Below are 144,179 nucleotides of genomic sequence, written 5' to 3'. Positions count from 1 at the left end.
ACTCACCTTTAGAGTGATTAGCTGTCAAAATCAGCAATCATTGGGATTTTGGGAAAGTTTGTGTTTGGTCAATATAAAACCCCAGTGCCATCTAGGAAGTGTGCTCTAGGACGCGTTAGTTTGAATCAAAACCCTTGGTTCGAACGAACATTACTCCTCATTTTTTGTAGCTCACTTCCTGGTTCGAATCAGCTGTTGAGCGGAATAACGTGCGGGCGAGATTATGCTAATGAAGCACGGGATATTTAAATCCCTGCTTCATTAGAAATTTCAGTCGGCTACATTTGCATCCCTAGCTTGAACGTACCCAAAAGGAATTGGCCTTTGTAACAACAGAATTTACAGTAAGAAGTCACTGAGTCAGAAACAGTGGATCTGATGACGTTTACTGTTGCCCAAAATAAAGGTGCATCATATTTCATGATATAAAATGGTCACATTCACGGAATCATGGGGATAGAAGAGACTTCAAGAGTTCATTGAGTCCAATCTTCTGCTAAAAGCAGGACCGATCCCAACTAAATCTTCCCAGCCAGGGCTTTGTCAAGCTGGGACTTAAAAACTTCCAGGGATGGAGATCCTAGTACCTCCATAGATAACCCATTCCAGTGCTTCACCACTCTCCAAAAGAAATAGTTTTCCCTAATATCTGATTTAGACCTACCCCTTGCCTCCTGCAACTTGAGACCATTGTTCCTTGTTCTGTCATTGGTCAACACTGAAAACAATCTTTTTCCATCCCCTTTGGAACATTCTTGGGAGCAGGGAGAAATTTCTTCATCTACAGCACTGCACAACTTAGACAGCTGCATATTAGCATTGGTTTGACTTACTATTTAATATACAAACAAAATATTCTTTTCTCATCATGCCGTTTAAGCAGAATGAAGACTTTGCATTCTTGTACAGTGGGAGAGATCATCCTCTCTCGTACAAGTGTTTCTAGGAAAGGAAGATACACAATATATTGTAGTGGCATACAATTTAGTGAAGTCTGAAGCTTTTTTCTCCTCATATTGCTATTCAATACTCAGGACTAGTGTTGCATAAATGAGCAAAAGGGAATTTAGCCTTTCTAGATCATGAGTCATTATTGTTTATACATTAAACGTCAGATTTCTTCAGTGGCTTTTTATCTACAGAGGAAGGACAGTAACCTCACAGTGTGACAGGTTAAATGGCTACAATGAGAAAGTTAATAGGGGCTATCCAGAGTAGGGATGTTAAATATTGAGCATTTTGCATCAACTATTCTATTAGTCAATAGGGTGCCTCCACTTTTGAAGTATAGTAACAGCCTTAGGGCTACACTTCAAAGGTAAAAGTGCCGCATGGAGCTGGGGACCATTGACCCCGGGCTCCATATAGCACTGCCGCGTTGAAATGCCATGGGGAGCCTGGTGTCAGGCTCCATGCAACATTACAAAGCAGCAGTGCCTCATGGAGTCCGGGGTCAGTGGTGAAGTCCCCAGCTGATCCTGGGCTCCACACGGTGCTGCCTCTTTGAAACACCGCATGCAGCTGGGGACACCCCAGCTAGCCCTGGTCAGCATGCGGCATTTAAAAGCAGAAGCACTGCCTGGAGCCTGGGGTCTGGTCCAAGCTTCACGTGGCACTAACATTTTGAAGTACCCCATCCCTTCCCCCCCTTGCTGTCTCTTTCTGATAGAGGTGGGAGGGGGAGGGGAGCAACTAGTGGACTAGACTATTTGCTTATCAGATAGTCAACTAGTTGTTCACATCCCTACTCCAGAGCAATCAAATCACCTGCTGTCAATCAGAAACTTTCTAGAAACATTTAAGACAGGCTAATCAGGACATCTGGAGCCAATTAAGAACTGGCTAGTACAGGTTAAAAAGTATTTCCTTGAAGTCCCTTCACAGTCTATAAGGAGCTGGAGTAAGAAAGTGAGCTGCTAAAGGACTCGGAGGTACAAACACTAGCAGGCACCAGAGAATGATCCTCCAGAAAGGATAAAAAAGGTGGTGGGAAGGGAGCATGGGGAAGTAGGAAAGGGAATCTTAGCTGTCATGCAGTTGGCTCAGGAGATGTTGCAGACAGCTACTATCCACACTGCTCATGTGCTGGAACCTAGAATAGAGGCTAGGTTTAGGTTCCCACCATCCCCCAACATCCACCTCACCACAGGATAGTTGGCCTGAACAGTGAGACACACCAGAGGGGAACAAATACTTTATATTTGATCCCCAGTCCACTAGACGGGGCAGCAGAGATATCCTAGAATATACAAGCCAGTACCCAGAAACAGTTCCTTCAAGTCCATTACCAAGGCACTAGTGGAGATTTAGAATTTTACTTGTCCCTTAAGGCTATAATGTATATATGGGAATTCAGCCTGATTTTCCAAAAGTGAACCTTAATGGAAGAAAAAGAGGTCTTAAACCTAACCACGGCATCAAAATTATTTTGGTCCCCAAGCAATTGTGTGTATTGTTGCTGTATGTTTAGTCAGTCAAGAAATGCATGTACACTGCTGTGAATAGCCACATTTTCTGTCCTATTATGGTGCCATTTTTAGTTGATAACTTCACTTTATGGAGCTCATTTAAGAGTGAGAATAAACGGTCATCAGGTTATCAGCTGGAAACTAGGAAACTGTAATAGATCATTTGATAGATCATGCTGTTTGTAAATTAACCTCCCATAAGAAATACTTCTGTCTGTTCAAATTCCAGGAAATAAGCCCGGAAACTGACAAATAAACAGTATAAAAAGTAGTATTATTTCTATGCACTTCAATTGTTTGCTGTCTCAGTTTGTTTGCTTGTACTTTCTGGATCCTTGTATTTATATTTAAATGTTTTTATGGGGAAAAGTAATTTAAAGTGCTTTTATCTATTTTGTTTTTATATCTTGTAAATCTTAAGACACCATAGCTACTTAAACCAAATTGGGAAAACAGCTTTATTACTTTCTACTGTATAAAAGACAGCTTGGTGTGGAACATCTTGTTTAATATAAAAAGGTCTCAAAGGGGTACCCTTGTTAGTCTGTAACTTCAAAAACAAAAATACAGTTCAAAAGCTTTATATTAAATGAGTAGTCCTGTGATTAAGGAACAGCAATGTCCCTCCGTCATGAAACCAGACAGTCTCTGCCAACAAAGGGTAAATGGACACAAATTAGATATCAGCTTGCAGTTCTGAACTCAATCACCAAAATCTTTTCAGGTAGTATATAAACATTCTACTGTATTTTTAAACTAAGAATGAGGAAATTATTTGTAACTGGTAGCTGTATTTTCAATGCTTACATGCGAATGAGGCCTTTGATCAATTCCTGGAAAGCCCACTTCAGTAGTCAACTGAGTGGAAAGATTCCATTAACCTTAGTCAATTGAAATGGACTGGTCCTAAAATTCCCAGACTCAATTATAGGGGATGAGTAAAAAAATCTTTCATATATGGTGTAAGGATTGTAGCTGGAAGATGAAGTATCTCTAAGACTATATCTATTATATTGGCCTCATGGCAGCATAGCTCTGTTAACACAGCTGAGCTGCTGTAAAGTTTCCTGTTTAGTTGTATTATGCTGGAGGGGAAGAGCACTGTTCACACCAGCACTTTTGACAATGAACTTATGTCAATCAGGGATTTTTCATACATGCTAGTTTAGACAAACCCTTACTGTACATGATCTTGTTTCTTTTATTAACCTAGAATAACTAGTCATTGCATCTTGCTTGCCTGATTTTCTTTTAACTTTTGGAAATATAGAAATAAGAATGATACTGAAGAAAGGGGTAATGCCCTTAAAATGGAGCACTTTCCCTTTAATTACCAACAATATTCAAACAATGTTGTACTCACTGAAAAGTGCTTTCTTTGCATTGCTATAGAAGTGAGGGCATAAAGATACTAGAGGGGACCTGAACCACAAAGTAACTAGCAGTCATGGTAGATCCTGACTTGTCTTTTCCTTTTCATATTGCACAACACTGATATTTTTTCCACTGGGCCATGCCATCCAACAATTTTGGAGCTCACTGTCTGCATTGATTGTTGTGAAATATTCCAAAAGTGTCAATTTTGTAGTTAAAAATTATTTGAACAATGAAGGTGCAGATCATTTGTTGCCCAACTCAGAACTTGTTAGAACAGAAGTCCAAAGGGATTATATGAGGAAGAGGAAAATATCAAACCTTAAAAGGATAGGTACAAAATGGTTTGGCCTCTTGAATTTTCAAACATAGTCCCAGTTGTCAGAAGTGGGCTATGGAACCACTGGCCACATTATCAATTGATAGATTTTTTTTAACTGTTGACAAATTTATTAACAGTTCAAATATGTATTCTGACACTGTAGCAACTTTCTCACAAACTAGTTTCTGTAAATAAAGGTGTTTAAGCACTTAAAAGTTAAACATGAATAAGTTTTAAAGCATAACCCATGAACAATTTATCCCAAATAGTCTAAGTACTAGGAATTCCTCCCAAAAAATAAGAGTATAGACCTACCTATATATTTTTACAAGAAACCTCTACACAGGCTTCCAAGTGAAAATCCCTGGTGAAAGATTTTTCTCTCAATTCCAGCTAGCAACTATCTTTGAAAAGGACAGCCAATTTGGGACATAACTCATCTAAACCAAAATCACACAACCCAGAAACCAGTGTGGATCCGTTAAAGAATTTTAATGGCTATTATCTTCCCCAGCAATAACTCAGTCACATCCTTGGTATATTTTTGTAAAAGTGCACTTTTAAATTCTTCTTCTGAGGAGGAACTCATAAGTGAGGCATTTAAATGTCTATCCACTTATTTCTCTCATTGAATGTCTGTCTTGTCATTCAAATGCTTCATGAAGTTCATGAATACAGCTGATTGAAACTCAGAATTTCAAGTTTTAACAGCAGCAATTTGATTCTTAGCTTCCTGGTAAAGTACTGTTAAGACTGAGTCTTATATTAGCACGTGCATGTACCCGCTCAATTCTCTTCTTGCCCAGACATTTTTAAATATTTTCAACTTGGGTGAAAAGAAGGAAAATGTTTGGTCTAAAGAGATGATCCAAACTGAGCAATAACTACATTTAATATAGCAAAATTAGTAAACACAAACTGAATGGGATCCACAGTCCATATTTCCATTACCAAATGAAAATTGGATTGAAACACCTTTATCAGAAATATTTTTCTTAAGATTATCTACAGGATATAGTTGTCTGTACTGTAGTAGTTAAGCAATATGGCCATCCCAAACTCATGCCAATAACATCTAGGGTTACCAGGTATCTGGTTTTGAACTGGACTGCCTAGTATTTGAGCTTTCTGTTTGGGAAACAAATTGAGAAAATTCAAATGAGAAAATAGAAATGTCCGGTATTTTCTAAATAAGATGTAATGTAGATTGTGATGTAATGTCAAGTGTATCCGGTATTTTTGTTGAAACCATCTGGCAACCCTAAAACATCTTGATATTATTCTCTTGTCCTATGCTGTCTTATGTTACACGGACAGTATTCAATTAATAATTTTAGCCATTGTAAGTTTACAAATTAAGATAATGCCTGTTTAGTTTAAAATCTAAACACACAAAATATGGCAAGGAAGTGAAGCAAAGATGACTTGCTTATGATCAGCCAGCAGGCCAGTGCTGGGAACAGAAATGAGGTCTCTTGAATTCCCATGAGGAACTCAACTGCTGAACCATATTGCCTCTGGTAGACGGGCTTTATGCTGCACTTAAGTTTGTCACAAAAGCTCCACTCATTCCAAAGGTATCTTTATTTACATAAAGGTCTGTATTCTTAACTTGAATAAAATACTGCCAGTGTGAAATCAAGTAGGGTAAGTCTACACTAGCCACCCTAGTTCGAACTAGGGTGGCTAATGTAGGCATTTGAACTTGCAAATAAAGCCTGGGATTTAAATATCCCGGGCTTTATTTGCATGTTCCCGGGCGCCGCCATTTTTAAATGCCCCGTAGTTCAAACTCCCTGCCCGCAGCTACACGCGGCACGGGCTAGGTAGTTTGAATTAATTCAAACTACTGTTACTCCTCCTGCAATGAGCTTTAATTCAAACTACCTAGTCCATGTCGCGTGTAGCCACGGGCAGGGAGTTCGAACTACGGGGCATTTAAAAATGGCGGCGCCCGGGAACATGCAAATAAAGCCCGTGATATTTAAATCCCGGGCTTCATTTGCAAGTTCGAATGCCTACATTAGCCACCCTAGTTCGAACTAGGGTGGCAGTGTAGACATACCCGTAGTGACTAACATTTTAAAGGGCTGAAATTACTGTAGGACTTCTGTAAAGGCACAAAAGTGCATATTTGGGGCATTCTGTTTCCTTGAAATTTCTTTGGGAAAACCTGATTTTCTAGATATCTATTTTTAATTGTGATGGCAAAACTTATACAATGGATGTTAAAAGTAAGAACAAGAAATTAAAACTGAATTTGTTCCAAGCAAAGCATGTCAGGTTATTTTTAAAGTTTTGGTGAAAACACAATTATCTTCAGAGGATATTGTAATGTAAAAGATCAAAACTCCAGGAATTTCAGTAATACTTTGCTTTCAGTCTTTTGGTTTCTTTGGACCTTCAGCTTAAAGAATAACTTGGGGAAAACAAATATCAAGATAACAATTCCATAAACTCTTGCAATGCAAAACTAATGAATTCTTGCAAAGATCTCATTGAGACTTGTTCTGAAATGTAAATTTTAATGTGAATTGAATTTTCTAAGTTGTTAAAAATCTGTATAAAAATGGGAGAAATCTCAGGCTTTTCCCCCCAACATTCTGTGAGAGGTAATTATGCTGTAGTGCTGACAGTTGCAATACTGTCTAGATGGCAGGAAACATTTCATTAAAAATGATTTGTGTGTGAGGGAGAGAGTGCTTAAGTGCATGTCTAAAGTATTTTTATCCCAGAGGAAACTCAATGAGTATATACTGACATTTGAACTATTTTAAACTCTGATCCAGATAAATATAGAGGAGAAACTAATAATTCAAGTTAGGAAGTCTTGCTGTAGTTTCCTCTAAACTGAAAAGGTAGAACCTAAGTCAATTCAGATTCAGGTTTGCTTATTTAAAAAAAGTGGTCCTAGTTAATTTTGACTGTGAAACCATAATATACCATATAGGAATAATTGCTCCACCTCACAGCACAGTACTAATTGGTTTTCCTTAGCACTTCCCTAGAAGTGACAGGCTGTTAATATTTAGTTCTAGATATGCTATGAAATCAATTTTATTAAGGACAATCACATACAAAAAAATACAACTTGTATTTAAGAACTGACCCATATACTCAGAAAACTTAATTTCCAACAAATTTTTTAATCACCATAGAAAACATTAAAATTACTAAAAGGATACTATATTAGGAAACCAAGCTTTTTCAGACATTATTAAGCCATATACAAAAACGCATTAAGACAATTGAATTAATCTAACCAGTGTCATAGCTCATTAAGGGCATGTCTACAATAGGAAGTTATTTCAAAATAAGTACAATCAAATTAATAACTCCCGATTTAACAAAATGGAAATACTATGTACCTACTACAGGGAAGCATCAACATTAGTTATAATTATTCTGAAATAGCATGTACATACACGTAGATTGGAGTCTGCCTTGGACTTAGAGCCCCCAAAATCACTCTGGGGAGGGCACCAGGAGAGCTGATACTTCCTGTGGCTGCTTGGGCAGGCATGCTGCAACACGTGCTTACAGAGCTCCTCTCTATGGCCACGTCTCACAAGCCACTTCTCCACTGCCTCCCTCCTCGTGGGATGCCATGGGCACATGCCTTCTCATGCTCTGCTTTCCCTTGTGGACTCCACAGAACTCACAGCATAGAGCCAGAGCTGCTGCAAAGCAGTGACACACTCATGGGCCTTGTGCTGTGCCTCAGAACTCATGTTGCTCCTGACTGCCCTCACATTGCTCCAGCAGGACAAGGACCAAGACCTGTAGAACGAATTCCAGTATGGACCACAAGCTATACTCATCCAGGTCCTGGTGCTCCTGCTGCTGCAAATGCCCCTCAGTCCCTTGGGCACCACAGAATGCGGCTTCTTGTGGTGGGAGACAAGTCTGAACTGGTGACACTGCATCATCCTACAGCAATGAGACAACCAGCAATGGCTGCAGAAATTCAGCATGTGAAAGGCCACCTTCCTTGAGCTCTGTGAGTGGCTCACCTCTGCCCTCAGGCAATGGGACACCCAACTGTGACCCGCCAACTCTGCAGAAGCGCATGGTCATCACCCTGTGGATGTTTGCCATGTTGGACAGCTACCACTCAGTCAGGAACCAGTTTGACGTGGGGAAATCCACAGTAAGAGCCATGCTTAAACAACTGTCAAAGGCCATCGACTACATCATGCTATGGAGGGTCATCACTCTGGGAAATGTGGAGAGTATTGTGAATAGCACACACATAAATGGCACACACATTCCCATCCTGGCCCCGATCACCATGCCTCAGACATCATCAACAGGAATGGAATCATCCCATGGTGCTGCATGGTGCTCATGGATCACAAGGGACACTTCAGTGACATTAGCGTAGGCTGGTCAGGAAAGGCACATGATGCTCGCATCCTCTGGAGCTCCTGCCTGTTTCAAGAGGTGAACACTGGCAATTTTTTCCCCAACTGCACTGTCAGAGTCAAAGAGGTGAACATGCCCATTGTCATCCTGGTTGACACAGCCTATCCCTTGCTTCCCTGGCTCATGAAGCTCTATGCGGGCAACCTGGAACCCAGCAAGGAGCACTTCAACACCAGACAGATCAGGTGCTGCATGGTCATCAAATGTGTGTTCAGCCATTTAAAATGGAATTTGAGGAGTCTCCTCAACCGCCTGGACCTCATTGAGTACAACATCCCTCTCATGATGGTGGCCTGTTGTGTTCTCCATAACCTTTGTGAAAGCAAGGGAGAGACTTTTCTGCCAGTGAATTTGAGCATCTGAACCCCAGTGCCATTCAAAGAGCACATCCAGTGGCTGTGCTCATCAGAGAGGCCTTGAGGGAGAGTTTCATGCAAGGCCAGTTATGAGACTCTTGGCCATGCTGCTTCACAAGGGGCCCCTGAATTCCCTCTGTGTGCTTTTCCTCCTCCATCCCTCCCTTCCTTCTCCGCTCCCTTGCAGAACAAATAATAAAGATATGTTTGTTGCAAAAACAGGACTGTTTATTGGGGAATATCCTACAGAGAAGGGACTCGAGAAAGAACTTGAAATGGGGAGTGGGGCTTAAGATGGGAATGAGAGTGGCACCTGCCAGTGGGTGATAGGGAGGCTTTGCAGCCCCAGGATGGGGAGAGGTGACTGGGCTGGTGGCCCACTCCATACACGATGCCATGTGCTCCATAGCTGACATGCCAACTGGTCCCTGGCACCCTTCCTTTGCTCCCATTCAGTCCAGTGCTCCTCCCTGTTGGTGCCTGCTCTTGATGCTCATCCTCGAGCCCCTGGAAGAGGGACTGCACTACTCCCTCAGGAGGTCCTCCCAGGTGCATTTCCTCCTGCGGATCCCATGGAGTTGGGTAGATAGCAAGGGAGGTAGAGGATACGCCAAGCTTGCAACTGGCCCAGCTGTGAAGAAAAGTTACAGTCATCACAGGAGAATGAGAGCAATAGCCCTAATCTCTGCACTGACACCAATGGTCTCAGTTCAGACAATAAACCCTTTTTCAAAAGAATCCATACTCCTGAAAAAATGAGAAGTATGGGTTCTTTCAAAAAAGGGTGTTTTTTCAAAAGAATCGCGTCTAGTCTGTGCTTTCACTTTCGAAAAAAACTTTTTCGAAAAAGTGCTCAGATGCAAATATGCAAATGAAGCATGGGATATTTAAATCCATGCTTCCTTTGCACTTTCAATTTGCCTAGTTTACATTCCTCTTTCGAAAGAGGAATGTAGTCTAGACATAGCCTTAGAGTTGTGTAAACCTTTCAGAACAAAAATGTAGAAAATCTCTTTTTTGCCTCTGTGTCTGGATGTAAATTGTAGAATTATAAGAATACTAGGTCAGACTGAAGGTCCATCTACCCCAGTATCCTGTCCTCTGACAGTGATCAATGCCAGGTGCCCCAAAGGGAATGAACAGAACAAAACTAGTGATTCACCCCCTGTCACCTATTCCCAGCTTCTGACAAACACAGGCTAGGGACACCATTCTTATTCATCCTGGCTATTAAATGGATTCATGAATACTCCCTGAATTTATCTAGTTCTTTTCTGATCCCTGTTATAGTCTTAGGCTACGTCTACACTGGCCCCTTTTCCGGAAGGGGCATGTAAATTTCACCAGTCGTCGTAGGGAAATCCGCGGGGGATTTAAATATCCCCCGCGGCATTTAAATAAAAATGTCCGCCGCTTTTTTCCGGCTTTTAAAAAAGCCGGAAAAGAGCGTCTACACTGGCCCCGATCCTCCGGAAAAAGTGCCCTTTTCCGGAGGGTCTTATTCCTACTTCGAAGTAGGAATAAGTCCCTCCGGAAAAGGGCACTTTTTCCGGAGGATCGGGGCCAGTGTAGACGCTCTTTTCCGGCTTTTTTAAAAGCCGGAAAAAAGCGACGGACATTTTTATTTAAATGCCGCGGGGGATATTTAAATCCCCCGCGGATTTCCCTACGACGACTGGTGAAATTTACATGCCCCTTCCGGAAAAGGGGCCAGTGTAGACGTAGCCTTAGTCTTCACAACATCCTCTGGAAAGTAGTTCCGCAGGTTGACTACGAGCTACATGAAGTACTTCTTTTTGTTTGTTCATTTGGTAACTCCTGGGTTTTCTTTATGAGAACAAATAAATAACTTTTCCTTGTTCATTTTCTCCACACCAGTAGTGATTTTATAGACCTGTATCATATCCCCAATTAGTCTCCTCTTTTCTAAGCTGAAAAGTCTCTTCAGATGGCAGCACTTCCAAAACCCTAAACATTTTGTTGCCCTTTTTTGAACTTTCTCCAATGTCAAGATATCTTTTTTGAGATGAGGTGACCACATCTGCACACAACATTCAAGATGTGGGTATACCATGGATTTATATAGAGGCAATAAAATATTCTGTCTCATTCTCTATCCCTTTTTTAATGACTCCTAATATTCTGTTTTCTTTTTTGACTGCTGCTGCCCACTGAGTAGAAGAGATTGTACTGGCTTATTGTAACACAGTGAACATTCTTCTATGCTTTAGTAATGTATCTAGTTTGAATGACAACTATGGACCTACTTGCCTTTGAATAGGCTATTCATCAGTATTTCCAAGGTCACACCCTATGTGAACTTCACCTTTGTTAAAAAATTATAAAATATGGTTGCAAATTCAGATACTTTATCCCTGAAAACATTTAGATCCTTGCTTTGTCCTCTCTTTTCTCACACATAGAATATTTCACTAATATATGCATCATTATTACTATGTGACAGGGTATGTCTACACTACAATGTTAGTTCGAACTAACATTCATAGCCGCTACACTAGCGCTCCGCTAGTTCGAATTTGAATCGAACTAGCGGAGCGCTTAGTTCGAACTAGGTAAACCTCATTTTACGAGGATTAAGCCTAGTTCGAACTAGCTAGTTCGAATTAAGGGCTGTGTAGACCCTTAATTCGAACTAGTGGGAGGCTAAGGCTTCCCAGGTTTCCCTGGTGGCCACTCTGGCCAACACCAGGGAAACTCTATTGCCCCCCTCCCGGCCCCGGAGCCCTTAAAGGGCCACGGGCTGGCTACACAGTTTGTGCCAGTTGCAAGGCTGCAAGCACCCATGCCAGCAGACCCTGCACCTGCCACAACATGAGCCAGCCATCCGAGGGCTCCCAGCCCTCCACTGCTCCCCAGGACCAGCCTGGCGGCTCCCAGGAGCCTGCCTGGGGGCGCAAAAGGCGGGCGCCCGCCTGGTCAAGTGAGGAGATCGTCGACCTCATCGAGGTTTGGGGGGAAGCCTCCAATGTCCACGATCTCCGCACTAGCCACAGGAACGCGGCCGTCTACGGCCGCATGGCTGCCAGCCTGGCCGCCAGGGGCCACCAGTGCAGCCGCGAGCAGGTCCGCTGCAAAATTAAGGACTTGCGGCAGTCCTACTCCCGGGCCTGCCAGCCAGGGGCCGACCTGGAGCCCTGCCCCCACTTCCACGCCCTGGACTGCCTCCTGGGGGCTCATGCCGTCCCTGCCCCCCGGGACGTGATTGACCCTGGGGCAGAGGGACCGCTCCTGGACACGGAGGAGGAGGAAGAGGGCTCTGAGAGCCAGGAGCCTGCCGCCAGCCTGCCCAGGACCCGGGACCCCCGAGGCATGCCATAGAGCCGCTCGCCTGTGTCGTCTGAGGCCGGGGAGGCGTCCACCTGTGAGTACCCTCGTGTTCCCCTTATGTGTACGGGGGGCTGGGGCGAGAGGGAGCACCGGGACCGTGCGCCTGGGCCTTGCCCACCAAGGAGCAGCAGCTGGGGATCCTGCAGGGGCTGGGTTTCACACACCTGGACCCCTGGGGTAATTGACCGCTGGTCTTGTTGCACCACAGCCGCAGCACCTGGGACTGCAGGGCACACCACCCCGCCTGCAGCAGCCGCCCGCGCCCTGGCAAGCAGAAGAGCAAGGAACCAGGAGGAGTACCAGAGGCAGCACCTCCGGTTCCTGGATCAACAGCTCCGTCTCCAGGACCACTGGGTCCAGGAGGATCTGAGGCTGCGCCGGAAGAGTCTGGAGGCCCTGGAGGAGCAGGGCTGTGCCCTGCGAGGCCACCTCCAGAGCCTACTCGACCGCTTCCCATTTCCTCCTCCTGCTGCTCCCCCTGCTCCTCCTGCTCCCCCTGCTCCTCCTGCTCCCCCTCCTGCTCCCGCTCCCCCTCCTGCTCCCGCTCCTGCTTCCGCTCCTGCTTCCTCCACACCCCCTGTCCCTCCTGCCCCCCCTCCACAACCATTTCCCACCGATGCCCCCGGACCCGCAGTGTGGCGAGACGGGAGAGGCAGCCGGACTCCCACCCCTGAGCTTTCCTTTCCTTTCCTCCCTTCCCTCCCCTTCCAGCTCCCTCGTCCCAGGTTTCCCCCTCCCCTCTCCAACCCTCATTCCTCCCTTCCCGCACCCAGTTATGTTAAATAAACAGACATTTTTGTTTCAAAAACAGGTGTCTTTATTTTACAGTAGATAGGGAGGGGAAAGAGGAAGGGGGGTAGGGTGGAAGAAGACTCCCATGGGGCATGCAGGGAGAGGTCAGTCCTCCTCCTCCTCCACCAGGAAGCTCTCCCGCAGGGCTTCCCGGATCCGGACGGCCCCCCGCTGGGCTTCCCGGATGGCGGCGGTGCGGGGCTGACCGTAGTGTCCAGCCATGCGGTCAGCCTCAGCCATCCAGGCTGGCAGGAAAGCCTTCCCCTTCTGCTCACACAAATTGTGAAGCACACAACATGACGCCACCACGGGAGGGATGTTGTGCTCGGGCAGGTCCAGACGGGTGAGGAGGCATCGAAAGCAGGCTTTCAGTCGTCCAAAGGCCCCCTCCACCACGATGCGGGCCCTGGTCAGCCTGGCATTGAAGGCCTGGCGGGAGGGATTAAGGTGCCCCGTGTAGGGCTTCATGAGCCAGGGCTGCAGTGGGTAGGCGGCATCCCCCACCAGGCACACGGGCATGTCCACGGCCCCGACCCTGATGTGGCGGCTGGGGAAGAAGGTCCCGGCCTGCAGCCGCTGGCACACGGAGGAGTTGCGGTACACCCGGGCGTCGTGTGCTTTGCTGGACCAGCCCACATTAATTTCCATGAACTGGCCCCGGTGGTCACACACGGCCTGCAGGAGGATGGAGAAGTACCCCTTGCGGTTCACGTAACGGGACGCCTGGTGTTCCGGGGCACGGATGGGGATGTGCGTCACGTCGATGGCCCCACCGCTGTTGGGGAAGCCGAGGGCGCCGAAGCCCCAGATGACAGCGTCCGGGTTGGCGAGGCGGACCACCCTGCGGAGCAGCACCCGGTTGATGGCCTTGACCACCTGCGGAGAGACACAGCAAAGCGCCAATCAGTGGGGCGCCCGGGGGGCTGGGAGCATTCGTGCCCTGGCAGTGCCCCGCGCCCCACTCCCAGTAGCAACCCCCCTGGTGGTGTGTAGTATGGCCGGGACAGACCGACCCCTCCGGTGCGAGGCGCTTTCGCCTCCTCCCGCCCCCCCTTTGTCCCTGGGGCGGCCCATCCCCTCCTCGCAGCCCTCCTCCCCCCGGCTCGGTGGCCGACGAGTGCCATACCTGCATGAGCACCCTCCAACGGTGGATTTCCCCACGCCGAACTGGTTCCCGATGGATCGGTAGCTGTCCTGCGTGGAGAGCTTCCAGAGGGCGATGGCCACCCACTTCTGGAGGGGGATGGCGGGCCTCATGCGAGTGTCCCTTCTGCGCAGGGCAGGGGCGAGCCACTCGCAGAGCTCCAGGAAGGTGTCCCTCCTCATCCTGAAGTTATGGGTCCACTGTCGGTCCTCCTAGCGCTCCAGGATGATGCGGTCCCACCAGTCGGTGCTGGTGTCCAGACGCCAGACACGGCGGGGCACACTGGTGCCGGGGCGCCGCCGCGGCTCCTCCACGGCCCCCACGGTGGCCAGGCGGAGAGGCAGGGGGCTGACGTTTACCAGGTGGTGCCAGGCAGCCTCGAGCCATTGCTGGCAGGCTTGCAGCAGCAAGTCCAGAAAGTGCACCAGAAGGTGCAGGGCGAGCTATGGCTCCATGTTGCCACCTGCGGCGGCGTCCCCGAAGGGAAGCACCGACACAGACGGGCACAGAGACCAACGCTTTGCTGTCCCTCGGCGAGGTTGGCAAGCAAGCAGGAAAAGCTGAGAACCGGCTGTCCAGGGGTGTCCCTTTAAGCTCGAGCCTCAGATAGCCTCAGACAGCAGCCACACAAAGCAACTACTGACCTGATGCCCTGCCAGAACCGGTTTCAGCTGCCCTTAAATGCCCCCCTGCGTCCAATCAGTGTGGACGCACTAGTTCGAATTAGCAAAACGCTAATTCGAACGAGTTTTTAGTTCTAGATGCATTAGTTCAAATTAGCTTAGTTCAAATTAACTAATTCGAACTAAGTTAGTTCGAATTAGCGCTGTAGTGTAGACGTACCCACAGTGTATTTCAGGAGGTACTTGCTGATTTCCATGTAGTAAATACTGAAATGTTAAAATTAAAGCAGATTTAACATCATTCAACATTTAACTGACAAAAGTAATTGAGCAGATTCTTCTGTTTCTGATTCTTCCTTTTCATATATTTTACTCTAATCAGGCTGTCTGGTTTTTAACAGTCAAAAAGAGGAATATAATAGAATATAATAGAACCCAAACTATAGGAAAAATGCTAATAACAGCATGTTGTATGGAGTAGAAAAAACAGTTACTTACCTTCATAACTTCTGTTCTTCAATATGTGTTGCTCATGTCTATTCCATGTAGATGTGCACATACTGCATGCACATGTCATTGGAAGTTTTTTTCCTTTAGCAGTACTCATTGGGCCAGCAAGGAACCTCCCTGGAGTGGCACCAGTATATCAGCTAGTATATATCCCCAATGACCTTTCACCCCGTTGGTTCCTTCTTACCCGATTACTCTGAAAAAGGGGAGGTAGGAGGTATTTGCAATGGACATGAGCAACACGTTTTGAAGAACAACAGTTATGAAGGTTAGTAACCGTTCTTTCTTCTTCGAGTGATTGCCCATGTCCATTCCATGTAGGTGACTCCAAAGCAGAAGCCCAAGGAGTCAGGGTTGGAGTTCTAACCTTCAACTGAGCGGAGCACTGCCCTCCCCAGGGCTGCATCCTCCCTAGTCTGATGGCTCAGCATATAATGATTGGCAAAAGCGTGGACCAAAAGCCACATAACATCCCTGCAGATGTCCAAGAAAGGGATCTGGGCCATGAATGCTGTAAAGGAAGCCTGGACCCTAGTGGAGTGAGCTGTGATGAGAGGGGCTGGCACCCCAGCCAAGGCATAGCACTCCTTGATACAGGATGTAATCCATGAGGAGATTCTCTGTGCAGGGACCGGCTGCCCCTTCATCTTCTTTGCAATTGCTACAAAGAGCTGTGGGGACTTACAAAATGGCTTTGTTCTTTCCAAATAAAAAGCTAACGCTCTCCTAACATCTAAAGTGTGTAATTCCTTTTCCTTACCTGAAGCATGGGGTTTAGGGTAAAAAAACTGGGAGAAAAGTATCTTGAGACACATGAAAGTGAGACACCGCCTTCAGAAGAAAGGTGAGGTGGGGGCATAATCTGACCTGAGCTTTAAAGAAAACCATATATGGGAGATCCGAGGTGAACGCTTGAAGTGCAGACATATGCCTGGCTGACATGATGGCCACCAAGAAAGACACCTTCCAAGAAAGGTGCAGCATTGAATATGTCACTACGGGTTCGAAGGGAGGCCCCATGAGTTTGGCCAGGACAGGTTGAGGAATGGGCTGATGGATATGCAGATAAAGTCTGTCTAACCCTTTCAGAAATTTGTGTACATGGGATCTGCAAAGAGGATCTGACCCTGGGAGCCCAGGTGGAAAGCTGAGAGGGCCACCAGGTCATACCCTAAGGAGGATGATAACCCCAGTAACCTAAGATCCAGGAGGTAGTCCAGGAACAATGGGATCTGGGCATCCATGGGTGATACCCTTTCTGGGCAGCCCAGATAGAGAAGTACTTCTCTTCACCAGGTAAGTGGTCCTAGTGGAGGGTTTCCTATTCCCAAGCAGTACCTCCTGCACATGCTCTGAGCACTATAGCTCTGCCACTGTCAACCATGGAGCTTCCATGCCATTAGGTTCAGGGATCATAGGTTTGGATGGTGAAGCCTGCCAAAGTCCTGACACACCACTCATGGCAGGAGAAGGACCTGCTCAGCCAATCCCCCAGAGTGTTCTGAGACCCTGGGAGATAAGTCAACCAAGTGAATATCTGCCCCGAAGCATAGCTCCCACAGCTTCCTAACACAGGGAAGGGAAGCATGCCCCACATGGCCTTTTGATATAGGAGACCGCCAATATATTGTCAGAAAGAATAAGAATCATTTTGCACCTGAGCCGAGGGAGAAAGGCCACACATGACATTGATATGCAGGGAGAGGTTGTCCGTTGGCCACATACCTTGGATCTGCATGTCTCTGAGGTGAGTCCCACAACCTGGGGTGATAGCAATCTGAGGAATGGGACTCTGGCACAAACCACCTCCTCCTGGGTTCACCAGTCTAGAGAGCACAGGACGTGGGGTGGAAATGTCACTGCTCTGTCCCACGGGTTGTGAATTCCTGCATGCCTCATCTGTAGTGGGTGAATGTGAAGCCTGGCATGTTGAATGACGTACGTGCATGCGGCCTTCAGCCCCAGGAGGCACATGCAAGACCTGGACATGGTCATTGGGAATGCACGCATGCCCAGGGTGGCAGCTTTGATCGCATCATGAAATAGGATCTGGGAAGGGAGGCTGTGGCCAACACCAAGTTCAGGTGGGTACTCTATACCCTGGGTGGGGACCAGGGTTGACTTGGCCATGTTCAGGAGCAACCCCAGCTCTTGAAAAAAGTCCTGCACTAGAGTGATGTGAGCAAGCAGCTGATCTGAAGAAGAAGCTTGGAGAAGCCAGTCATCCAGGTAGGGGAACACTAGACATCCCGCTTTCTCAGGGCAGTGGCCACAATGGCCATGTACTTTGTGAATACTCGAAGGGCTGTACAAAGGCCAAAAGAGAGGGCCATAAGCTGATAGTGGTCCTGGCCCACTATAAAGCAGAGGAACCATCTGTGATGCAGTGTGATAGTAATGTGGAAGTAGGCATCTTTTAGATCAAGGGTAGTGTACCAATCTTTGGGACTTAGGGAGGGGATGATAGACACCATAGTCATCATCTTGAATTTGGCTTTGGCGATGTAGGCAGTGAGTTCCCCGAGGTCCATAATGGACCAAAACCCTCTCTTGGCATTGGGAACCAGGAAATACCAGAAGTAGAAACCCCAGCCCAGGAACCCGAGGAAGAGGATGGCGTACTCTCCTTCTACCATTTCCAGGACCCAACAGTCCAAGGTAATGGATTCCAGAAAAGGAATAGGTGGTGCTTGAACAGAAAAGGTGGGTCTGGTAAGCTGTACTTGGGTGTACCCTCAAAACCCTTAGCAAGGCCCTTAGGGCTTGTTGGATGGGCCCTCATCCTCGTCTGGAGCTGGTCAGGACCATTGTCTGCCATTCCTCCCATTACTGTTCCTCCCTCTGTGGTGGGAGAAATCAGGGTGGTACACTTCTGAGAGAGCTTAGGGGCATTCCTGCCCTACAAGGAATGTCATTGGTTAACAGGAGTATGGATTCCCAGGGACTTTAAGCCCTTGTAGACATTGATTACCTGGGGAACTGAGGTAAGCAATTGTTCTGGGAGCTAAAGCTAATGGCAATGACTAAGCCCACGGCCTAAAGCCGGGTGTTCCCCTCCCAGAAGCCAGATTCGGCCTGGTGTTACGTATCTGATCACCATTGGATTGGGTAACCACAAATCAGGCTAGACCAATGTTTAGGGCCAAACCATATATTTTGAACAGTAGAACATACACCAACAACAACAGCGTAAACCCACTCTATCCCAGAAGAAAAGAAGATAGATAAGTCCCGGATACAACAAAGGGGAATATACTTTACAAATCAGAGGCAGATGGTGATTGATGCCTGCGACCTTCTACCCTGTGGCTAGTGTAAAGCCTTAGGGGAGGACAGCAGGGAGTCCCTCGCTGACAGGGAAAGGTAGTCCAGTCGAACAGCCCTCCTGCAGGTGGATCTCTGCCTCCAGTGAGTCGGGTAGATTCCCTCTGGGATCGGCGCTTGGTAGCCCTTCGACTTCCAGTCCAATCCAGCGGGTAAGGATGATGGTAAATGAGTTCAAGTCCATGTGACAGAAGCCAATAATCCTTAAGTGGGGCGTTCCCACACTCGCGAGGCTCTCTCTCCCACACTCGAACAAATCCTTATACCAGAACCCACAATCTAAAATGGATCACCACGGGAGACGAACAGACACTAACAGCAGACAGTGACTGACAGGCTACGATACGGACGGACGGTGGTGAACCCGAACCCTTCCTTGGTCAGGGCTTATAAGCCCTTCAAGGAGGGAAAAGGGTGGCAAGGGTGGTGTGCAGCAAATGGTGCCATGTGCAACGCTCCAGTAGGGAGGGGTGCACCGTTTCTGAGTGGTGTGCAGCTCATTTTAGTGCCTATTGCACAGTTTTGGACTGAGTGCAAACTATAGTGAGGGGTGCACCGAGCGGATGACCATGTACACTTAGGTTTTGGCGGGAAAAGGGTAACACAGGGAGAAGAAGGAAAACAAGATGTAATCTAAAGAGGCTCCATCTTGAATATAATATCTTTAAATGTCTTTTCCCTGGCAACAATATGCTCAGAGAAAATGGATGAACCCTCAAAGACGAGGTCTAGAATAGTGGTCTGGAGCTCTGGGGAGCACTTTAGACACCTGCAGCAAAGATCTGCGATGCAAAACCTGCTCTGTGGCCATAATTCAGGCAGCTGCATCTGCCACATCCAAGGAGGCCTGGAGAACCCTGCCTTCTTCCACCTCGGGCTCCAAACTCAAGCCAAGAGTCCCTAGGGACCAGCTCAGCCCAAGTGTTATATGCATAGTGACTCACGAGAACCTGCCAGTTTTCTAATTGAAATTGAAGAACCCCAAATGCATAGGCCTTTTTGCCCAAGAGGTCCATTTTCTTGGTGTCCCTATTCTTAGGAGTGATACCTGGCTGGCTCTGCCTCTCTTTGGTTCACCAACTAAATAACCAGGGACCCCGGAGGTGGACGGGAAAAGAGTTCCCCTCTTGTATCACAAAGTACCTCCACTCGACTTTCTTATCTGTTGGTGGGATAGAGGCTGGGATCTGCCAGAGTGTCTTATTGATAGGTAAGACCACTCTGGTAGGGGTATCGACCTGCAGGATGATGACCGTAGGGATGGATGTTTAGCTTTTCTAAATAGTTCCTAACCTGTTCTTTATCCACCAAGGGCTGTCCATCTTCATCCCATTTTGCATCACTTAGCGCATTAGTCCGGGAGCCCACCTTGTCCGTGAATACAGAGGCAAAGAAAGCATTGAGTATATCAGCTTTCCCCACATCATCTGTCACTAAGTTACCTCCTTCATCCGGTAGGGCACACCCTCTCTGATCACCTTCTTCTTGTTAACATGCCTGTAGAGAAACCTTTCTTGTTATCCTTCACATCCTTAGCCAGTCGCAATTCCATTTGCGCTTTCGCCTTTCTTGGACTGGGCCAGGGCCTCCAGTTCTTCCTGTTTGTTTCCCAGGCTTCTCGCATTAGTGTACAAACACGTCCGATAACCAATTGATTGCCCTATCTTCTCTATTCGAATCAAGGGTTCTCCTTTCTTGCTCGTTCCTCTCTGCATTTCTTCCCGGTATCCAACTTTCACACTCCCCTCAGGGTTTTGGACACCGTCCCCCGACGAACCTAGTTTAAAGCCCTCCTCACTAGGTTTGCAAGTCTGCCCGCGAAGATGCTCCTTCCTCTCTTTGTTAGGTGGATCCCATCTCTTCCTAATAATCCTTGTGCCCGGAACAGAGTCCTATGGTCGAAAAAACTAAAACCCTCTCTGAGACACCACCTGCGCAACCACGCATTTACGTCCTCAATTCGACCATCCCTGCCTAGTCCTTTCCTTTCAACAGGTAGGATGGACGAGAACACCACTTGCGCTCTGAGTTCTTGGATTCTTCTCCCCAGCACTACATAATCCACAGTAACCTGCTCAAGGTAATTCTTGGCCGTATCATTAGTTCCCACGTGGAGAAGCAGGGGTAGTGATCCGAAGGTTTGATCAGTTTGGTAAACCTCTCAGTCACATCCTGAATGCAAGCTCCCAGTAAGCAGCACACCTCTCGAGATTCCAGGTCCGGACAGCAGAGGGATGGCTCAGTCCCTCTTAGGAGGGAGTCCCCGATCACCACCACCCGTAGTTTTCTTTTGGGGGTGGTGGCCGTGAAACCCCCATCCCTAGGACTACGCATCCCATGCCTTCCAGTAGATGGTGTTCCCTTCCGATTTCTTCCTTGTGAGGTCCCTTCCAAAGCATTCAGCACTGCAGAGTCTGTGGATGATTGTGATTACTTACCTCTATAGCATTGGGGGATTCCCATGCTGGCCTTTTTCCCCTTCTAGAAGTTACATGCTGCCTGTTCTCTTCTTGGTCTCGTACTGCCCTATCTGGCTCTTCCGCCTGCCGTGCTTGAAGGATTAAACGCTGCCTTCTATTGAGGAAGTCTTCATCCTCTCTGATCGAGCATAGGGTCGACACTTGGGCCTCCAGTCCTCTAATTTTTTCTTCCAAAATGGTGACCAGCTTGCACTTAGTACAGATGTAATCTGTTCTTTCTTCTGGGATGAAGACAAACATGGCACACTCCGTGCAGATAACAACAGCAGACTTATCACCATCCATTGCTGTTGTCCTGGAGAAGGACATTTTGTTTTGGGTCAAATACAATTTTTAATTTGACCCAAAATTGTTTTTTTAAATTGCCAGCTAAAAGAAAACCCAATTGTTCGCACAAGCTACTATAGAGTGTAAATGTTTGGGTTTTGTTTAGTTTAAATGTAAGGATGCAAATCCTGAGAATGGATGGAGAAACACTTGTAACTTCCACTAAAATGAGTAAGATTTCTAAAGTTGTCCAGTGTATCTCAGGAACTGGTAATTAATAAATGTGAAGATTGCAAAATATCTGGTTATAAGAAGTATAATGTAATTAAAAAATGTTTTTCAGTAGGTCTGTGTGTCTTTCCACATACCCAGCTTTAGACTGGAGCTACTACATATTTCAAGATTGGTGCTCTTGATTTATGTTGGGGAGGGAAAAGAATCAAACCTGACGATTCTAAAATGCTAACACTTAAATAGTAGTAACATTTGAGAGCCAGGTGTACCATTTGCAATAAATTTACACAATTAATGTACTTCACTACAGGGCAGGCAATTATTGCCTTCAAATTAAATTGTCCAATATTAGGAGATATGCAAACCTGTTAGTAAATTGTGCCAAGTTACATTTTACAAATGGTTATAACGCTTGTTTAATCATAGTATTTAATTTGTGCTAGGCAGCTGGGTGCAATTATTCCAGCAAAATTAATGGTATTTGTAAAATGTATCATGAATAGTTGACATTCACATATTCTGGAATTATGTTGCATCCTACATGTAGCTACTCCAGCAGCTTAATGCCTAATAGTCATGGCAGGACATTTATTTTTATATCTTGACTAGAGATGTGAATGTTTAACCAGTTAATCAATTAACTGGTAAGCCTCACCCTTAACAGCAGATGGGGGCTGTTCCAGTCTAGCTGGTGCAGCCTCTGTCTGGGGATGAGGGGGCACTCCAGCCCAGCCAGGCGGGAGCTGACCCTCTGCCCACTCTCCCTTAAATTGGTTAAATGGGATTTTACCTCCTTAGTCCGGATCCTATAGTACTTATGCCCTAAATTATGTAAGTTAACCTAGACTATGTGAGTATCTCCTGAGCTTAAAACGGTGTTACACTCCCACTTAAATAGGGAATCAATGATTAAAAGATTGGTATATTAGGTGGACAAGTGTTTGCTGCTGAATCACAATCACCACCACTGGCTATTCTCTGAGTTTCACTTGGAGCTTCCCATCCAGATACTGACTAGGTTTCTTTCCGATTCAACTTAAGAGATCAGATAAGACCATTGCCTTCATAGAATAACTTTACAAAATCTGAGTGTAGCGCCCCCCTCTCCACCTGGTTACCTTCTTTAAAGCCAATCTCCTTACAGGTTTTGATGGATAGGTCTGAGTTCTTCTGGATCCCGCCACCCACTCAACTTTATTTTTTCTGATGGATTTATTTGGCGGTGCCTCCACCCCCCTCACTCCTTCTTGGCAGGGTCACCAGGGCAGCTTGGGAGGAAAATTCTAGCCCAGGGTAATCCCCACGTATTTGCCAGATAGTTGGAGACTCCCAGAAAATAGCACAAACACATACACTACAATAAACACAATTATATTAAACAGGAGACAAATATAACAGAACAGAGTAAAACACTATTTTTAGGGTCACCGGTGCCCAGCAACTGTAAGATCAGTGTCCCATTGGTACGCGCACTTTGTTGGGGCCCTTGATGACTGTTGACCACAAAATACTTCTCTGCAGTAGTTTAGCAGTGGGGCTGACTAGGTCCAGTACAGCCCAAAGGACTCACAAATGGGAGAAGGCAGTAAATCCCTCCACAGGTTCAATATGCTTCAGGTAATAAAATCCCCAAACAAATTCCCTGACTGACTAACTAAAAATTGGTGCACTCACACACTCCATGAATGAGCCTCAGGTTGAGAGATGACTCAGTCTGCAAAGGGGCTGCTCTCTTCTCGCAGGGATCCTCTTCAGGCAGGAACCAGGCTGCTTCAGTCCCAGAATTTTCCTTCACCGTGAAGGGGTAAAGGGCTCAAGGTGCAGGCCACACAACTGCACCAAAATTCAAACTATAACCTCCTAGCCCAGCATTCAGACCCACACAGCAGGCAGCAGCCCTGAACTCGCCACTGGAGCAGAGCTGACCATGCAGTGACTGGTCTCACCCAGGGAGCTGGAGAGCCAACTCAGCCTGGCTGGGGAAGCCTCCCAGCAAACTCCACAAACTGGGAATCAACAGTGGAGACATAAAACCCAGCTGAGGGATCCTGCCTTCAGGTCCCTAGAGGCCAGTTCTCAGGGGGAACCCTGCATGCAGGCCTGGGGCTTACTAGCTCCCACACAGCCAGTCCTGCCCTTGCCCTGGCTGGCTCCAGACTCCCCTCAACAATGGCCTCTCCTTCCCCCTGGGAGGGGCATCTCACTCCCTGTGGGTTGCCGGGCACACTCTGGCCCTGGTAGGGAGGGGGAACCAAGGCAAACTCAGAGTGCCTCTCCCTGAGCTGGCAGCAGACAAGGCCCTGGGAATCTAAGTAATCTCCTTGGGGGTTACATGAGTAATGAATATTGGAAAAATGAAACACTAGTTGCATCCTGATTGAGAACTCTGAGTGGGTTTCAACTTCCTGCTAAGAGATTATTTTGAAGTGTCAGTATCACATACTTATAAGAGCACAGGGCCCAGCACAGTACAATATGAGTAGAAGAAAATTAATTCTTTTACGGTAAGAGATTATTACATTTTCTTTTATACTTTAAATAGCTAGGGAGATATATCGATATGGCACACTACACATGGCTTCACTGCAGAAGAAAACATTCCAGCAACCAGCATTGAGCATATCTCTGACCCCTTTTCTTGGCCAACACATTTTCACTTGGATTTTCATACCAATTTCCATACACTCCTTTAAAAAATATCAATATTCCTCTTGCATCATTTATACATCTCCTCTCTTCCTCCCTCCCCCCCCATTTCTTCATTTGGGTAGATTAAAATATTTCTTTGATGAATGTTTTCATATTATAGTGGCTAATGTATTCAAATAGCTGGCCTTTGACTCCTTCTCTATCTTCTCTTCTCCTGAAATTCTGTATGTTTCCAAATTATAATTATTTCCCTGGACAAAGACTGAATGATATACAATGAGACTTTAGCTAAATAGAGAGGGTACCATCACTTCTGCCAAGGAACCAATCCAAGCTGTCGGTTCTCAATTCTCAGTAACTGGGTATTTTTCCCTTTTAGTAAACTATTTTATGTTAGGGGCTCCCTAACCCTATTATTATTAGTTAATTTAGATTATTCCATTCTCTCCTCCGGCTACTTGTTCCATTCCTTACAGTTTATCTTTACAACTGTTTATGTGCAAATAGCTTTCCAGCCCAGCTGAGTGCTGGAAATAAATAAATGGAGAGAGGGATACTATGAACATCATTTTATGAAATCACTACATTTGATTCCTTTCTGGAAGTTAGCTCTTGTCTTTCTCAAGCAACTAAAAAAACAAAATAAAATATTGCTTCCTGAAGCCATTGAGCAGGAACATGACATTTTAAAATAACACCCTGGTCAGAAAGTCAACAGCTGGTGAAGAAGAAAATTTGATTGACTTTTCCCAGAGTGAAACACTAATGTAATTACCCGAGGAAGCTGACCTTGCTCAAATATTAGGTAATAGGCTGGAAAAGAAAACAGCGGAATTGTATGGTCTCAAGATTTTAGTACATGCTATACACAATCTATTTCCTCCATGTGCTATATCTTTGAATTAGTTTTAAACCATGCAAACTAAGGAATAAGTTTTCAAAAGTTTTTTTTTTTAAAAGACTCGGATCCATAAAAGATGCTCAGTAAGCTAAAAAAGTAAAAGCGAGAACAGAAAAAGTAAGCCTAAGTGATCCAAAAGCAAACAAAAGCTAGGCATCTAAGAACTTTTCACACACTGTCAGCCCTTTAAATCTTCTGGTTTGGTATCATTAATTAAAACCAGCAGGGATATATATTAGCCGCTATAGTGGTGCCACTCCAGGGGACTCCCCCGCTGGCCCAACAGGTATTGCTAAGGGAAAAAACTTCCGATGATGTGTGCACGCAGCACATACACACCTACATGAAATGGACATGAGCAATCACTCCAAGAATACTGACTGTTATCATAGTGTCTTAGTTAGCTATTATAGAAAAATGGAAAATAGTTAGCTATTAAAGAAAAAAATGGTTTTTAGCATGCTGCCCAAAACTTCTAAAAATATCCACCCTTCAGATAAACTACATGAAAGCCCAGTCAAGCTGTGAACATGAAATGTTTTCCTTGAAGCCTTTCTCAAAGTTTTGATGTTATGCTGTTACTCAAAGAATCAATCAGCCAAAAGAATTAATTGAGGGGGAATTGACTGAAAAACTAATGGTGTGTGTGTGTGTGTGTGTGTGTGTGTGTGTGTGTATGAATACACACGTGTGCACACACAGGATGGTTTTTTCAAAAGTTGTCATTTCTTTTATTGTTGAATTAGGGTTAGTTCCACAAAGAGATGTGCTGCTCAGCTTCCATTCCAGGTACGGAACTGTCATTTAGAACCTCACATTCTCTCCCCCTACCTCCACAAGCTGCAAGTTACCCTGACATCACCTAGAGTCCCTATGTTTCCACTGACAAAGTCCCCTACATGCCACCATACATAGGCACAGTTGCCTACGTGCTGATACCAGGTGCCTAGCTTCAGAGCTATCCCTAGTGGCTTGTGGGATCTGGGACAACCATTCCACTTCTACCCAGGCCCTGCTGTCATCCCGTCTCTTCCTTTCCTTGCTCTGCCCCTTTCCTTGCTCCACCCCTTCCTCGACTCCTACTGCTGCTCCAGGATTCCTGCTAGTCTTTCAGGCAGTCCTGTGATCCCCGGGGCCTCCCCAAATCACAGGGACTGGGGTGGTTACCTCAAACCATCCTACGGATGGGATGGCTCTGTCTAACTTGCACCTAACCCCAGAAAGAGCCTCAAACTTGGCATTTCCTCATCTATCTTACTTGTAGGGCCTGTTTCTGGTAGCATGTTCTCAGGCTGCCTTCAAACATACCTTCTGGCTTGGGCCTTGTACAAAACATATATGATAGCACTTCACACCTCCATTTTACCCAGTAATCCAGTGGTTAGAAAATTCTCTCCGAATGTGGGCAATGTAGGTTCAAATCACCTCTATGCTTGCGAGGAACAGGCACTTAAACCCAGGTTTATCACCTCCTGAGTGAATATCCTTACAGAGGGATTACTGGGTATAAGGGACAAAACTACCACCTTCTTCTGTTCCTTGTTTGATTGGTGTCTGTTTTATTTATTTGTGAAAAAAGGATGATCCGGTTTAGGTACTTCATTCTAGGAGAGGGTTCACACCTACAAATTCTAAATAGACCCAGATGCCTCCCTTTGCCGCACAGTTATGTTACCAAGTCCTTTGAGGGGGTGGACCTTAGGCCACACCCCCACATCCACATTTCCTGTTGGTTAGTTTATGCAGCTCCTTGCTCAGGTTGTTTTTTTTTTTTTCTTTCGTGGATGCCATTCTAGGCACCAAATTCTGTACATGCATTGAACAGAGGTCTGGGGTATGGATTCTACTAAATATAAGAGCACCTAAAGGTAGATATTGCAATACTGATCCAAAGTCCTTTTTGTGTCTCTAGCCTCTAGTGTAATCCTGAGCTGCTCTGAAAATCCTGCTTTAAAGCTTTCAAAGATGAAGATTGGACCAGTGCAGATTGATGAACCCTGAGGTTAGTGGCAAGAACCCTCTGATAGGGAACTGATAACAATGTTCAATGGAAGACAACACTCCTGAGGGGTCGTCGGCATACTGATATCAGATGACTGCGAGAACAACTTCCAGCTAAACGTATGTCTCAAAAAGATTTATTGTGATAGTGAGTGACTGATTAAGGCCTGACAAGGCAAAATGCATAGACTCACATAGAAGGAAAATCCTATAAAGGATGGGGTGTCTTGCATGGTTCTTTGGGTTCCATCCTGCTATGACTGTGGAGCATCAGTGCCGACTGACAAGAACCCAGCTCCTTCCTCACACTTAACTTATCTGGTCAATAGATTGGGGTGAGCAACAGACCGGTAACTAAAAGGACGTATGTGTGTGTAAATGCATATGCTATTTTGTTATATTGTCAATAAATGCGGCGTGTTGTCTTATCCCCCTGAAAAAGATCCTGTGTTTCTTTTAAGCATAACACAAGCAAGTGATTAATTCATGTGTTACTGGCCAATGCTGATTAGCAACACCAAAGCCACTGGGAGAATGAAAAGATCTGGGAAGCAGAGAAATAGTGTGCTTGTCAGCGGAGCGAGCAGACTAGAAAAGGAAATTCCTGAATCGAACTGCTGAAAAGCTACTTGCTGACAGCATCTAAGAAGGGATGACTAGACATACAGGCTGAGGCTCCTTCTGGAATCAGGGAAGATAGGAAAGAGCTCAAGGCATGGACAGAGTTGTCAAGTCGTAATTCTTACTGCCTAGATTAAGAGATTTCAGCTGGTATTCAGTGGAATGGGAGAGCCTGGGTTCCCCTACCAATCTCTGATGCATGTAAGAACGAAGGGAGGGTTTCAGACTCACTTCAGGAGGTGACTGACATCCCTATCAGGCTGAGTGAACTCAGGTGCCATGCACTGCCTGGCCTGAAGGACAAGTGCTCCACCAAGACACCAGCTCCCAGGTGCATAAAGGAGTAATCTAGTTCCCTAAACATGTTCACGGATAATTTCCCACAATATTAATTAATCTCTGTACCAATGGTTAGGCATGATGACTTCCTTCCAAATTCAATTACATCCATATTGTGGTGGAAACTTATGTTAGCTAGTGTATACAGCAGGGGGTGGCAATCTTTTCAAACTAAAGATCCGAACTACATCAAAATTCAGAACAAGTGGTCAACAAAGAACTGTATGAGATTGCTTGTGTGCATGACTGAAAATATACTACTTAATATTGTAATTGACATGATGATTAATTATATCATAAATGAAACATTGTACTCACAGACTTTATTTAATGGAACTTCTGCTGTAGCATCTTTTCACACATTTCTTTGAGGTTTGCATAATAACTGGTCAATTCCAGCTTCATGTGCACATTCAGGCTGTCTTCTGTTGATCTTATGGCAGGAGTCCGGGGATGTGCATGTATGAGGGGCTCAGAGCAGGAGGTTCAGGTGTATGAGGAGCTCAGGGAAGGTGGCTGGAGTGTGTAGGAGGTACAGGAGGTAGGGCAGGGCACTGGGGGAGGGAAGTAGAGTATGTGGGGTGTCTCTAGGCTGAATTACCTTACCTGGCTTGGGCTGGGCTGCTGTACACAGAAGCCGGGCCAGGAGCACCACAGTCAGATTGTAGCCCCCCTTCCTACTCATGCCACAGCAGGATGGGGGGCTGCTGCCAGCCCTTGCTGCAGCGTGATGGGAGCCAGCCCACAGGGCCGGCCCCAGAATAGGGATCAGGAACAGGATGCTGCCTGATTGTGGCTTTGTTGGCCCCATCTCTGGCACATGGAGCAAGCCACCTGCCATGCGGCCTGCCCTGGGAGCAGCCAGGCAGACACCGCCAGCTTCCCTAGATCTGGAGCAGGCATGGACGGATGGCTTGCTCTGGGGCTGTACTCCGTGGAGCAGCTACTGAGTAAGCCGCTCACCCAGGAGCAGCCGGGAAGCCACCACTAGCTTCTGCATCTGCTAGAGTTAGGGAGGGGCGGTGGGTCCCAGTGGCCCTGTGCTCCATGGTAGGGATGTTAAATATTGTTTAATTTAATAATCATATAACTGCACCAAATCTGATCAGTTACATGATTATTTGATACTCCTCGGCAGCGGGGCTGGCAGCGAGTGTGCTCCTGGCCCCACTCCTGGAGAGCCCCCTGCCATTCCATGATACAGAGGATGAGATGGAGGCAGGGGTGAGGGAGGTGTGGATAATTTGTTTGTGGTTTAGCTGTGAATTAGGACATGATAGACTGCTGGTGCCTGTTAGTTTGAGAAGCAGGATTTTATCCCAGCCCCCACAGGGGTTGGTGGAGGAAAGACTATTGACTTTTAAAAGTATCAATGTCATCCAGACCCGTAAATAGAAGTGAACAAGTTAAATCTCGACAAGCCGCTTCTGAAAGATTGCTGACCCTGGTCTAGGCATTCTCTGAAGAATGTCCATGATCAGGCCTTAAGGTGGCTGCTAACAGGTGTGACCTTCTTTTTGTATGAATTTAAGGCACCACACACACCTAAATAAATGTGAAAAACAGTAAAGGTGTGTTTTGCCTTCTCTTGCTAATCTCCATCAGCAGTTGTACATGTTATAAGATTCTACTAATTTGGCCTCTACTAAATGGTCATTTTTGTGTGAACATCAAAATGTTGATTTTGTCTCAGTGCTTTTTACTGTGATGGAAAAACACCAGCCATAGCAAGTCTGTGTGTTTTTTCCTGACTTTTAACCATTTCCCTATTTTATTCAAGTTCTCTTTTTAATTAATTTTTGCTTCAACCTATCTTTTTTTAAAATAGTACTTACATTAAAAGATTTACTATATTACTTGTGTTCATTAAATCAAAAACATTTGTAATGTCTGTACAGCATGGGAACTTGTAAACCCCAAAACATGGCTTCAACACATATTTGTACTCTGCTTTAGGAAATCAGCACAATTCATTAAGGAAGATTAAATGCTATCCTGAATTGTGGCCTTGGTGTGGGAAGCAGGGCATGTACTTTTGCTTTTCTGCTTCATTTTCAGTACATGTAAAATAACATTGATATAATAATAATACAGTACCACCAAAAAGACCTAATTTTTGTAAAACATTTGAAAAGTCAAAAATATTTTCTTAAGTTGTGTAGGCTATAACTTTCATGAATTTAAGCAAACTTTTCACTTAATATGAAGAAAATGTCCTATGAATGAGATCTATTAGATTCTGAAGTCTTTCCCTAAGAAATGTCTGACTGGTGAGTTAAATCTTGATTTTCAAAGGCTACTCCAAGTGATATTTTGATATTTTCATATAATCATAGCCAGGGCTTGACAAGCGGCAGCGAGCCCCGCTCACCAGCCACCCGGTTTGGCACGCTGCACATAATGCTGTGCATGTGCTGATTGCGCTGCAGCACCGTGCTGAGCTAAAATCTACTTGCCACGGGCGAGTAGATTGCCCTAATTTTTGAGCCCTGATCATAGAACACTAGAACTGGAAGGGACCTCGAGAAGTCATTGAGTCCAGTCCCCTGCTCTCATGGAATCATCTAGACCATCCCTGATAGATGTCCATCTAACTGTTCTTAAATATCTCCAGAGATGGAGATTCCGCAACCTCACTAGGCAACTTATTCCAGTGTTTGAACACTCTGACAGTTGGGAAGTTTTTCCTAATGTCTAGCCTAAACCTCCCTTGCTGCAGTTTAAGCCCATTGCTTCTTGTCCCATCCTCAGAGGCCAAGTAGAAATTTTTTTCTCCCTCCTCGTTGTGACACCCTTTTAGATACCTGAAAACAGCTCTCATGTCTCCCCTCAATCTTCTCCTTTCGAAACTAAACAAGCCCAATTCTTTCAGTCTTCCTTCATAGCTCATGTTCTCTATATCTTTGATCATTCTTGTTGCTCTTCTCTAGACCCTCTCCAATTTCTCCACATCTTTCTTGAAATGTGGTGCCCAGAACTGGACACAATACTCCAACTGAGGCCAGATCAGTGCAGAGTAGAGAGAAAGAATGATTTCTCATGTCTTGCTCACAACACTACTGATCATGTATCCCAGAATCATACTTGCTTTTTTTTGCAACAGCATCATATTGTTGACTCATAATTAGCTTGTGGTCCGCTATGACCCCTAGATCCCTTTCTGCAGTACTCCTTCAGGTCGCTTCATATTGGACCACATGCTAGCTCCTGCTTTTTAGAAGAAAATATAATATATATAAAAATATAATTCTGCAGGAAGATATGAAGATAAATTATTATGTTTAACAATGCCATTTTAATGATTGTGCCTGTTAGTTGTAGGCATAGCATAGTGAATGCTTATATTATGGTTCAAAGAGATTAGGCATCAAATTGAAAGAAAGGAGTCTAACTGTAATGATTAAGAAGAAGAAATCTTGCACATCATGTTAATTTTGCACATTTTTTAAACAACATACTGGATTTTTTATTTATGGTACCTTTAAAACTCCAGTGTCTGATAGGAAATAGTTCTATAGTGTTTAATTGCCTGCAGCTGCATGCTTTATCACGGAAAGGAACTAAGTCATCGAGAAAGTGCAAGGCAGGAAGGAAGAAAGTATATATTGCAAGACGAATTCTAAAAATGACATGTTTTAGTAGGGTGGGTTTTTTGTAACAGCATGCATATTTCTTTCTGCTCTCATCTGGGTTCAGATGGAGAGAAGTTTATGAAACAGCCATATTCCCAACTTGTTGTAAAGTATACGGGTATACGGGTAGTTCGAACTAGGGTGGCTAATGTAGGCATTCAAACTTGCAAATGAAGCCCGGGCTTCATTTGCTTGTTCCCGGGCAGGTGCCATTTTTAAATCCTCTTAGTTCGAACTGATTGTCCATGGCTATACACGGCAGTCAGAAGTTAATCTGAACAAAGTCCTTAGTTCAGATTGACTGTTACACCTCATTGCAGGAAGAGTAACAGTTAATCCGAACTAAGGACTTAGTTCGGATTAACTTCTGACTGCCGCGTGTAGCTGCGGGCAGTCAGATCGAACTAAGGGGATTTAAAAATGGCGCCCACCCAGGAACATGCAAATGAAGCCCGGGATATTTAAATCCCGGGATTCATTTGCAATTTTGAATGCCTACATTAGCCACCTTAGTTCGAACTAGGGTGCTAATGTAGACATACCCTACCAGATACTTACAAGGAGTTTAGAAATGCATATAGAAGGGTACGCTGTTACTGTAACAGGGTCAAATGTTGGTATGTAAAAGCTGAGATAATATCTTGAAAGCATAGTGAATTTTGCCAACTTTTTTTGCTATAGTGAATATTTTGCCTTCCACAAAGAAAAATACAACGAAGGAAGAATAAAAAAAGGAAAAATACCAGAAGCACCACCAAATGCAGTATGTTGTCATTTATACTGTTATAAAATCCCCCATTACCTGTACTATGGAGGATCCACTCAATTAACTACATGTTTCAATACAGATGACTCCAAGGAGGTAAAAAGTCTTAAATTTGCAATTATACATTAGGAAGGTTAATGCAAGAGCACATGAACTTAATCAGCAAACAAGAGTGGCTGTCAACAAGAGGCTGTCTATAGAGAGTGAAGTGTGATTGCACAGAATATCTGGATTCTAGTTGAATGCAAAATCATCTGAAGTACATACAAGCAGAATAGGTGGTTACAAAATGTTAGGTTAGTAAATTATTTAGGGTATGTCTACAGTACAGTGCTAATTCGAACTAACGCATCCAGACTAAAAAACTAGTTTGAATTAGCATTTGGCTAATTCGAACTAGCATGTCCACACAGAGTGGACCCTGAACCGGGGTTAAGGCTGGCCGGAAGCAGTGCTGGCAGGGCATCAGATGAGGACTTAGAGCATGGAGCTGCTGCCTCAGGCTAGCCGAGGGCTGTGCTTAAAGGGACCCGACCCCCACCCCAGACAGACAGTTCTCAGGGGTGCCCCGCTTGCAAAGCAGTCCTCGCTTGGAGTGCCCTGAGTGCCCACAAAGGGCACATCACAGCACTCGGCCATCAGACCGGCTGCACTTGCCGCAGGCTGCCATCTGGGAAGAGGGGGCAATTGGGGGGCTGCAGGAGAGGTTCCACCCCCAGAAGCCCACAGAGCCAGCCCAGTCCTCCCCATCGGGGGCTCGTACCCCATTCCTCCCTCACCTCCTTCCACTTACCCTTCCCTAGCCCCCCTTTCTGATGTACAAAATAAAGGACAATTGTTTTCAAAAATAGAATCTCTCTTTATTGAACAAAACTCGGGGAGACTGGGAAAAGGAGGTGGGAGAGGGGAAGAGAGAGGGTAGGAGAGGGGAGGGCAACTACAATGATGAGGGGTTTGGAACAGGTCCCATATGAAGAGAGGCTAAAGAGACTGGGACTTTTCAGCTTAGAAAAGAGGAGATGGAGGGGGGATATGATAGAGGTGTCTAAAAGCATGAGTGGCGTGGAGAGGGTGCATACAGAAAAGTTCTTCATTAGTTCCCATAATAGAAGGACTAGAGGACACCAAAGGAAAGGAATGGGTAGCAGGCTTCAAACTAATAACAGAAAGTTCTTCTTCACAAAGCAAATAGTCAACCTGTGGAACTCCTTGCTGCAGGAGGCTGTGAAGGCTAGAACTAGAACAGAGTTTAAAGAGAAGTGAGATCAATTCATGGAGGTTGGGTCCATAGAGTGGTATTAGCCAGGGGGTAGGAGTGGTGTCCCTGCCCAAAGTTTGTGGAAGGCTGGAAGGGATAGCACGAGACAAATGGCTTGGTCACTGTCTTTGGTCCATCCCCTCCAGAGTCCCTAGGGTTGTCCGCTGTCGGCAGACAGGCTACTGGGCTAGATGGACCTTTGGTCTGACCCAGTACAGCCATTCTAAGCTCAGGGCTCAGGGTCGGGGGTCTCAGTGGACCACCTTGATTTTCATGCAAACCTGCTCCTGGGTGGCCAGGCTGGCAGCTCTCCCACCCTAGACGGCCACTTTCCTGTGCCTAGTGCAGAGGTCGTGGACGAGGTCCATGATGTCTGCACTGGACCAGGCGGGTGCCCACCTCTTGCAGTCCCAGGCAAGCTCCCGGGAGCTGCCAGCCTGGTCCCAGGAAGAGGGGGAGGGCTGAGAGGCATCAGGTGGCTGGCTCGAGCCGTGCCAGGTGCAGGGTCTGCTGGCTGGGTGCTGGCAGCCTTGCACCTGGCACGGGCATCGTAGCCAGCCCATGCCCTTTTAAGGGATCCGGGGCCGGGAGGGGGGCAATAGAGTTTCCCTGGTGTTGGCTAGAGAGGCCACCAAGGAAAGCTGGGGAGGGCTAGCCTCCCACTAGTTCGAATTAAGGGGCTACACACCCCTTAATTCGAACTAGTAAGTTCAAACTAGGCTTAGTCCTCGTGGAATGAGGTTTACCTAGTTCGAACTAAGCGCTCCACTAGTTCGAATTAAGTTCGAACTAGCGGAGCGCTAGTGTAGCGGCTATCAAAGTTAATTCGAACTAACGTCCGTTAGTTAGAATTTACTTTGTAGTGTAGACATACCCTTAGAGACTTGTTTCATGTGGGAATAACTCCTAAGAAGAGAGAGATGTAGATATTTTCCATTTGCTTAGTGCAACAAAAATCCCTTCATTAGGCTTTTCTGTTTGCTGTAAACCCTACAATAAAAAAGAAAACCAGGAAACCCTGCACTGTATCTGATTAAGCAATCTTTCTCTCCTCCAAGACCCAGTGGAGGCAAAGAAGGAAAGAGAGCAGTTCCACCCACAGTGAGGGATAAAGGGGGATCTAGTAATTCAAAGGGTCTGGGGTTCCTGCCCACCAACTCTGCTAAGGCTGGAGCCGTAGACCCTTTACATTACTGTTGGGCTATGTGTACACAGAAACATTATTTTGAAATAACATAGACCAGGGCAGATGGCAGCCTGCGGCAAGTGCAGCCGGTCTGATGGCCGAGTGCTGTGATGTGCCCAGTGTGGGCACTCAGGGCACTCCAAGCCAGGACTGCTTTGCAAGCGGGGCACCCCTGAGAACTGTCTGTCCGGGGTGGGGGTTGGGTCCCTTTAAGCGCAGCCCTCGGCTAGCCTGAGACAACAGCTCCACACTCTAAGTCGTCATCTGATGCCCTGCCGGCACTGCTTCCGGCCATCCTTAACCCCGGTTCAGGGTCCACTCTGTGTGGACATGCTAGTTCGAATTAGCCAAACGCTAATTCGAACTAGTTTGTTAGTCTGGATGCGTTAGTTTGAATTAGCTTAGTTCGAATTAACTAATTCGAACTAAGTTAGTTCGATTTAGCGCTGTAGTGTAGACATACCCCCAGCAGTTATTTCAACATAATGTTGAAATACTGTCAAGCTGGAGGACTTTTTATTCCTACTCTTGTAAACCTCTGTGTATGAGGAGGAAGGGAAGGTGGAGGAAGAGTGCTCTGTTTTGAAATAAGTGCTGTGTAAATGCTCCCTATTTTGAAATAAGCTTCGCAATTGATGTCGCTCAATTTGCGTAGCTTATTTTGAGTTAAGTCCTGCTGTGTAGATGCACCCTAAATGAATAACCTGCCCTGAATTCATTGGAGGCATGGTAGTCCTGCCTGGGTTGAAATCATTTCTGTCTCTCTCAACTCCTGGTTTAACTTGCCTCCACAAAAAAAGCAGGCAAGGTATCCATATGCAATTCAAATTTCAACTGTCTGTTTTGACAGGTTCTCCTGGCCCCCTTGCCAACAGGCTTGCTAGCTATCTGACTTTAACCCCTTAGTCACCAGGTGCTGGTCAGCACTCCTCCTATTGTGTATCTTATTACAACTATTGACTCGTGTTTAGCTGTTGGTCCACTATGATGCCTTCATCCCTTTCCATAGTACTCCGAGGTAAGCAGTCATTTCCCATTTTGTACGTGTTCAATTGATTTATGGAGTATTTTGCATATGTCCTTAATGAATTTCATCTTGATTACCTCAAACCATTTATCCAAATCATTTTGAACTATAATCCTATTTTCTAAAGAACTTTCAACCCCTCCCAGCTTAGTATCATCCACAAACATTATAAGTGTACTCTCAATACCACTCTCTAAATTATTGAAGAAAATATTGAATAGAACAAGACCCAGAACTGATTGCAGCTAATTACACCCTGCCAGAATGACTGAACTATAACTAGTCTCTGGGAACAGCTGTCCAACCAGTTATGCACTCACCTTATAACAGTTCCATCTAGGTTGTATTGCCCTAGTATATTAATGAGAATGTAAAGCAAGACTTTATCAAATGCCTTGTTAAAGTATAGATATCCCACATATATCTTTTCCCCCTTATCCACAAGACTTATTATACTGTCAAAGAAAGCTATCAGGTTAGTTTCACATGACTTGTTCTTTACAAATCAATGTTGAGCGTTACTTATTACCTTATTATCCTCTAAATGTTTGCAAATTGATTCCTTAATTATTTACTCCATTATCTTTCCTAGTCAAAAGGTAAGTTGACCGATCTATAATTCCATAGTTGTCCGTATTTCTCTTTTTATAGATGGACACTAGATTTGTACTTTTCCAGTCTGTGGGCAAAGAGTGGGCAAGAAGCTGCCAGTGGGCCAGATCCAGCCTGCCAAGCCAGAACCCTTTCACAGAGAGCAACTTACTCATTAAACAGCAGTCTGCTCTCCGCTCTGGACTCTAGGTCTACGCCTACACTGCAGGTATTTGTCAGCAGAAAATATGCTAATGAAGTGCTCATTAGCATTTGTCATGCTGTCATTTGTTTATATCTGCTGATGCTTTTGGCGCAAGAGGTTTTTGTGCAAAAACAAGCAGTGCAGACGGGTCCATTTTGCACAAAACCCACCTTTTGTGCATGATCCTGTATACCTCCATTTTGAGGCATAAGGGATATTGTACAAAAGGGTTTTTTTGCAGAAAATGGACCCATTTACACTGCTTGTTTTTGCACAAAAACCTCTTGCGCAAAAAGCATCAGCAGAGATATGCAAATGACCGATCAACAAATGCTAATGAGTGCTTCATTAGCATACTCTCTGCCAACAAATACCCGCCAACAAATACTTTGCCCACAGACATAGCCTCAGGGAGGAAGAAGGGAGACTTTGCACACTGTTCCTGGTCCCCAGCAAAATCTCTGAGCTCCCATTGGCCAGTTTCGAGCTAACAGGAGCTGAGAAAATTTGCTGAGGTCAGGGACAATATGTGAAGCCTTCTCCCTTCCTCCCCACCCCCTTATGCCTGGAGCAGACCCCATGTGGAGTAGTGAGTCAACTGAGACGTCACCAGAGAGCCTGCCTCAGGTTCCTGAAGGGCTGCTGGCTGAGAGCCATGTAGGTAAGCACCTCTGGCACCCCACCTCTTCCCCTCCCCATCTACCCCAGACTACCACCCAAACCTTCTGTCCCCCTTTTCCCCCTTCACCCAGGTCACAACTCCCTCCCATACCTTGCATCCCCTCCTACACACCTCCCCCAAGCCAGAATCCTCTCCTGCACCCATACCCACTTCCTGCCCCAGGACACCCCCTTCTTCCAGGTCACAACTCCCTCCCAGATCCTGCAACCCTATCAGAGCCCCTCCCCCCAGGCAAGAATCCTCTCCTGCACCCTTACTGTTTCCTGGACCCTGCGCCCCAGGCCCCCGCCTCAGATCACAGCCCTCTCCTTCACTCAAACTCCCTCTCAGACACCATACACTCTCCTATACCCCAGTCCCCTACCCCAAACCCCCTTCTGCCCTGAATCTCCATCCCAGACCTCACACCCCCTCTATATAAGTGCAGCCTTTGACCACTTGCCAAAATCTTGGATTGCACCCCCATTAAAAATTATTGCCCACCCCTGCTTTAGATCATTAATTAATTTGAGTTTGTTTGCTTCCTTATCCTTTCTAATGTTGCCCCTACATTTTTATATTAGCTTATATATAGTTGTGAGAGTTTGTCCATCTCTGAGTCTCTGTATCTGTCTGAGCGTCTGTTTGTTCAAAAACTCCTAAACAACAAGAGCTAAGACCCCCAAATTCAGTATTCAGCTTTAATTTATCATAACATAAAGCAAGGTAAGGGTTTGGTTGTGCCGGGAAAATGGGATTGCTCCTCATAAAACCATACAGAAAAGAGACAGAATCACCAGGCAGGTGAAAGCGGCTGGCTAAGGGACTGCCCTAGCCCTGAGTCTCCTACTACTCAGGCACCCTTTAGGGAGGGCTGAAACTTCCCAACCCAATTCATATAGGAACACTGCTGGTTGTTCCCCTTCATCAGTGAGCAAGGGGAAAGTGCACACAGTTTGTTGCATTCCTCCCACTCTGTCTGGGGAGCACAAGGTGCAGAGGAACTGGACCTACTCCAGTTGGGGAACTGCACCCCTCTCACTGCTATCCCTACTGGAGCTGCAGCAGACAGGGAGAAGTGCTTTTCACCTCGCCCGAAGCTACTGCAATGAGAGAGGTTTAGAGGAGTCCTCTCTCCCCAGGGCAGCAGTGACTCAAATGAAGCATGAACATTTTCATTTTATTTTCCAAAAACAAAAAGTGAGTTAAGCACCTGAGCAATGGTAAATCTTCTAGTTTTTAATATGTAAGGGTATGTCTACACTTGCACCCTAGTTCGAACTAGGGATGCAAATGTAGGCATTCGAAATAGTCAATGAAGCGGGGATTTAAATATCCCATGCTTCATTAGCATGATATCCCTTGCGCGTTATTCTGATGAACAGCTGTTGTGAAAGTGAAAGTGCACGCCGGGACGCGTTAGTTTGAACCAAACTCCTTTGTTCCAAACTAATGTTACGCCTCAAAAAATAAGGAGTAATGTTAGTTTGAACCAAGAGATTTGGTTCACACTAATGCCTCCTGGTGTGCACTTTCACTTTAGAAACAGCTGTTGATCGGAGTAATACACGGGCGAGATCATGCTAATGAAGCGCGGGATATTTAAATCCCCGCTTCATTGACTATTTCGAATGCCTACATTTGCATCCCTAGTTCGAACTAGGGTGCAAGTGTAGACATACCCTAAGGCAACACCTCCTCTCTTTTTTTCCCTGCCTGTCCTTCCTGAGCAAGCTGTACTCTTGTATACCAACATTCTCAAGTGTGATGTCAACTATGCTTCAGCTGTGTTTACTTAGTATCCTTATGAGTTCTTCCAGCTTATTCCCCATACTTCTTGAATGGCTATACCAACATCTAAGATACTGATTTGATTCCCTTCCCCCATTGCAGTTCTGTCTTCTCTCTCCTTAATCTCAGCTAAAAGTTCGCCCCGCCTCCCCCCAATTTACGATCCTTCTCCCAGGTTTCCATATTTTTTACTTACTTTTGGGCTTTGGTCACCTGCAGCCACCAAAACCTAGTCTAAAGTCCTCCTCAGTAGGTTAGCCAGTATGTATCCAGACATGTTCATCCCCTTGCTCAGTAAGTGAACCCCATCCCTGCTTAGTTGTCCTTCCTGGAACATAATTCCATGGTCAAGGAAGCTGAAGCTGTCCTGGCAACACTGTCTTCAGAGTCAGGCATTCACCTCCAGAATGAATCTGTCTCTGTCTAGGCCTCTTCCAAAGATGGAGTTTCAAGAGAGTAGCCCGGGGGGGGGGGGGGGGGAGGACAAGGGGCAGCAGCTGCATGCATCTGGGTGCAGCTTTCTTTTCTTCCTATCTCCCTAACAATAAGGGTATGTCTACACTACAAAGTTAATTCGAACTAACACACCTTAGTTTGAATTAACTTTGATAGGCGCTACACTAGGGCTCCGTTAGTTCGAACTTAATTCGAACCAGTGGAGCGCTTAATTCAAACTAGGTAAACCTCATTCTACGAGGACTAACACCTAGTTCGAATTACCTAGTTCGAATTAAGGGGTGTGTAGCCACTTAATTCGAACTAGTGGGAGGCTAGCCCTTCCCAGCTTGCCCTGGTGGACACTCTGGCCAACACCAGGGAAACTCTATTGCCCCCCTCCCGGCCCCGGAGCCCTTAAAGGGCCACGGGCTGGCTACACAGTTTGTGCCAGTTGCAAGGCTGCAAGCACCCAGTCAACAGACCCTGCACCTGACACCCATGAGCCAGCCACCCGATGCCACCCAGCCCTCCCCCTCTTCCCGGGACGAGCCTGGCAGCTCCCAGGAGCCTGCCCAGGGCCGCAAGAGGTGGGCGCCCACTTGGTCTAGTGCGGAGAACGTGGACCTCATCGAGGTTTGGGGGGAAGCCTCCAATGTCCACGGTCTCCGCATTAGCCACAGGAACGCGGCTGTCTATGGCCGCATGGCTGCCAGCCTGGCCGCCAGAGGCTACCAGCGGACCCGGGAGAAGGTCCACTGCAAAATAAAGGACCTGTGGCAGTCCTACTCCCGGGCCTGCCTGCCAGGGGCCGACCCGGAGGCCTGCCCCCACTTTCAGGCCCTGGACCGCATCCTGTGGGCTCACGCCGTCCATGCCCCCCGGGTGGTCATCGACCCCGGGGCAGAGGAACCGGTCCTGGACACCGAGGAGGAGGAGCCGGAGGACACCGCAAGCCAGGAGCCTGCCCAGGACCCCCGAGGAACCCCACAGACCACATCTCCTGTGTCGTCCGAGGCTGGGGAGGCCTCCACCTGTGAGTACCATCATGCTCCCCTTATGTGTACGGGAGGGTGGGGGGGAGAAGGAGCCCAGGGTCCTTGCGCCTGGGCCTTGCCTACCATGGAGCAGCAGCTGGGTGTCATGCAGGGGCCTTGGCCTTGCAGAGGGGGGCTGGGTTTCACCCACCTTGTCCCCAGGGAGAACTGACCGCTGCTCTTGTTTCACCACAGCCGCAGCACCTGGGACTGCAGGGCGCACCACCCCACCTGCAACAGCCACCCGTGCCCAGGCCAGCAGGTGTTCCAGGAACCAGGAGGAGTACCAGCGGCGGCACCTCTGGTTCATGGAGCAGCTGCTCCACAACCAGGAGCACTGGGTCCAGGAGGACCTTCGGCTGTGCCAGCGGAGTGTGGATGCGCTGGAGGAGCAGGGCCGTGGCCTCAGAGGCCACCTCCAGACCCTGGTGGACTGGTTCCTGCCTCCTCCTGCTCCGGCTCCTGCGGCTGCTGCAGGTCTCACTCCTCCTCCCACCCCTGCTGTCCCTGCTCCCTCTGCTGCCCCTGCTCCCTCTCCCGCTTCCTCCGCACCCCCCGTCCCTCCTGCCCCACCCTCCACACTCATTACCCCCCGACGCCCCTGCACCCGCAGTGCTGCGAGACGGGAGAGCCAGCCCAACCCGCAAGCCTGAGCTTTCCCTTCCCTTCCTCCCCTTCCACCCTCTTCCAGCTCCGTCCTCCCAGGTTTCCCAGGTCAGCCTCAGCCATCCAGGCTGGCAGGAAAGCCTCCCTCTTCCTCTCACACAAATTGTGCAGCACATTGAAGGCCTGGCGGGAGGGGTTGAGGTGCCCCGTGTAGGGCTTCATGAGCCAGGGCTGTAGGGGGTAGGCCGCATCCCCCACCAGGCAGACGGGCATGTCCACGTCCCCGACCCTGATGTGGCGGTCGGGGAAGAAGGTCCTGGCGTGCAGCCTCTGGCACACGGAGGAGTTCCGGTACACCCTGGCGTCGTGTGCCTTGCTGGACCAGCCCACATTAATGTACGTGAACTGTCCCCGGTGGTCACACATGGCCTGCAGGAGGACGGAGAAGTACCCCTTGCGGTTGACATACTGGGAGGCCTGGTGTTTTGGGGCACGGATGGGGATGTGCATCCCGTCGATGGCCCCCCTGCAGTTGGGGAAGCCGAGGGCGCCGAATCCCCGGATGACAGCGTCTGGGTCAGCGAGGCGGACCACCCTGCAGAGCAGCACCCAGTTGATGGCCTTGACCACCTGCGGAGAGACACAGCAAAGCGCGAATCAGTGGGGCGCCCGGGTGGCTGGGAGTGCTCGTGCCCTGGCAGTGCCCCGCGCCCCACTCCTGGGAGCAACCCCCCCGGGTGGCGTGTAGTACGGCTGGGAGAGACCGGCCCCTCCGGTGCGGGTCAGTTTCGCCTCCCCCACCCGTCACCCCGTTTTCCTTAGGGCGGCCCATCCCCTCCTTGCAGCCCCCCTCGCAACCAGCACAGTGGCCGACGAGTGCCGTACCTGCATGAGCACCGCTCCGACGGTGGATCTCCCCACGCCGAACTGGTTCCCGACGGATCGGTAGCTGTCCGGCGTGGAGAGCTTCCAGAGGGCAATGGCCACATGTTTCTGGAGGGGGATGGCGGGTCTCATGTGAGTGTCCCTTCTGCGCAGAGCAGGGGCGAGCCACTCGCGGAGGGAAGGTGTCCCGCTTCATCCTGAAGTTCTGGGTTCACTGTTGGTCTCCCCAGTGCTCCAGGACGATGCGGTCCCACCAGTCGCTGCTGGTGTCCAGACGGCAGATGCGGTGGGGCACGCCAGCGCCCGGGTGTCGCCGCAGCTGCGCCATGGCCCCCAGGGTGGCCAGGCGGAGAGGCAGGGGGCTGATGTGCACCAGGTGGAACCAGGCAGCCTCCAGCCATTGCTGGCAGGCTTGCAGCAGGAAGTCCATAAACTGCACCAGAAAGTGCAGGGCAAGCTCTGGCTCCATGTTGCCACCTGCGGCGGCATCCCCGAAGGGAAGCACTGACACAGACAGGCGCAGAGAAAAATGCTTTGCTGTCCCTCGGCGAGGTAGGCAAGCAAGCGGAAAAGCTGAGAACCGGCTGTCCAGGGGGGTCCCTTTAAGCACGAACCTCAGATAGCCTCAGACAGCAGCCACACAAAGCAACTACTGACCTGATGCCCTGCTAGAACTGGTTTCAGCCGCCCTTAAATGCTCCCCTGCGTCCAATCAGTGTGGACGCGCTAGTTCGAATTAGCAAAACGCTAATTCGAACTAGCTTTTAGTTCTAGATGTGCTAGTTCGAATTAGCTTAGTTCGAATTAACGCTGTAGTGTAGACGTACCCTAAGGGAGTGAGCAGAATTTACTTGGATTCTGTGCATGCCTCTCACTCCTCACTGGTGAAGGGAGGAAGCAGAGTGAAAATCATGGAACCCAAGTACTTTTCCCTTGCTCCTTTATCATCAGGGGAACGGGAAGAAAAGCAAGTTGTGGCCCAGTGCACATGGCTGCTGCCCCTTCTGCTCTCTCAAACTTCCTGCTTGATCAGAAAGATAAAGCAGAACACGAATTGCACTCCAAACTCCGGGTATGTCTACACTACCCTGTGGAACGAGGTGTACCGGTAGTTCGGAATAGGAATCCTAGTCCGAACTACCTACTTCGAGCCCCATGTAGCCGCGCTGCACGGGGTTCGAACCAGCGAGGTTTTAAAAATGGCAACTCCCCGCTTATGAAAATGAAGCCCGGGAAATTCAAATCCCGGGCATCATTTGCAAGTGCGGTATGCCTACACTACCCTCCTAGTTCGAACTAGGAGGGTAGTGTAGACATACCCTCCCAGAGCCCTGTAGTTAGTTCTTATGTGCTGAGGGCCATATCCTGCAATATCTTTAGTGCCCACATGGTTAAGTAATATGGGGTAATAGTTAGGGGGTGCAATGATCCTGGACAATCCTTCTGTAACTTCTTGTTATGGGATCCAAGCAGGCAGTATACCTCCTGGGATACCATGTTTAGGTAACAGATGTGTGCCTCTGTCCCCCTCAGAACAGTCTCCTACACTCACTATCCTACATTTTGCCTTGTGCGTGGTGGCTGCAGATCTTCCATTCCTTAGAGGTAAATGAATTACCTCATAAGGTGGAGGAGGAGAAGTTCTCATCTCTCGTTACCAGAGCAGCATTACGTCTCCACATGAATACTCAAGGAGTACTCTCTCATGGGTATGACTTCCCCTCAGCCTAACCACCTTCTCCTGTAGCTCTCGTACCTGCTTCCTGAGAGATTCCACAAAGTTTCCATCTTTCACACTGGACGGTCCCTGTAGCCTGGTTTTCTGTGAGTAGGAAATGCAGGCAACAATTTTTGCAAAACTGCCAAAAAAGATGGGAAAACATGGCTGGCCTGAGTGCAGGAAAGAGGAGTGAGAGGTGGACTCTCCCACTGAATCTATGGAATTGCTCCATGACTACTACTGCATCCTTAACGAACATGCTCCTTTCATGATGGGACTCCTGGCCTCAGGCAAGCAAATACTGGACACAACCACAGGGACTTCATAGTTCTTGCTCAAATCCTAATATGACTCCTCCTTTCTTGAGCAACAGAACTGCCAACGTTCTACTGCTAGGGCCTCTCAGCACCAATGAAAAATAGGAAGCATTTATCCCTAAGTGCCCTGGGCAAAAGGCAGATGAGAGCTCAGTACAAAACTAATGTCATTATTCTCCTTCATAAAGTACTGCTTAACATCCCATGTCTGATATCACTGAGGTGTGGTAATATTGTATATCACAAAGTCCAGTTATTATGATGAACACACTATCAAAGTGCATTTATAATCAAACATTAAAATACTTGTTAGATCTCATGCGAAATAGCTCAGGGTATGTCTACACTACAAAGTTATCTCGAACTAACGGACATTAGTTCGAACGAACTTTCATAGACGCTACACTAGCGCTCTGTTAGTTCGAATTTAATTCGAACTAACGGAGCACTTAGTTCGAACTAGGTAATCCTCATTCCACGAGGATTAAGCCTAGTTCGAATTTACTAGTTCGAATTAAGGGCTGTGTAGACCCTTAATTTGAACTAGTGGGAGGCTAGCCATCCCCAGGTTTCCCTGGTGGCCACTCTGGCCAACACCAGGGAAACTCTATGCCCCCCTCCCGGCCCCGGACCCCTTAAAGAGGCACGGGCTGGCTACGGTGCCCGTGCCAGGTGCAAGCCTGCCAGCACCCAGCCAGCAGACCCTGCACCTGGCACGGATCGAGCCACCCACCCGATGCCCCCCAGCCCTCCCCCTCTTCCTGGGACCAGGCTGGCGGCTCCCGGGAGCTTGCCCGGGACCGTAAGAGGCGGGCACCCGCCTGGGCTAGTGTGGACATTGTGGACCTCGTCCACAATGTCCGCACTAGGCACAGGAAAGTGGCGGTCTAGGGCAGGAGAGCTGTCGGCCTGGCCACCCAGGAGAAGGTGTGCATGAAAATCAAGGGGGTCCACTGAGACCCCTGACCCTGAGCCCTGAGCTTACAATGGCCGTCCTGGGTCAGACCAAAGGTCCATCTAGCCCAGTAGCCTGTATGCCGACAGTGGCCAACCCTAGGGACCTTGGAGGGGATGGACCGAAGACAGTGACCAAGCCAGTTGTCTCATGCCATCCCTCTCCAGCCTTCCACAAACCTTGGGCAGGGAAACCACTCCTACCCCCTGGATAATACCACTCCATGGACCCAACCTCCATGACTTGATCTCACGTCCCTTTAAACTCTGTTGTAGTTCTAGCCTTCACAGCCTCCTGCAGTAGGGAGTTCCACAGGTTGACTGTTTGCTTTGTGAAGAACAACTTTCTGTTACTAGTTTGAAGCCTGCTACCCATTCCTTTCCTTTGGTGTCCTCTAGTCCTTCTTTATGGGAACTAATGAAGAACTTTTCTGTATGCACCCTCTCCACCCAACTCCTGCTTTTAGATACCTCTATCCTGTCCCCCCTCCGTCTCCTCTTTTCTAAGCTGAAAAGTCCCAGTCTCTTTAGCCTCTCTTCATATGGGACCTGTTCCCAACTCCTGATCATTTTAGTTGTCCTCCCCTCTCCCAGCCTCTCTCTTCCCCTCTCCCACCTCCTTTTCCCAGTCTCCCCCAGTTTTGTTCAATAAAGACAGATTCCATTTTTGAACACAATTGTCCTTTATTTTGTACATCAAGAAGAGGGGCTAGGGAAGGGTAAATGGAAGGAGGTGAGGGAGGAATGGGGCACGAGCCCCCGATGGGGAGGACTGGGCTGGCTCTGCGGGCTTTTGGGGTGGAAGCTCTCCTGCAGCCCCCCCGATTGCCCCCTCTCCCCAGATGGCAGCCTGCGGCAAGTGCAGTTGTGCTGATGGCTGAGTGCTGTGATGTGCCCAGTGTGGGTACTCTGGGCACTCCAAGCCAGGACTGCTTTGCAAGTGGGGCACCCCTGAGAACTGTCTGTTCGGGGTGGGGGTCGGGACCCTTTAAGCGCAGCCCTCGGCTAGCCTGAGACAGCATTTCCACGCTCTAAGTCCTCCTCTGATGCCCTGCTGGCACTGCTTCCGGGCATCCTTAAGCCTGGTTCAGGGTCCACTTAATGTGGACATGCTAGTTCGAATTAGGAAAACGCTAATTCGAACTAGTTTTTTAGTCTGGATCCATTAGTTCAAATTAGCTTAGTTCGAATTAACTAATTCGAACTAAGTTAGTTCGAATTAACGTTGTAGTGTAGACGTACCCTCACACTTTCATTATTTTTTCTGAAATATTTTGATATATAGCCAAAACATTGATTACAAATCAGGCCTTGACATCCCAAGAGATGTCCATTATTTCTGTTTCCTGGCTACTCCTTTTTTCCTTTACTGACATGTTATTTGTTTTTGCTTTTTGGCTGCCAGTTTGCTTGCACATCTCATTTGATGGGTCCCATTGTCATTATTGTCAAATATGGTGCAAAACATCTGTTTAACTCCATCCCATAACTGAGCCCTATCTCCATCCCTAAATTAATCAATGGTGGGAAACAATAAAGAGGTTAACTAGCAAACACTCAACACCTTTGTTCTGGTCTGTAGTTATCCAAGTGATATGCCTTGAAATGTTTATATATACAGATATGTCTATATCCAAATTGATTGTTGTAGCCAGCTGGACACATGCACGCCCTCCACCTCCCCCATTGAAGCGATGGCTGGCTGGATACAAAATGCCTTGTTTTGTGTGTCTACCTTTCCCAGCTGACTTGTTCCTGTATCAGCAGATGCAGTCTAGACAGATTCTGATAATCAAGTTTCCTGTTGAAGCTAGGTACTTGTTTTTGAAGATGTTAAGCTGATGCGATATAGAAAACTTCTCTAAATAAATGTGGTTTAAGTAGCTTCCTGTTATGTCAAAAGGTTACTATAATGTTAAATGTTTTGCAATTGTATTCTTGCTTATGAATATGCATGTAATCTATGGAATGAGTGAGGAAGTGTGAATGAGAAACATCTAATCACAAGTCAGTCCAGCTCTCTGTGACCTTTTAAGGTAAAGAAGGACTCTGTAGGTGTATAAATTAACATGACGAGCAGCCAGGAGGCTCTCTCACTCTCTCTCTCTCTCTCTCTTTGGACAAAATGTAACATCACAGCAGAAACCTGGGACTGTCCCAGAAAAGGAATCCCTTCTGCAGATCCACAGGGATCTCCAGGGATCACTGTGGCCTTGCAGTCGATCTCTGGGAAGCTGTTGCCTGGCTAGCTCCAGCCACCAATGAAACTGGAAGAAAGCTACACCACATCTGTAGCCTGCCTCCAGACTGCTAGTATGAGTGTGATGCATGTGTGAATATTATCGTACCCTTAAGAATTTACATAAATAAACCTTCAGAACTGTTCCAGTCAACCCTTTGTCTGAATTCATTCACCACTGGTCCAGGGTGGGACAGGCCCAATATTAATGGATGCATTGGCTGTGGGGCAGGCAACATTAATGACAAATTCTGTTAATGCCAAATCATGAAAGGGCAACAGTCTCAACTGGCTTTCAGCATTGCATAGACACACACTGGACTGGGGTCCCAAATTCAATGTCTTCCTATAATTTACAATTATTTTTAGTAACACAAACATTAGCTTGAGCTTATTTATGAATAAGTGTTTTTAATGTTTTCCCTCATATAACAAAACCCTTTCCTAGTTCCCAGTAGTGGTAAGCTTATCCTAGTGTTTGGACACTCTATTACAGCAGGAAAGATCAATGCTCTCTTCTCAAGCTATGGAATTAAAACAGTGCTTTCTTACATATATTCATTTTTCCAAAACTTTGCCTGAATAAATGTCTTGCAGAATGTCTAGTTCCATAGACTGAGATGGGGAGCCATTTCACTGGAGCTGAGATCTGGGGAGAAGATCTTTTATTTAGTGTCTTATTTAAAGGGTCAGAAATACAAAGGTATAAAGGAAGTTCAAGAGCATATGTATACCTATTTCCAAAGTGCACACTCAGGGCCCCTCTACCAGGGGTAAGATGGCCTAGCGGCCTGAGACCATACACAAGACTCCTCTAATAGGAATAATATGGCCCAGAGGCCTGTAAGAAAACTTCACCCTCACAAGCTAGCTACAGAGGGGGTAGGGAGACTCGGGCCCTCCCACTCCATTGGGTCCCAATTGGCAGCAGGGGAATCCTACCGCAGCACTCCGAGTGCCTGGAGAACAATTGCTTGCTCTGGGATACTACCTACCATTCCATGTTCAGTGATCTTCTCTGCTGTCTTACTCTGGGGTTATGGCTCCTGGGGAGCTTCTCTTGGTCTGGCTGCTGCTGTCTGGTCTGAATAAACTGCTTTCTCTGCACCTCCTTCCCCTTTTGCTGTCAGCCCAGACTGAGCTGCCCCAGGCCTTTTTATAGTCTGGTGCCACTGGGAGCATGCCCGGGACGAGGGAGGGAGGGCTTTCTCAGCCAGCTGAGACTCACTCCCTGCTCTTCAGTACGGGGTTGATGTACCCTGTCACAGTAGCCTAGACATTTTTAAAGGTAGGGAAGTTTGTATGTAAATTTCTAGGCTTTTCAATGGTTTGTTTATAATCACAACTTCAAGGAATCCATTTTGAGGCACTTGGAAGAGAGGAAAGTGATCAGGAATAGTCAACACAGATCCACCAAGGGCAAGTCATGCCTGACCAATCTGATTGGCTTCTATGGTGAGGTAACTAGCACTGTGGACATAGGGAAGTCAGTGGATGCGATGTACCTTGACTTTAGCAAAACTTTTGATACCATCGTCCATAATATTCTTGCCAGTAAGTTCAGGAAGTATGGTGATGAGACATGCACATGAGGCCAGCCATTCCCCTCTACAAGCGTGTGGCCATTGCCCTATGGAAGCTCCCTATGCCGGAGAGCTACCAATCTATGGGGAACCAGTTCAGCGTGGGGAAATCCACCATCGGAGCAGTGCTCATGCAGGTATGGCAGTTTCTGGCCACTGTGCGGAGAGGGGGGAAGGGGTTCCCTAGAGAAAAGGGCGGGAAGTGGTGCAAGTCCCCTCCCCGGGAGGATTTGTTCTGTTCCAGCTGCACTACAGACTGCCAGGGGTGGCCAGGATTGCAGGGGGGGTTGCTCCTGAGGATTGGGGGTGCAGGGCAATGGTGGGGAAGGAGCACTGTCAGCCACTCTGGCACCCCACTGACTCTCGGTTTTGTATGTCTCTCTGCAGGTGGTCAAGGCCATCAATAGAGTGCTGCTCCACAGAGTCATCCGCCTCACTGATCTGGATGCGGTGATCAAGGGGTTTGGCGGCCTGTGCTTCCCCAACTGCAGGGGGGGTGTGGCAATCGATGGGACGCACATCCCCATTCATGCCCCGGAACACAAGGCTGCCCAGTACATAAACTGGAAGGGATACTTCTCGCTCTGACCACCAGGGCCCGTTTGTGGACATTAACATGGACTGGTCCGGCAAAGCACAGGACACACGGGTGTACCACAACTCCTCTGCGTGCCAGAGGCTGCACACTGGGGCCTTCTTCCCCAACTGCCACATCAGGGTCGGGAACGTGGACGTGGACAACCCTGTGTGCCTGGTGGGGGATGCGGCCTACCCACTACAACCCTGGCTCATGAAGCCCTACATGGGACATCTCAACCCCTCCTGACATGCCTTTAATGCCAGGCTCAGCAGGACCCGCATTATGGTGGAGGGTGCCTTCAGCCGGCTGAAGGCCCAATTTAGATGCCTCCTCACCTGCCTGGACCACTCCAAGTGGAATATTCAGCACATGGTGGCAGTGTGCTGTGTGCTGCACAATTTGTGTGGGTGGAAATGGGAGGCTTTCCTACCAGCCTGGATGGCAGAGGCTGACCACTTGGCTGGCCTGTATGCACAGCCCCACATGGCTGCCGGCCAGGAGGCCTATCGGAAGGCTGTTGGTATCCGGGAAGCCCTGTGGGAGAGCTTCCTGATGAAGGAGGAGTGAAGTCTCCCTGGCATGGCCTTATTCCACCCTCACATCCTTCCACTTCCCCCTCCCTAATCCCCCTTCCTGATGTCAAATAAAAACACGTGTTGCCAAAAACAAACTCTCTTTACTGAACATTACTGGAGTGGGGGGGGGGGGGGGGCGGGATGAGAGTGGGAGAGGGGAGGGGGAAACCTGAGAGGAGGGAACTGGAAGGGAGAGGCAAAGGGAGGAAGGGGAAGAAGCTCAGGGTTGAGGGTCTTGCCAGCCCACCTGTCTCCCAGCACTGCGGGTGCGGGGGCCTCAGCATCCCCGGGGAGGGAGCAGGTATGAAGGGTTGTGCGGATGAGGAGAAGGAGGAGAAAGAAGTGGGAGTGGAAGCAGGAGTGAGAGGAGGAGCAATAGTTGGGGCGGCCACAGGGGCTGGAGAGGCAGCAAGGCACCAATTTCTGCACCAGAGTCTGCAGGTGGTCGCGGATACTACAGCCCTGATCAAGTAGCTCCCGCAAGCTCTCCCATCGCAGCTGCAGGTCTTCCTACACCCAGTGCTCCTGGCTGTGGACCTGCCTTCTCAGTAATCCCAGGTGCTGCTGGTGGTATCCCTCCTGGTTCCATGTGCGCTTGCTGGCCCGGGTGCAGGAGGATGTCCTGGGCGGCGTGGTGTGCCCTGCACTTGCAGCTGGTGCGGCTGTGGTGAAACAAGAGAAATGGTCAGTTATCCCTGGGGACAAAGTGGGTGAAGCCCAGCCCCCCTCTGCAAGGCGAGGACGGCAGGTCTCCGCACCATCACGTCCTGCTATCCCCAGGAGTGTGAGCTGGCCCAGGACTGCACCCCAGCCCCTATGCTGTATATAGTGTGGGTGTGGGGGGAGGGGGCAGAGAGGAGATGTGGCCTGCCTCTGCATAGAGGGGACTTCTGGAGGTAGGGCATAGTGCAGTGTCCCTCTCCGGGATCAGGAGCATTTCATGTGCCTTCATACATACATGCAAAACTCTGTTGACAAAAGGCATTATTCCTCGTAGAATGAGGTTTACCGCCATCGACAAAACTGCTGAGTTCTGTTGATGTTATGTCTTTTGTGGACAAAACCCTGTAGTCTAGACACACCCTAAGTGTGTGGGCAAGACCCAACAGCCAGAAATATGAGAGAATTCTCTATAGTAACTCAGAGCCCTCCCTATCTAGTGTCCCATAACAGGCCATGCTTCCCCCAGATTCTGTCCCTTCTCCAAGGTGTTCATGTTTTCAACCTATTTGTGGGCTTTGGTCACCTACTCTCCATCAAACCTTTGTGGAGGCAGGAAAAGGGAATAAGGGAATTTGTGTGTAGCCATCTTGGTCTTGTTAACAAGAGAGCAAGAGTCAGGATAAGTCTGTGGCCTGACAACGCGAGATCTGTAATTAGATGCTGCCTTCGCCTCTCGCCTCCATACGGAGATAAGGATAGAATGCTGACTCTGGCAGGGACCTTGAGATAAGGAGCATCTGGATGGAACTAAATAACTGTTAACCATTGGTGTTTGTAATGGGAAGGAGACTAATTGTTATTGTTATTATATTTAATAGACAATATATAAACTGCTTCATAATTGCTTGTATTTGAAGATCTGCCTCAGAAGGGGGGGCTTCCCCCCTGTCCGAACCAGTTTTTCCCTTGCTGCAGCTCTTAATAAAACTGTCTCTGGCTACTTGTTGCTTAAACACAATGCAGAGTGAAGGCTTGTTTTCTTCCACACCTTGTTTCTAACCCTCCACAGTAGCAGAGAGGTAGCCATATCTAGACTACGCTAGACTTTCGAAAGCGGCACTTTTGAAAGTGAAAGTAATTAAGATGTGGTTTTGTTGGCAAACCCTCCCATTTGTTGACAAGCCACTTCTCCTTAAAATATGAGGTTTACGCAGCTTGTCAACAAATGGGAGGGTTTGCCGACAAAACCATGTCTTCATTACTTTCATTTTCAAAAGTGCCGCTTTCAAAAGTGAGCTCAAAAGAAGATACTGCAGAATTTGCATATCCTCTTTTGAAAGTCTTGCGTAGTCTAGACACGCCCTTTGTTTCTAACCCTCCACAGTAGCAGAGGTAGCCATGTTAGTCTGATCTTGGTAAAACAAAAAAAGCAGTCATGTAGCACTTTAAAGACTAACAAGATGGTTTAATAGGTGATGAGCTTTTGTTGGGCAGACCCACTTCTCCAGGGCAGCAAATCCAGCCATGATGGGGTCCAGGTCTCCCAGGCGGATGACTCTGCCCAGCAGGATGGTGTTTATGGCCTTACCACCTGCAGAAGGAGACAAACAAAGACATGAAACAGAGAATCAGAGGGGGTGTCTGAGCCCCATTAGAGGTCCCCAACCCCCCCCCCCAAACACCCAAGGAGCCAACCTCTATGAGCCCACACCCCTTGCAGGGTGGTGTGAAGGCGGGGCTGCACAACACCCTGGGAATGAGTCTCCCCCCCCCCCAACATCTGCAGCCTACTCTCTGCATCCCAAACCTCCCTTCCCCTAGGGTCACCCTTTCCAGTATTCCCCTCCACCCCCCAGGACTGCAGTCCAAGAGTGCCTTACCTCCATGAGGAGGGCATCGATGGTTGATTTTTCACACACCAAACTGGTCACCCACGGACCAGTAACTGTCAGGCATTATGAGCTTCCTGAAGGCAATGGCTACATGCTTCTCCAGGGGGATGGCGGGTTGCATCTGGGTGTGCAGCCATTGGAGGGCAGGGGTGAGCCAGGCACAAGGCTCCAAGAATGTCTCCTTCCTCATTCAGGGTATGTCTACACTACCCCGCTAGTTCGAACTAGCGGGGTAATGTAGGCATACCGCAATTGCAAATGAAGCCCGGGATTTGAATTTCCCGGGCTTCATTTGCATAAGCGGGGCGCCGCCATTTTTAAATCCCCGCTCGTTCGAACCCCGTGCAGCGGGGCACGAACTAGGTAGTTCACGGAGCACGAACTACTCCTCATTCCACGAGGAGTAACGGTAGTTCAAACTAGGAAGCCTAGTTCGAACTACCTAGTTCATGCCCCATGTAGCCACGCTGCACGGGGTTCAAACGAGCGGGGATTTAAAAATGGCGGAGCCCCGCTTATGCAAATGAAGCCCGGGAAATTCAAATCCCGGGCTTCATTTGCAATTGCGGTATGCCTACATTACCCCACTAGTTCAAACTAGTGGGGTAGTGTAGACATACCCTCAGAAGTTGTGGAGCCACTGCTGGTCGTCCCACTTCTCAGTCACTGGCTGGTCCCACTGTGGCATGCAGTTGCAAGGGCATTGCTCCCAAACACAGGCAAAGGTTCTCAAAGCTGAGCTGGGAGTTGAGCTCATGCAGGATCATGAAGGTAGCCTGCAGAAACGCAGCATTGCATCGCATGGGCAGAGGCAGCTGCGGCTCCATGCCAGGGAGTGCTGTGGTGTCCAAAGGCAGAGCAACCGTAGCACTTAGTGCAAATGCTTTGCTGTCCTTCAGGCTGCATCTATACTGCAGTCTTCTTCCGCAAAAACTTATGTAAATGAAGCACAGAGTAGAATATCTCCGCACTTCATTTGCATAATTAATTAGCAGCCTTTTTTGCACAAGATGCTTTTGCACAAGAAGTAGCTGTGTAGACGGCTCCTTTTTGCGCAAAAACCTCCTCTTGCACAAGAGCCATTCTTCCTCATTTTTTCAGGAAGAATGGCTCTTGCGCAAGAGGGGTTTTTTGCACAAAAATGGCTGCTAAATAATTATGCAAATGAAGCACGGTGATATTCTACTCCGTACTTCATTTGCATAAGCATTTGTGGAAGAAGACTGTAGTATAGACATTAAAAACCAACAAATGGTCCAGTAGCACTTTATAGGCTAACAAAGCATGTAGGTGGTATCATGAGCTTTCGTGGGCACAGCCCACTTCTTCAGACATAGCCATAGAGAGGTAGGCAAGCAAGCAGAAGAACCTGAGAAATGGCTGTCCTGGGGGGTCCCTTTAAGCACACATCTCAGGTAGACTCAGGCAGCAACTCCAGGAAGCAACTGCTGACCTAATCTCTTGTTTGAACTGGTTCCAGGTGGCCTCAAATGCGAGATAGCATCCAATCAGTGTGGACACTCTATTTCAAAATAGCAAATTGCTATTTTGTTGCGCTTTTGGCGTGTGGACACTCTATTTCAAAATAAACTTTTCTGGAAGATATCTTATTCTGGAAAAGCTTATTCTGAAAGAAGCTTGCAGTATAAATGTATCCTAAGCTGGCAACATGATAATGATAACAAAACATGTTTCAGTGTCTGAAAAAATTGTTTGGTCTGAATTACTATAGAAGCATATAATAAATAAATAAAGAGCTAATAAATTATACATTGTGTTTTGAAAATATAGCCTAATACCTCTGTAGAAAGGAAAACTTTTCTGACAAAGCCAAAATCCACAGCAAGAGAGCAAAGTAGTTACAATATTTGTTCATTGTGATCTCATCCAAAAAGCTGTATTTGATGTTTCTACTGAGAAATAATATTTTATCTAGCGGATCTCAGTATATCAAGAGCTAATTCTTGGTGTTTTGTCTAAATAGTTACTACCTTTGGAATTAATTCGTAAGCCTATATCTTACACACTTCGTTCTCCATTCTTCTTCATACTGGGTGGTACTTTATACCTATTGATTCCAATGAAACTCTATCTGGAGCAAGATACGATATGAGTATGAGGTGGGGGAGTGAGAATAGGGAGCTAAAGGGGCTAAGGAACAAGGGAAGCAAAGAGAATTGCTCTGATGGAGATTAGAGGAAGAGCATTTTGAGGGAGAATATAGTTTTTTTTAAACATATCTAAAAGTGAGAGAATTGAATGAAGGGGAAAGAGGAGGATGGAGTTGGAGAAAAACTAATACATGAGAAAACACACCAAGTCAGACAATTCTAGGAAAGAAAAAAAGTGCTGTAAGAGAACAGGAAAGAGAAGGAAGAATATGATAACTTGGAATATTTTTAGAAACAATTTCTTCAGAAGAAAAAATCATGTCCCAATATTTTATTATATAAGCCAAAATAGTTTTTAAAATGAGAAGAGGCAAAGTAGGTAAAGAGAGCTAACCGTTGTAGTCTGTTTCAGTGAAAAAAACAAGGTGTGCTTTAGCACCTTAAAAACTAAAAAATTATTTGGGCATAAGTTTCCATAGGCTGGAGTAGGGATGTTAAATATTGGTTAATTGAATAGTCAAGTAACCTCATAGATTCTTATCGGTTAGTTGACTATTTTATAGCCACTGGGGGCGGAGCCGGAAGCCAGTGTGCTCCAGCCTCACTCTTAAGAGCCCCCTGATACTCCATGCTGCTGCCTCTGTATCACAGGCAGCAGCACAGGATGCCAGGCAGAAGCTGGTGTGTGAGGGGAGACAGTTTAGAAACCAGCTCCCCTCACAGACTGGCTGTCTATTGGCCTGTGCTGCTGTCTCTGATAAAGAGGCAGTAGCACAGGGTGGCAGCAGCTCCTGCTTAGTGGAGGTATGAGATGCCTGCTCCTAATACACTTTAAATACAGAGCTACAGCATGGTAGGTCCCAGACCTGGCATGAGCCAGGACTTAGTGGGGCTGCCTGCCTGCCAGGTTCCTAAAATACTTTAAATGCAGAGCCACAGCAGGGGTAGGTCCTGGACATGATGCAAGCCAGGGCTGATCCGGGCTGCTGGCCAGCCTACTAAAAAATGTACTGGTGGGGAGGGGTGGAAATGCATGTAGTCTGTAGCACTAACTTATAAGCTTTTGCTTATCAGTTAATCAGTTAATCGATTACACTGTTACATCCCTAGCCTGGAGCATCTGATGCATATGTCAAAGTGAGGTTCAGCCCCAGAAAGCTTATCACCAAACAAATGTTAGAACATACGTAAATTTTGATACATTAGCAGCAATACTGGGGTTAATTCCCAGAGGGTATGTCTACACATCAAAGCTAATTTGAAAAAACAGCCGTTATTTCGAATTAACTTGACTAGTGTCTACACAGCCAAACTGCTATTTCGAAATAAATTCGAAACAGTGGAGCATTTATTTTGAATTTGGTAAACCTCATTCTACAAGGAATAATGCCAAATTCGAAATAAGTGTTGTGTAGACACTTCCTTCAAAATAGGGGGCCTCCAGCCTTCCCAGGGTGCCCTGGTGGCCACTCCAGCCTCAAACAAGAACTCTCCTCTCCCTTCCCTCCCTCCCCGGAGCCCTTAAAGGGGTTGACTCTGGCGACATTGCCTGTGCTAGCTCCAAGCCTGCCGGCCCAGAGCCAGCAGTCACTGTCCCCAGTGTCCATGATCTCCGCACTAGATGGAGGAACACGGACATCTATGGCAGGATAGCTGCCAGCCTGGCCACCAAAGGCCACATGGAACCCAGGAGCAGGTTCGCATGAAAATCAGGTTGGTCCGGCAAGACCCCCATCCCTGAGCCCTGAGCTTCCCCTCCCCCTTCTTCTCCTTGCTTCCCTCTTCCACCTTCCTCCTCCCAGGTTCCCTCCTCCCTTCTCCCACCCTGTTTCCTCCCCCTCCCACCTCCTTTCTCCAGTCTCACCAGTTTCATCCCCCCCCTCAGTTTTGTTAAATAAAGAGAGTTTGTGTTCATGAAAACGTGTATTTTATTTGACATCAGGAAGGGGGGCTGAGAGGGTAAGTGGAACGATGTGGAGGAGGAATGAAGTACAAGCCCCCAGTGGGGCAGACCAGGGAGGCTCTTAGTGCTCCTCAGAGTGAAAGATCTCCTGCACGGCCTCCTGGATACTGACAGCCCCGCGATGGACCTCCTGGATGGCACCTGCAGAAAGTGCAGCCAGACTCGCATCAATGTGTTCAAAAGAAGCACCAGAGAGCCTAGGGGCAGCTCCCGCCTCATGTTGCAGAGTGTTGTGGTGTCCTGAGTGAGGGCAATCAGAGAACGCAGAGACACAAATGCTTTGCTGTCCCTCATCGAGGTAGGCAAGCAAGCAGGAAAACCTGAGAACCGGAAAAGCTGAGAACTGGCTGCCCAGAGTGGGGGTGCCTATAAGCACAAGCCTCAGATAGCCTCAGGCAGCAGCAAAACAAATAAACTCCTGACTTGATGCCCTACTGGACCTGGTTCCGGCCGGCCTTCAATGCAATTCAGTGTCCACTCAGTGTGGCTGCGCTATTTCGAAATAGACAAACACTATTTTGAAATGCATTTTGTGTGTAGACGTGTTATTTCTAAATAAGCTATTTCAAATTAACTATTTCAAAATAAGATATTTCAAAATAACACTGTAGTGTAGACATACTCAGACACAGTATATTTGTCTGCTCATGCAGTCACTATTACTTTGATTTTAGCTTTAAAATACATTGCCACAAGAAAAAATAAATGGAAGTCATGAACTTCATTTACTCTAACTGAATGGTGGACCCAAATGTGAGGCTTTTTGGAACTTGAAAAAATTACTTGAAGTACAAAATAGACACAAGCGATTTACTGTTTCAAAGAGAAAAGGAGTTTTATTTCTTCATGCAAGAACTGCTCATTCAAAAAGAGAGATGCTGTGACATGAACTGATAAAAGCATTTTGTGAAAGAAATCAAATATATATTTTAGTGTCATGATTACTTCTTCCAGTTTGTGCAGAAGATGAAGTATATTTTTTCAGGGAATTTACAGTACAGGTACAGTAAAATACAGGCAGTCCCCGGGTTACGTACAAGATAGGGACTGTAGGTTTGTTCTTAAGTTGAATTTGTATGTAAGTCGGAACTGGTACATATTGTAGGGGAAACTCTAGCCAAACATTTTTTTTAGTTTTGGATAGCATAGGGAAAGGTTAACTCCCCTCTAATGTTTGTTTTGCTGTCTGTTCCCCTGTTCAGAAGATTTCACATCTATTTCTGTCCCTGTGACAAACTCAGGACTAAAGGAGTAACTCATCAAATACCAAACAGCTCTGCACCATGCTTTGAGCTAATAGCTTTATTTCCACACACCAGCCAGGGTTCTAGGAGCAGGGTCCTTTTTTTGCTAACACAATGAGGCCAGCACTTTGTTTGTTTTGGTGGAGTCTTTGTTTGCCCAGGGAGCCCAGCATGTATAGGGGGAGGAGGGGCGGAGAGGCTGCTTTTGTCTGCTGTTTGGCAGCCTGTTGCTCAGGGGAGGGGGCAGCCTGTTGCTGGCAGGGGGGGAGGGGGGAGGCGTGCAGGATGCGAGGCCGCGGGGGGGGGCAGCGGGCGTGGGGAGGCACTTTTCCTCTGCCCGGCAGCTCTGCGGGATCCCTGTCCCTGTGGCCAGCTGCTGCAGGCAGAGGCCAGTTGGAGCCGGCCGAAGAGGAGGAGGAGGTGGATTCTAGGACCCAGGTGAGCGAGCCCCGGGGACGCTGCTGCGCTCCGGGAGCCCGGCATGTATAGAGGGGGAGGAGGGGCAGAGAGGCTGCTTTTGTCTGTTCGGCAGCCTGTTGCTCAGGGGAGGGGGCAGCCTGTTGCTGGCAGGGGAGGCACTTTTCCTCTGCCCGGCAGCTCTGCGGGACCCCAGTCGGAGCCGGCCCGAGGAGGAGGAGGATCCTAGGACCCAGGTGAGCGAGCCCCGGGAATGCTGCTGCGCATGTGCGGGAGTTGCCTCACCCCGTTCGTATCTAGGGATCCAACGTAAGTCGGATCCATGTTAAGTCGGGGACTGCCTGTATAGGTAATTGGGTATCTGTTACGGGGTTATTCAATTAAGCATTTGTCTTCCATTTACCAAAAGTGTTTTTGCAAGGAAATAATGCATTTACTGAATTATATAATGTGTGGAATTTAATTTTTATTATCACTTCTCCAAGGTAAAGAAATATGGATCAAAGAAAAATAGCAATTCTAGAATTTTTACTTCATACATTAAGGTTGCAGGATTCTAATCAGAACTGATAATTCAGTGCAATGAAAGCTAAAATGGTAAATGTATGAACTGTGTTGCAAAACTCATAACTCTGGTATCATTTAGCAGTTTAAAATGTCTGTTTTTGTCATTTAAAAAAATCAAATAAACCCAGGTTTTTTGAATATTTCACTAACATTTGTAAGTGGCACAGATTCAAATGAATGTATGCTTGTTAATATATAGTGTGGCAGGGCATTGCCCCACACTGGCCCTTTGAGGGGCTGAGAGCTGGAGTGAGGGAAGCCCAGCTGAGGCAGATAAGGAGGGCCCAGCTGAGGGATACTTCAAAGTGGCAGTGCTACTTGAAGCCTGCGGCCAGACCTCAGGCTACACACGGCACTGCCACTTTGAAATGCCACGTGTAGCCTGGGGCCATCTGGGGTAGCCCCAGGCTGCACAGCAGCATTTCAAAGCGGCAGCACCATGTGGAGCCCGGGATCAGCTGTGGACTCCCATGTTGACCCTGGGCTACTTGCGGCACTGCCACTTTGAAACACTGCGAGGAGCTTGGCGCTGGGCTCACTGCTGTGTTACAAAGTGGCAGCGTCACGTGAGCCTGAGATCAGACCCGGAGTTCCACACGGCTCCTACACCTCATAGACTCATAGACTTTAAGGTCAGAAGGGACCATTATAATCATCTAGTCTGACCCTCTGCACAGTGCAGGCCACAGAATCTCATCCACCCACTCCTGGAATAATCCTCTCACCTATATCTCAGATATTGAAGCCTTCAAATAGTTTAAAGACCCCAAGATGCAGAGAATCCTCCAGCTGTGATCTGTACCCCATTCTACAGAGAAAGGCGAAAAACCTCCAGGGCCTCTGCCAATCTACCCTAGAGGAAAATTCCTTCCCGACACCAAATATGGCGATCAGCTAAACCCTGAGCATGTGGGCAAGACTCACCAGCCAGACACCCAGACACTCTATAGTAACTCCTATCATCCCTCCATTGACCTATTTCCCACTGATAATGAAAGGTCAATTAGTTACCAAGATCATGTTATCTCATCAAACCATCCTCTTCATAAACCCATCTAGCTTAATCTTGAAGCCAGATAGGTGTTTTGCCCCCACTACTTCCCTTGGAAGGCTGTTCCAGAACTTCACTCCTCTAATGGTTAGAAACCTTCATCTAATTTCAATTCTAAACTTCCTACTAGCCAGCTTATATCCATTTGTTCTTGTGTCCACATTGGTATTAAGCTTAAATAATTCCTCTCCCTCCCTGGTATTTATCCTTCTTATATATTTAAAAACAGCAATCATGTCTCCCCTCAGCCTTCTTTTGGTTAAGGTAAACAAACCAAGCTCCTCGAGTCTCCTTTCATAAGACAGGTTTTCCATTCCTCGGATCATCCTATTGGCCCTTCTTTGTACTTGTTCCAGTTTGAATTCATCCTTCTTAAACATGGGAGACCAGAACTACACACAGTATTCCAAATGAGGTCTCACCAATGTCGTGTATAATGGCACTAACACCTCCTTATCCCTATTGGAAATACCTCGACTAATGCATCCCAAGACCATATTAGCCTTTTTCATGGCCATGTCACAATAGTGGCTCATAGCCATCCTATAATCAACCAGGACTCCGAGGTCCTTCTCCTCTTCCGTTACTTCCAACTGATGTGTCCCCAGCTTATAACTAAAATTACTTTTATTAATCCCTAAATGCATAACCTTACACTTTTCACTATTAAATTTCATCCTATTGCTATCACTCCAATTTACAAGGTCATCCAGATATTCCTGTATGATATCCCAATCCTTTTCTGAATTGGCAATACCTCCCAACTTTGTGTCATCTGCAAATTTTATCAGGACATTCCCACTTTTGGTGCCAAGGTCAGTAATAAAAAGACTAAATAAAATTGGCCCCAAAACTGATCCCTGAGGAACTCCACTAGTAACCTTCCTCCAACCTGACAGTTCACCTTTCAGTATGACCCGCTGTAGTCTCCATTTTAACCAGTTGCTTATCCACCTCTCAATTTTCATATTGATCCCCATCTTTTCCAATTTAACCAATAATTCCCCATGTGGTACTGTATCAAATGCCTTACTAAAGTCGTGGTAGATTAGATCCACTGCATTTCCTTTATCTAAAAAATCTGTTACTTTCTTAAAAAAGAAGATCAGGTTGGTTTGGCACGATCTACTTTTTGGAAAACCGTGGTGTAATTTGTCCCAATTGCCATTAGCCTCAATGTCCCTAACTACTTTCTCCTTCAAAATTTTTTCCAACATCTTGCATACTACAGATGTCAAACTAACAGGCCTATAGTTACCCGGGTCGCTTTTTTTCCCTTTCTTAAAAATAGGAATTATAATAGCAATTCTCCAGTCAAATGGTACAACCCATGAGTTTAGAGAATTATTAAAATTTTTTGCAAATGGACTTGCAATTTCATGTGCCAGTTCCTTTAATATTCTTGCATGAAGATTATCTAGGCCCCCCGATTACTCCCATTAAGCTGTTCAAGTTTGGCTTTTACCTCGGATATGGTAATATCTACCTCCATATCCTTATTCCCATTTGTTATGTTACCCTTATCCCTAAGCTCTTCATTAGCCTCATTAAAGACTGAAGAAAAGTATTTGTTTAGATATTGGGTCATGCCTAGATTATCCTTAACCTTCACTCCATCCTCAGTAATTAGCTGACCTATTTCTTCTTTTTTTGTTTTTTTTCCTATTTATATGGCTATAAAACTTTTTACTTTTGGTTTTAATTCCCTTTGCAAGGTCCAACTCTACATGACTTTTAGCCTTTTTCACTTTGTCCCTACGGGTATGTCTACACTACCCTCCTAGTTCGAACTAGGAGGGTAATGTAGGCATACCGCACTTGCAAATGAAGCCCGGGATTTGAATTTCACGAGGAGTAACGGTAGTTTGAACTAGGAAGCCTAGTTAGAACTACCTAGTTCGTGCCCCGTGTAGCTGCGCTGCACGGGGTCCGAACCAGCGGGGTTTTAAAAATGGCGGCTCCCGGCTTATGCAAATGAAGCCCAGGAAATTCAAATCCCGGGCTTCATTTGCAAGTGCGGTATGCCTACATTACTCCGCTAGTTCGAACTAGTGGGGTAGTGTAGACATACCCTACATGCTCTAACCTCAATAAGAGGTCCCTCCCATCTTCAACTCCTTATATGCTTTCTGCTTTTTCTTAATCACCTCTCTGAGGGTATGTCTACACTACAAAGTTAGTTCGAACTAGCGGACGTTAGTTCGAACTAACTTTCCTAGGCGCTACACTAGCGCTCCGTTAGTTCGAACTTAATTTGAACTAACGGAGCGCTTAGTTCGAACTAGGTAAACCTCATTTTACGAGGATTAAGCCTAGTTCGAACTAGCTAGTTCGAATTAAGGGCTGTGTAGACCCTTAATTCGAACTAGTGGGAGGCTAAGGCTTCCCAGGTTTCCCTGGTGGTCACTCTGGCCAACACCAGGGAAACTCTATTGCCCCTGTCCCAGCCCCAGAGCCCTTAAAGGGCCACGGGCTGGCTACACAGTTTGTGCCAGTTGCAAGGCTGCAAGCACCCGTGCCAGCAGACCCTGCACCTGCCACACCATGAGCCAGCCACCCGATGACACCCAGCCCTCCACTGCTCCCCAGGACCAGCCTGGCGGCTCTCAGGAGCCAGCCCGGGGGCGCAAAAGGCGGGCGCCCGCTTGGTCAAGTGCGGAGATCGTGGACCTCATCGAGGTTTGGGGGGAAGCCTCCAATGTCCACGATCTCCGCACTAGCCACAGGAAAGCGGCCGTCTATGGCCGCATGGATGCCAGCCTGGCTGCCAGGGGCCACCAGCGCAGCCGGGAGCAGGTCCGGTGCAAAATTAAGGACTTGCGGCAGTCCTACTCCCGGGCCTGCCAGCCAGGGGCCGACCCGGAGGCCTGCCCCCACTTCCACGCCCTGGAACGCCTCCTGGGGGCTCATGCCGTCCCTGCCCCCCGGGACGTGATTGACCCTGGGGCAGAGGGCCCGCTCCTGGAGACGGAGGAGGAGGAGGAGGGCTCTGAGAGCCAGGAGCCTGCCGCCAGCCTGCCCAGGACCCGGGACCCCCCAGGCACCCCACAGAGCCGCTCGCCTGTGTCGTCTGAGGCCGGGGAGGCATCCACCTGCGAGTAACATCGTGTTCCCCTAATGTGTACGGGGGCCTGGGGCGAGAGGGAGCCCCGGGACCGTGCGCCTGGCCTTGCCCACCAAGGAGCAGCAGCTGGGGATCCTGCAGGGGCCCTGGCCTTGCAGAGGGGAGCTGGGTTTCACACACCTGGGCCCCTGGGGTAATTGACCGCTGGTCTTGTTGCACCACAGCTGCAGCACCTGGGCCTGCAGGGCGCACCACACCGCCTGCAGCAGCTGCCCGTGCCCGGGCAAGCAGGAGAGCCAAGAACGAGGAGGAGTACCAAAGGCGGCACTTCCGGTTCATGGACCACGAGCTCTGCACCCAGGACCACTGGGTCCAGGAGGACCTGAGGCTGCGCCGGAGGAGTTTGGAGGCCCTGGAGGAGCAGGGCCGTGCCCTGCGAGGCCACCTCCAGAGCCTGCTCGACCGCTTCCCATTTCCTCCACCCCCTTCTCTCCCTGCTCCTCCTGCTCCCCCTACTTCCCCTCCTGCTCCCGCTCCTGCTTCCGCTCCTGCTTCTGCTCCTGCTTCCTCCACACCCCCTGTCCCTCCTGCCCCCCCCTCCACAACCATTTCCCACCGACGCCCCCGGACCCGTAGTGTGGCGAGACGGGAGAGGCAGCCGGACTCCCACCCCTGAGCTTTCCTTTCCCTACCTCCCTTCCCTCCCCTTCCAACTCCCTCGTCCCAGGTTTCCCCCTCCCCTCTCCCACCCTTATTCCTCCCTTCCACCACCCAGTTATGTGAAATAAACAGACATTTTTGTTTCAAAAACAGGTGTCTTTATTTTACAGTCGGTAGGGAGGAGAATGGGGAAGGGGGGTAGGGTGGAAGAAGGCCCCAGTGGGGCATGCAGGGAGAGGTCAGTCCTCCTCCTCCACCCGAAAGCTCTCCCGCAGGGCTTCCCGGATCCGGACGGCCCCCCGCTGGGCTTCCCGGATGGCGGCGGTGCGGGGCTAACCGTAGTGTCCAGCCATGTGGTCAGCCTCAGCCATCCAGGCTGGCAGGAAAGCCTCCCCCTTTTGCTCACACAAATTGTGGAGCACACAACATGCTGCCACCACGGGAGGGATGTTGTGCTCGGCCAGGTCCAGACGGGTGAGGAGCGAAGGCCCCCGAAGACCCCCTCCACCACGATGCGGGCCCTGGTCAGCCTGGCATTGAAGGCCTGGCGGGAGGGATTGAGGTGCCCCGTGTAGGGCTTCATGAGCCAGGGCTGCAGTGGGTAGGCGGCATCCCCCACCAGGCACACGGGCATGTCCACGGCCCCGACCCTGATGTGGCGGCTGGGGAAGAAGGTCCCGGCCTGCAGCCGCTGGCACACGGAGGAGTTTCAGTACACCCGGGCGTCGTGTGCTTTGCCGGACCAGCCCACATTAATGTCCGTGAACTGTCCCAGGTGGTCACACACGGCCTGCAGGATCACGGAGAAGTAACCCTTTCTGTTGACGTACCGGGACGCCTGGTGTTCCGGGGCACGGATGGGGAAGTGCGTCCCGTCGATGGCCCCACCGCAGTTGGGGAAGCCGAGGGCGCCGAAGCCCCGGATGACGGCGTCCGGGTCGGCGAGGCGGACCACCCTGCGGAGCAGCACCCGGTTGATGGCCTTGACCACCTGTGGAGAGAGACACAGCAAAGCGCCAATCAGTGGGGTGCCCGGGTGGCTGGGAGCATTCATGCCCTGGCAGTGCTCCGCGCCCCACTCCCGGAAGCAACCCCCCTGGCGGCGTGTAGTACGGCCGGGACAGCCCGACCCCTCCGGTGCGGGGCGCTTTCGCCTCCTCCCGCCCCCCCTTTGTCCCTGGGGTGGCCCATCCCCTCCTCGCAGCCCTCCTCCCCCCCGGCTCGGTGGCCGACGAGTGCCGTACCTGCATGAGCACCGCTCAGACGGTGGATCTTCCCATGCCGAACTGGTTCCCGACGGATCGGTAGCTGTCCGGCGTGGAGAGCTTCCAGAGGGCGATGGCCACCCGCTTCTGGAGGGGGATGGCGGGCCTCATGCGAGTGTCCCTTCTGCGCAGGGCAGGGGCGAGCCACTCGCAGAGCTCCAGGAAGGTGTCCCTCCTCATCCTGAAGTTCTGGGTCCACTGTCGGTCCTCCCAGCACTCCAGGACGATGCGGTCCCACCAGTCGGTGCTGGTGTCCAGACGCCAGACACGGCGGGGCACGCCGGTGCCGGGACGCCGCCGCGGCTCCTCCACAGCCCCCAAGGCGGCCAGGCAGAGAGGCAGGGGGCTGACGTTCACCAGGTGGTGCCAGGCAGCCGCGAGCCATTGCTGGCAGGCTTACAGCAGCAAGTCCAGAAAGTGCACCAGAAGGTGCAGGGCGAGCTGTGGCTCCATGTTGCCACCTGCGGCGGCGTCCCCGAAGGGAAGCACCGACACAGACGGGCACAGAGACCAACGCTTTGCTGTCCCTCGGCGAGGTTGGCAAGCAAGCAGGAAAAGCTGAGAACCGGCTGTCCAGGGGGGGTCCCTTTAAGCTCGAGCCTCAGATAGCCTCAGACAGCAGCCACACAAAGCAACTACTGACCTGATGCCCTGCCAGAACCGGTTTCAGCTGCCCTTAAATGCCCCCCTGCGTCCAATCAGTGTGGACGCGCTAGTTCGAATTAGCAAAACGCTAATTCAAACTAGTTTTTAGTTCTAGATGCGTTAGTTCGAATTAGCTTAGTTCGAATTAGTTCGAATTAGCGCTGTAGTGTAGACGTACCCTGAGGGTATGTCTACACTACCCCACTAGTTCGAACTAGCGGGGGTAATGTAGTCATCCGCAATTGCAAATGAAGCCCGGGATTTGAATTTCCCGGGCTTCATTTGCATGAAGCCGGCCGGCGCCATTTTTAAATGCCGGCTAGTTCGAACCCCGTTGCGCACGGCTACACGCGGCACGGAGTAGCTAGTTCGGATTAGGCTTCCTAATCTGAACTAGCTGTACTCCTCATTCCACGAGGACTGAGGAGTACAGCTAGTTCAGATTAGGAAGCCTAATCCGAATTAGCTACTCCGTGCCGCGTGTAGCCGCGCGGCACGGGGTTCGAACTAGCCGGCTTTTAAAAATGGCGCCGGCCGGCTTCATGCAAATGAAGCCCGGGAAATTCAAATCCCGGGCTTCATTTGCAATTGCGGATGACTATATTACCCCCGCTAATTCGAACTAGCGGGATAGTGTAGACATACCCTAAGATGTTTGCTCATCCAGCTTGGTCTAAAACACCTGCCTATACATTTTTTCCCCTTTCTTGGGATACAGGCTTCTGATAGCTTCTGCAACTTTAAATTAAAATAATCCCAGGCTTCCTCCACCTTTAGATCCATGAATTCTTTAGTCCAATCAACTTCCCTAATTAATTTCCTTAATTTATTAAAGTTAGCCCTTGTGAAATAAAAAACCCTAGTCTCAGATTTATTTTTGTTTATCCTTCCGTTTAATTTGAACTGAATTAGCTCATGATCGCTCGAGCCGAGGTTTTCCCCTACAACCATTTCATCTATGAGGTCCTCACTACTCACCAAAACCAAATCTAAAATGGCTTCCCCCCCTTTTTGGTTCAGCAACTACTTGATGAAGGAATTCATCAGCTATCACATCTAGGAAAAGCTGAGCCCTATTATTATTACTAGCACTTGTTCTCCAGTCTATATCTGGAAAGTTGAAGTCTCCCATTATTACATAATTTCCATGAGTATTTACTTTATTAAAAACATTAAAGAGGTCTCTATCCATATCCAGATTAGATCCCAGTGGTCTATAACACACCCCAAGTACTATCTCAGGGGATTTTTGGCCAGACAGACTGTCTTCTCCATTCCATTTTTATTTCTTTACAACCTACCTCATCTTTGATATACAATGCGACTCCACCATCTTTACCCTTATTTTTGTCATTCTTAAACAACACATACCCTTCAATACCTGTACTCCGGTCACGCCTAGTATTCCACCATATTTGTGTTATTCCTATAATATCTGGTTTCTCTTCCTGGACCAATAGCTCTAGTTCCTCCATTTTGTTACCTAGGCTCCTCGCATTGCTGTACAAACATCTTAATTTTTGCTGTTTGGCCTCACTCACATTCTTTACCTAATTTGGCATGGACGTTGTACCTCCAAAATGACCTGTTAAACTAATATCCACTCTACCCTTCCTCATGTCCATTCTCCTACCCGCAGCTATTTCCTTTCTTACTTCATTTTCCTCCCTCTCAATGCTAAAATCCGGTGTAGAGATTACCTGGACATCTTCCAACCATCTCCCCCAAAATCTTAGTTTAAAATTCTCTTAATCAGTTGTGCCAGCCGCCATCCTAGAAGTCTATTTCCCTCCCAACTTAGATGAAGTTTCCACACTTATCTAGTCTTTAATACATTGATATAAAATATTTGGAACTTTTTATCACAGATATTCTTCAGAGCTAGATATATGTAGATTTGTTTAAAATGTTAATCTGAAGGTCAAAATTGTATATTTTATTTTATTAATATTATACATTTCCACCATCAAATATAGTAGTCCAGTTAAATCTTCCTGACATTTTAAAATGTTAACCAGTGTTCTTTACTGTCTAGTGTAATGGATACAGTTGCCAAGAAATACCAATAGATTTTATTTTTACTTACTTTACTTTATGAATAATAGTATTTTACTGAAAATGTACAATATTTAAGACTGTTAAGTGAAGAGACTGCTTAGTAGTAAAATGTACAAACTAGAAGACTTTACGCAGTACTAAGGATTAAAATTTTGCCAGTGGAAGACCAAATAACTGAAGAAAAGGGGATCCCTGAAAATATATAAATAGCAGGGGAAATAATTTTATAATAGGTGGGCTGGTGAGGGATCAGATAAGCCTTATAAATGACTGGATTGAAGTGAAAAGTGCCCTTTAAGTGCTTAGTGGAGGAAGTGGAGGGAAAGAAAAAACACCATGGCTGTGTCTACAGTGGGCCACTTATTCCGGAAAATCAGCCGCTTTTCCGGAATAAGCTGTGAGCTGTCTACACTGGCCCTTGAATTTCCGGAAAAGCAACGATGCTCTACTGTACAAAATCAGCTGCTATTCCGGAAAAACTATTCTGCTCCTGCTCAGACATAAGTCCTTATTCCGGAACACTGTTCTGGAAAAGGGCCAGTGTAGACAGCTCAGTAGTCTTTTCCGGAAAAAAGCCCCGATCACGAAAATGGCGATCGGGGCTCTTTTCCGGAAAAGCGCATCTACATTGGCCACAGACACTTTTCCGGAAAAAGGGCTTTTCCGGAAAAGCAGCCTGCCAATGTAGACGCTCCTTTTCTGGAAAAACTGAAAACAGAATAGTATTCCGTTTTAAGCATTTCCGGAAATTCATGCCAGTGTAGACACAGCCCATAGTTCTAGATGTAGCCCTGGGAGGGCAGAGAAATTGCTTTTTCCTTTTGGTGTGTAATCTGCGTTTTACATCAGAAGAAAAAATAAATGTGCCTGGAAAAATCCAAATTATGTAAGGGAAAATTGAGGCAGCTGCTAGCCTAAAGTCAAACAAGGCACATGACAATGCTACATGGCTGCATATTTGAGACAGGTATTGATGTCTCATTCTGTAAAAATGTAGTGACATCTGTATGTCCCTCCCTTGCACAGGCCTGCTGGTGTGGGGGGCGGGGGCGGGGGCGGGGGCGTGGTGTGTGTGTGCGTGTGTGTGTTCGTGAGGACAGAGGGAATCCTGGGGGGGGGGTCAAGGGAGCACACACTCACCCCTGCCTTATGTGATGTGTTCCCCTGTGTTTCTCAGCACCCTTCTGCAGGTCGTCCACGCCATCAACAATGTCCTGCTCCCGAGAATGATCCGCCTGCGCGACGTGGATGCTACGCTGGCCGGCTTCGCTGCCCTCGGGTTCCCCAACTGTGGGGGAGCCCTGAATGCAACCCACATCCCCATCAGGGCCCCGGAGCATTGAGCAGCCCATTTCACAAATAGGAAGGGTGGCCTCGTGGACCACCGGGGCCGCTTCCTGGACGTCTGTGCGGGCTGGTCCAGCAGGGCACACGATGCCTGCAGCCTCCGCAACTCCGGACTGTTTCGCAGGCTGGAGGTAGGCACCTACTTCCCCCGGTGGGAGTTGACTGTTGGGGATGTGCCTATGGCCATCTGCATCATTGGGGACACGGCCTACCCCCTACTGCCCTGGCTAATGCGGCCCTACATGGGGCGGCCGGACCAGAACCGGGCCCGGTTCAACAACCACCTCAACCGCGCCTTGAATCAAGTGGAGTGCACCTTTGGTCGCATAAAAGCCTGGTTCCGTTGTTTGCTCACCCGCCTCGAGATGGGTGAGCAGAATGCAACGGAGATACTGGCCGCATGCTGCGTGCTCCACAACATTGTGGAGCGGAGTAGGGAGGCGTTCCTCCCGGCATGGATGGCAGCTGAGGCACAGACTTATGAACAGCCCCACACAGCTGCCATCCGCCAGGCGCACCAGGATGGGGTGCGCATCCAAGAGGCCCTGACGGGCATGTTCGCACAGGCCCCATAGTAGGCTCACCTCGGTCTCCCCATACAACTCCCTCCCATCCCCTACCCTTCCCCCTCCGCTCCTCTTACCTCCCAACAAACAATAACACAGTTTGGTTAGAAACAGAAAAACTTGTATCTTTTTATTTACAAAGGGGAGAGGGGGAGGAGACCTTGAACTGGGAGGGGGAGGAGCTACTGCTCAGAGGGGTGGCCACTGCGACTGCTCCTGCAGGGGCGGACCTGGACATGGGGGGCAGGCTGCATTGGGGCAGGCTGCACGGGGAGGTGGGCAGGAGGGGCAGGAGCAGGGGCAGGAGGGGCCATTGCAGGAGGGGCAGGGACAGGAGCAGGAGGGGCCATTGCAGGAGGGGGAGGGGCAATTCTAGGGGAGGGATGGCGGGGGCGTGGGGCAAGGCCATGCCATAATGGATGGCATGGCCAATGTGGGCGGTGAGGGTGGCGATGGAGTCGGCCATTCTCTCACACTGGGCCTGGAAGGCGGCCCAGGCCTCCTGGCGCCACTGCAGGTTCGCTTCCATGTGCCAAGTGATGGCAGCCTTGACGCGCTCAACGGCCTGCACATGGCACCGAAGGAGCTGGTCCTGGTGGCGGACCCGCTGACTTGGTGGTTGGGCAGCTGAGGGTGCTGGGCTGACTGGCCCAGAATGGCATGGAGCTGGTTTTAGTGGGGGCAGGTGTCTGCTCCTGCCCCCTGGCCCTTGCTGGCCCACACGTAGCCCAGGTGCAGCTCCTTGACTTTAGCCCAGACTTGCTAGAGGGTCCAGGCTGGATGTCCCTGCTGGGCGAGCGCCTGGGCCATGCAGGCGAAGATGTCCGCATTCCGGCACCAGGAGCGGGTGTTATGGAGGGCCTCCTCCTCCTGCCAGAGGTCGAGCAGGTTGTCCAGCTCCACCGACAACCAGGATGGGGGCCTTCATTTGTGGCTCCTGGGGGCCTCCTGCGCTGGGGGTACAGGTTGCTGATCCCCACCTGGAGCTGCCATCCTGCTGCGGGGTGGCTGCTGAGGACGGCAGGGGCCACTTGGCAGACCTCAGCCCAGAGGTCCAAGAAAGGGTCCTGCCTGGAGACCTCAGTAGCCCTGCATCTGCTTTAAGAGGGATCAGATTACCAGGAAGTCCAGGAAGCTGATCCTGGATACGGAGTCTGAGAGTACCCATAGGACTTTTTTCCATTTAGCCTGCTTTTGCGCAAAACATCTTAGCTGCCTGTCTACACTGGCCCTCTTGTGCAAAAACATTTCCGGAAAAGGGGTTTTACCCGAACGGGAATGTCAAAAGCATTTGCACAAGAAGCACTGATTTCGGACAGTAGAACGTCAGCGCTTTTGCACAAAATCAAGCAGCCAGTGTAGACAGCTGGCAAGTTTTTGCGCAAAAGCAAATGCTTTTGCGGAAAAACTTGCCAGTCTAGATGCAGCCTAGGGCTGTGTCTACACTGGCAAGTTATTCTGGAAAATCAGCCGCTTTTCCGGAAAAACTTGCCAGCTGTCTACACTGTCTGCTTGAATTTCCAGAAAAGCAATGACAATCTAATGTAAAATCATCAGTGCTTTTCTGGAAAAACTATGCTGCTCCCATTCAGGCAAAAGTCTTTTTCTGGAAAACTGTTCCGGAAAAGGGTCAGTATAGACAGCACAGTAGTGTTTTCCACAAAAAAGCCCCGATCGCGAAAATGACGATCGGGGCTTTTTTGCAGAAAAGCGCGTCTAGATTGGCCATGGACGCTTTTTCGGAAAAGCATCCTGCCAATCTAGATGTACTTTTCCAGAAAATCATGCCAGTTTAGACGTAGCCTGTTGGCCTCCGTTCTGTGGAATACTTCACCAGCCTCACCAAATAAAATACACAAATTAAACCAAAGGAAGTTAAGGCAAATGTTGGAACATTTGTGCCTCAAGAGAGTATATGACATAAACTTTATAAAGGAGCTAAAATGCAATATTCTTGATTAAAAAAATCTATAATACAAAGGAAACTACACAATTAGATTAAAAGAAACCGAGACTCTTGTGCTCTTCTGGTGTGGAAAGTATAAGATAAGGCACCAATTAGCCACCAAGATTTGACACAAGTCATTACTTTAGTATCTACCATCAGCCTTTGGAGAAATTTAAAAATCTCCTACAACTGCAGAACAACAACAAAAAAATTGAACATTGTTACTCACTCGGTTTATTTGATCAAACTACAGCTGATATTGTAAAATACATGAATTTATGGAAAGAAATATAACCAAACTTACCTTAATGGAAGCAACATTATAACAAATGAACAACAACGATAACAAAGGAAATCAAATGTGCCATATACAGTAATCAATAGGTTTGCTTTTTTTGAGGAATGGGAAATATTAAGGCAGCATGGCCTGTCCGTGTGAATGAATAATGTTATTGTTCTTACGTTCCTTGCCACCCATGTTCTATCTAGGGCCAGCCTCAAGCTAACAGTAATGTGACCAAGCAGAGGAGTAAGACCCACACCCATATGAGTGGCTGTATTTGGATTCTGCCTCAAACAGTGATTTTGGTTGTGAAGGAATGTGCTGTAACCCAAACATGTGCGTTAGGAGGAACAGGGATTAGTTAGAGCCTTCACTCTACTCCCAACACTTTGCACAGTGGAGCTCAGCAGTGGAATCAGGGAAATAAATACACACGATTACTTACCCTATGAGCAAAGGAATCCAAGCCAGGTTTACTGTCAAACGAAGTACAGTAATAGTTGTCAGCGAATTCTACTGAACCACTAAGTGCATGTACCCCCGACAATGGACTCAATTTAGTCAACAGTGGGATTCTCCATTGCCTCTTTGGCTAAACAAAGAGTTTAGTCAAGGTACCCCAACATTTATAGACTGAGAGAAACAATCTGTGATCCATAGCTAATGTATCATCTTATGCATTTCACGACATGTTTGTTACCTCCTCTTGTACTTTCCACAAAGCATTCCTATTCACCATCTGTTGTTGTGCTTTTGCTACTGATGTTTCAGACAAAATATCACTATTCATCACTTTTGTCAAACTATCGTGTGTTAGGATGGGGGTGTCTTGTACTGTCATGGAGGAATGTATTTACATGTTCCATGTGTTTGAGTAGTTCTAGAGTAGAGGTCACGTCCCAGACATTGACTAGCAGGCAAAAATCTGCTTTTGACAGAGCCTGCCTGTTACTCATAGTATAACTCTTACTAACTTTGGTTCAGGCCAAAGACTTTCACCAGGCCCAAGTTTTGGGCTCTTTCTTTCTCCTACACTGAGGCTGTGTCTACACTGGCATGAATTTCCGGAAATGCTTAAAACGGAATACTATTCCGTTTTCAGTTTTTCCGGAAAAGGAGCGTCTACATTGGCAGGCTGCTTTTCCGGAAAAGCCCTTTCTCCAGAAAACCGTCTGTGGCTTTTTTCTGGAAAAGACTACAGGGCTGTCTACACTGGCCCTTTTCCGGAACAGTGTTCCGGAATAAGGACTTATGCCCGAACGGGAGCAGAATAGTTTTTCCGGAATAGCGGCTGATTTTGTACAGTAGAGCATTGTTGCTTTTCCGGAAATTCAAGGGCCAGTGTAGACAGCTCGCAGCTTATTCCGGAAAAGCGGCTGATTTTCCGGAATAAGTGGCCCAGTGTAGACACAGCCTGAGTATTTAATTATATTTCCCCTCCTTCTGGATATAGATAATGCAGAAAGCTAAGAAAACCAATTAGATATTACAAGTCTCTCTGTGATTTATCCAGAAAATACAGTTTCAGAATTACGTTATGTAATCCTAGACCTGGAAAATGCATGTTTTATGAAACCATGATCTGACTTCAAGACACTTGGAGTATCTCACCATTTCTTTAATCTTTGCACTTTACTTGAAGCTTACAGAGTTTTGAATACACTTGCTGCTGATCCTCCCACTCTAAGGCTGCGTCCAGATTGGCATGATTTTCCGGAAATGCTTTTAACAGAAAAGTTTTCCGTTAAAAGCATTTTCGGAACAGAGCGTCTAGATTTGCACGGACGTTTTTCTGCAAAAGCACTTTTTGCGGAAAAGTGTCCATGCCAATCTAGATGCACTTTTCCGCAAAAAAGCCCCAATCGCCATTTTCTCAGTCGGGACTTTTTTGCGGAAAACAAATCTGAGCTGTCTACACTGGCCCTTTTGCGCAAAAGCTTTGCGCAAAAGGGACTTTTGTCTGAACGGGAGCAGAATAGTATTTCCACAAGAAGCACTGATTTCTTACAGTAGGAAGTCAGTGCTTTTGAGGAAATTCAAGTGGCCAGTGTAGACAGCTGGCAAGTTTTTCCGGAAAAGTGGCTGATTTTCCGGAAAAACTGGCCAGTCTAGACACAGCCTAAGGGTATGTCTACACAGCAAAGTTATTTCAAAATAATAGCCATTATTTCTAAATAACTTTACCAGCGTCTAAACAGCCAAACCGCTATTTCGAAATTAAATTAAATTAAATTAAATTAAAATAGCAGAGGGCTTATTTCAAAATTGGTAAACCTCATTCCACAAAGAATAGCACCAATTTCGAAACTGCTATTTTGAAATAAGCACTGTGTAGTAGCTTACTTCAAAATAGGGGGCCTCCAGACCTTCCCAGGATGCCCTGGTCGCCACTCTGGGCACAACCAAGAAAACTCCTCTGTCTCCCCACTCTCCCTGGAGCTCTTAAAGGGTAGACTCTGGCCTATGTCAGCTCCAAGCCTGCCAGGCCAGAGCCAGTAGTCGCTACACCTGATCCATAGACAGCAGAAAAAACAATAGATCTTCTCTAAATGCTGCAGTTCAAGTTTGATCTAAGAAGAAGATGGGTAGGAGTGAAACTCACAGAAAAATCCAAACCTTAAATAAAGATATCTTCCTTGCTTTCTTTTTATAGATGTTACTTTTCAAACTTTTTGTATTCATTTAGTTTTCTCATTGAAAAGTGTACAGGAATATACATAAGCTACATTCCTGAGGTGGTATACATTCCTACATTATAGTCACAATGACCCATGTCCACTGATATAAAAAAGGCAGTGTCCAGGGCTCCTAGCCACTGCCGCTGCCAGGCCAGAGTCCTGAACTACTTTGAATCGCTGCAGGAGTGACACACGAGGTGCTTCGCACAGCTCTGAGAGCTGGGGAGAAATGCAGCATTCTGGCCATCTCCACCACACCTTGTTCCCAGGCCAGCAGTGGCTATCAGCCCCCCTGATCTGATTAGAATTTACTTTGATGCATGTAACACAGTATGCATGTCATAGTATCCACCCGCTTGTGAGCACTCCCTCTGCGGTCAAGGGATGCCATGCAAGGTCTTTGCCTGGTCCTCTTCAAGGCCCTGAGGCTAGCGTCTGACTAGCCCTGTTGGTGGTGCTATTGGTTCTTTGTATTAGGCTTGTGGCCAGTCTTCGGCCACTGGATCTGGGCCTTACCCAGATCTAAGTTCAGCTCACACTGGGATCTATCCACAGTGCTGCTGATCTCCCAGTCAGTATACAGATCTGGCTGGTTGGAGCTCCTAAAAGGAAGGGCCAGGCCCTAGCCCTGCAGGTTCTTTTATACCCATCTGCTGGGTCCTGATTGGCTGCCACAGAGACAGCCACTCAATTAGAATCATAGAATCATAGAACTGGAAGAGACCTCAGAAGGTCATCAAGTCCAGCCTCCTGCTCTAGGCAGGACCAATTCCAACTAAATCAACCCGGCCAGGGCTTTGTCAAGCTGAGACTTAAACACCTCTAGGGATGGAGACTCCACTACTTCCCTAGGTAACCCATTCCAGTGCTTCACCACTCTCCTAGTGAAATAGTTTTTCCTAATATCCAACCTGGACCTCTCCCACCACAACTTGAGACCATTGCTCCTTGTTCTACCATCTGTCACTACTGAGAACAGCCTCTTTCCATCCTCTTTGGAACCTCCCTTCAGGAAGTTGAAGGCTGCTATCAAATCCCCCCTCACTCTTCTCTTCTGCAGACTAAACAGACCCAAGTCCCTCAGCCTATCCTCATAAGTCATATGCTCCAGCCCACTAATCATTTTGGTTGCCCTCCACTGGACCCTCTCCAATGCGTCCACATCCTTTTTGTAGTGGGGGGCCCAGAACTGGACACAATACTCCAGATGTGGCCTCACCAAAGCCGAATAAAGGGGAATAATGACATCTCTGGATCTGCTGGCAATGCTCCTCTTAATGCAACCTACTATGCCATTAGCCTTCTTGGCTACAAGGGCACACTGTTGACTCATATCCAGCTTCTCATTCACTGTAACCCCCAGGTCCTTTTCTGCAGAACTACTACTTATCCGGTTGGTCCCCAGCTTGTAACTATGCTTGGGATTCTTCCATCCCAAGTGCAGGACTCTACACTTGTCCTTTTTGAACCTCATCAGATTTCTTGTGGCCCAATCCTCCAATTTGTCTAAGTCATTCTGGACCCTATCTCTGCCCTAAAGCGTATCTACCTCTCCCCCCAGCTTAGTGTCATCCGCAAACTTGCTGAGGGTGCAATCCATCCCCTCATCCAGATCATTAATAAAGTTATTGAACAAAACCGGTTCTAGAACCGAACCTTGGGGCACTCCACTAGAAACCGACCACCATCCTGACATCGAGCCACTGATCACTACCCGCTGGGCCCGGCCTTCTAGCCATCTTTCTATCCATCTTACTGTCCATTTATCCAATCCACATTCCCTTAACTTGCTGGTAAGAATATTGTGGGAGACCGTATCAAAAGCCTTGCTAAAGTCAAGATATATAACATCCACTGACTTCCCCATGTCCACCGAGCTAGTTACCTCATCATAGAAGCTAATCAGATTGGTCAGGCATGTCTTGCCCTTCGTGAATCCATGTTTTTGATTCCTAATCACTTTCCTCTCATCCAAGTGCCTCAAAATGGATTCCTTAAGGATCCCTTCCATGATTTTTCCAGGAACCGAGGTAAGACTGACCGGCCTATAGTTCCCTGGATCATCCTTCTTCCCTTTTTTGAAGATGGGCACTACATTTGCCTTTTTCCAATCATCCGGGATTTCTCCCGATCTCCACGACTTTTCAAAGATAATAGCCAAAGGCTCCACAATGACATTTGCCAAATCCCTCAGTACCCTCGGATGTACTAAGTCCGGACCCATGGATTTATGTACGTTTAGCTTTTCTAAATAGTTCCTAACCTGTTCTTTACCCAACAAGGGCTGTCCATCTTCATCCCATCTTGCGTCACTTAGCGCAGAAGTCCAGGAGCCGACCTTGTTCGTGAATACAGAGGCAAAGAAAGCATTGAGTACTTCAGCTTTCCCCACATCATCGGTCACTAGGTTACCTCCTTCATCCATTAGGGGCCGCACACCCTCTCTGATCACCTTCTTCTTAACATGCCTTTAGAAACCTTTCTTGTTATCCTTCACATCCTTAGCCAGTCGCAATTCCACCTGCACTTTCACCTTCCTGATAACGCCTCGGCATTCTCGAGCTATACCTTTAAACTCCTCCCTGGTCATTTGTCCAAGTTTCCACTGTTTGTAAGCTTCCTTTTTGTGCTTAAGTTCACCAAGGATTTCCCCTGTAAGCCAATCCGGTCTCCTACCCTCCTACCATGTTTGCCTCTCTAGCTATGCGTCGGGATAGTTTCTTTCTCTGCCTTCAATAAGACTTCTTTAAAATACTGCCAACTGTCCTGGACTCCTTTCCCCTTCATGTTAACATCCCAGGGGATTCTGCCCATCAGATCTCTGAGGGAGTCAAAATCTGCTTTTTTGAAGTCCAAGGTGTGTATTTTACTACTCTCTGTTCTTCCTTTGGTCAGGATCCTGAAATCTACCATCTCATGATCATTGCTTCCCAGGGTGTCACCCACCTCCACTTCCCCTATTAGTTCCTCCCTGTTTGTGAGCAGAAGGTCAAGCTGTGCATGGCCCCTGGTCGGATCCTTCGGCACTTGTGTCAAGAAGTTATCCCCAACATTCTCCAAAAACTTCCTGGATTGCCTGTGTACTGCCGTATAGGTTTCCCAACAGATGTCAGGGTGATTAAAGTCCCCCACGAGAATCAGGGCCTGCGATCTGGAAGCTTCGCTCAGTTGTCCGAAGAAAGCCTAATCTATCTCATCCTCCTGATTCGGTGGCCTGTAGCAGACACCAACCATAACATCACTGCTGTTGTTTGCTCCTTTAAACTTAACCCATAGACTTTCAACAGGTTTTTCTCCCTCTTTATACTGGAGTTCCTGGAGGACCTCTTCTCTACTCCTCTCACTGGGATAGGGTGCAGAAAGGCTTCCAGCCTCTTATAGGGACCATCAGGGCCTAGTCCAGCCCATCACAATGAACCACTAAAGTTTCCTTATTTATTTGTCTAATAGTAGGACCTAAATGCCTATATCTAGATCCATAGTAGGAACTGCACAGACAATGAGAGACAATCCCTACCAAGAACTTACAATATAAATAAGCAAAACATACATAGAGTGGCAGGGAAAATTGAGACACTGTTTCTCATTCTCTATGCAGTATCTATTAATAATCTTGATCAAGATCACCTTATTATAGACTTCCACTCTATCTTTGGGGCACTGGAGATGTTTCTGCATTGCATGCAAAAAAAATTCTCTGTTTAATGTAGACACGTGGGAAAATGAAGCCTATGTTCATTGAGAGTACCACAATCCTTTCTGTATTGCTTCATTTTCAAAATTCAGTATTTAAAAATCTATTTTTGCTAAGACAGAAATATTTTTCACAGGACACCAGTCCTTTGGCTTTCTTCACTTTTTAAACCCACTGGTACTGTGTAAAAAGCTTCTTGAATTAACATTTTGATTTTTTTTTCTATTATTTGGAGAGTTTACAAAGGTCTGGATTGGAGACATGAGAGTTTATTTTTTACCGCTGGCAAACCCTGTGCAGAAAAATTGTTTTAATGAGATGTAAAACAGTCTGATCTTTGTCTAGTTACTGTAAAAGAGATACTGCTTTTGCAGATGAAAAGCTTTCATTTCCACATACAAATGATTTTGCTATATGAAGGGTTAAATATTTTGCCGAATTCATGGCCAATTATTTAGCACCTTTTACCCCTAAATTTCACAATGTATTTAAATCCATTTATTAATTCTTGTCACTTCTGTAAGGCAGAGAATTATTATACTTGATCTGCAAAAAGATACACTTTGCCACAGTGTCTTTAAGACAGTGCTCACTTCGACAGTAAATCAGTGATAAAACCAGAGATAGGCAAATAGGCAAGCTGATTCCTACGCTATCCAGGATTTATACTTAAAGAATGGACTCAGTCTTTGCTTTTTTATTTTTTTTCTCATCAAACTTACACACTTACTCTCCAAGTACAGAATTAATTTTCTGAGTAATTACCAGAAAGTTTGTTAGTTAAAGACTTAAAGTCAGTAAAAACTAGATGGCTGCGTCTAGACTGTCAAGTTTTTCCGCAAAAGCGGCCATTTTTGTGCAAAAACTTGCCAGCTGTCTACACTGTCCGCTTGATTTTGCACAAAAGCACTGACGTTCTACTGTCCGAAATCAGTGCTTCTTGCGCAAATGCTTTGACGTTCCCATTCGGGCAAAAGCCCTTTTCCAGAAATGTTTTTGCGCAAGAGGGCCAATGTAGACAGCTAAAAACTGTTTTGCGCAAAAAAGCCCCGATGGCAAAAATGGCGATCGGGGCTTTCTTGTGCAAAACCACGTCTAGATTGGCACGGATGCTTTTCTGCAAAATGTGCTTTTTCTGCAGAATGTACCATCTGTATCAGGGATTTATTTTATCACATATCGGTTTAGAAACACAATGATACAGACTCCTCTAGTTTAGTTTCACTTAACTGACTGGAGAGCCTAAACTTTGTAAAAACAAGAACAGACAGGAGTCAGATAAATGAAGCTACATCAAAAGTAGATGTTCATTGTCAAATAAGTTTACTGGAATGAATCATTCAAGTCAGTCACACATTTTCCCTGTCTTTGACCAGTTCTCTTGTACATCTTTGTTACTAATAGTTCTGTATCAAAACCTCATGCATCAATAGACTACATTAAAATATTTCCTCTTCTGAATTATACATGGCATTTCAAAATGACAAAAGCTGTAGAATCTTTATTATGACACATTTATGTTTGTTTTTACAGAATGCATTATTTTGTTATTTAATTATTCAGGCAGTATAATTGAGTAGAATAGACATTTTGTTTCAAACTATTTAAAGGAGAACTACCTTATCATATAATATTTGCAGCACAATTTGTATTGATAATACATGTAATCTGGTACTACTTGGAAAACACACAAAGAGAAGTGTGATAGAGATTACTTTGCTTGCTAAGAATAGATATACAATTTTTTGCTAAGCACAATAGTGGTAGAAGTACAGTAAACTTCCGATAATCCAGCACCTTTAGGACCCAAGGGTGCTGGATTATCAAATATGCTGGACTATCAGAAGAGGGGGATATGAGGGGTCTGGTGTGGGGTGGGGGAGGATACCTCCCCAGACCTCTCATAGCCCCCCCTTCCGATAGTCTGGCTCTGCCCCAGGCGTCCACGATTCAGCCGCTGCTGGTCAGTTTCAGCAGCTGCTGAATCGGGGACACCTGCGGCAGAGCAGCTGGGGTGCTGCCGGGTTGGTCCCATAGCGCCACCCCTCGGCGCTGCGGGACCAACCTGGCAGCACCCCAGCTGCCCTGCCCCAGGTGTCCCCAAGTTAACCACTGATGAAACTAATGCCCCAGGAATCCCCAAGAGCAGCTGGGGTGCTGCCGAGTTGGTCCTGCAGCCCCGAGCGGCAGCGCTACGGGACCAACCCGGCAGCATCCCAGCTGCTCTGCCCCCGGCTTCCCCAATTCAGCTGCTGGTCAGTTTCAGCAGTGGCTGAATCGGGGAAGCCGTGCGCAGAGCAGCTCCAATTGTCCAGCTGCCCGGAGCAGTTCTGGGTTCCCAATGGTGCCGGATCATCAGGAGTGCCAGAGCATTGGATTTTTACTGACCAATGGAGTTTTACTGTAACTAGCTTGTAGGACTACTGACTGTGTATATGCAATATCTTTCAGCTGGAATAATTTGCTCTATAATAGAAAGCATACCCATCTGGAATACATTTTTTTAGATAACTCCTAAGCAGAATGTTTTAAAATGATATATTGAAATTTACATAATTAAAATGCATGAAACAAAATCTTTGGTAATTATTATTTCCCATACATCAAAATTCCTGTCATTAAAAAAATCTTATTAGCATTTACAATAACTGTGTTTCTGAAAATTAAAAACAGAGCAGAAAATGAATACTGATCTGTGAAATCAAGTATATCACATGACATTAATAATACAAGAAGCTAATAGGATTTTTCTTTATATGAGCTCTGGGAAACAAAATCTCAGAAGCTTCAATCTTTTTAAAATCACTGTGGCCTCCACCGCTATTTGTTAATCAGACCAAACAGCTTTATTTTAACTTTAAAGCTTGAATAGAGGGGAGATCAAGTTGTGGGGAGGTTGTAAGATAAAGATTTTTAAATGCCCACACTAAGTAATTGCTCTTTGAATTCTATCAGGTTTCATCAAGTGAAACAAAATGAGGGAAAGGTATTTTCCATTTCACTTACAAAATGGAGACATTCCAGAACATGGTGAAGAACGACTTCATTTCAGAAAGCCTTTGTAATACATATTTTCAGAAAAATTATTACAAAAAAATTAGAAAAAGTTAGTACAAAACTCTGTGCAGTCAAAAAGTTACTTCACTATGTCTAAATAATTTGCCACTGTGTTCTATTTCAACACATAATATTTATATCCTGTTTTCTGTGTCCTTTTGTTTTTAAAGTCCTGAAATTTTAACTTTCTAATCATTCTTACCTCTCATTGAAAAATCATTTTGTAGTCAGAGCAGACACACAGAGAGAGCTTTGTGTTTTCCCCTCAGTTTAAATTAAAATCATTTTAGACCAAAAGTGCTTTTTATTTGCATGTTGAAACATCAGCACGCTACATAATGAGACTGTGACTAGGATGTACTAATATAGCTATATATTCAGTATTAGATCATTACAGTATTAGATATTCAGTATCCACTCAGAGTACAAGGGATTAAGAAGAAGATTAGAAGATTGCCCATCACTCAAATGATGTGTAAAATCAGTCTCAATAGCAGATGGATTAGATACAGAAGCACTGTCATATTGACATTGGTTCATCTACCCTGGAATTCTGCTTTCAACAGTGATGAGGAGCACTTGCTTCAGAGTAAGGTAAAAGAATCCCTACAGTAGACATCTACCAAACAACTTTATTAGAAGGAAAATTTCTTCCTGATTATAGCCCGTTAATTAAAATATCTAAAGCAGAGATATTTATCCCTTGTATCAGGCATGTGATGGACTAGTTGACTATTCGATCAGCAAATGCTTATTGGATAGTCGAAAGGATAGTCAACTAGTTGCTTCCCCTCCCTTTGCTGCCTCTATCGGATAGAAGCAGCAAGGGGGAAGAAAAAGGGGGTACTTCAAAGTGGCAGTGCCGCATGGAGCCCGGAGTCAGCTGCTTCCTGTGGTGCTACAGTTTTGAATGTTGCGGGGAGCCTGGTGTCAAGCTCCTTGTGGCATTTTAAAGCAGGAGCGCCATGCGCAGCCCGGGATCAGCTGCAGTGCTTCTGCTTTGAAATGTCTCAGGAAGACAAGATCTCTATTTTATTTTTAAACAAGCAAGCAAACATTAGAAAGGCTACGTGGTCAGATGTCACCAGTCTGGCATCCTGAAAGAGATCTTGCTCTGTCCAGTGACGCTGACCATTGAAATGCATTTGTGTGCTTCCCATCTATGTTGAACTGGATATGCATAAGTATCCAGCACAGCAGACTCTAAGGGTACGTCTACACTGCTACCGTAGTTCGAACTAGGGTGGCTAATGTAGGCATTCGAACTTGCAAATGAAGCCCGGGATTTAAATATCCCGGGCTTCATTTGCATGTTCCCGGGCGGGCGCCATTTTTAAATGCCCGTAGTTCGAACTACCTGCCCGCAGCTACACGCAGCACGGACTAGGTAGTTCGAATTAAAGCTCCTAATTCAAACTAACGTTATTCCTCCTGCAAGGAGGTTTAACTACCTGTTGGGCCCGACAGTCTAGCCAGCTTTCTATCCATCTTACAGTCCATTTATCCAATCCATACTCTCTTAACTTGCTGGCAGGAATATTGTGGGAGATCATACCAAAAGCTTTGCTAAAGTCAAGGTATATCACATCCACTGACTTTCCCATATCCACGGAGCCGTTACCTCATCATAGAAGCTAATCAGATTGGTCAGGCACGACTTGCCCTTCATGAATCCATGTTGACTATTCCTGATCCCTTTCCCCTCTTCCAAGTGCCTCAAAATGGATTCCTTGAGGATCCCCTCCTTGATTTTTCTGGGGACTGAGGTAAGGCAGACTGTTACGTAGTTCCCTGAATTGTCCTTCTTCCCTTTTTTAAAGATGGGCACTACATTTGCCTTTTTCCAATCATCGGGGATCTCTCCCGATCTCCACGAGTTTTTAAAGATAATGGCCAAAGGCTCTGCTATGACATTTGCCAACTCCCTCAGTACCCTCGGATGCTCTAAATCTGGGCCCATGGATTTGTGTATGCCTAGCTTTTCTAAATAGTTCCTTACTTGTTCTTTGTCCACCTCCTTCCCCTACTGCATTGTCTAGTGCGTTAGTCTGGACGCTGACCTTGTCCGTGAAGACAGAGGCAAAGAAAGCATTGAGTACTTCAGCTTTTCCCACATCATCTGTCACTAAGTTACCTCCCTCATCCAGTAGGGCCCCACACCCTCTCTGATCACCCTCTTCTTGCAAACAAACCTTTCTTGTTACCCTTCACATCACTTGTTAACTGCAATTCCAATTGCGCTTTTGCCTTCCTGATAACTCCCCAGCATTCTTGAGCAATATATTTAAACTCCTCCCTAGTCATCTGTCCAAGTTTCCACTTCTTATAAGCTTCCTTTTTGTGTTTAAGCTCACCAAGGATTTCCCTGTGAAGCCAATCTGATTGCTTACCATATTTGCTTTTCTTGCTGGGCATTTGGATGGTGTGATGGTGCAGTTGGGGTTCCCCTGATCCTGCACCCCTGTAGCAGCAAGAACAGATTCTGCCAGCAGAAGAATACAGGCCTTTTAATGCTTCTCCAGGACACAGCACAGCATAGACGTGGTGTGATTACAGGATTTGGGGCCAGGATGTTTCAGACCCCTTGATTCGGCTCTGATGAGGCCATACCTGGAGTACTGTGTCCAATTCTAGGCCCCCCACTATAGAACAAATGGGAGAGGGTTCAGCAGAGGGCAATCAAAATGATTAGGGGGCTAAAGCTCATGACCTATGAGGAGAGGCTGAGAGATTTGGTTTGTTTAGTCTCCAGAAGGGAAGAGTGAGGGGGGATTTGATAGCAGCCTTCAATTTCCTGAAGGGAAGTTCCAAAGAGAGAGGCTGTTCACAGGAGTGACTGATGGCAGAACAAGGAACAATCGTCTCAAGTTACAGTTGGGAAGGTCTAGGTTGGACATTAGGAAAAACTATTTCACAAGGAGGGTGGTGAAGCACTGGAATGGGTTACCTAGGGAAGTAGTGGAGTCTCCATCCCTAGAGGGTTTAAGTCTCTGGTTGACAAAGCCATGGCTGGGTTGATTTAGTTGGGATTGGTCCTGATTTGGGCAGAGGGTTGGACTTGATGGCCTTCTGGAGTCTCTTCCAGCCCCTATGGGTATGTCTACACTACCCTCCTAATTCGAACTAGCAGGGTAATGTAGGCATACCGCACTTGCAAATGAAGCCCAGGATTTGAATTTCCCGGGCTTCATTTGCATAAGCCAGGCACCGCCATTTTTAAATCCCGGCTAGTTCGAACCCCCCGCTGCGCGGCTACATGTGGCACGGAGTAGCTAGTTCGGATTAGGCTTCCTAATCCGAACTAGCTGTACTCCTCGTGAAATGAGGAGTACAGCTAGTTCGGATTAGGCTTCCTAATCCGAACTAGCTACTCCGAGCCACATATAGCCGCGCGGCACGGGGTTCGAACTAGCCGGGATTTAAAAATGGCGGCGCCCGGCTTATGCAAATGAAGCCCGGGAAATTCAAATCCCGGGCTTCATTTGCAAGTGCGGTATGCCTACATTACCCTGCTAGTTCGAACTAGCGCGGTAGTGTAGACATACCCTATGATTCTATTATTCTATCCAGCCCACGGACAAGAGGGCAGAGTGCCGGTACTCTGTTTCCCCGCCTGGATCTGTTCGCCACCTGTGCCAACAGGAAGTGTCCCTGGTTTTGCTCTCTGTTCGGGCACAGCCCAGGGGGATGTGCTGATAATGCCCTGGCCTCGGGGCCTGCTGTACACTTTCTCCCCTTCCTGCTGATCCCCAGAGTAATCCTCAGGATCAGGGAGCTCCGGGCCTCAGTGTTCTTGATAGCCCTGTCCTGGCCTCGTCAGCACTAGTTACTGGAGCTCCTCGCCCTTTCAGTGGAGTGGCCTCTGACCCTCCCCCTGTGCCTGGATCTAATTTCCCAGGAGTTCAGCAGACTCTAGCACCCAAACCTCTGTTCCCTGCACTTCATGGTGTGGAAGCTCCATGGCTAACAGCCTTGGAGAGGCACTTCCAGCTCCAGGCAGTCCTCTGAGGAAGCTGAAAGCCCTCCACCCAGTCTTCCTATCTGGCAAAGTAGAAGCAGTTTGTAATCTGGATAAGTAATAAGGGGGTCCCCCCTACGGAGGCCCTGGTTCCAGTTATCTTGGACTTCCTCCTGGGTCTCAGGCTCCAGGGCCTGGCTCCCTCATCAGTGTGAGTGCACCGAGCAGCCATCTCGGCTTTCCACTCTGGCTCAAGAAGAAGGACTGTTTTCTCGGATCCTATGGTATGCCCTCCTGGGACCTAAATTTGGCTGATGGGTCCTCCCTTTGAGCTGTTGGCCACGTGTTCCTTTCTATACCTGAAAAGTGTTTTTCCTGGTTGCCATTACCTCAGCCAGACAAGTATCAGAACTCAGGGCCCTAGTAGGGCCCCCCCCCCTCGCACCCATATATGGTCTTATTTAAGGATAAGGTCAGGCTGTGCCCCCACTCTGCTTTTTTGCCCAAGGTGGTATCTGTCTTCCATGTTCCCAGGATATTTTTATCCCTATGTTTTATTCTAAGCGCCATAGCGCAGGTTCCAGTCCCACCCATTTGGGCGCACTCCACAGGAGTGCAAGCCTCTTCCATAGCTTTTGCAGCCCAGGTGCCCATCGTGGAGATTTGCAGGGCAGCTACCTGGTCCTTGGTGCATACTTTTGCAGATCATTATGCCATCAAACAGCTTGCCAGAGAGGATGCTGTTGTAGGTAGGGCTGTGCTATAGTCAGTCTCTTGGTAGGCTCCGACCCCACCTCCTGGGGGGCTAGCTTTGGAGTCACCTAAGTGACATGAGCAAGAACTAGAAGAAGAAAAAATGGTTACTTACTTTCCTAACCTTTGTTCTTCGACATGTGTTGCTCATGTCCATTCCACATCCCACCAACCCCCACTGCGTGAGAGTGTTCCGGCAAGAAGGAACTGAGGGGGTGGAGGGCCAGCAGGAATAAATATGCACCGATATAGCGGCACCACTCCAGGAGGCTACCCAGCTGGCCCGACGGGTACCACTAAGGGAAACCTCTCTGACAATCCATGCACGTGGTGCACTCACACTTAAGTGGAATGAACATGAGCAACATGTTTTGTTTTTTCCCTCTTCAATGTCACTGTGGATCGTTTTCCTATAGGTGTGCCCAAACAGTTACACTTAGCCTACACAAGGCTATGTTGTATCATATAAGAAAAATAAAGTGTTGATAAACGTGTTAACTAATACATACTAATATGTTCTAATATTCTAGTGGAACCAGTGCAGGGCATAATTTAATACATGCTAAAATGGTTGCATTAAAGATCCTTCATAGATTTTAACTCAGGCAACTTTGCATGCATTAAAGTTACTTACTCCCTTGCCTACACTAGATTAAAGCATCTTAGTTAGCATTTGTTATCTAATGCATGTTAATGTCACATCTTTAAACCCCTCTAAAGACAAGACCATAGATGATATTTAACCCGATGGGTGTATGCAACTCTAATTAATGTACTTTGGCTACTTTTCTGCCTCACTGAATTTCAAACTCATGTTTAATTTGTCCACAGTCATACCTACACCTCTTTTTTAATTCAAAATTTTTTATAAGTTTATCCCTTTGGGAAATTAAGTTGATTTTTTTCTTATAGCTTCATACTTAGTTGGATTTCTGGCTCTGTTTTTATTGCCTCTCTCTTCTCAGTGCTTGGAGCGTTGCTACGTCCTATGGCTTGAAGTAGTTTCCATTATATACTAAGTTTAAAGTTTGGTTCTAAGATTCTCAGCATCTCCAGTATATAAATTGTACCAGTACACCTGCCTCTCTGTTATTTGAAGCATTCTACAATTTAGTATTATCTGTGAATTTCATTATCATAATGTTTATTCCTTTTTCTAAATAACTAATGGAGATATTATATAAAACTATTTTCATATCACTCCTTGCAGTCCACCAATAAATATTTCCCCCTCACTTGATAATTTGCAATTTATCATTAACCTTTTTTATGGTGCTTCAGTAAGTTTCTACATGACACTGCTCTTTATAAGCCACACAATAATTAATTTTAAAAGGAATATTTTGCAAGAGACTACACAAAATTTTATTTTTGCTCTTTACAATTGAAAAATAGGATTACAAAATTAAGATGGAAGAAATGAATTGTACCATTCTTTTAAGAGAACCATCTGTAAAACACTAAGAAAAGAAAAACCTGGGGATAGAAATATTTATCATCTGGAAAAGGATGAAACTAGATGCTAGTGGTACAAAATGGACACTTTAAGTCTGTCAGACTCAACTACAGTTCTGAAGGGCCTGCTCTGAAAAGCATGGGGCACATCTACACAGCTGGGCTAAAACTATAATAAGCTATGCCACTTGAACTACGTCAATTGCGTAGCGTAAGTCGAAATACCTTATTTCGGGTTTTGGCATGTTCTATACAGCAGGAAGTCCGAGAAAGAGCATTCTTCCTCCTGCTTCCCTTACTTCCCGTAAAATGAGGGTATAGGAGTTGGAGTAAGAATTCTTCCTGCTTGACAATATTTTGACATAATGTTGAAATAATTGCTTGCTGTGTAGACGTGGACTTTGTTATTTCGGAATAACACTGCTGTGTAGACATAGTCATACTGGGGAAGATACAACATATCACTGAACAACATGCTGGGACAGGAGTTTGTTCTGGTGTAATGCCTATTGATTCTGTTCTCATCTAGTGGTTTTCTGATTTATTTTTTTGTAATCTTTCTTGTAGTTCATCATGACTTAAATCAGTAATGTCCAGGATTATATTTCTCTCTCTCAAAGACATGTACTATAATTATTTTTAACCAGTTTTCCCAGGTCTCCTTAGTTCTATATAACTTTTTAGATCATTCTTTCAGAATTTGGAATGTGGGCTAAATCATTACCCCCACTGAAATTGATTAGGTCTTTTATAGACAGAATTCTATTGGCATCAGAAAAGTTCTTATCTAGCCCCTTCACCACTCTTGATTCCAGTAAAATCAGACTTTATTGGAATAAAGCACACTTACATATGTTCAAAATTTTCAAGTATTCCCATATCCACTCTTCATCAATAGCTATTTTATAAGGTTTCGTTACTCACTAATTATCCAGACTTCTTTTCATTCTTTTTTTCTCATTAAAGATGGTTAAGAGTACATTCTCACTAATTATTTTGGTGTAGTCATTAATTTAAATTCCCCACTTAATCACACCACTTTACTGCAAAATATTTTCTCCTGCTATCCTTGTAAAATTCCTTTTTTCCTAAAAGCCATAACTGACATTTTATCCTTATTTGGTGTCCTAATCCCTTCCCCATTTTTGGAATATTTTAAAATCTTTTGGAAGGACACTCAAAAAAGGAAAGATCCAATGATCTACTTTCGGGGTTTCTTTCTAAATGTTCCTTTGTTTGTTGGGATAAGCTGGATGAAATATTAGTGCATGTATTGGATAGTTTTAATATCTGAATACTTCTTTTAGCGAGTGTTTAAATAGTCTTCTGTTACAACAAATATTGTAAGCTATCATCAGGATGATAATAGACTGTTTTAAAAACATGTGACCTAGTAAATAATGGAGTGTGTGCAGATTTAAAACCAAGTCAATCAACCTTGGGCCAGATTTGTTTTTTGTGAACATGGCACGTGGGCTCATTGAGATATTTCAAAGACAAATACAGGACTGAGCCCTGCAACTCCCATTGAAATCCCCCAGTTGTCTTTGAAAATCTTAACTCTGGAGTGGTCATCATTGCTTTTCAATGGAGATGTCTCCAAATTTGTTAACTTAAGGATTGTGAATTCACATCACACCTCAAACTGTCAAGTTCTTCAAATCTCAAAAGTACTCATTTCTAGTGAGACCCTTGCAATGTAAGCTATACATTTTGGGGCCATGCTGACCTTTCCTCTGTGACAGTCTACTGACCCAATGTGTTTGTTTGTACTGTAGTATAAATCCAGAATTTGAAACCCTCCCCCTCCTTCTGTCTACACACTGGGGCTACGTCTACACTGGCCCCTTTTCCGAAAGGGGCATGTTAATTTCACAGGTCGTAATAGGGAAATCCGCGGGGGATTTAAATATCCCCCGCGGCATTTAAATAAAAATGTCCGCCACTTTTTTCCGGCTTTTCTAAAAGCCGGAAAAAAGCGGCGGACATTTTTATTTAAATGCCGCGGGGGATATTTAAATCCCCCGCGGATTTCCCTATTACGACCTGTGAAATTAACATGCCCCTTTCGGAAAAGGGGCCAGTGTAGACGAGCCCAGACAGTTTAAATCAGGTCTCAGAACCATAACCATAAAGGGATGGAGAATCTGCACATGAATCAAGCCAGAACCCAGGCTTCAAGTCTTACTGTTTTTCATTGTGGATGCCACCTGACTGGACTTGTTCTCCAGGAGTCTGCCAATTTTTTTTCCTTTTGCACAGTCACGATTGGTGGGAAATCAAGCTTTCCAACGGTACACCACAAACAAAGGACAAAAGCAGCCACATTTTGGGATGCCACTTTGATGTCTGGTAGGGGTGGTTGGAGTTGGGCCCACATAATCCTGTGTAGATGTGGGAGGCTCAGGTTGGGAACAAGGGTTAAACAATTCCTAACCTGTAGTATGAATGTAGATGGTAAACCCTAAGTTAACAAACCCAGAGTCTGCTAACTCAGTTTCTACTAACGTACATTGAAGTGTAGACATACCCAGTGTAGTTACACTGTGGAGCGAAGGTCAGGATTTGGGTGCTAACATAATGGCTATGCTGCTCTCTCTAAATGGAATGAAACTTAAGCTCTATGGGGACCCACTGCATTACTAATGCACCGAATAGAAGAGTACTGGGATCCACTGTTATTTTAGTCCTCCTGTTTCCCTCTCAATTCTTTAGTCTTGTGTATATAATAGAAATTTCAGTTTCCTGGTACTTCCATGTAATTGAAAAGAAAATTCATGTCCAGTTTTACTGAAAACAAAAATTTTCCTAATTTTTGGTTAATCAAGAAGACCATTTTGGTTGAATGTGATATCCAGTTTGATTTTCATCTTTTTTTAAATTTTATTTTTATTTTTAAAAAGACATTGAAACAATTAAAATATTTAGTTGTGAAAGTTAATTTCAATATTTGTGGGATGCTCCTTTTTTTAGGTTTTTTTTGTTTTCCAGTCAAAACAATTCAGCATAGCCAATATTTTTTTTCTGTTATATCTGCATTTTTCACTGAAAATTTTATATGAACAAAATCCATCTAGCTCTAGTTTCAACTCCTGTTCCCCCATAATTTCGACTGACTTGCTGGCTAGTGTGGCACAGTATGTGGCCTGTAGTTCTTTGCCTATCCCTATACTTGTCTATAATTGTCCAGCTACATCAAAAGAAGAACAAGAGATGTTACATATGTTTTTAATCATGTCACACATTCATTTTGGATGGTTGGGATGAAGTCCCATAGCCCTAATTGCTTCAAATATTTTTTAATTCTTATTTGACAAATAGATGCCACAGTTTGTCAAATAAATCCCAGTAAGTGCAGTTCAGTAGAATCTCCTTTGAATTAAATATAATTCCTCCAATGGCTTTCTTGCTGCTCATACACTCTCAATCTCCATTATCATAGTACAAACTCAAAATGTTACTTCCAGGTTCCTTCATCCTTTTACTCCCTTCCGTTCTATTCCTTTCATTATATATTTCCTTTGCTATTTCTGTTCCCCAAATCAATGGCTTCACACTTTGAGACCGAACTCCATTTGCCACATTTCCTTTTGCAATATAGTAATTCCTTATTTAAACCTTTAGCTGCATTTCTGAAAATGTTCGTGCTAAGCGAAAATGTGTAATGCGGTGTCAATTTTTCCATTAAAAGTAATGGAAAAGTGGGGGTTGCGTTTTAGGTGGTGGTGGCAAAGTCAATTTTTTGTTGGTGCTGCGTCATCAACGTCAACATTAGATATCTAGCAACACAAGGTAACTAGCAACACAAGTCACTGTGGTTTGCTAAAACACAAAGATAAACTCGTGAGTGAGTGGAGGAGTGCTGTGATCACGTGTATTCATCCACTCATGCGTATTACAACTGTTTTCACCAACTTACACCGCCGTGCGAAGTAGTCTGCCACTTGATTATTTTTGTGTTATTTTGGGGACAGTCATGTTATTCGAAAAACTTTCCCTAAAAACAATCGTGCTATTGTGAAAACGTGTTAAACGGGAACGTTTTAAACAAGTAATTACTGTATATCCTTGGTCTATTTTGACAATCTATAATATGCTATCTTTCTCAGGTCTTATAATTGCTCCCACTATCTTAGTGTCATCAGTAAATTCTCGACAGCTTGTACCAGCTTCAAAATCATTTTTGTATAACGTTGTTAAATAAAATTACTGTCAGTACTCAACTTTGAAGGACCTCAATTGAGAAACCTAATTATAGCACTTTTCCCTCCAGCCAGCTTTCCATCAATGACTTCATCCTAACATTAATACTCATACTTTTGACCATTTAGATTAGTCTTCCATGTGGTACTTTAACAAATGCCTGTACTATAATCCATAGTTCACATTCCCCTCTTTTTCCTTTTTATTTTTGTCAGCCTTTCAAAGAACTCTATCAGGGTGTGTCTAGACTACAGGGTTTTTTTTTTTTTTTTTAAAGTAGCCTTTTTAAAAAAAATCTTCCCCTGCATCCAGACTGCTGCCACGTTCCTTTGAAATTAAATTGAAAGAACGCAGCGGTTTTTCGATCACGGTAAAACTCCTTTTATGAGGAATAACGCCTTTTTTTGAAAGTGCTCTTTCAAAAAAAGGCATTCTTGAATGCAAACAGGGCTTTTTCGAAAGAGAGCATCCAGACTTCCTAGATGCTCTTTTTTGAAAAGGGGGCTTTTTCGAAAGAACTGGTTGCAGTCTAGATGCTGTCTTTCAAAAGAGGCTTGCAGTCTAGAAGTAGCCTCAGATTTCTCTGACGAGCCCTGTTCCTTTGTAAGATCATGTTGGAAATCGACTGATAAACAGGTTTCCAGTTCTTTTCCAAGTTGTTGATCATTTTTTCACTTACTATAGATTCTAAAACCTTCTCTGATTTTGAAGTTAGCCTCATCAGCCTATAGTTTGATATACCACTACAGTGTTTTCTCTTCCAAACCAGAAGGCCCTACAACAAAGCACAGGAAAAATTTTATAAACATTCACTTACACAAAAGAGCTTCAATACAAAGTCCAAAAGACATGATAAATGATAAATACAGACATGATAAATACAGGCAGTCCCCGAGTTACGCGGAGCAACCCAGCAGCACCCCAGCTGCTCTGCCCCAGGCGTCCCCAAGTCAGCCTGCTGAAACTGACCAGCGGCTGACTACAGGAAGCCCGAGGCAGAGTTGCTCTGCCCCAGGCTTCCTGGAATCAGCCTCTGATCAGTTTCAGCAGCAGCTGACTTGGGGACGCATGGGTTTCTTAAGTTGAATCTGTATGTAAGTCAGAACTGGCGTCCAGATTCAGCCACGGTTGAAACTGATCAGTTTCAGCAGCGGCTGACGCCAGTTCCGACTTACATACAAATTCAACTTAAGAACAAACCTACAGTCCCTATCTTGTACGTAACCTGGGGACTGCCTATATAGTAATTCTAAACCAGACAAACAAATCTTTATTGTTCAAATTAAAAGAGGCCCTTTCAAGGTTAGTCAGGCCATAAACTATAAGATTAGTCTACTATTCCAGGCATTCAATATGCTTCACTTGTTAATAAAATAAACTATTTAATAACTAATCTTGATCCTAACAAGACTTGGCTTCTTTGACTAAATTTTCAATCTGTGATACAATTGGCAAATGTTCAAGTAGCTGCTTTGTTCACTAATCAGTATAAACTGTTTATTCTACAAAGAGAGCCCAAATGCCTAATGAGATAATGCACAAACCAATGTAAATTGTTTGTGCCATTATCTCATTAGGCATTTGTGCTCACTTTGTAGAACAAATCCAAATTCTTTAGTAGCTGTCATTAAAACATTAACATTTGAGGAATTCCAGCTATTTCTACCCTGATAATAGGTTGATGATACCATGTCTTCACTTTGCACTCTGGCTAAGGCATTTTCTTATGCAGTTTGAGGATATTAGCTGTTATGTAGTAATGGCTCTTGCTACACAGTGAACTGATGTCTCAAACTGAAGAGTATTCACTGAACATATCTGAAAATATATTGTTTTGAATAAGGGAGCATCAGCTCAATTCTTGAGGATTTAAAATGCATATATAGGTCAGACATTCCTGGTCCAGCATCCTTGGGACTTGAGTAATCCAGAACCACAGAGTTTGCCAGAGGACGGGAGGTCAAGGCTCCCTAACTACATGGGTTCTGCTCCTGGGTGGGGCTGCTCTCCTTGCCATTGACTTCAGCCCCCTACCGTGCCAGGCCTGGCTGGGGCTGTCCCCCCCACTGTGCCAGCCCTGGCAGGGTCCAGCCTCCCCCATCATGGTGCCAATCAGGGCTGCATGCCCAGCTGATTCCAGCCCTGATAAGGGCTGTGTTCCTGCATCATACCAGGCCCAGCCATGGCTGCTGGCCTCGCTAACTCCAGTGCTGGCTGGGGCTGTTGCTCTCCATTGCACTGGACTCCCCACCACCAGCCCAGCCTGAGCTATGCGTCTGAACCTGGCCAGTTGGGGCTCTCCAGTCCAGCAATATCCATGGTCCTGCCAGAGCAGAGAGTCTTGAATTTTAGAGTTTCAACCTGTATATAAAGTGATAGTTTCTGAATGGGAGGATCATATAAAACAGCCTGGTTTAGCAACACTCTAAATTATTCCAGGAACCAGTGAATTTTAATTTATGAAAATGATGACTTATTTAATGTTACAATGGTAATACAACACTTTTTCTCCATTTGCCTAATGCTTATCAGCTAGCTGCTATGATAAATTTTGTCCCTCTCCATTTTGCCAGCTGCTCTGATTTAGCACCTCCAAAAGGAGTGTAGACCTTCTGGTTTTGAAATGAGGGATGTAGACCAGTTTTCCAAAACGTATTACTTAAATTAGACTGTAGTCTTATGCCCATATCTAGGTATCTAAATAAGGGGCCTTGTAGGAGATTTGTGGCCCTCTTTGGGTATGTCTACACAGCAAAGTTATTTCAAAATAAAATCCTTTATTTCAAAATAACTTTACCAGCATCTACACAGACAAACAGCTATTTCTAAATTAAATCGAAATAGCGGCGGGATTATTTCAAAATTGGTAAACCTCATTCCACGAGGAATAGCGCCAATTTTGAAATTGCTGTTTTGAAATAAGTGCTGTGTAGATGCTTATTTTGAAATGGGGGCCTCCAGCCCTTCCCAGGGTGCCCTGGTGGCCACTCTGGGCACAACCAAGAAAACTCCTCTCTCTCCCCTCCTCCCTCGAGCTCTTAAAGGGGTAGACTCTGGCCACAGTGCCTTTGCCAGCTCCAAGCCTGCCAGCCCAGAGGGTATGTCTACACTACCCTCCTAGTTCGAACTAGGAGGGTAATGTAGGCATACCGCGCTTGCAAATGAAGCCCGGGATTTGAATTTCTCGGGCTTCATTTGCATAAGCGGGGCTCCGCCATTTTAAAATCCCCGCTCGTTCGAACCCTGTGCCGTGCGGCTACACGCGGCACGAACTAGGTAGTTCGGACTAGGCTTCCTAGTCCGAACTACCGTTACTCCTCATTCCACGAGGTGTACTGGTAGTTCGGATTAGGAATCCTAGTCTGAACTACCTAGTTCGAGCCCCGTGTAGCCACGCTGCATGATGCCATGGATCTCATTCTGGGGGGTAGGATGGTCCGTGACCCCCAGGTGGTCATCGACCTTGGGGCAGAGCTTGCTGACTCCTGCTGCTTCAGCACCTGCTGCCTCCCCAGCTACTCCTTCCACTCCTTCTCCCCCTCCTGCTTCTTCCTCCCCACCCTTCCCACAACCCCAGGGATTCCGAGGCCCCTGCACCCACAGTGCTGGGAGACAGTGGGCCAGCAAGACCCCCAATCCTGAGTCGTGAGCTTCTTGCACATACAATGACATTTTTTGACTTCTTTATCTACCATTTGTTGATTGGGCACAAGAAATCAAGGCTAAAAAATCAATGCCTGTTTCAAATCTGAATATACAGGTTGGGTTTGCATCCAAGAACATCAAAACAGCCCTAGCTAAGGCATTTAAGTGTTGAATCTGTGACTTTAGATCAGATTTAGATTAACATTTCCTGATGTTTAAAATAATTTAGGGTTCTGTTAAATCGAGTTTCCCTAGAAAGTATTATTAGAACCTCCACAACTATCCATTTACATGTTACAGACATCTACTGACTGGGAGATCTTCATGCTTAACAGCTCAGTGAATAGCTGCGGGTTTGTCTGTGTGAACCACATGTAATTTTTACTATACAGATCAATTATGTGGCAATATACTTTTTGTGGCAGGGATTACCATTTGCTACATATTTGTACAAGTGCCTAGTACAATAGGGCTTTGTTCTTGCTCTAGCTCCTATATGCCATTGCAATACTGAGATTAAATAACGTATTAGTGAAAGGATTTTTTTTATCAATTATGTATCAAAACATTTAAATTTTCAATATTATGTATACTGTGAAATTTTGAATATTATGTGCATTAAAATCCATAAAACATCTTTTCTTACAATACATTGTGTTGGGAACAGAACATAGTGTAGTAATGTACAGATTATTTAAAATATATTTTTCAATAAGGTATTGGCATTATTCAGATTTCTCTTTTGCTGTGTTCAGTGTTGGTTTACTATAATAGAAATGAACTTTTTTAGATGGGCTAAAAGCTATAAAGAACATGACACAACTAAAGAAAAGAGAGCAAGTATGGACAAAACAGCCTTCCTTTTATGGATCATATTGTAGTACTTTGCAAGGGTACAATACAGCTTAAAAGATTAATATCAAAGGTGCTTAAAAAGTAACATTGCATACTGGTCATATATGGCACTGCTAAACTGAGGAGCTGAAAGTTATAAAAACAGCCATGCTGTTGTGGTGCACGTCTGCTCTGGTGTTGTATTTCAACACTTAAAACAAATATGAAAAAATAATTGTAAAATTTTGCTGAATTGTCAAACCCTAGGAAAAACATCACATAGAAAAGGGGCATGGTCTCTAGCAGAAATCAGATGGGTGAAATAATTTATCACTATTCATTTACATTAAGAAATTAATTACGTTCGAGGGAGTTTGAACAACTCATAGGCAATTTAATTAATAAGAACTACTAGGGAACCTAATCTTAAAAGCAAAAATTAACTATTCAGAGAACCTGACATAAGTCTTAACACAAACAAATGATGTCTGCAGAGCTGAAGAATTTGGTTATGCTGACAGCATTATGGTTTGTGCCTTCCAAAACAAATTAGACAAAAAAATGTAGTTCATACTGCAGTAATCTGTGATGGCTATGAGTGCCCATAAACAAGGGCAAAGTCTCCAACATAAGAAATACAGGTTGAACTTCTCTAGTCTGGTACCTTTGGGACCTGACCAGTACTGAACCAGAGAACTTGCCAAACCACGAGAGGTCAATATTGCCTAGCAGTATTACCAACACTTCCACTGCCTACTCAGCTCTTAGAAGTAAACTAGAGTCAAATAACAGCACAGAACACTGGCTGTAAATAAACGTAATAGGACCATAGGACACTGGGCCATACCCATGTTAAGTGGACATCTGGCTAACTAAAATCATGCCGGACTGTGGATGTTGCCAAACCAGAGTGCCAGACTAGAGAGGTTCAACCTGGCATATGTAGAAGAGTGTACAGCAAACATGTTTGTTAAGCAAATATCTCTTTATATATATTTTTTTTCCTGATGGGCAACATCATCACATCATCAGCATTGGCAGAGTGAGAAGGAGAAGCAACGTCCATGGCTTAGGGCAAGACAGGAACCCTTCACCACTGGGGCTGAGGTGATTTTTCCTCTACCCCCCTAAGAGCGAGACCGGGGCTGGGTATGGGTGCATTGGAGGGACAGGGTCCTGGGTGTTCCAGTGGGAAAGGAGTCTTGGTCTAGCCCAGTTGTTCCCCTGATCCAGCCATGGCCAACCCGAGGCTCGCACGCTGCATGCAGCTCTTCCCCCCCGCCCCCTGTGGCTTGTAAGCCACCACCGCACCCCCAAAAATGGCGCTCTCCTCCCGGCTCCCTGTGCTGACCTGGGCAGGGGAGCCATCCGGTGTGGCCATGAAAGATGTAGAATTAAAGATGGCATTGGGTGCCTGCTCGACAAACATGACCGGGGGCTCCTTTTAAAGGGACAAAAGGATGGTGGGTTTTTTGGTTTTTTTGCTTGACAACTTTGCTCCTACTCTTCGCACAGGATCCACTGCTATCTTGGCTCTTGGCCCAGATTGGGTTGGCCATCCCTGTCTTAGCCCCTCCTCGGGGGGCTTCTTAGGCTCCCTGCTGGACCCCTTCTCACCTGCAGAAGGGTCGGGCGGTGGTAGCTCCTCACTGAACTCCAAGCTCCCTGAGGCCCCAGTGGTAAGCGGTTCCAGGTCCCCACTGTGCTGCCTGCTGCTGGGCTCCAGCTCCCACGGCCCAGTTGCCTCCTGCTCTGGCTCCCACTGGAGGACAGCACTGACTTGATGGGATTTGGCTGCAGGGCACTCAGTAAGCTCTGCTGCTTACCCTATCCCCGCCACTTCTCGGCCTGGGGCAGGTGGCAGTTCCCCACTATGTCGCAGAACAGTGTGGCCTGGCACCTGGAAGCAGATGCGGGGCCAAAGGTGACTGGATGGGAAGCAGCAGGGATGGGGGAGCAGCTCCACTCTCTTGCTGGATGAGGCATCTCCGCAAGGCCAGCATCTCCTGCTGGGTGAAGTGTGGGGTCTGCATGGCTCTTCTCATCAGCCTCAGTGAGAGCTGAAGGTTGCCTCCTTGGGGGGAGCGGATGGGGGGGTTGGCATGTGTAGTGGCCGGGGGGGGGGGAGGGTGAAATGCATAGCAGCCTGAGGGGGAGGGGGTTGTCACACATAGCAAACAGGAGCTTAATATTATCAGTATGAAAATAATACCAAAAATGAATACTGGGTTTGACATTATTTGCTGTTAATCATCAAACTAACCAATAAATACTGGCAACATTTGTTAATTTGTATTCAAGTGTAGGAACCTCAGGCATTAACTGGGACGACTCCCCCACTCACCCCACCCCACGCACACACACAAAAGAAAGAAATATAGATTCCTGTTCTGCAGATTTCTAAAAGGTAAGATACTTTGGGAAGAGATCAGTTTTGACTGATTTATGGTGAAGCATGGTCTACTGACCATTCATTGGCCATGGATAAAATTAAGCTTCAATTATGTGAGGTGTCAATCTGGTGTCTTTCACAAGCTCTATGTTTAATTTATGATCATAATTTATCTTTGAGATGCAGTAGTTCTTAAACTATATGTAGTTTCCTAAACAGAAGGGAAAATACTGTTCTTAAACCCCAAAACTTTACTTCCACTCCTGCAAATCAAAGCCTACAGATAAACCTTGGGCCGACATGGTATCTTACTGAAGTCTACCCACATGCTACTCAGTGCAAAATGGGTCCTTAAAAAAACAAAGGGTTGAATACTCAATTTGTTTAAATTGTTGTAGCTCAGTTGAAGTCACTGGATCTATAACAATGTACCCTAGCTGAGAATCTGGTCCAAAAGCAGACAGGTCTGTTTGGGAAACAAATAAACATACATGACAATGATTGGTGTGATGATAAACACAAATTAAGAATAGGGCTGCGAAGCAATTAAAAATACTCACAGTTCATTGCACTGTTAATTTCAATTCACCACTTGGAAATACTTTCATGCAGTCTCTTTGACATGACAGTTGAACTTACAAATATAGAATTATATACACAAATAACTGAACTCAAACATAAATTAATTTAAAACTTTAGGGCCTGCATCTTCATCCAGTCCCACTTCTTATTTAGTCAATTGCTCAAACAAACAATTTTGTTTACATTTGCAAGAGATAATGCTGCCCACTTCTCGGCATCTGAAAATGAAAATAAGTATTCATATGACACTATTGTAACCAATGTCACAAGATATTTACATGCCAGATGTGCTAAAGATTCATATGTCTCTTCATGCTTCAACCCTCATTCAAAAGAACATATCCATGCTTAAGATTGGTTCTCCTTGATAATGATCTAAAGCAGTATGGACCAATGCATTTCATTTTAATCATCTGAGTCAGGTGCCACCAACAAAAAGTTGATTTTTTCTTTTGGTGATTTGGGTTCTGTAGATTGTGCATCAGAGTACTGCTCATTTTATACTTCTGAAAGCATGCTCTACATCTCAGACCTCTCAGATTTCAGAAGGCACTTCAGATTCTTAAACATTTGGTTGGGTGCTGTAGCTACCTTTAGAAATCTCACATTGGTACCTTCTTCACATTTTTTCAAACCTGTAGTGAAAGCGATTTTTAAAAGAACAAGTGGTGGATCATTATGTGAGACTGCTTTAGCACAAAATATATGGCAGAATGTGGGTAAACTCAGAACAGAAGACTTAACTTCTCTGACAAGGAGTTCAGTAAGAAATTTAATTAACACATTATTTTTTTGAGGAGAGTTAGCATAGAAGCATGTCCCCTGTAATGGCAGCTGAAGCAATGCCAGCTACAAAAGTGCCATGTGAACACCTGTTCTCACTTTCAGGTGACACTGTAAGTAAGAAATGGACAGCTTTATCTCCCATAAATGGAAACAAACTTGTTTTTCTCAGCAATTGGCTGAACAAGAAGTAGGACTGAGTGGACTTGTAGGCTCCTAAGATTGACATTGTTTTGTTTTTGAGTGCAGTCTGTACCAAAAAAAAAATCTGTTAGCAAATTGTAATTTCTTGATAAAGAGATTACACTACAGTACTTGTATATTTTGAATTGACTTGTATTTTTGTCACTTTTAAGAGCAAATATTTGTATTAAAATAATAATGGAATGAGCAGTGTATAATTTGTATTAAGTTATAATTAAAATCAATATATTTGAGACTGTAGAAAAAAAATTCAAAATGTTTAAGAAATTTCAACTGATCTATTATTATGGTGATTAACACTGATTAATCATAGTATTTTTTAATTATGAATATTTTGAGGCAATTATGCATGTTAACTGTGATTAATTGAAAGCCTTAATCATGACCTATTCTTTTTCCTAAATAAACTAGTTTCTAGCTAATTATAAAAGTTATTTAACTGTAGGAGACAAATATTTTATTCCCTAGTACTTTTCTGCTGCATTTATATACGATGGGTGGCAGCTTGAGTTTTGGCAAGGCTGGGACCAATATTTGGCACCTGCTGAGTCTAATCAGTATTTATGCCTTTCATGTTCTGTGGCATTAGCTCTGTGGAACATAAAAGAAGCTGTCAGTTTGTGTATGCCGAGGTTTTTTGTTCTAGCTTTATACTGATTTGAATGCCTATCTAAAAAATGTCTTGAGAGACTATAAAAGGAAATATTTTGTCCTGTCTGATTATTAGCATGATTTCTCATCTGCTATTTGACTGAGAGACATGAACCTTTACATCTAGGAAATTAAATTGTTCCACTGCTGGAACGTTTTTTGAAGTAGAACCAGAAGTTCGTAAATCCATTCCCAGGATTTTAGCTAGCTCATAAGATTCAAGATCCTGGACCCCCATCCTTAAATATTTCAGGCAGAATAAAGATGCTGCAACTCTAACAGAAAAACATGAAACAAAATAAGAATGGAGATATTGATGCCTGCATTGTAGGAATGCATCTATTAACCAACTAAGTTTGTATTCTGTTTTGAGCTATAGAGGAGAATGAGTAATATTGTGTAAAAAATTCAACAAAACACACTTCACATTGGAAGGATAATCCGCTAACATTCCCTTTAACTTTACTATAAGAAATTTATCAGAAAACATTAATTTTAAAGCATCTATTAGACCCTTGTTAGTATTTTAATATTTGTATTACTTATATTCTCCCCAGTCATTAACGTCATAAATTATTTTCTTCCTCTTATTCTTTTCTGAATTTTATTTCAAAGAACATGTACTGAGAGAGTTTTAGAGGAAGTGCTCATAGTCTTTTTTTTATCACTTCTGAAACATTTCCAATAACTTTAGTAGGGCTTGACTTCTACAGATACCAGTTTTCTCACTGGCTTAGAATTTAGACAGAATGTGATTTCTGTCCAAGAGGCTAAGTAAATATATGCAAAAGATGGAGATACAATTGGTGGGCTATACCCTTTTGATGGTTATACATACCAATGTGCACTTTTCTCTGAGGATAGCTGATTCAAAGCACAACAGCATTCTATCTAGTATCTAGTCTCCACTTATTCTGATTTCAAAATTAATAGGATTGTTTCTTTAAAACCAAAGACTGATAAATATGATCAAAGAAAATTATTGAGCTAAAAGAAAATATATTTAAAATTTTATATCGACCTCAGTGGGAAAATAATATAGTGTAAAATTCTCTCCCACACCAAATCACTGCTAGATGCAGGCTGAGACTTCAGGCAATTTGTTAGAACTTTCTGATTTTCATGGCCAAACAGTTCTAAGTTATCTCAAAGAGTTCTAAGTTCCACCACTGTAGAAGATCCATGCAGTAACATGTGGACTAAGGGAGATTTAAAAATGGTGGCGTCCGGGAACATGCAAATGAAGCCTGGGATATTTAAATCCCGGGCTTCATTTGCAACTCTGCTTGCCCTCATTATCCTACCTAGCTTGAACTAATGAGCTAGTGTAGACATACCCTAAGAGATGTTCTTTGTGTTTTAATTTTTTACTCAGTTGCTCTGTAACACCTATAGCAACCAAGTATGCTTTATCAAGTATATATTTTTTTGTTTTGCTAATAAAATCACCTTTTTTTTAAGGCAATGATTTGATTCTGGTGTCCTGGGAGGAAACAGGACGTCTGTGTGTGTGTGTCTGCCTGCCCAAGACTGAGCGGTCAGCTACCAGAGACTGCAACTTGTTTTCTCTTTTTTCTTTTTTCAGGCTTTCTTGGGGCAAAAGAGCTTGGGGTATCCCTGGGGAAAGTATTCAAGTGTTCCCTTCTGTGGGTTTTTTTTTTAGGGTTTAAATTATTAGATGGTGGCAGCTTTTGTTTTTCTCAGAACCAGTGCATCTGTGACTCTGGGAAGTTTTTGTAAATAGAGCCTATTTAAGATGTCTTGCAGGCCCCCATCTTCTGCACTCAGAGTGCCAGGATAGGGAACAGTACTGACAGAGACCTCCTAGTTTAAATCTTCCTATTTGTTGGGGGAGGGGGATAATTTGATTGAGGCCAGTTGGATCAAGGTGAGCAGGTCTTGATAAGGAGCTGCATTAAAAAAAATATTTTTTTTTAGGGTTTGGGGATGATTGAGTCTTCAGGGTTTGGGCCTTCCAGGCAGTAGGATGCTCTCTGTTCTGAGACTTGCTACTGAATCAGAGCTGCTATTTTTAAGCCTGAGATGACAGGAAATAACAAAAATAAAAGAAGGAGACAGGGAGGGCCCATCTAAGGGGTTGTTGATTAAGGGCCTTGGCCCTGCACAGATATTCTAAGTTATTATGATTGACATTCACCTGGTCTGGATAGCAAACCACCTAGAGATAATAATACCATTCCTGATTGAGGCAGTTTTATTCACTATCATGCTTCCTGTGCATGATTTCATGGATTTGTTCTGTGGGGGTAATTTTCTTGGAATAGAAAACACGTGGTGGCCACAACACACAAAAAGCACGTAGTTGGGGGCCACAACTGGGGAGAAGCATTGCTCTGATTGCCACATTGGGATCTACTGTTTAAATAGTGAAAACTTATGTAGGATCAGGATGGACCAGTCTGGGGACAAAAGTGAATATGCATTTTAGCGTTTCACAGGCAAATTAGCGAAATGCTGCAAGTTGTAAATGTTTCAGCACGGTGGCATCGAAACAAGGACAGCGGTCACCCTAGTTCAGTCATTCTTGATACCCTCTGAGGTCAGGAAAAACCTCCAAAACTCTATGAACTGGAGCAGGTTGCACTTTCTAGCTTGATGTAGAGGCCATGCTGGTGTAGCCTTTCAAGGATGTGCATGGCGTGCTGCTCTGCACTATCAGAGAAAATCAGAATTCCACCTAGTTATATAACCACACACTGCTGTCCCATATGTAGCAGATGTGTTTTTCAAACCAAATGCGATATTCAAAGTGACCATAACTCATTCAAAAAGCAGCTTTTCATTCATCCCCTGCTTTAATGTGTACTAAATGGTACTTCCCTTGAAAGCCACACAGACACCTCCCCTATGGCCAACAGCTCAGGCATAAGTGGCAGTGGCTGATGATTCCTGATTGTCATTTGGTTCAGAGCATAGATAATCAAAGTCTTCCATTCTTCTTCCTCACAAACAGTATTGACACCCCTGTGGGCAAGGTGGATTTGTGGATAAAATTGCACGGTCAATTTTTGTTGAAGCTAAATCTACAGGGTGATTAACATGGGCTTCAGTGTGGTATGAATGCCATGCTATAAATTCTGTGGGCAGCCATAATAACAGTGTAAAATAGATAGTCGATTTTCTTTATTTTAAATATAGTGTGATCACTGTACTAGGATGAGAGTCAGGGATCAAGATGGTTGGATGATCTGGCCAGCTTGTGTACTCTTACTTATGGTTCCCAGGAAATATATCATTCTGCTTATTTCCTCCTTCCATTCTTGCAATAAATTATTGGTCCAGGTATTAAGATCAGGAACCAAGCCAGTGTCAATAAGCAAACTGGGGGTCAGAGCCAGACCCATAAACAAAGAAAAAGCAAGATTCAAATTCAGTGCAGCAGACAGTGAGGAAGTCTCTCAGTTGGTCAGGCAACTTCCTGTCCTTCCTCCTACCTTAAATAGTATGGCTGGGCCAACTGGTGGAGCCAAGCATTGTCTCGAACCAGAATATTTGTAGGCAATGAGTCTGTGAGTACTTCTAACCCCTTACTTTAGCCAAATGTGAGGGATTCCTAGGAACCTATAGGATAGCTAGCTACATCCACACAACTAACTTAATCTAATTTCAACACTCTCCTTGGCACACAGCATTTAGTCATGGCTATAGTAAAAACAAACAGAAGTTAACTCATGATAATTGCTTTCCATTTGAATTTTTATAAGTGTTGGAAATGTATTCATGGGTAGAAGAAAAATATAAAGCACAATCTAGAGTCTATATTTATTAACAACTTCCTTTCCTGTGTAACAAGGTGTTTTCATCACTACAGCCAGTGCTTGTTTAGTCCAAAGATCTGGATTCCACTTTTCATGAGACTCTCATACTAACAGGTAGTTGCCTCCAGAATGGATGCCATCGTGTGCCTTTCGTTTCCCTTTAATATAGCTCTACACCTTTGAATCATAGAATCATAGAATCACAGGCCTGAAAGAGACCTCAGGAGGTCATCGAGTCCAGCCCTCTACAAACAGAAGGATGAATCCCAGCTAATTCATCCCAGCCAGGGCTTGGTCAAGCCGAGACTTAAAAACCTCTAGAGATGGAGATTCCACAACCTCCCTAGGTAACCCATTCCAGTGCTTCACCACCCTCCTACTGAAATAGATTTCCTAATATCGAAACTAGATCTGCCCCGCTGTAACTTGAGACCATTTCTCCTTGTTCTGCCATCCGTCACTACTGAGAACAGCCTCTCTCCATCCTCTTTGGAACCTCCCTTCAGGAAGTTGAAGGCTGCTATTAAATCCCCCCTCACTCTTCTCTTCTGTGGACTAAATACGCCCAAATCCCTCAGGGTATGCCTACACTACAGCATTATTTCGAAATATCTTATAGTTAATTTGAAACAAGTTATTTCGAAATAACGCGTCTACACACAAAATGCATTTTGAAATAGTGTTTTGCTATTTTGAAATAGCGTGTCCACACTGAAAGCCTGGCTGCGCTTTCTGCAGGCTGCCATCCAGGAGGTCCATCGGGGGGGGGGGGGGGGGGGCTGTCAGTATCCAGGAGGCCCTGAAGGAGAGCTTCCATCCTGAGGAGCACTAAGAACCTCCCTGGTCTGCCCCACTGGAGGCTTGTGCTTCATTCCTTCCTCACATCCTTCCACTTTATTTAACAAAACAGGGGGAATGAAACTCTGGTGAGACTGGGGAAAGGAGGTGGAAGAGGGGAGAAGAGAGGGTGGAAGAGGGGAGGGAGAAACCTGGGAGGAGGGAGCTGGAAGTGGGAAGCAAGGGGAAAAAGGGGGAGGGGAAGCTCAGGGCTCAGGGATGCGGATCTCGCAGGACCAACTTGATTTTCATGCAAATCTGCTCCTGGATTCTCATGTGGCCTTTGGTGGCCAGGCTGGCAGCTATCCTGCACTAGACGGCTGCGATCCTCCATCTAGTGCAGAGATCATGGATGTTGGGGGCATCCCCCCCAAACCTGAATAAGGTCCATGATTTCCAACCTAGACCAGGAAGGCACCCAACTTCTCCGGGCCCTGGCAGACTCCTGGGAGCTGGCAGACTGCACCTGGGATGCGGTGGAGGGCTGGCTGCCAGTGGCTTCGTGGCTCATGTTTTGGGGCCACTGGGTCAAGAGCAGTGACTGCTGGCTCTGGGCTGGCAGGCTTGGAGCTGGCACAGGCACTGTGGCCAGAACCAACCCCTTTAAGGGCTCCAGGGAGGGGGAAGGGAGAGGAGTGTTCTTGTTTGAGGCTGGAGTGGCCACCAGGGCACCTAGGGAAGGCTGGAGACCCCCTATTTTGAAGTAAGTGCCTACACAACATTTATTTCGAAATAGCTATTTTGAATTTGGCATTATTCCTCATGGAATGAGGTTTTCCAAATTCAAAATGAGCGCTCCGATATTTCAAATTAGTTTCAAAATAGCAGTTTGGCTGTGTAGACACCAGTAAAGTTATTTTGAAATAACTTTGCTGTGTAGACATACCCTCAGTCTCTCCTTATAGGTCCTCCTTTGGTTTCTTTTCATAACCAGTGTATTTCCTTAATTTCAGTTCATCCCTCCTGGCCTCACTTGTCAAAGACTTTTTCTTGCACTGCTTTCTTTGTATTGCACAGGCTCATCCTGCATACACTTGGTGAGATGGATGAAAAGATGTCAGTTTTATCACCCCTGATAAAGCTTAGTTCTAAGAACTGCCTCTCTTCTGGTGATTAAGCCGGAAAAAAAGCGTCTAGACTGGCCCGATCCTCCGGAATAAAGCTCTTTTCTGGAGGATCTCTTATTCCTATCTATCAGGAAAAGGGCTTTATTCCGGAGGATTGCGCCAGTCTAGATGCTTTTTTTCCGGCTTTTCCCCAAGCCGGAAAAAAAGCGGCGGACATGTTTATTTAAATCCGCGGGGGATATTTAAATCCCCCGCGGAATTCCCTATCCTGACTTACCTGATTTGCATCCCTTTTCCGGAAATTGTGGCCAGTGTAGACGTAGCCTAAGTGTGTAAGGATTTGCCTAAATTATAATTGTGTATCCCTCATCTATTATCCACATGGGGCGCCTTGACTATAGAAGATTAAGGAACCATAGGAAAGGGCTCTCTTCCATTGCATCAAACATTAGGGCTGTGTCTACACTGGGCCACTTATTCTGGAAAATCAGCCGCTTTTCCGGAATAAGCTGCGAGCTGTCTACACTGGCCCTTGAATTTCCAGAAAAGCAACGACGCTCTACTGTACAAAATCAGCCGCTATTCCGGAAAAACTATTCTGGTCCTGCTCGGGCGATCGGGGCTCTTTTCCGGAAAAGCATGTCTACATTGGCCACAGACGCTTTTCCGGAAAAAGGGCTTTTCCGGAAAAGCAGCCTGCCAATGTAGACGCTTCTTTTCCGGAAAAACTGAAAACGGAATAGTATTCCGTTTTAAGCAGTTCCGGAAATTCATGCCAGTGTAGACACAGCCTAGGAGTTCCAAGCCTACCTACAGCTTCTTCCGGGGTGTTTTCGCTTAAGTCCTTTTCCAACTTGGTTTATCAGGGAACTCTCTCCCTTTCATAGGGGTACCAACCATCTGACCTTGCGAGAAGTTTCCATATAATTACCAACATACACCCGAGCACTGGACAAAATTAAGTTAGGATACCTTTCAGAGAGATGTACTCCACCTACCCAGAATGACCCAGTTTCCAATATGATAGTTTGATGGGTAAATAGTGGCCCACTTCCCTTGCTGGATTTCAGAGCCTATGCTCCTTCCAAATGGGAATATCTACACTGCCCATTTTAGTTTCACAGCAAGAGCTTAAACCAGTTGACTTGGATACTGAGACTCATTTTTATATTTTTTTTTCACAGTTCCCTACCAGCTGAGAGCAGACGGTTCTAACTTCAATAACTAGTGACATAGGGCACCCAGCAGAATAAGGGGAGTCACATAAGCACAATAGAAAATTTGAGTGGAAGTTTCAGATCCTTACAGGAATTTAGCTGATATTTTAAGTTACTTTGGAGGTTCTGAGCCAAGAGTTTATTTATTGCAAAAATGTTTTTTTTTTAAATAAACATTTACATGTTTAAAAATAAACCAAAGGTTAAATCATAGCCTGTTAAAATTGTCCACACTTATTTCTCATGAAACGGGTAGTTTTATGACACAATTTACTTGCTATCCTAAGCAAAGCTGATTGTAAAATACAGATCTAACTATGAGAATCATTTAAATCTGTTCTTGTAAAAAAATGAAGACATCTTTTAAATGCAAGATATTTATCGGTAAGGTAAAAAGATTTAAAGTTGGGGGGGGGGGCAGTCTTAGCTTACTTCAAAAGCCAAAATGGAATCAGCAAACATTAGGGACAAAAAATCCACAGGAAAATTAGTGTAGAGTGCTAGCCTTTGATCAAAGACAAAGCAGGAAACTACAGGACAGAAATCAATGTATTTTTCTGTATTTTGTGTAAAACCAAGTTAACTCTTTGTCGAATAGATCCCATATGAGCCTTCCTGTTCTGTGATCAGCAGTTTCTTGTTGATTAAATGAAAGTAACTTAAAGTCTCTCCAATATAATGATAATTACAGCAGTTTAAAAGCATGCAAATTCTTCCTATGCATTTTCTGTTTTCTGATTTATGCCATACATTTTGTTAGAATAAGGATGATACATAGATGGGGGATACACAGAAAAAGGATGATATTGTGATTAAAGCACTTAAGAGGGAAACTGGAGACCGTCTTAATTGCCAGCTCTATCACAGATTTCTTGTTTGACCATGAGCAAGTCACTTACATTCTCTGCGGATACCCTAAAATATCATGCCATGTGACTGTGATTAGATGTTTGGCTTCATTTGTGTTCACTTCTCACTGGGATACACCTTTATATTTTTATACAAACAAGTTATGTGTCACCTCTGATACAGTTACTGCCCTCTGATGTTCTAACTGTCACCCATCACCTTCTGTGATGTGTTGGTTTGCTCAAAACAGCTCTATTATGTACTGTTTTGAGATGTTCTGGTATGATTTGGGAGTAATGTGTAAATACAAAGATGGAGCTGAACTTCATTTAACACTTCGTTCATTGGGAATCAGGTAGTTTTCTGCGTGCGCGCTCGCACCCACCCACACCACAACAGAAAACATGACTGATGTCTAAGGCAAAACAACTTTGCATGCAATTCACTGAAGTCTATTTTTTGTTGTTTCCAGAAATAAAATGTAAACAAGGCCCTAACATTTCAGCCTTCAAATTTTCTTGATGAACCACAGAAAAAGATCATTCCTGACAACAGTAGAATAGAATAGCACTATCCAGGGAAAGGGTTAAATTGTCCCAGAGATATGGAAATCAATTTGCTCCTCTTTCTATTTGAAAGCTGTCACAGATTAGAAAGAATAAACTACTACTGAAAGATATTTCATTAGAATATTTTATTACTTAACCTTTTTTATTCCTCTGTTGAATATCTTCCTCCATCATTTACCTCTTTTGTGTTCTTCAGTATCTCTCTGTCTGGTATAATAATCTGTAGGATTAATATGGATTTTTTTCATTTAAGCAAATTCCTAAGTCATATTGTTTTCTTTTTCCTTCTGTACTTTCTCTCTATAGTGCTCTCACATATGTATTTCATTTACTCACTCCTCCTGTGTCCTGTTGGCCTTAATGGACTCCCAGACCCACCAGTACCTGCTTAAGCGCTTGGTCCATAGACTGGAAGTGTAGGTTGAGTGGGTCTTGGAGGCCTCCAACCCAATGGTGGACATCCTGAACATGGAAGCCCCATCCAACGTAGCCTTGCCTTCAAACAAGACAGTCAGTAAAATCAGAAAAGATGTGTAGCAAATGCTGGCCTCCAACCCCCGCTACAGACAGGCATGTAGAGTGTGGTACTTTTTCCTCAGGCTGGTCACGAGCATCTTTTTTCTCACTTGCCTCCAGGTTTGCTTGTGGTCCAGGTATCTAACTGCTGGGAGCAGCAGGGACAGGTCTGACCCTACACTTAAGAACAGGGAGGCCAAATAGATGGATGTCATAGGCTGTAAACCTATGCTTTGTGAGGATTGCAAATCAGGATTGGCAGCCAGCAAGTGCTCCTGAGCCGATATGCCTTCAGGTGGTCATGGACAAGTTCACAGACCTACTACACCAGGGCTCATGGCAGGAGGACCATGTGTTGTCTGAGGAGGGAGAGGATTTATCCTGTGCAGCCCTCTAGGCTTCCCTTGACTCAGCCTGTGCAATGGCCTGCACCATGGCTATGGGCTTGATATTGAGGTGAAGTTCTTGGCTGCAGGTTTTTGGCATCCCTCCAGAGGTCCAGATGACTAAGGGGATGTTCAAGGGGATGGAACTGTTTGCAGATCAGACTGACATTTGCAGGGGTGAAAGGACTCTAGGGCAACTCTTCAATCCCTGGGGATCCACACACTGGCCCTTCAGAGGTGCTCATTACACCCCAAAGCCCCCTCCACTCATTCCAGCAGGGCCCCAGGCCCGAGTTCCCCAGGCGCAGAGGCAGAAACAACAATAGGACCAGCAGACAGACATCCCATTCCTCTTCTGACTGGGATATAGGGTCCTCTAACGGGCCCCAGGCTGAGCCTTTCAAGGTTTGCTTGGGGACAGTATACCAGTCAATTTTCCACCATTGCCTTTTGTCAACCGCCTATCCCTTTTCCTCCATGCCTGGTCTGGCATTATGGCAGATTGTTGAGTCTTAGGCATGGTGGAAAACAGATATTTGATCCCATTCCTTTCCCACCTCATGTCCCAATTCCTCTTCAGGGACTTTTCTAATGAGCATCTCTTGCAATTAGAGGTGTGACCACTTCTCAAGCTGGGAGCTATAAGAGAGATCCCAGTGGACCTCAGTGGCAGGACTTTTTATTTCTGTTACTTTTTAGTCCTCAAATCAAGGAAGGGTTTCATTCCATCTTGGATCTCAGGGGTCTCAATGTGTTCCTAGTAAAATCGAAGTTCAAGATTGTGACAGTAGCTTCTATTATGTTTTTGCTCGCCATAGGAGACTGATACACAGCTCTCGATCGAAAAGATGTTTATTTCTGCACTTCCATTGTGGAAGCCCACAGATGCTTCCTGCATTTCAATGTGGGTTGGGACTACTACTAATTTACTGCACTCCCCTTTGGCTACTCTACAGCCCCCAGGGATTTTAACAAATGTATGGCAGTTGTTGCTGCATTCCTCTGGAAGAGACAGGTACAAGCTTTCCCTTATTTGGATGACTGGCTCATATGGGGAACCTTCTCTACCCAGGTTTTGGATCATATCTCCCTGATCAGGCATACCTCTCTTCAGCTGAGCTTCGTTTTGAACGAGCCAAGTCCACTCTGCTCCCCACTCAAAAAATAGAATTTGTGGAGCCGGTCTGGATGGTACAACAGCTGCGGCCTCCCTGCCAACAACTTGGTTCCTCACCATAAAGGAGGCCATTTCTGAGGCTTGTCTATCCCCCAACACCACAGCCAGGAGCTGCATGAGGCTTCTGGAGTTTATGGCAGCATGCATGTACAGCATGTGCAGCACGCCAGAATCATTACAGTTATGGCTACTGTGGATTCACAACCCTGCCTTCCAGCTCATGGACAGGGTGTTGACTGTGCCTGAGGACTTCATGAAATCCCTCAAATGATAGCTGTGAGAGGATGTCATCTGTTCCGGGCTGCCACTCAACAGTCCTCTTCCGTCAACCTGGTTGGTGACGGATGCCTCCAGCACAGAACTGGGAGCCCACCTTGGTGATCTAAAGGACTCAAGGTACGTGGTCTTCCTGTGACAGGGCACATGCCCTGCACTGGCCCTTTAAGGGCAAAAACCTAGCCCTGAATGAGGGCTGAGAGTGAAGCCGCAGCTGAGGCAGTTGTTGCTAATGGGGGCTATATAAAGGAGGACTCTTGAAGGGAGAGGAGAACTTACTGCTGCTCTGGATAGAGAGCAGGCGGGACCTGGTTTCCAGAGAAGCAGAGCAGAGCAGGGCTGGGTGAGGAAGGTAGGGCTGGGGAAGCTCTGGCCAAACTAGTTCCCAGGTTGCAAGGCCTGAAACCACTCAGGATGCATCTCACTTGTGTGGCCCCAACTGACTTTTCTGTGGGTCAGTGGCCCCGACTCAAAACAGGTTCCCCGCCCCTCTCATAAAGACAAAGCTGAAACATTTTGGCTACGTCTAGACTGGCATGATTTTCCGCAAATGCTTTTAATGGAGAAGTTTTCCGTTAAAAGCATTTGCGGAAAAGAGCATCTAGATTGGCACAGACGCTTTTCTACAAAAGCACTTTTTGCGGAAAAGCGTCCCTGCCAATCTAGATGCACTTTTCTGCAAAAAAAACCCGACTGCCATTTTCGCTATCGGGGCTTTTTTGCGCAAAACAAATCTGAGCTGTCTACACTGGCCCTTTTGCACAAAAGGTTTGCGCAAAAGGACTTTTGCCCGAATGGGAGCAGCATAGTATTTCCACAAGAAGCACTGATTTCAGACAGTAGGAAGTCAGGGTACGTCTACACTACAGCGCTAATTCGAATTAACTTAGTTCGAATTAGTTAATTCGAACTAAACTAATTCATACTAATGCATCCAGACTAAAAAAATAGTTCGAATTAGCGTTTTGCTAATTTGAACTAGCATGTCCACACAGAGTGGACCCTGAACCAGGGTTAAGGATGGCTGGAAGCAGTGCCGGCAGGGCATCAGAGGAGGACTTAGAGCGTGGAGATGCTGTCTCAGGCTAGCCGAGGGCTGTGCTTAAAGGGACCCGACCCCCACCCCGGACAGACAATTCTCAGGGGTACCCCACTTGCAAAGCAGTCCTGGCTTGGATTGCCCGGAGTACCCACACTGGGCCCATCACAGCACTCGGCCATCAGCCCGGCTGCACTTGCCGCAGGCTGCCATCTGGGGAGAGGGGTCAATTGGTGGGCTGCAGGAGAGCTTCCACCCCCAGAAGCCCGCAGCGCCAGCCCAGTCCTCCCCATCGGGGGTTCGTACCCCATTCCTCCTTCACCTCCTTTCACTTACCCTTCCCTAGCCCCCCTTCCTGATGTACAAAATAAAGGACAATTGTGTTCAAAAATAGAATCTCTCTTTATTGAACGAAACTGGGGGAGACTGGGAAAAGGAGGTGGCAGAGGGGAGGGCAACTACAATGATGAGGGGTTTGGAACAGGTCCCATATGAAGAGAGGCTAAACAGACTGGGACTTTTCAGCTTAGAAAAGAGGAGATGGAGGGGGGATATGATAAAGGTCTATAAAAGCATGAGTGGGGTGGAGAAGGTGCATACAGAAAAGTTCTTCATTAGTTCCCATAATAGAAGGAATAGAGGACACCAAAGGAAAGGAATGGGTAGCAGGCTTCAAACTAGTAACAGAAAGTTGTTCTTCACAAAGCAAAGAGTCAACCTGTGGAACTCCTTGCTGCAGGAGGCTGGGAAGGCTACAACTAGAACAGAGTTTAAAGAGAAGTGAGATCAAGTCATGGAGGTTAGGTCCATGGAGTGGTATTAGCCAGGGGGTAGAAATGGTGTCCCTGCCCAAAGTTTGTGGAAGGCTGGAGAGGGATGGTACGAGACAAATGGTTTGGTCACTGTCTTTGGTCCATCCCCTCCAGGGTACCTAGGGTTGGCTGCTGTTGGCAGACAGGCTACTGGGCTAGATGGACCTTTGGTCTGACCCAGTACGGCCATTGTAAGCTCAGTGCTCAGGGTCGGGGGTCTCAGTGGACCACCTTGATTTTCATGCAAACTTGCTCCTGGGTGGACAGGCTGGCAGCTCTCCTGCCCTAGATGGCCACTTTCCTGTGCCTAGTGCTTAGGTTGTGGATGAGGTCCATGATGTCCACACTAGACCAGGCGGGTGCCCGCCTCTTGCGGTCCCAGGCAAGCTCCCAGGAGCCACCAGCCTGGTCCCGGAAAGAGGGGGAGGGCTGGGGGGCATTGGGTGGCTGGCTCGAGCCATGCCAGGTGCAGGGTCTGCTGGCTGGGTGCTGGCAGGCTTGCACCTGGCACGGGCATCGTAGCCAGCCCGTGCTCCTTTAAGGGGTCTGGGGCCGGGAGGGGGCATACGAGTTTCCCTGGTGTTGGCCAGAGTGGCCACCAGGGAAAGCTGGGGAGGGCTAGCCTCCCACTAGTTCGAATTAAGGGGCTACACACCCCTTAATTCGAACTAGTAATTTCGAACTAGGCTTAGTCCTCGTAGAATGAGGTTTACCTAGTTCGAACTAAGCGTTACGCTAGTTCGAATTAAGTTCGAACTAGCGGAGCGCTTGTGTAGCGCCTATCAAAGTTAATTCGAACTAACATTCATTAGTTCGAATTAACTTTGTAGTGTAGACATAACCTCAGTGTTCCTGCGGAAATTCAAGCAGCCAGTGCTTTTGCGGAAAAACTTGCCAGTCTAGACACAGCGTTTGTGTTTGATAAGATTTTTTTTTTTTAAATGAAACCTGGCCAACAAGCACCCAATTGGAGCCAAGCTCCCTTCTGGCTGCAGCATCATAACACTCCTGCACCCCCACCCAGACACAAAATCTGAGCCTATTATACACTGGAACCCCCTGTCCTGAGCCTCTAATATTCCCAAACATCTGCACCCCCACATTTCCAGTCTTCTGCCACAACACTCCTGCACCATCCACACACTGAAAATCTATGTCCTGAGCCCATCATCCTTCCAACCTCCCTGCCCTGAGCCCCTCATATACCCCAGCTCAAACACCTTCACTCTCATAGCCACAAGCCTGTGGCTTGCTCAGCATACCAACCCTCCACCTGAGCCCAACACTCTCCTGCCTGGAGCCCCCTCCCTGAGCCAGTGTCCTCTTCTTTACTTCCTACAAGTTTGCGGATGACACTAAGCTAGGGGGAGAGTTGGATACACTGGGGGGCAGAGATAAGGTCCAGAGTGACTTAGACAAATTGGAGGATTGGGTCACAAGAAATCTGATGAGGTTCAACAAGGACAAGTGCAGAGTCCTGCACTTTGGACAGAAGAATCCCAAGCATTGTTACAGGCTGGGGACCAACCAGCTAAGTAGTAGTTCTGCAGAGAAGGACCTGGGGGTTACAGTGGATGAGAAGCTAGATATGAGTCAACAGTGTGCCCTTGTAGCCAAGAAGGCTAATGGCATATTAGGTTGCCTTAGGAGGAGCACTGCCAGCAGATCCAGAGATGTCATTATTCCCCTTTATTCGGCTCTGGTGAGGCCACATCTGGGCTACGTCTAGACTAGCATGATTTTCCGGAAATGCTTTTAACGGAAAGGTTTTCCGTTAAAAGCATTTTCAGAAAAGAGCGTCTAGATTGGCACAGATGCTTTTCCGCAAAAGCACTTTTTGTGGAAAAGCGTCCGTGGCCAATCTAGACGCACTTTTCCGCAAAAAAGCCCCGATCGCCATTTTTGCGATCGGGGCTTTTTTGAGGAAAACAAATCTGAGCTGTCTACACTGGCTCTTTTGCACAAAAGTTTTGAGCAAAAGGGACTTTTGCCCGAACCAGAGCAGCATAGTATTTCTGCAAAAAGCACTGATTTCTTACAGTAAGAAGTCAGTGCTTTTGCAGAAATTCAAGCAGCCGTTGTAGACAGCTGGCAATTTTTTTCCGAAAAAGCGGCTGATTTTCTGGAAAAACTGGCCAGTCTAGACACAGCCCTGGAGTATTGTGTCCAGTTCTGGGCCCCCTACAACAAAAAGTATGTAGACGCATTGGAGAGGGTCCAGTGGAGGGCAACCAAAATGATTAGGGGGCTGGAGCATATGTCGAGAAGCTGAGGGAGTTGGGTCTGTTTAGTCTGCAGAAGCGAAGAGTGAGGGGGGATTTGATAGCAGCCTTCAACTTCCTGAAGTGAGGTTCCAAAGAGGATGGGAAAAGGCTGTTCTCAGTAGTGACAGATGGCAGAACAAGGAGCAATGGTCTCAAATTGTGGTGGGAGAGGTCCAGGTTGGATATTAGGAAAAAGTATTTCACTAGGAGGGTGGTGAAGTACTGGAATGGGTTACCTAAGGAAGTAGAGGAGTTTCCATTCCTAGCGATGTTTAAGTCTTGGCTTGACAAAACTCTGGCTGTGTTGATTTAATTGGGATTGGTCCTGCCTAGAGCAGGGGGTTGGACTTGATGACCTTCTGAGGTCTTTTCTGTCTCTATGATTCTATGATTCCTCCTGCACCCAAATTCCCTCCCAGAGCTTGCACCTCTCACCCCTTCCCAGTGCTTTTTTTGTAAGCCACAATAGTAGTGGAGACAGCATGAAGAGGCAGGGCAAAGTTGAGCCCTCCTCCCCCCCCAAAAAAGCGACAGGGTAATGAAGACCCAGGGAAAAGTTGTTAACAAATAACAAACAAAAGCAGCTGTGGGACAGTGTACCAATACCTATTTTCCCACAGCATGGTGAGGGGTTTTTTTGTTCAACAAACTTTTCCCCAGGTCTTCACGGCCTTGCCCCCACCTTTCTTTTTTTTTGCTCAACAACTTTGCTCCGGCTCTGTCTCCACTGCTATTGTGGCTCTTCATCTGGAACGGGTTGGCCACCCCCAAGTAGACCAACATTTCCACGTTAGATTTATCAGTTTAAATCTAATTAGTCCATTTAATTGCATCCTCCCTTAATAGGAAGTCCTGTGAGTAATAGCCTAAAAGATTTAATTGCTTTCCTTTTTATCAGTCCAATTTTTCCTATTCTGATGACATTCATTTAGAGCACTTGTGCTAGTAGTGTTTTAATGGTGGTGAGAAATATACCTATAAAAACAGGCCAGTTATGAAATAAACCAGAAGAAATCCTTATTATGGCAGGTCAGTATTGACTGGATGATAACTTGACATTCTCTATGCTGACTGATAAATCAGTTTGCAGTAACATCAGTGACTAAAACTTGTCACCACGGGATATTTAATCACTTTTACATTTTTATCTGTTCCATCACATCAATCATGTATAGCAATGTTGTTCAGTGAAAATACTCTTCTCTACTCCTCAAAAGGACAGTGCAATAATGGGGCACAATTTAGAGGTGAATAACTTTTTATGAGTACTCTTTCAGACAGCTGGAAGGGTCAAAACTCTAGTCAATTTCTGATATACACTGCAAACCCTGGCTACAAATTTAGACATGATTAAGGCTTTTATTTCTGTTCTACATTTTATTTTTGTCTTTATTACATTTTCTCCAGTGAGAAGTGCAATTTCCATTTTATTTTAATTTTAAATGGCTGATCATCGTGACCTCAATATTTCTCATACAGAGGAAATGTCTGAAAGGTACATCTGCTCTCTCACTAAGTACACTTTGCTGTGTGTTTGAGCTAAACAGTAGATGATTATGTACACTTACATGATTTACATGAGAGAAGTTAGGTTTTCTAAAATATACCATTTCAACTTTCTTCTAGTCTCATTAGTATGATTTGTGTTGTATAACATTCAGTTGCTGTTCCATATTTGCCCAAGTGTAAAATGTACACTGTAATTGTAGGAGCCCTCATGCTTGCCCAGAGTGTCTATTCTTTTTTTAAAAAAATCCATAAACATACAGGTCGTGGGCTAATTAGAAGTCAAGTCATTTCTTGCTACCAACATTCCCTTTAGAATTGAGGTGATTGGATCCCCGAAATACAGTTTGGAACTGGGATACTGCTGTGCCTTTTTAACTCTGTAGCCTGTGCTATCTGACTCAACAAAGCTTTCCTTGTGAAAAGCAGTAAACCACTCCAGGCACCGTTATCACTCAGCAATACAGGATGTGGCACTAGACTTCAAAAAGGCCCACAAAGCCCCTATGATAACATACGTGTTATTGTAACCTTGGGTGGCCTAGACTGCACTGCCTTTCTCTGCCCTAAACAAAACCAAAAAAACCCTCAACTCCCATCAGATACATCTACACAGCACCCTTAGCTTGAAATAAACTATGCAATTTTGCACTATGCAAATTGCATGGCTTATTTCAAAATAGCTTATTTCCTAATTTGGCACTGTCTTCACAGTGCCAAATTTTGAAACAACTCACTATTCCGAAATTCCCCTTAACCCTCGTGGGATGAGAGTTACCAGGATGTTGGAATAAGCTGCCCGAATAAGAATTCAATTTAATTAAAATAACTTTATAAAATCAGAGGATAAAGAAACAAATAATAATTTAATTTGTACAAAGTAACATAGCTCAGGGGTGGCCAACCCGTGGCTTGTGAGCCGCATGCGGCTCTTCCTCTTCCCCCCTCCTCCCCTGAAAGGGCAGTTTGTGACACCACCCCTGCATCTCCCGGAATCTCCCCTGTGCCCCTGAAAATGGCTCCTGCCTCCCTGTGCTCACCGGGGCAGGGGAGCCATACGGCATTCAAAATAGCGTATTCAAGATGGCGTGGCCAGCGGGAGCTGGATGTGGCCAAAAATCCTTAAAAAATGTATTTCTTAAAGAGGCAGTCCTTTTTTTATGGCTCAACAACTTCGCCCCGGCTCTTCACGCTGTATCCACTGCTATTTTGGCTCTTTGTCTGAAACTGGTTGGCCACCCTGACATAGCTATTTCATAACCCACTGATATTGTCTTCAATTACAAAAAACATAGAGAGAAACCAAAAGAAAAATTTGAACAAGTCAGTCTACACAGAACACAGTTAAGAAACTAAGAGATCCCAAAAGCTAAGGGTTAGTTGACCAAAGTCTCTGTTAATGTCTCTGCTCATCAGATCTGCACAATATACCGAGTCTGAGCCATCTCTCCATGGGCTTGTAGGGAATCTTCAGTTTGAGTCCAGGCAGACTCTTCCTCTGCTGTGGATCACTGCTAGGCAGCCAGGTCACTGATTAGCCAGTCAGATCACTCACAAGTGAACAGACTTAAAGAAACCCATTACAAGAAAACACAAAAACCCAGAAAGACAAGATAGAAACATGTAGAAATCCCCCCATTGCTACATGTAAACAGGAGTTGAAGAATCTCACTGGCTGAGAAAGTAACCAGAACAGGTTGGCTAAACGCAAACATCATTCCAAGCACACAAGGAACACAGGGGACGTTATTCCCCCCATTCCCGGTTCCCCTGGCGATGATTAACATTGTCCATGCTCCCCGTTAAAGGGTTAACAAGACCACTAACCTGCGGCAGAGTGAGGGACACCAGCCTGCTTTCTGCTCCTGGCTCAGCCTCTCCCAGGGCACCAGGCCCTTGGAAAAGCAGCTGCCCTGCCTGCCTGCCTGCCTGCTCATGGAGTCTGCCCCAGCAGCAGAGACAGAACCTATTGGAGCAGACCCCAAACTACCACACCCAGTTCCAGAAGCTTCTGGCGTGGAGCTAAATCTGCCTAACAACACTGACCCAGACAATGTTCACTCCTACCTCCCCCTCCTCCTCTGGGGTCTCTTAAAGAGATATCTCCCTATTAGATACATGGGTTACATTACACTTTTCATGAATTATTGCAGCCAAATATGAGTGATGAATATGGGGTTACAAAGTACTATTTTGAGGTACAGTGTGATAATTGAATAAGACATTATTCTCATGGCTTGTAAAGATCACTACTCTGTAATGTTGCTCACCCAGCATATTTCACTCAGTTGGGGGTACAATTATTCCCACAGCTTCTGTGAGAGACTTTATCACTCTTTGCTTAGAAGCACACTACACAAATGTGTGTTGTTACATTTGTACTTAAACCTTTACTAAACCCTGAATAGCTTGGAGACTACTGGAGTAAAATCATCTACAACCTGATCCATCCTGCATTCCCTTGGAGCTGTTTTAAGAAAAAGAGCTAAGGAGAATTCAACAACAGAAAGAGTTCTCGCAATGACCAAAATATATGTATGTAACAACCCCCTTTTTCCTCCCCGGGCTTACTCAGGAGCAGGTCACACTCACAAGTGTACCTGGTGCCAGATGGTTTTAACATAAAAGGAGATCCTCAGTACCCCAATGGTGATATTGTTTCATTGGGGATTCCCTATCCACCCCCTTACTGCAGTCCCTGGCTCAAAGAATATATAATGGTGGTGCCTCCAACTAGCTGACTCTGTACCTTAATGGTGTACCTTGGGAGTCTCCAGGAAGAAAATTATTCAAGCAATAATCTGGATCTAACTCCAGGACAACAATTATAAATAATATACATCCAATTGATTATTTAACAACTTAAAGAAATAGCGTTTAACAAATTAAAAGTGAATAAAATCAATTAACAAATTACACAGAAATAAGAGGAACTTATCTACACTGCCACCATTTATCCCACCCCAGAGCATGCACTCCTCTAGATTCAGAGTACCAGGCACTTGCTTGCATGGATGCGCTTGAAGGTCTGCAGCTGGAGTGGAGACTGTGTAGGTCTTGTGTGTGTTAGTCCAAGCTGAGCAGCCAGCTGCAAAATCCCTCTGCCACTGGAGCAGGCTCCACCAAATGCCAGCAGCTCTGGTTCCTTGGGCTGGTTACTCAGCCTCCCTTTGGATCCAGAGTTAGTCTGTATCTCTGAGGTCTGTCCCAGGCAGCACTTTCCCCAAAGAGCCCATTTACTTATAGCCTCCTCCTGTGTAATAGTTTCTGTAGTCCTTCTCAGCCACAGGCACAGCCAGAGTCTTTTTATCTAGGGCAATCAGCAGCCCTTGAAGCAGCTAGATCCAAGTCCTGCAGGCTCTCAGTCCCAGGCTGTAGCTGCAACACAACAGCTCCTGGACTGGATAAGGCTCCTCCACAGCAGCCTGGCTCCTCTGTCCCAAAATGGGAAGCCCCCTCTCCCAGCATGCACAGACAAGCCCCACTTCCCCCTTTTTCCTCAAGGGCTCATGGGAGTTGTAGTTTCTAGGGATAGATTGCAGCACACAGGATCCACCCAGAAAAAGTCAGAGGCCCCTTTATTAAGGGGACTACATGTATTTCTATTAAAGGGAAATGGCAAAAGAAGACACATTTCCATGATGTTGATGATAACACCTATCTGTGATATTCTAAAATATCAGAAAAAGTGCTCCAGCATTCTGCTGAAATATGATCACTACTGTGATTCCAAGGCCACAGAAATCTAGAGCCTTATATTGGAGTTTCTGATGGCCACAACATGCCATCAAGTATCAATTTAAGTACTTAATTGTGAGAACTGAATATGTAACATGCTCATGCTTTTGAATTTGCTATGTAACATTAAACACATACGTAGTATTACTGGAAAATTTCTGGTGATGCATATCTAAATCTAGGATGGAAATACAGGGTTTTTCCGCTCTGTTTTTCAGTTATCACTGATACTATAAAATTCTGTTGGAGATTACGCATTTGGTAACCCCTCAGTGCATACCAACAACAGCAGCAAAAGTGCAAGTGTTATGCCACATTAAAAGTTCAATCTTGTAGGCTTGTGTTCTACCCATTGTCAACTCACAAAAGCTTTTAAGGAGTGCTCACAAATTTATATGATTAGACCCAAGGAATCATTGGTCTTGTGAGATATGGACATGAGAAAATGTTCTCTTGTAACCTTCCAATTTTTCATAGATGACCCTTCGATTCTGAACGTCTCATAAAGTGTGGATTGCTAGGAATCCTGTGTTTAGGATGCAGTAATTTAACTTCTGTGGGTATAGTTAATTAATAAAAATATTGTGGAAGAAGGCCAGAAAATAGAATAATTTTTGTATCTTGTTTGAACAGTCCATTTTATGTACTCACAACCTCCAAAACAAGCTACTAGTACAAGTCTCAAGGAGTCCTGTAGCACCTTATAGACTAACAGATGTATTGGAGCATAAGCTTTCGTGGGCAAAGACCCACTTTGTCAGATGCATGTAGTGGAAATTTCCAGAGGCAGGTATAAATAGCCAGGCAAGAATCAGGCTAGAGATAATCAGGTAAATTCAATCAGGGAGGATGAGGCCCACTTCTAGCAGTTGATCTGAAGGTGGGGAAAGAAAAGTAAAGAAAAAAATTGCAGGACATCGGATTTCCTTGTGGAATGGAAATTCTGAGTTCTGACCGATTCTGAAGCTGGGCAAGAAGGACTGGTTCTTAAAGGAAGGAAGTTGGATCAGTGCTGATGTGCTATACTGGGAATCACTAAGACCCATTACGGGTTCAGTCATCATCTGCCTTGTAACCCTGGGTAACTTGTGGCTGTGTAGCTTTGGTTCAGAGTTCTGATACCGATAGCCTGCCAGCAGCCCACAAGATTTACTATGTCCTTCCCCAACCTGATTATTCCTTGCAGGCTCACCTTAATATCTTTCCAGCCCCAAATTTTCGCGCACTGGGTATGTCTAGATTACATGCCTCTGCTGACAGTGGCATGTAAAATAGGCTACCCGACATAGTCAATAAAGCAGGGATTTAAATATCCCCAGCTTAATTAAATTAAAAATGGCCACCACGCTGTGCCGGCTCAGCTGATCGTTGGCAGAGCACACGAGTCAAGATGCGGATCGGCCGTGAGACAGCAGTGGGCCTAAGTCAGCCAAGCCCAGTGTCACCAGGCTGGCCACTGAGCCCAGTGGCAGCAGCAGCAGCAGCAGCCCCAGCCCTAGGGCACTAGAGCTTGGTGGCAGCTTTGGGGCTGTCTATGGAATTTGGCAGCACCCTAGGGTCAGGAGACCTGGAGCCAGAGGGGATAGAAGGGGAGCCTGGCTGGGTCTGCTGATGGACCTGAAGAGTCCAGAGTCCATCTGCAGAGGGGCCAGAATTGACCTTCCCTGGTCTGACAAACTCCTTCAGGACAGGTCAGGTCCTTAGGGTACCGGATCAGTGATATCCAACCTGTAGAAGTACACACTGTACTGAAATTATCCAGCTGTAAGGAAAGCAAAACAAGTTTAACAAAAGAGCATGGATTAAGTGACACCAAATAAAAGAGATGAAAGCAGCAATGCTTACAATCAAATCAGAGTGAAAATATACATATATAAACAATGAGAAGTCCTGTGACACCTTATAGAGAAACAGATTTATTGGAGCATAAGCTTTCACGGGCAAAAACCCACTGCGTCAGATTCAGACTAACACAGCTACCCCTCTGATACTTGTAAAAATCTACAATACAATCTAGCAAGATACATTCTTTGTTCAAAATATTTTTTCCCCTCTTCCCCTGCTGCTTTTCCCTGAGGGTGTGTTTATTCTAGGGGATAAGGTTGAATTAAGATATGCAACTTTTTCTATGTTAATTGCCTAGCTGGAGTCAAAGAACCTTAACTTGACTTTTGGCGCTGTTTACACTGCAGGAAGTCAAAGGGAGAACACTCTCCCTTCACCTTCCCTTACTTCTTGTAGAAGCAGGACTACCAGTATCAACCACAGTGCCCCTCTCAGTTCAAATTAGCATGTTTTCATTAGACTCACTAATTCAAATTCTGGAAGAATGACAGTGGCAGCTTTGATCTTCTCTGTTGTGTATACATACCCACAGTGGCCAGTCCAGGAACCATTCACTTAGGTCAAGTTGCTTGATTTCTTTGTCTCCTTGAAGAGGAGGATACCTTCTACCTGTGTTTTGTTCTTTTTATCTTTGTTAATGAACAACTGTGGAGTAAAGATGAGATTGGTAGCTCATTTCTCATGAAGGAAACCAGTCTTGTTTTTCCAGGATTACATTGTGGTTCCCTCTTTCCTTTGTACCTTTGTAATGTATTCTTGTGAAGGGTATCCCACGATAAAGTTAATTAGTTCATGCTGAGTAAAGGCATCAGAAGGTTTGGAAGATAAGGCTCAATACCAGTTCCTTCCCTGCTGATAGTTGCTACTATTTCTTCCTCCTGCAACGTAGGATAAAATAAATCAGTCATTGAAATTGGGCCCACCTAATTAGAGGTCTCCACCTCTTTGCCATGCCTGGTGAAAACCGTTTATCAACTCCCCCTGACAGCCTGTTTTAACAGTTTTTAGTCACTGACCTTAAAGCATAATAGTGAAACATTATACTAAAACGGAAATTTTTTGAGTATCCAAAATTTCACATGCCTCATTGTAACACATTCTATAGTGGTATTATTGACCAGAGTGTTATTAATTTTCTGATACCTTACAAGGCACATTTTGTTCAAAAAATCATTGCAGCAGTGTGTTGAGTATGAATACAGAGGTGGCAGAGTCACAACTCTTTTGTGTCATCCTGGCCCATACTTGGGACATTTCTCTTACACTATCTCTTCTGTGTCACATTAGCTCCACAGTCACTCCTCTATGGGTTACACGGTCTTGTGCCTCCTGATTTCCACACCTAGCTATAGTCTCTTTAGCCAGAGTTTGTCTTATATTTATGCATTTCACTAAAGTAAGGTATCCTGCTACTGTGATACCACTAACCCAAATCCTAAATCTTCAGTGACATGATGGCCTTTGCAATTACTTGAAGGTAAAAGGTAAATACCCAATTGTGGCTGGATTTGCCTCCCTGGGGTTCCTGAACTGCGCTGGAGCCACAGATAGGACCCACATACCAATCCGAGCACCAGAACATTAAGCAGCCCAGTATATTAATAGGAAGGGCTGCTTTTCTATGGTGCTGCAGGCCCTGGTCGACCACTGTGGACAGTTCACAGGCATTTTTGTCGCGTGGTCAGACATGACACACAATGCCTCCATCTTCAGAAACTCCAGCCTCTGTGGGAAGCTGGAGACAGGCACAGTCTTCCCCCGCCATGACTTTGCAGTTTGGGACATGCATTGTACATCATGGGGGATACAGTCTACCCCCTCATGCTGTGGCTAATGAAGCCATATACTGGACACCTGGACTTCAGCAGGGACCAATTTAATGTCCATCTGAACTGGTCCTGGATGCAGGCCAAGTGCACCTTTGGCCACCTCAAGGCACAGTTCAGGTGCCTCCTGACACAACTGGATGTGGGGAAGCACAACGTCCCTGTGGTGGTTGTGGCATGTTGTGTCCTCCACAACATTGTGGAGAGGAAGAGGGAGGCCTTCCTCCCAGGGTGAAAGGCAGATGCCGGCCAGAAAGGGCAAGCGTTTGAGCAGCTGCAAACAGCTGCCATCTGCCAAGGTGCATCAGGCCAGGGTGCACATCTGGGAGGCCCTGAGGGAAAGGTTCTCTCAAGGACCCCAGTAACTCTCCTCAGGGCCTCCCCAACAGAGGCCTCTGGCTTGCTGTTCTATCCCTTCCCCACCACAACCCCCCCTTAGCCTCTTCTCTGACTCTTGGAGTGTTGTGCCTCTTGGAGTGTCCACCTCACCCCACAGCTTGAGGAGGGATAGCATCTCCATTCCTGACCAGGAGGGTGCTCGCCTCTTAGTCCCTCTGGGTGGGTCTGGGACCCCTGGGGCTGCTCCCTGTGAAAGCCAGGCAGGTCACGGGGGGCTTGAGGCTCTTCCATGGCAGGGAAAGCCGCACAGTGAGGTGCTGCTCTCAGGCCGCCTTCCTACCACAAGGCTTGTCCAGGGTACCTGCAGCTTTAAGAGGGACCAGGAGATGGGAACTATAGGTCCAGATTAATTTGGATGAAGTGTCCACCCGTTATTTCCTGGAGGCCTCTTCTTTTGAAAAAAAAAAAACCCTCCTCCCCATCCACACACGCCTTTTTCCGAAAAGGCGTTCTTCCTCATAGAAAAAGGAGCACCGCTATCGGGAAAACCCCTCTGTTCTTTCAATTTTCTTTTAGAAGAACGCAATTGCAGTGTGGACGTAACACAGGTTTTGTTGGAAAAATGGCCGTTTTTCTGACAAAACTCTGTAGTGTAGACATACCCTATGTCAGTTCAATATGTAGTAACAGTCAAAAAGGCTACTAGTATGTTAGGAAATATTGGGAAAAGGATAAAAAATAAGTCTGAAAATATCATAATACCACTTTATGTGTCAACATTATACCGATACCTTCCATATTGTGTCCATTTCTGGTTATCTTACATCTAAAAGGATATAGAAGAACTGGAAAAGATCAAACAATGGCAGTAAATATGGTGAAGGGTATGGAATGGCTTCCACATTAAAAAAAGAATGATAAGATTAAGATTTAAAAAATCTGTCATTTTAGACAAGAGATAAATAAGGGGGTATATAATAGAAGTCTTTAGAGTCATGAGTGGTGTTAGAAAAGTGCTATTTGTCTTTTCATGCAATACAAAAACTATGGGTCACCTGATGCAATGAATAAACAGCAGGTTATAACATAAAGGGAAGTGCTTTTACACAAGTAACCCGTGGAACACACTACCATGGGGTGTTGTGATGGTCAACAATATAACTGGGTTCAAAAAAGATCTTGGTAAGTTCATGAAGGGATAAGATGCTGCTCTGGGCTCAGCCAGCTCTGCCCCAGCACACCTGCAAGGCATGCCAAGGCTGGAGAAGGAGCTTTAAATGGGAGCACAGCAGCTCACGTGTTGGAGAGGAAGAGGGAGATCTTCCTCCCAGTGTGGAAGGCAGATGCCGGCCACAAGGGGCAAGCATTTGAGCAGACATCTTTTTGCTCCTGAGAGAAGGGTGGAGTCATGTCAGGAGCTTCCAAGATAACTGTAGTTGATGGGTGGTGGGTGAAGCTCCAGTCCTGCCCCTTCTTCTGAGGCCCTACTCCCATTGGAGCCAAGCTGCATCCCCATCCCCCTGACCCCTGCACCACAGGAAGGTGGGGTAGCATGCTGTGACCGGTCCACTGCACTTGGGGAAGGCATGTGGTGCTTGGGGGGCGGGCACTTGGGGGCAGCAACACTCCAACCCAGTACACCTACAGTAGGGCTACGTCTATACTGGCCCCTTTTTCGGAAGGGGAATGCTAATTTTCAACTTCGGAATAGGGAAATCTGCGGGGGATTTAAATATTCCCCGCAGGATTTAAATAAAGATGTCCGCCGCTTTTTTTCCGGCTTGGGGAAAAGCCGGAAAAAAGCGTCTAGACTGGCCCGATCCTCCAGAATAAAGCCCTATTCTGGAGGATCTCTGATTCAGACTTCGGATTTCCCTATTCCGAAGTTGAAAATTAGCATGCCCCTTCCGAAAAAGGGGCCAGTGTAGACGTAGCCTAGGTGTTCTGCGGGTGGAGTGTGGGCGGGGCCATGCTGGTGGTTTCAGAAGGCAAAGCCTTCCCCTCACCTAGCATACCTGCTGCACATTCTGTAGCTTGAAGATCCATTCTTGAGGAGAGGGCCAGATCATAATGAACCCTGAAGCTACATCTAGACTGCACACCTTTTTCAAAAGAGGCTTTTTTGAAAGCTACTTCTGAAAAAAGCCTCTTTTGAAGAAGAGCATCTAGACTACAACCAGTACTACATCCAGGCAGTCTGGATGCTCTCTTTCGAAAAAGCACAGTTTGCATTACATCGTTCCTTTTTTCAAAAGAGCACTTGCGACAAATAGGTGTTCTTCATCGTAAAACGAGGTTTTCCGTGGTCGAAAAAACTGCCTCATTCTTTTAATTTACTTTTGAAAGAATGTGGCAGCAGTCTAGACACAGGGGAAGTTTTTTTGAAAAAAGGCTACTTTTTAAAAAAAAAAACCCTGTAGTCTAGACACACCCTGACAGGGCATCATTCTCCTCTCTCTCCTATTAGACCAATTCATTTGCATTAATTTCTCTTGCTTTTTGTTGTGGTCTCTCTTGGAATGGTAGAGAAAAGAGGGTATGTCTACATTACAGCGTTATTTTGAAATATCTAATTTCGAAATAGTTTTTTCAAAATATCTTATTTCAAAATAATGCATCTACACACAAAATGCATTTCAAAATAGCTTTTTGCTATTTCAGAATAGCATGTCCACACTGATTCGACGCTGAATCGCATTTAAGGCTAGCTGGAACTGGTTCCAGCAGGGCATCAGGTCAGAAGTTACCTTGTGGCGAGGGCAGCCAGCAGGGCACCCTGGGAAGGGCTGGAGGCCCCCTATTTTAAAATAAGCATCTACACAGCGCTTATTTCAAAGTAGCAATTTCAAAATTGGTGCTATACCTCGTGGAATGAGGTTTACCAATTTCAAAATAAGCCCTCCACTATTTTGAATTAATTTCAAAATAGCAGTTGGCTTGTATAGATGCTAGGAAAGTTATTTCAAAATAACAACTGTTATTTCGAAATAACTTTGCTGTGTAGACATACCTAGAGTGTAACGATCCAAACATCTTCCTCCTCACACACATTCACCTACAAGGCCTGTATATATCTCTGCTGTAGCTGTAGGGGAAAGAACATGTTTTGCCAACCTGGTTCTTCCTTGCTGAATAAGTGTGCGCGGCTTAGGGAGGAATGGGCTGCTGCAACTGCTAAGGTGTGCAGTAGCCAATTATTTTACTTTGGGAATAGAAAGTGAAGCACTGAAAGATCTGACTCGCATTGACTTTAGTGGTACAGGATCAAGCACAAAGACAGTAGCTTTAAAACATCAGTAAAGTTGGTACATTGTAAATCAAAAAATGGTTGTTTGGCTATCTTTACTTTCTGCAGGGTGAAAGGGAGGTCAAAACTAAAAGTGAAAGTAGCAATCACTTGAGGATAATGTTTTGCTGTATTTTCTCAGCTCCACATTTAACTTGTCTCTTTTTGAATGTTTCTTTTCCTTAGTGAAATTATCTTAGTAGTGCTTGGTTCTCTGAGGGGATCCCAGAATATGACACTCCCTGACACCACAAATACTATGGTTGGCAATTATTTGTCTTTATTTTTGATGTTGCAGTCTAGAATATGTTCCGCAAAGCAGGAAGTATCAAGGGGAGAAAGTGACTTAACATCAGGTAATTAAAACTTGTTTCTGTTCTATATGCCTCCACAGGCTTAATGGTGGAGGTAATCTAGTATACAAGTCTCTGTGTGCTTCAATTTTTAGTTTTTCTTTTAGCTAATTGTTTTACAAAATATTTTGACTAAAGCCAATGGATCTGTACTATGTTTTAATAAGATCTTATTGAAATGCTCGTGGAACATATCTTCACGTGATTAGTATTACAGTTTAACTCATTCTGACATGCGAGTCAGGGATTGAGAAATTCCTTAGTCCAGCTTCAGCATCTGTATGTACCTCTAGGGGCAGATATAGGGCAGGGCGAATGGGGAGGCCGCCTCGGGCCCCGCGCTTCAAAAAGCCCCACGCATGTGCAGTGGCGCCGCTGCGCATGCGCATGGCGTCACTGTGCATGTGCCGTGGCAAAGGGGGGGCCCTGCAGAATTACGCTTCCCGGGGCCCCGCAAAACTGTCATCTGCCCCTGCCTCTGCCATCTCTGCTAAAAGGACCTTATTTGGCAACTTCTTACAGAACTCCTTGGGGAATTGCAGCAGGTATCCCATGAGCAAACATATACTGGGAAACTATTTTTTTAAGTCTATGGAAAACACAGCTTAGTCCCACTCACCCCTTGAGTTCTACATGTTATCACATTTAGGCTATGTCTAGACTGCAAGCCTCTTTCGAAAGAGCGCGTCTAGACTACAATACGCGGATCGGAAAATCGATCCGCTTTTTCGAAAAAGAGCGTCCTGACTGCTGGACGCTCTTTCAAAATTCAAAGCCACCCGGAACTGCTTCTGCCAGGGCATGGGGGCAGCATTTCCTTCTGGGTGCTGCTGCCTGCCCTTTGCAGAGACGCGTGGTTAAAGGGATGCCCCTGAACACCCGTTGCTCTGCTTCTGCAGCTGCCTTTGCTGTCCCTGTAGGAGGTAAGCAAGGCATTGCAGTGCTGGTTTGGCGTGCTCAGCTTCCTGGGATACCCCAGCAGGTTTTTTGTGTGGAGGTTTTTCTGTTTTAGACCCATTTTTTTTTGGCATGGAACCAGAGCTGCCCCATGGCAGGCGATGGCCCCACGCCATCATACTGCAAGTGTTGCTGCATCTGCATGACACAGTCATGAGGCTACTTCCCCATCTGGACCCAGACCATAGGTACGAAGGGATAGTCCGTCATGCAGCCCCACTGCCCTTGCCTCCAAACTTCTTTGTGGACAGGCGTTTTTGGAGGCTTGACACCAGCTCTGACTGGTAGGACCAGCTCGTTATGCAGCTCTGGGATGACCAAGAGTGGCTACGCAACTTCCGGATGCGAAAGACCACTTTCCAGGAGCTGTGTACCTGGCTCGCCCCTGCTCTGCAACGGCAAGACACCCACCTGCAGCCCGCTATCCCCGTGGAAAAGAGGGTCGCCATTGCCCTCTGGAAGCTGGCAACCCCCGACAGCTACCGCTCCGTGGGACACCAATTTGGAGTGGGCAGGTCTATGGTTGGATACATCCTGATGGAGGTAAGTCATTGTCTGGGAACAGTCACAGTTTGGGGTGGGGGGAAGGGAGACTGTCAGGAAGGGCAAAGTGGAGTGTGAGTGGGAGGGAGCTCCTCCACTCACCCTGACCTGCTGGGGGGGGGGGGGAAGCTCTGAGGAGGGGATTCCCGGGGTGTTTGAGAGGGAAGGTGGGTGGTGGGTTCTCCTCCTAAGAGATAAGGCACCCCTTCTAACATTTTGTTGTCTGTCTCGTTCTGCAGGTGGTGAGGGCCATCAATTTGGAGCTGCTGAACAGGCTCGTCTGTCTACCAGATCTGGACAGCGTCATGGCTGGCTTTGCTGCCCTTGGCTTCCCGAATTGTGGAGGAGCGCTCGATGGGACACACATTCCAATCCGTGCACCGCCCCATCGAGCAGCCCAATTCATTAACAGAAAGGGCTACTCTTCTATGGTCCTCCAGGCCCTGGTCGACCATCGTGGCCAGTTTTCTGACATTTGTGTTGGGTGGTCAGGGCGGGCACATGATGCCCGCATCTTCAGGAACTCGTACCTCTACCAGAGGCTTCAGGTAGGAACATTTTTCCCACATCACAACTTTGCGGTTGGGGATGTGCACATGCCGGTGTGCATAGTGGCTGATGCCGCCTACTCCCTGATGCCGTGGCTGATGAAGCCCTACACCGGCCACCTGGATGCGAGCAAGGAGCAGTTTAATGCTCACCTTAACCGGGCTTGCAACCAGGTGGAATGTGCGTTCGGACGTTTAAAAGGCAGATTCCGGTGCTTGCTCACATACCTAGACATGGGGGAGAGCAACATCCCTGAGGTGGTGGCCGCGTGTTGCGTTCTCCATAACCTGGTGGAGAGGAAAGGGGAGGCCTTCCTACCAGGGTGGGGTACAGGTGCTGATGGTCAGGAGAGGCAGTTTGCCCAGCCCCGGACAGCTGCTATCCGCCAGGCTCACTGGTCTGCTGTTTGCATACGGGAGGCCCTACGGAAGCAATCCTCAATTGGAGGCCACTGACTCTACTGAGGGGCTTCTGCCTGGGGACTGGTCCCTGGCCCAATAGAAGCTTCCCTCCACAACCCATCTCCTGACTCTGTTTGGAGAAATAATAAACACCAGGGTTTGTCTCAAAATAATAAGTTCTGTTTTATTTTATTAAATATCACTCACTGGAAAATAGTATAACTGTTGCAAACATAAAAAAGCTTTTGTTCATTTTTGATGTAGAAAATATACTTTCATGCCAAACTATGTACAATAAACATTTTGTTGAACACTTTCCTTGTCATTTAACTGGGGTGATGGGGGTGCTTGAAACCTGGAGGGGGGAAGGGGACTTGAAACCTGGATGGGGGAAGGGGATCAGGTTGCACGGTGCTTGCCTGATCTCAGTCTCCTGCTTGGGCCTCGTGTTCGGGGTCTACCATGGCCACGGGATCGGGTGGTGCACCTGTCGGTTGGCTGGATAACAGCGGGTAGGTGCTCTTGGGACTGGGAGGCCTGGGGGAGAGGAGGGCCAGGGGGAGAGAGAGGCTGGGGAACTGGGAGAGCTGGGGGAGAGGGAGGTCCAAGGGGGGAAAGGGATGCTGCTGTGGAAGGGGGGTTTGGTGGGGCAGGGTCATGGGGTGCTGGAGGAGCAGGACCAGGCACAGGAGCAGGCAAGCCGCAGACCTCCCTGAGAGTGGCACTCAGGGACATGCGCTGCTGGACCAGCTCCTCCATCAGCCGGTCATGCCACCGATCCTCTGCCTCCGCCCTCTCTCACAGGATGGTGTTGAGCTCCTGCACGGCCTCCACATGCTGCCTCAGGATGTCCACATACACACGCCTGTGTCTGCGGCTCCCATGTCCCCGAGATGGAGGTGGGGCTGGGGTGCTGCAGTCCTCTTGCACGGCTGGTCCAGCTGTGGGGGAAAAGAAGAAGACACAATCAGTCATAAAAAACTGGACTATGTAGCACTTAAAATACTAACAGGATGGTGTATTAGGGGATGAGCTTTCCTGGGCCAGACCCACTTCCTCAGATCAGAGTAACATGGCTACATTTCTGTCACAATCAGTCATGTGTGCAACAGCTGTCCAAAAGGGCATGCCCTCTCCTTGAGACAGGGGAATCAGACATTCTGAAGGTAACACCGTGTGTGACCTGGGCATCAGCCTGAGCATTACAGGTTTCCCTTGTGCATCACCCACTGTGCACCCACCTACCTCCCCCTCCCCCAGGTGTTACACAACCTCACTGCACTCACCTGCTGCTTCATCTCTGGTGTCAGATGACACCTGGGAGGCCTCTGGGGTCTTTGTGACTGGCTCCAGGGTGAGGGTCGCCATCTCCTCGCTGTCCTCCTCTGGCACCATGTCCCCGTCTCCAGACTGCTCTGGGTCCTGCTCTGGCGCGTCCACCACAGGGTCCGCCAAGTCTGACTGCACGAGATGCCGTGGTGTGCGTGCTTCACCACCACCCAGGATCTGGTCCAACTCAGTATAATAAGGGCAGGAGTGGAGGGTTGCCCCAGAATGGGAGCTATCCTCCCTGGCCTTCACATACCCTTGGCGCAGCTCCTTAACTTTGGAGCACACCTGGTCCTGAGTGCGGGGGTAGTATCCTTTCTGGGCCAAGGCCTCTGCCATGCGGCCATAAATGTCTGCATTTCACCGCCGGCTTTTTAGGGCTTGTAAGGCTTCCTCCTCTCCCCAGAACTCGAGAAGGGTCTTGAGCTCTGGCCCAGACCATGATGGTGCCCAGTGTTTGGAGACCCTGGTTGGGTCCCCAGAAGGCTCTCTAGAAGGGTCAGGAGGATCTTGGGGCTGGGACAAGCTGCACTTCACCAGCCATGTTCTCTGGCTGCTTTGCAGCCACAAGTGGCTGTGAGGGTGCCTGTCCCTTTAAGAAATGGCTGCAGACAGGAACCAGAGACATGCAAGGCATGCCCCAGATTGTCCACCATGGCTTCTTCCTGGAGGCCATTATTTTCGAAAAAATGGCCTCCCCGCGTCCACACTCACCTATTTTCGACGGATCTCCATCGAAAAAAGTCGTTCTTCCTTGTGCAATGAGGTTTACCGCCATCGAAAGAAAAGCCACGTTCTTTCAATTTAATTTCGAAAGAATGCGGCTGTAGTCTAGACGCAGGTGAAGTATTTTCAAAAAAAGGCTACTTTTTTCGAAAAAACCCCTGAGTCTGGACACAGCCTTAGAAACTATTGTTATCAATAGGCTCTAAGGGTGTGTCTAGACTACAGGGTTTTGTCAACAAAAGTGGACTTTTGTCAACAAAACTATACTTGCGTCCACACTGCCTTTGAGTTATGTCGACGTAACGTCGACAAAACTCAGCAGTTTTGTCGACGTATGTAAACCTCATTCTACGAGGAATAACGTCTTTTGTCAAAAGAGTTCTGTCAATAGAAGGCATTATTGCATCTACACTGTCCTTTGAGTCCACACTGTTATGTCGACAAAGTGGCTTGCTTTGTCGACAGAACTGGATGTAGTCTAGACGCTCTTTGTCGACAGAAGCTTTGGCGACAGTATCTGTCGACAAAACTTCTGTCGACAAAACCCTGTAGTCTAGACATACCCTAAATGCAATAACATGTAGGAGTATAAAAGGGGGAAATCTTTATTTTGCACCGTGTGAAAAGAATGTTATTTCTGTTATATCCTAATTCTAATTGTTATGCATTATTTAAGCTTATTCAAATAAAGCTTTTTTTAAAACTTGCCTAAAGATCGCTTTCCAGCTGTTCAGTATGGGAAAAACCAAATTACAACAGCTGTTTGATTTGTTAATTTCACTTGATTTTACACAAAAGGAGGAATCAAACGATGAAGCTCTGCTATATCTCCTTGTCTATCCATATTTTCTTATTCAATAAGGGTACGTCTACACAGCAACATCATTAGCGTTATTTTGAAATAATGATGAAATACTGTCAAGCTGGAGGACTTTTTATTCTGACTCCTGTAACCTTCATTGTATGAGGAGTAAGGGAAGTTGGAGGAAGAGTGCTCTATTTTGAAATAAGTGCTGTGTAGATGCTCCCAGTTTTGAAATAATCTATTTTGAAATAAGTTACGCAATTGACGTAGTTCAATTTGCATAGCTTGTTTCAAGTTAAGCCCTTCTGTGTAAATGCACCCTAATGCTATGTCTACACTGCAGGCTTTTGCCAGAAGAGAGTATGCTAATAAAGCACTCATTAGCATTTGTCGTGCTGTCATTTGCATATTCTCTGCCAATGCTTTTTGCTCAAGAGATTTTTGGGCAAATCTCTCAGTGTAGACGAGTCCGTTTTGTGCAAAAAAAAAAAGTTTTGCACAAAATCCTTATGCCTCAAAAAAGGAGGTATACAGGATCTTCCTCAAAAGAGGTTTTTTGCGCAAAATGAACCTATCTACACTGTTTGTTTTTGCTCAAAAACCTCTTGTGCAAAAAGCATTGGCAGAGAATATGCAAATGACAGCGTGACAAATGCTAACGAGCTCTTCATTAGCATACTCTCTGCTGGCAAAAGCCTGCAGTGTAGACATAGCCTAAATGAATAACCTGCCCATAAGAAATTAACCTTAGTGTGGTGAAATACTTCAACAAAGATAGCCTTCGATGCACAGAACTAAAATGTGCGTAATAACAAAAAATATCTGCAGGGTCTGCATCAAAACTTTTCATGGTTGAAGCCTCACTTCTGCAGTAGTTTGAGCTGTTTTTAAAGGTTCTCCAGCTTGAGTAAGCCATTTCTTCTCTTATTCCGCTCCAACTGATATGATATGCCAGAGGCACAGGAAAAGGGAGAGCTAAGTAAAACATGTTGTTCCTATACTGGTTATTCCTTATCCTGATTTTATCAGAAGGCTTAGTATCTAATCCATGAAAATGCATTGACCATTTTAGTAGGAAGAACTACTCCAGTTCTGTTTGCATTGTTCACTAGCTGGGAGCAGTAGGCTGAAATTAAAACAAACAAAAATCCCCAGCACTGCTAAATGTAGTGATCATCTAAAGTTTTTGAAGGAAGGTTGAATAAGGACATAGAATTCTACTAACTGATGCAGATGTCTGCATCAAGCATTAAATCTAAGTTTCACATAACCAATTCATAATAATAAAATCATAGAATCACAGAATACTAGAACTGGAAGGGACCTCAAGAGGTCATCGAGTCCAGTCCCCTGCCCTCACGGCAGGACCCAGTACCATCTAGACCATCCCTGATAGACATTTATCTAACCTGCTCTTAAATGTCTCTGGACATGGAGATTCCACAACCTCCCTAGGCAACTTATTCCAGTGTTTAACCACACTGACAGTTAGGAAGTTTTTTCCTAATGTCCAACCTAAACCCCCCTTACTGCAGTTTAAGCCCATTGATTCTTGTCCTATCATCAGAGGCCAAGGAGAACAATTTTTCTCCCTCCTGCTTGTGACACCCTTTTGGATACTTGAAAAAAATCAGAACTCAATGGCTTGAGGCAGCAAAGCATAAAGCTCAATAGGTTCAGGCGCTGATCCCCTCAAATTCCACTGACTTTAATAGGCATCAAGGGCATCTGGCATTTTGTAGGAGAGAATCCATAATATGGAATGTGATCTGAAGAAGTGGGTCTGCCCCACAAAAGCTCATCACCTAATATACTATCTTGTTAGTCTTTAAAGTGCTATATGCTTGCTTTTTTTGTTTTCCAAGATCAGACTAACACGGCTACCTCTCTGCTACTTTTAAACAAGAGGAAGTTCCAGTGACATATTGATGGGGTAGTGATATTCAACAGTGCAGAAATATATCAGATATCTTATTTTCAGCCAATTTGCTGCTCCTGTAACTCTGAACTTATTGCACTTTTATAACCCAATGGAATTTACATGTCCATGACCTTGCTTGTTAACTACATTTTGTCTTGCTCTGTTTGTAACCTGTGGTCCTTGGGTGCTGTTTTATAAACAATTTCTAAATACGGACTAAAGATGGCTTGTCAGGTTTGCTTGAGGCTATTGAATTCCCTAACACTTATGTGTGTGTTAGGGTATGTCTACACTTGCACCTCATTTTTTGAGGAGAAACGTTAGTTAGAACCAAGGGATTTGGTTCGAACTAACGCGTCCTGGAGTGTACTATACTGTGCAGCTGAATAGCATATAGCGGGAGAAGTGGGAATTCTCTGAGATATAAAACATAGCAGCAATTGTAGTCACTTCTCTCAGGTGAACTTTTGATTAGCTTGAGCTAATGAAGTACAATAATTTTGGTTTGTCTTCAATGATATTTCAAAGATGATAGCTAAAGGCTCAGATACGTCCTCTATTAGCTCCTTGAGTTGTCTAGGATGCATTTAATGAGGCCCTGGTGATTTGCAGACATCCAACATTTTTAAGTGATTATAACTTATTCTATTTTTTATTTTATCTTCTAAACCTACCCCATTCCCACTAGCATTTACTAGAGGGCTGGGCAAAATACAGCCTGGAGGCTGGATCCAGTCCACTAAGCCACAAGATCCATCCTGCAGACCACCCTGCCAGGACCCTCAGAAAGAGGCAGTTACTGCATTTAACACAGTCCCTGCATTTCTATGCTCTGCAGAAAGGGGAAGGCTTCCTGAAATCTGCCCACTCCCAGCTAATCCTCAGTTCCTATTGGCCAGAAACAACCAGCCAATAAGAACTGTCCTCAGCTAATCTCTCAGCTCTATTGGCTGGAAACAGCCAGCCAGTCGGAGCGGAGAGATTGGCCTGAGAGACTGGGACAGCCAGACTTGAGAGCCATGTGGAGGGAGCAGCCTGTATTTTCAAGCGGGCTGGGGCTGCCGGCCAGGAAACACTTAGGTAAACTCCTCCCAGCTAGCCCCAGCCTCTGGCACCCCAACTCCCGCCCCCAGATCACCATCAAAGCCCTCTGCACCCCCTACCCCAGGTAACAACTCCCTCCCAGACCCTGTACCCCCCCCCTACACCCCTCCTTCAGGCCAGAATCCTCTCCTGCATCCACACCCCCTCCCTGATCCTACACCCCAATCCCTTGACCCAGGTCACAACCCCCTCCTCCACCTAAACACCCTCTGAGACCTCACGCCGTCTCCTGCACCCCAGTCCCTTACCCCATGTGCCCTTCTGCACCCAACCTCCACTCTAGACCCTGCATCCCCTCCACAGAAAAGTGCAGCCCTTGACCACTACCCAAAATCTTGGAGTGCCCCCCCACCAAAAATTATTGCCCACCCCTTTACTATTGTATTATTGCCATTATTCCAACTTTACTTAAATAATTGATTTCTTTTGAGAAACAAGAGCTGGAAATCCTTCTCAAATACTTGGGAATTTAGTTTTGCCTCCACTTTTGTCACACCATAATTTCATGAAGAGTGGAGGACAAACATATTGTTGTCAAACTTTCAAATGTTGAGTCTTCTGTAGCAGTCATCAAAATCTGCTTACCTGGCATTCAACACTAATTATCTGATATATAAGTGAAGCACAGTCTTCCTTAAAATAGAATTAATGAGGGTGCAATCTACTAGATTATTAAACACAGTATTTGTGTTTTATCACTACTGGTAATTATTTTAAATAGTCATTTACATTTCCTCATGGGAATGTAACTATATCCAGCACATGTTACTGATTTATTTAACAAACATATCTTTATTAATGAATATCAGAACTGCAGTATCCTTGTCAATACTTTCCAATGAGAGTCTCTGAAACATAAAATACAGATAAGCTACGTCTACACCGAACATAAGAACATAAGAACGGCCGTACTGGGTCAGACCAAAGGTCCATCTAGTCCAGTAGCCTGTCTGCTGCCAGTGGCCAACACAAGGGCTACGTCTAGACTGGCCACAAATTCCGGAAAAGGGATGCAAATCAGGTAAGTCAGCATAGGGAAATCCGCGGGGGATTTAAATATCCCCCGCGGATTTAAATAAACATGTCCGCCGCTTTTTTTCCGGCTTGGGGAAAAGCCGGAAAAAAAGCATCTAGACTGGCGCGATCCTCCGGAATAAAGCCCTTTTCCAGAGGATCTCTTATTCCTACTTGAAAGGGCTTTATTCCGGAGGATCGGGCCATTCTAGACGCTTTTTTTCCGGCTTTTCCCCAAGCCGGAAAAAAAGCGGCGGACATGTTTATTTAAATCCACGGGGGTGTCAGCCGACGGTCAGGGCTCCCTATATCTGTCCCTTTATGACCGGCTGAAGTTCTTTTAAATTGTGCTTGGTTCTATTACAGCAACTGAAGGAGTCAGGTTAAAACTTAAACAGTTACAGGTTTATTAAAGAAGCTTATAAATCATATGGTTACAATGGCTATTGCTCTATTTCTTAACTGCTAGCAAAATATAGATCTTAAAAATGGTTACAAAAAAGATAAAGATAGAAAAATAGAAAATAATGGTACCAAGTAACAGCTTACTCTTTCTATGTGTACACTTAAGACAGAGGACTACATCCAGGTACAATTTTACCCCCTTTTGTGCCTCTCGACTCCAGCATGTCAGGCCAGGGCTGGTCCCTCAATTCCTAGGAAAGACGAAAATACGAGGTGGGCGTCCCCATAGAACCTCGGGAGGTCAAACACCTAACCCGACCAGCAGGTAGAGGGTAGATTGACACTCAAAGTGAGTATGTGCTGGACCTATCTTTTATACTCATGGGGTCACGTATTTTCTCTTTCTTATCTGTCATGCCAAATTGATGCTGGTCTGTCTGCTGTGAGACCAATTCTTACAAGGGAGTTGTGAACTTAATTTACACTTGTAAGAGAGAACTGAGATGATTAAATTGGAAGTACGGGACATTGTTTTCTCAGTGGGAAATTCTTCTCCCAGGGACTGGTCCTGCCTAGAGCGGAGGGCTGGACTTGACGACCTTCTGAGGTCTCTTCCAGTTCTGATTCTATGATAAGGGGATGGTTGGATGAAATAACATGATCTTGGTAACTAATTGACCATTCATTTCCAGTTGGAAATAGGTCAATGGAGGGATGATAGGAGTTGCTATAGGGAACTTTCTGGGTGTCTGGCTGGTGAGTCTTGCCCACATGCTCAGGGTTTAGCTGATCGCCATATTTGGGGTCAGGAAGGAATTTTCCTCCAGGGTAGATTGGCAGAGGCCCTGGAGGTTTTTCGCCTTCCTCTGTAGCATTGGGCACAGATCACAGCTGAAGGACTCTCTGCATGTTGGGGCCTTCAAAGTATTGGAAGGCTTCAATATCTGAGACATAGGTGAGAGGATTATTCTAAGAGGGGTGGGCGAGATTCTGTGGCCTGCACTGTGCAGGGGGTCAGACTAGATGATCATAATGGTCCCTTCTGACCTTAAAGTCTATGAGACTGTGTGTGTTCAAATCAACATAGGTGCCAGCCTGACACTTCTTGCAGCCTCGAGCTTAGCTTATTTCCTTAATCGTTACTCAGAGTCAGAAACTTGCATATCCTGGTCAAAGCAGATCAAAGCTTAATGGCTATGCTGATCTTCTTATTGTTCCTTCTCTGCTCTGTATACAGACATCTCAGAGGGCAAGCAAGATTTTTTGAGATGGGGGGGGGGGCTGCCTGGCTACAGGGGGATATTTAAATCCCCCGCGGATTTCCCTATGCTGACTTACCTGATTTGCCGGAATTTGTGGCCAGTCTAGACGTAGCCCAGGTGCCCCAGAGAGGGTGGACCAAAGACAATGATCAAGCGATTTGTCTCCTGCCATCCTTCTCCAGCCTCTGACAAACAGAGGCCAGGGACACCATTTCTATCCCCTGGCTAATAGCCTTTTATGGACCTAACCTCCATGAAATTATCTAGCTTCTCTTTAAACTCTGTTATAGTCCTAGCCTTCACAGACTCCTCCGGCAAGGAATTTCACAGGTTGAGTACATGCTGTGTGAAGAAAAGCTTTCTTTTATTAGTTTTAAACCTGATACCCATTAATTTCATTTGGTGTCCTCTAGTTCTTCTATTATGGGAACTAATAAATAACTTTTCTTTATCCGCCCTCTCCACACCACTCATGATTTTATAGACCTCTATCATATCCCCCCTCAGTCTCCTCTTTTCTAAACTGAAAAGTCCCAGTTGCTTTAACCTCTCTTCATATGGGACCCGTTCCAAACCCCTAATCATTTTAGTTGCCCTTTTCTGAACCCTCTCCAAGGCCAAAATATCATTTTTGAGGTGAGGAGACCACATCTGTACACAAAAAACAGGACTATGTAGCACTTTAAAGACTAACAAGATGGTTTATTAGGTGATGAGCTTTCATGGGCCAGACCCACTTCCTCAGATCAAATAGTGGAAGAAAATTGGCACAACCATATATACCAAAGGATACAATCATAAAAATGAACACATATGAAAAGAACAAATCAAATTTCAGAACAGAAGGGAGATGAGGGCGGGAGGTAAATGTCTGTGAGCTAATGATATTAGAGGTGATAATTGGGGAAGGTATTTTTGTAATGGGTAAGATAATTAGCGTCTTTGTTAAGACTTAGGTGTAAAGTGTCAAATTTAAGCATGAATGACAGTTCAGAGGATTGTATCCTTTGGTATATATGGTCATGCCAATATTCTTTCACTATTTGATCTGAGGAAGTGGGTCTGGCCCACGAAAGCTCATCACCTAATACACCACCTTGTTAGTCTTTAAAGTGCTACATAGTCCTGTATTTTGCTTCAGCTACACCAGACTAACACGGCTACATTTCTATCACTATTCAACTAAAACTGTTCTTGTTCCAGCTAAGCCTTAAAATCAGAGAAGTCTCCTTTTCCCTGGGGTTTTCACTTATCCTCCTGGATGTGCTACACCACCAAAAGATAAAGAAAATCCTAGTTTCCTTTTGTTTTATAAATACTACCTTTCCATGGACAATTACTTGGTCCACCCCGACTGATTGGGGTGGACATGTGATTTCCTAAAACCAACCACTGCTAAGACTTAAAGTACAAAAGAGGTATTTGCAGATGGTCATCTAAATATTGAGGGTAACACCCTTGATGGCTTGCATTTGCACATTTAAAACCATAAAGCATTCTGTATTTCATATATCTAAATATACACACACGAACGATACATACACCAAAATGAGATATACAGACCCAGTGAATTATGACATTAAGATTGATAGGTTGGATTTGTCCCAAGCATCTTTGAGTTATGCATATTTGTGTCCGTAAGTCCATTTCATAAAGCATAGGGGAGGGGTCCATCACACCTTCTCCCTGAAACTACTGCCCGAGGGTTGGACAGTGTCCATTGTGAAGTCAATGTATCCAGAAGTTCACCTGGGCTTTAGTTAGACTGCCATCCAGCACCACCATACTCTGTGCTGTCACACATGGCAATTTTTCCAAAGTTCTGGGCTCCTGTCCCCTATGGTCTGAAAACATTTTGGGGTGTAACAGTGCCCCCAGAATGTAGATAGCAATGTCTTTCTATGTATAAGTGTCTTGGCATTTAGTCACCATTGCCAAGAGATGGCATGCCTCAGTTTCCCCTTCCATACAGCAGTGCAGATTAGTTGTGCCTCTGCTGCTATGTCCAGTTCTAAGCCCATGCATAGTCATTATCTTAGAAGCTGCATGATCCTGCGATCCTTTTGCTCCTGTTCCCATCAAGCCCAAAGCTTTTCCAAAAGCTTAAGCATGTTAAGGTATGTCTACACTAGCCCCCTAGTTCGAACTAGGGTGGCTAATGTAGACATTCGAACTTGCAAATGAAGCCCGGGATTTAAATATCCTGGGCTTCATTTGCATGTTCCCAGGCGGGTGTCATTTTTAAATCCCCTTAGTTCGAACTGACTGCCCGCGGCTACACGCGGCAGTCAAAAGTTAATCCGAACTAATTCCGTAGTTTGGATTAACTGTTACACTTCATTGCAGGAGGAGTAACAGTTAATCCTAACTAAGGACTTAGTTTGGATTAACTTCTGACTGCCGCGTGTAGCCGCGGGCAGTTCGTTCGAACTAAGGGGGATTAAAAAATGGCATATCCACATGTGCATCTCATACCATGCTTTCTCTTTAGACCATTTTTGTTGCACAGTATCACCTCACCCCTTTAAAACCTCTATGGGTATGTCTACACTACCACCCTAGTTCGAACTAGGGTGGTTAATGTAGTCATACGAACTTGCAAATGAAGCCCGGGATTTGAATTTCCCGGGCTTCATTTGCATGTTGCCGGGCGCTGCCATTTTTAAATGTCCGCTAGTGCGGACTCCATGCCCGCGGCTACACGCGGCACGAACTAGGTAGTTCGGACAAGGCTTCCTATTCCGAACTATCTGTACACCTCGTTCCACGAGGCATACAGGTAGTTTGGAATAGGAAGCCTAGTCCCAATCCTCCTCCTCCTCTCAGCTCCTGGGCTGCTACCTCCTCCTACCTAAGTTCTGACCACAGTATTGAAAAAAGAAAAAGAAAAGGGTTGTATACCAACCAACACTGGTCCAGTATCTAAATCAGAGGACCTTTTCTTTTCCTTCCCGGACAGGTGTGCATCCAACAGGTTCTCCTCTTCCCATTCTCTTGCTGAGGTTGTCACATGAGTATAATCTCTGCTGTGCTCATGCTAATGGAAAATGCTACTCTCCTTGTTAATATCAGCATTGCTCTAGTCAGTTTCTCTGGGGAATCTTACTCAGCAATGGACTTTAGGAGAGTCTGACCACTTCTTCCAAGTCCCCTGTTCTCTCCTGTCTGGATTAATTGCCATAACTAGTCCACAGTCCTTCATGGGTGTTTACAGAACTATAGCTACAACAGATGCTTGTAACTAACAACTTAATTTAATATAAAAGCTGGATGTAAGAGCTAGTTAATAGGTTAAAATAGCTTATGGTTTAAAGCTGAAATGCACACAGCTTATAGGGCTTGGCCTACAACATTTTTATCTTAGTTAAATGAAGCCTTAGAATTTAGGATAAACTGGCATAAATGAATTAATAATTGTATGTCTTGAAAAATAACTGCTGAGTTCGGACAACAATGACTGAGAGTTCCGTGGACTTAACAAGATGACCATTGGTAGCTAGGGTGAAATGTTACAGACTTCCTAGGGCATGTCACTCTGATGATACAGAAACGTATGTGCTAAATTACCAGGTTTGTACCAGTGACCCATCAGGAAGAATCCTCTGATAATTTCAGGTGACTCTCCCCAAGTTCAGTCTTGATACATATTAATGATTTTTGCTGGGAGTATGCATAAATGATTATACTTAAGTCTGGCAGATGGCTGGAGGTTGTAGCTTTTTGATGGTCATTGTTTCCTGATACTCAACTGGAACCACTGTTTTCATATGGATATGTGAGGGTATGTCTACACGACAAAGATAGTTCGAACTAGCGACGCGCTTAGTTCGAACTAGGAAAACCTCATTTTACGAGGAGTAAGCCTAGTTTGAACTAGCTAGTTCGAATTAAGGGGTGTGTAGCCCCTTAATTCGAACTAGTGGGAGGCTAGCCCTCCCCAGCTTTCCCTGGTGGCCACTCTGGCCAACACCAGGGAAACTCGTATGCCCCCCTCCCGGCCCCGGACCCCTTAAAGGGGCACGGGCTGGCTACGGTGCCCATGCCAGGTGCAAGCCTGCCAGCACCCAGCCAGCAGACCCTGCACCTGGCACAGATCGAGCCACCCACCCGATGCCCCCCCGCCCTCTCCCTCTTCCTGGGACCAGGCTGGTGGCTCCCAGGAACTTGCCCGGGACCGCAAGAGGCGGGCACCCACCTGGGCTAGTGCAGACATCGTGGACCTCGTCCACGACCTCCGCACTAGGCACAGGAAAGTGGCCGTCTAGGGCAGGAGAGCTGCCAGCCTGGCCACCCAGGAGCAAGTGTGCATGAAAATCAAGGTGGTCCACTGAGACCCCCGACCCTGAGCCCTGAGCTTACAAAGGCCGTCCTGGGTCAGAACAAAGGTCCATCTAGCCCAGTAGCCTGTCTGCCGACAGTGGCCAACCCTAGGGACCCTGGAGGGGATGGACCAAAGACAGTGACCAAGCCATTTGTCTCGTGCCATCCATCTCCAGCCTTCCACAAATCTTGGGCAGGGACACCATTTCTACACCCTGGCTAATACCACTTCATGGACCCAACCTCCATGATTTGATCTAACTTCTCTTTAAACTCTGTTCTAGTTCTAGCCTTCACAGCCTC

At 46.0% G+C, this 144,179-nt stretch overlaps 1 long non-coding RNA gene across 1 annotated transcript; it reads right to left on the bottom strand.

The window, feature by feature from the left end:
* Positions 1–50,310: 50,310 nt before the first annotated feature.
* LOC142827206 (uncharacterized) lies at positions 50,311–120,583 on the bottom strand. Its single transcript, XR_012901757.1, has 3 exons — positions 118,981–120,583; positions 52,347–52,480; positions 50,311–50,888 (listed from the first exon to the last, which is right to left on the bottom strand). It is a non-coding gene; the product is annotated as an uncharacterized LOC142827206 (long non-coding RNA).
* Positions 120,584–144,179: the final 23,596 nt, after the last annotated feature.

Source organism: Pelodiscus sinensis, chromosome 2 (assembly GCF_049634645.1).
Source record: "Pelodiscus sinensis isolate JC-2024 chromosome 2, ASM4963464v1, whole genome shotgun sequence".
Lineage (NCBI taxonomy): Eukaryota > Metazoa > Chordata > Testudines > Trionychidae > Pelodiscus > Pelodiscus sinensis.
This window is presented reverse-complemented; position numbering and strand designations above follow the sequence as displayed.